Source organism: Physeter macrocephalus, chromosome 8 (genome assembly GCF_002837175.3).
Source record: "Physeter macrocephalus isolate SW-GA chromosome 8, ASM283717v5, whole genome shotgun sequence".
Lineage (NCBI taxonomy): Eukaryota > Metazoa > Chordata > Mammalia > Artiodactyla > Physeteridae > Physeter > Physeter macrocephalus.
The window spans coordinates 121,856,990-121,985,428 of record NC_041221.1 but is presented as its reverse complement, the minus strand read 5'-3'; the positions used below and the strand labels follow the sequence as shown (position 1 = coordinate 121,985,428).

General features: G+C 42.0%; 1 protein-coding gene across 4 annotated transcripts; it reads left to right on the top strand.

Moving 5' to 3' along the window:
• The first annotated feature begins 7,365 nt into the window (after positions 1 to 7,365).
• Positions 7,366 to 118,987, top strand: ZNF608 (zinc finger protein 608). Of its 4 annotated transcripts, none has more exons than XM_028493171.1 (10): positions 7,493 to 7,554; positions 10,968 to 12,068; positions 52,521 to 52,776; positions 108,791 to 108,878; positions 109,395 to 111,849; positions 113,537 to 113,954; positions 114,549 to 114,721; positions 116,090 to 116,243; positions 118,107 to 118,188; positions 118,753 to 118,987. In XM_028493171.1, the coding sequence occupies exons 2-10, from the start codon at positions 11,160 to 11,162 to the stop codon at positions 118,757 to 118,759; spliced, it is 4,542 nt and encodes a 1,513-aa protein (XP_028348972.1). In that variant the 5' UTR covers positions 7,493 to 7,554; positions 10,968 to 11,159; the 3' UTR covers positions 118,760 to 118,987. The 4 variants fall into 4 exon arrangements, with proteins under 4 accessions (XP_028348974.1, XP_028348972.1, XP_023977954.1 ...); XM_024122186.3 differs by lacking the exon at positions 7,493 to 7,554 and adding an exon at positions 9,364 to 9,942; XM_028493173.2 differs by lacking the exon at positions 10,968 to 12,068 and having other exon boundaries at positions 7,366 to 7,554.
• Positions 118,988 to 128,439: the final 9,452 nt, after the last annotated feature.

Below are 128,439 nucleotides of genomic sequence, written 5' to 3'. Positions count from 1 at the left end.
GAGAGGTCACAGCAGTGAGAGGCCCACGTACCGCCAAAAAAAAAAAAAAAAAAAAAAAAAAAGACCAGTCTTATGTCATGTTCAACCTCACTGTGCTACCTACCCATCGTTGTAATTTTTTTTAATGTTTAAAACATTTCAGTTGCATAATAACAAGAAACTGATTTTCTTCTTTTTAATCCTGACTCTTAGGTGCCACATCTTCTGCTTGGCATAGTATTAATCTCTGGTGGAAAGAAGACACAGCGGCTTTTCTTTGATTGAAAAACAGTTGAATTCATTATTCTTTCAGGAAGAGAAGTCACCAGTCACCTGCTAATGTCTCTATGCTCAACCAAATGGGTGGAACTGTTGTCTGGAACCACGTGTGGGTGGCAGTCAAGTGCAGTGGTTAAGCAACCAGGCTCGGGCCAGCCTTCCTACATTAAATCTTGGCTCCACCAAGATTTGGCTTTGTTACTTGAAAATGGTCCTTATCTTTTCTCTGTCTCAGTCTCCTCATCTGATGATGATGTCTCATGGGGCTGTTATGAAGATTAAATGAATCAATACGAAGAATTAAGAAGAATTTCTGGAACATGGTAAGTCGCACATATATTTCCCATTATTATTCACTATCTTAAATTACAAACCTCTTTTAAGTTTGAAAAAGTTGTGCATCCTTAAGACATTTGTGGGTTTTGGGGGATAACAATGTAAAATATTGAACAATTAAAAAAATTATAGATAAGATGCCTTAATTATGAGGGAAAATACATTGTCTCCTTTGCTCCTAAAAATTGTTTGATGCGATTACTTTTCAGTATGAAGTGTTTTAATTTCATGTTTTAAATTTAAAAAATCTCAGAGAAAAAAATTCTAGTTGGGACAGGTAATGTTTAAGAAAAAAAATATTAAAGCATGTGTTAGAACAGTTTGTTCATTTAACTTGTGTGGGAATTCCTCTAAAATCCAAGGAAACACCATGAGAACTCAAATAAATAGAAAACATTAAAATATGGTTAGAAGAAATGTCCCTGGACATTAAATTCCATTCTTAGCAGATCCCCAATATGATCATTACGTTTTAAAAGTGTTTAAAAAGAATACAAGGTTCTTCCCTGGATGATTTTAAGAATCTTGAAAAAAGACGGAAGGAAAGAAAAGAAAGGTGATTAAAATATTTTTGGAAGAAGAGGGACCCCAGAGCAGGCTGGTATGCAGTGTTCATTGAGTTGAAGAAACCTTAACATACTGGCCCAGGAATCAGCCAATCAGGAGGCTGAGAACCATATTTCCATAATGATGATTGGCTGGTGGACTGGAGGCTCAGCTGAGCTGAGGATGGGACGGAAATGCTCTGTTGAGAAAATAGCAAAACAACTTTCTGGCTTTCTGTTGTTTATTGCATATTCTCCAAATGATTGTAGTGATTCATCCTTTAGGAAAGCTTGTTTTGAAAACAAAAGAGGCACAGTTGTTCACAACGAAAGTGATACTCAGCAGCCAAGGAGCTGAGTATAATCGTACTCTTTTATTTTTCTTTAAAATAAACCTGTCTTCTGATTTTTTCTAACCAAGTATGTTAAGACTTCCTGGGCGATTCATAAGGGTTTGATTTAAATTATAAATTAGACAGGGGCTATAATTTCTGATACGCTTTCATCCTTGCTTTATTAATCTGTCAGCTTTGTGAAGTACGCATAAATACAATGTAGTTTGTAAAGTGTGGGAAAGTCCTTAAATTCTAGTGCCAAAAGCATATGAAATACTCTCGCAATTAAGGGGATTCTGCTACCCTCCAAAAAGAAGCTATATTAGGAAATCTTTTTCATGTAGTCATATACGTATGAAAGCAATATATACATTTATCAATGTATTTGGTGTTACTTTCACAAATGTTTACACATACATAAGAATCCACTGTCATTAAGTCATAGAGATTTTTGAAAACAACCAAAGGGGGAGCAGAAAAAGGGAGGCAAGGAGGAAAGATGGAGTAGAACACGGCTGTATCCTGCTGCCTTTTGGCCCTCTCCTGCTTGGTGGTTTGTATTTTGTTGTAGTTGTTTTAGATTAAAATAGAGCATTGACAACATTTCACCTCCACATTTTTAAACTTGGTTTTACAATCATTTTTCCACAAACCATCTTTCTGGAAATGAGAATAATTCTATAATGCAGATTAAGCAGAAGTATTTTTCAGTTTCTCCCAGTGACCATTCCTTGGCTAGCTAACAGACCAGCCATTCAGAAGCAATTTTCTTCAGGCTGAAATTATGTGCTGACCGTAGCAGATCACTTCCCATAATAACCCTTCCCCCACCCAATGCTAAATACAATCTGTCTCCTACCCACTGTAATAACGTGCAAATGACTGTAATTTTGCAGACAAGAAACAGCCCAAAGTGAAACGTGTCTAAACAGAGGTCGATTTGAAAAATCAGGGCTATTACCTAAATCTGTAAAATACATATTGTAATAAAACCAGCAACAGCAATCTCCAATAAGTAGTTTTAAAAAAATGTAACTTGTGTTTTGATCTTCTTTATGCACCCGGTCTCCACTGGTATAAAAGAAAAATCCTTTTCCAGAAATGGTTTCATTACATGCGATGTAAATTGCCTTCCTTTGCTAACTGATCTGCAGACATTGCTTGGGCACCCATTCAGATATAGTAGCGCACACCACACCAGAAAGACTGGGCAAGTAGAGGTAAGATTTCAGATACTTAACACTGACCTACATCACAGTTCTCGCAATGTGAGCAGTATACAGATGTTTTCCTTTAGAAGAATGTGCTGCTTTGCAATATTTTGCTGGGTTCCCTAGGACTGTATGGCATAAAAGGGACAAGATTTGCTGCTTTTCCTTTTGGATTCTTTTCAGGTTGAGGTTTGGGAGAAGGAATGGGGAAATACCGACACATATAGGGAGAAACTCCTTTAACTTTACAGTTCTTTACTATTAAAATTCATTGTAGTCGTGAGTCTCAGAGCATGGAAAATTTGCTTTATATCATTTCAATTTGTTTAAGCAAAACCATGTTATAAAGGTTTTGGAAGATAGACATCATTCTCCCTCCCTTGGATGTAGAGTCCCTTTGTTTTATGCTGAGGAGTTTAAATTGAAGGTGAACTAATAGAGCGTAGAAATGACCTGAAAAGTTAACACAGCTGTGTTTTACAGTGTGTGTGAATGTCTGTATTCACAAAATGTATATCACAATGTCCATCAGTCTCTCATGAGGCGTCTTCCATGGCAGGGTGAACACCATCCGTGTCTTGCTTCCCTAAGTACTTCCCCCATTCCCATGGGGATGAAATAAAATGTTTCTGTGCCAGGTCCTCTCTCTCCACTAGACATCTGCTTCTTGGCAGTCTTTTTTGGTCCAGTGATATTTCAGGATATTGCAAAAACGTCAAATGTTTGACTGAGAACACTGCTTATCTCTTTTTGGGGACAGTTGTTTAGAGATGGATATTGTTAACGATACAGAAACTTGAATTGGATTTAGGAAGCATGTGTGAAAAGACAGAGAGAGTTTTCTCTAAAAGACCTTTCCTTGGTAGCAAGTTAGGATGTTATCCCTAGGTAAAGTGAAGAACATCTAGTGTTTGTGCGGGTGTCTTAATAAATCACCAATTCCATATTCCCTAGAAACCAGGTCACTTGCCCACAGCCTTGAGGCAGGTCTGTTCATAACCAAGCCCAGACACATATGACCCTTTCTCCACAATCTTCCTGGGCAGCCAGAAAGTTTCTCATTATGTCTAAATTAAGTTTATTTTCTCATAAGTCCATTCCCAGGTAGGTTTTTTTTTTTTTTTTTTTTAATAACTTTGCTTTCCACTTTTTCCCCTTGGTCTTGAATAACTCTCTAGTGTCAAAGTTGGCATAGATTTCGAAAAGTTAGACCCACGTATAGACTGCCTTCAAAATAAACAAAAATCCAAGAAATTATTTCTGATCCTTTTATGATACAGCACAAATCAGAGGAAATAGGCACCAGAGAAAGACCACTGTGTTTTCCCGTGTTACTGCCTGAAGCCCCTGGCCTCAGCATTGAGGTCTTTGCCCTTAAAAAGGGGGAAAAGTCTTGTGCCAGGATCTTCTGATCACCTAGTAATGGAAGCAGTACGAGCAGGAGCTCAGCTTGGTGGTGGTGGTGGTTACTGGAGATGGGACAGCACTCTTGCATCTTTTTTTTTTTTTTTTTGTGCGGTACGCGGGTCTCTCACTGTTGTGGCCTTTCCCGTTGCGGAGCACAGGCTCGGGACGCGGAGGCTCCGCGGCATGTGGGATCTTCCTGGACCTGGGCACGAACCCGTGTCCCCTGCATCGGCAGGCGGACTCTCAACCACTGCGCCACCAGGGAAGCCAGGAATAGCAGTCTTTAACTGCTCCTTTTAGACTATTCTTCTGCTCCTCCCACCTCTTCTTTTCTCCTAGACTCCTTTCCAGACAGCTCCTCCCCTCTACCGCATCTCTGAGTAGATGCGCACTAAGATGTAAAATTACAAAGTATACATGTTATACAATAGTGTACTGGTATTATCAACTATATGCGTGTAGATATCAGTACGCACACTAGTATGTTCCCTATCATCTTGATAAGAGAGGCAGATACAATTTTCTTCTCTAAAATATGGTAGAACTTCCCAATTTTGTGAGGGGTGTAGCTCTGATTTTCTAAGCCGGTAGTTAATGATCTTAGTTTCATTCATCAATTAGCTGATAGCCCTCTGATGTCTCTTGATTGGCCCCTTTGTCAAACAAAAGAAAACAAACACACACAAAGCCAGCAGAACAACTCTGGTTGATTCAAGTCTCTAGGCAGAGCTTGGAGGGCAGGAGGTGGAGGTGGGGGCGGGGTGCGAACGGAGTGTGGAGATGTTGGAATGGAAGGAAAATGCTTGAATTTATCAAAAATGGTTTGGGTTAAATATGTGATTGAATTTGGCATAAGCCTTTATCTTTAACCAGGTGGGGTTTATTAAAAAGGTTGAAGAATTAGGGTTAGGTATTGAAGTTAGGGTTAGATCAGATTATTTGAGTATTAGGAAGCCTAAACTTTGGTTTTAGTTACACTAAATCTATGCTGCAGAGCCTGTGATTTGCTTTTACCAAGGGAGTGTGTTGGAGGAGTTGCTTCTACCCTTTATGAACTTCAGCAGGTCTTATTTTCTATGACTTTTCAAGTCCAGTTGTTTTAAAAGCTGATTATTGATTTTTCCAAGCTGATTATACAGGGTAACCATGGGCTTCCAAAGATGGAAATACTCCAGGGACATAGGAAGTGTCTGAGTGATCTCGTCCTTTGAGGAACCACTCTTCTAAAAGAAGAAAAGTTAAAAATCAACGTGCATGTTCTATTAGCAGTGGGACACACACAAATTGTAAAATCTGTACGTTCAGAAGTATAAAACAAATATGAAAGTTAAAATAGACGGTAAGTGGGTATCAGATTATCTTCTCTGCCCTATTTGTTAATGTACGGCTTTGCTTTGAAAATAAATCTATTTAGGTAGATTTAAGGACTATTATAGATTGCATTCCTCTAGTTTATGTACCCCAGCAAAGGATGGAAACTGCTGTTTATTACTATTTTAGCATCAAATCAAGTTCATCTTGGGTAGTGAAACAACTAATTGGCATTTTAAAAAAATGAACTAAATACATCGAAAGCTCAAACACGAGTCAATAGACATTACTTAAAACATGTGACATAAATATTTTTATTGATCCACAAAGTCATCACTGAATATTTATATCATAAGCAATCTTCTGCTAGCTCTAATTCACTTTATATGTCCATTTGACTCAGTTAAGACACATTCTTAAATTGCGATTGTCGTGTGGAAATTACACACCCGGTAGTGCTGCATCTTTAACACTTGGGATCATGACGCTTTCAATTAAATTCAGTGCACCCTTTGACTTTAAAATTTCCATATTCCAGCTCCTAAAAGTGATGGAAAATAACATTGAAAAATTAAAACTAAAAGTGCTTTAAAGGCTTAATATATATAAATACATTAGCTTAAGTATATTAGCGGTTACACTACAATACTTGTTATTGTTAAACTTGTTATTTCATATTAACCTCTCTTGTCCTGTGACCTCAGAGTCCCATTAACTTGGTTGCTGGCATTTGTCCTACAATACATTCTAAAATATTTTTGTGTTCTTGGTGGATTGCATGGTGTTGCGTGCAGAGGACTTTGACACCGGCTCTCCCCAAGAGAAGGTTAAATATTTGGGGAAGGGGAACTCTGACAATCCCTCGGCTTAAAAATGGTACTGGGACTGTTTAACGGGTTAATCTTCCTAGTATATTTATCTCCCACAAATCGATTTTTTAAAAAATGGGACTAGCCCGAAGTGTTAACATGGTTGGCCGGGACCTCATTTTTTTAAATTTAAAAAATTTCTTTGGAGCTGCCTAGGACCAGGTGGAAAAGCTTTGTTACTAATTCCAGGGAAGAACCTTTCACATAGTGGTGGTTAAATGGTTGCCAGCTTTCACACTTCATTGCTTGTGGACCAGAAGCCTGGGAACAAAAGGGTTACTTGTTTCCCCACCACCGCCTTCACCCCCAGATCGATTTTTCTTATTTAATCAGCGAGTAAAATGAGAGACACAAGGAAAAAAAAAAAAAAAAACCATTGAAAGAAGGGCAAAGTGGCGGGGGGAGGGTTGAAAGCCAGTAGGTGCAATACAGAAAATCAGTCCCGGGAGTTCGCGCTGCCGAGTCCTTGCAACACGGAATGGAAGCCGGCAAAACGCTCGCACTCATTTCCACACAGCCAACCTCCCTTTTCTCCTCGCTACGCGCTAGTGGCTCATTTGGCTTCCCTCTGCCACCGAGCGATCACATACATTATTTCTCCCAAGATAACACAATCAAACTTATATTTACCGACATCCTCTCCTCGCAGCCTGTTTGAGATTTGTTTTAATAAATAAGTGTTTTATGTGAATGATGTAGTAATTGAAACGGGCGCACCATTTTTTTTTTTTTTTCATCTTACTACAGGAGGTTCCTCAACCCCAATCTGGGTGGAAAATAAAACGCTTTGTCTCCACAACCGCCCCCCACCGGACCCCCACCCGCTCTCAGTGTGTGTTTTATACGTGTGTATATCTCAACCCCCTACAGTAGCCAAGAGAAAGCGTCTAGCCAATGAGAGAGCCCAGTTTCATAAAAGCTGCTCTCTGATTGGCCCGATGAGAAAGGGCAATGGGAACAAAGAAAAGTCCCTTTCAGGTATAGAGGCTGAGAGCTCCTTTTGCTCCACTCCCCCTGTGTGTGTGTTGTGTTTCAGTCCTGATTTCAGTGTTGCAGAACAAGCTTGTTGTGTGTGTGCACCAGGGGAATTTTTCTTTTCTTTTTTTTTAATTTGAATTTTTGTTTTTATAAAAAATACACAGGCCGGTCTGTGACATTTGATGGTCCATCTTCTTTAATAATAAATTTGTTGAAGAGATTATAATTTCCAAAATAAAGCGGCTGCAACCAAACACATTCAATGCAGTTAGAAGGAAAAGGTCAACTCGATCCAATACAGACCGTAAGTACGGTTGCGTGGTGTGTCTATATAGCACTTAGCGGGGACTTCATGCAGGGGAATGTGCGAGTTTTATGCATTGAAATGAGGAACTAGTTAACAGGGTTTGGCTTTTGCATTGAGAACAACAATCCCAGAAGGGTGAATTTTTATTCAGTGGAGGGTGAAGCATTTGTAACTTCTTCACACAAATTAAGCTTGACTGGGCACTCGGGGTAACTTAGAGTAAACTATCTTTGGGGCTCTAACCCAAGGAGAATAAAAGTGACACAGTTACAAATCTTGATCTGCAGTGTCCATTCTCTAGCGCATCTGACCCCTCCCTCTCCTATCCTAGCTGGGCAGGACCCTCTTCCAAACTGAACCAGGAAAATGGGGGCAAGGGCAGAACAAGCCGATTTCTGTCTCTTGTCACATCTAGTGCCCAATAATTTAATATTAAGGGAATAGTCTCACCCATTACCTGTAATGGTTATAATTACCATTTTCCACCTCCTTAAAAAAGCAAGCAGCAAAAACACCATTAAGGGAAAAAAATGCCCCACCCAACCCAAACAAACCCGCAAATAGTAACAATGGTGTGTTTATTACAGGACCTGGATTGGGAGCTAGCAAAATGTTTTTCTTTGTTTAAGACATGAGGGGGGGTCCCTAAAATCCAAGTAGCGTGGAGGTGCCCTGCCCCCCTCGCCTAGTCGTCCCTATCCCTGGCCCCTTGGCAAAGACGACAAATTCGAGATAAGCTGAGGAAAGGTTTATAAGGTGTTTCTTTAAAACATCTGCTTTGCTCTTGTACTCATTACATTTCACTCCTTCCGAACTTCCGAGAGCCTAGATCTTCGAGAAATGTTTCACATTCATAACTTGTAGCTGCTCCCACTGCAAGGGCGGGGGTGGGGGGAGGCGGCGGGGGGGAGAGTGTGTGCAGGGGGAGGGGAGAGACCTTCAGCTTTTTTTTAAAGACCAGATCAGTATTTTCTTGATACGCTTGTCACCATTTTTGTTCTCACGACAACCAATTGAGCCCTTGATCCTCACGTGATGTGAAAGGCTTGCACTGTAACAAAATCGCTCCTTTTAGATGGTTGGTTGTTGCTAACTCGCCCATCCCCCTCCCCCAGCCCCGACATTTCCAGCAAAGCGACTCTCCACTTCCAATCTATCAACAATTCATTACTGCTTTTAGCTTCCAAACGCCAGCTAATTAAAAATACTAAGCCAAGCTCCGGGGCCATCTGACTAAACACAGGAGGGGGGTGGGTGAGGGAGGAGGAGGAGGAGGAGGGGAGAAAAATAAATAAAAAGGAGACGCACCGTTTGCTGCGACTATAAACGGGAAATGTCCTGAAAAAGGTCGCCTTAAAAAAAAAATCTTTTTTTGACTCTAATTATCGAATTACCACATGACTGATCGGCTTGAACGACAGCGGATTTTTTCCCCCCTCGGGGACTATACTAGGAACTCGGTTCCTTTTTCTTAAAACAACATAAAACAGGAAAACATCACATCCTTTAGGTTTCGAAGACTGAACCAATTTTAAACGCCGTTATTTTCCCTACCCCGCCGCCCCCCGGCCCCTGCCCTGAATGCTGGTATAACTGGTTTATCAGCTCACTGAATCATCTGCTCCCCTCCCCCTCCACACCTTTCTTTTTCTCCTCTTGCTCGACTTCTCATCCCACCCTTTCCTCCACCTCCTCCTCCCTCTCCTCCTCCTCCTCTTCCTCCTCCTCCTCCTCCCTCCCTCCCTCCCTCCCTCTCCCTCCCCCATCCCCTTCCCCCTCCTTTCCTCTTAAGTTAGTTCAAGAAATCAAATCTGTCAGGACGGGCGGAAAAATGCCACTTCCCGACTAACAGGCGGAATCCAGCCCAGATTTTCAGTCCTTTCTTCTTATTCTTTCTTCCCTTTCACTAATTTATCCCGATGTTAGCACATTCTGTCTTGTTACTAGCGGACGCCTGTAGGTTTGCTACATGGGATCATTACTTACTGATCACGGTGACTCTGAAGTCTGGAACTGAAGGCGGAATGAGAAGTTGGGAAAACTTTTTTCTCTAAGCTCTCTCTTTTTTTAAAAACTGTTATTCTCGATGCTTGTTAAGAGGAAAAAAACCCTTTGGTGCTTCTGTTGTGAATGTGAAACATTATCTTCCAGCTGTACAGTGACACATTTTTTTAAGGAGAAAAGGACTGATCCGTTTGCCAAAAGGGGGGTGGGGAAGTGGAATAATGTTATCGAGTGATTATTCTGGCTGAGATGTGTTATTTGGTTCCTTCCTTCTTGATCATTTGGTGTTTAAGTAAAATGAGGCACAGGCTTGTTTGCCGAGTGGAGTGGGAAAGGCATTTTGATTTGCTGGCCTAATTAAAAAATGATAAAGGAGTAAAGGTAAGCAATGTCTGTGTGTGTGTGTGTGTGTGTATGTATATTTATTTATTTTTCCTTGACAATCAACTGTTAAAAAGGGGCTGATCCCTTTAAAAACCGTTTTAACTGATCTTTGTCAAACACACACTCATTTGCGGTCATTGAGGCCACCTTGGCGCAGATCACTTAAAGTGTATGTCTTAATCAGTTTCCCTTACAGTCAGTAGCACCATATTTAACAGATTGAGCCAGTCTGTGACCTAGGAATACGGTAGAATTGTTGAGATGTAATTTCTTTTTCTCAAAAGGCATATATTTAGCCTTTTATTTGACACTGTCTTTTCTAAAATAGAGAAATGCTCTTAAAGACGTGTGTGTATATTTCAAAAATAAAATTGTATAAACTTGGGGAAGAGAGGATGGGGGGGTATGTGTATGGGGGCGTTATTGGTTGTTTTTTTTTTTCTGTTCCTTACTGGGAACAAAAACCAGATTGCCCAGACAATTTGTAAAAAGAAGTAATAAAATTAGAAATGAGGAAAATTTAGCAACATCATTCTGAAACTAGCCTTAGAGAACTTCCAGGGTCTGGTCTTTTAAAAATTGCAAGATCTAGGACATGTTTAAGGATGTTTAAAGCGTGTTCCTTCCTCTTGTCCGAGTGTTCAGGCTGTGTTTCTGGGGTTGTTACCATGTGTATGTGCTAGAAAAAAAAATCCTAAACTCTTTTTTTTTTTTTTTCCCTTAAATCTTTCTGGACTTGACTCAGATCCTTAAGATATTTTAATGCTTTTAAAAAAGTGATTATCCTTGTGTTGTTGATAAAGGGCTTTTCTTTTTTAGCTACTGTAAGATGCTTACTGTCATGGGTACGTTTTTCGGGTTTGGTTATTTTTCTTTAAACCTGATATTGGACTGTGGAGACAATACATGAGCCACCTTCCTCACCATCCTTCCCTGTACCCCTCACTGACTCCCCAGTATTAATCGTTTTTTATTCTGGTAACACCCAGACAAGAAATATTCGACTTTTCCCCCCTTCACAGGAAAAGGTGGACCTGGACTGAAGGGTGTAAAACCCCTGGACCCATTCCTGGGGCAGGAAAAAGAAGAGGAAGATTAGAAGATTTTTTTTTTTTTTTTTTTTTTAAGAGAAAGCCCAGCGGAGCTAAACGAATGTCCCCTCATCTCCAAAGGAAAGTTCATCGGATTTTTATTCTAGAGAGCTCATCTTCAGGATGTCAGTGAACATTTCTACGGCAGGAAAGGGTGTGGATCCAAATACGGTTGATACTTATGACAGTGGCGATGATTGGGAAATCGGGGTTGGAAATTTAATAATTGATTTGGACGCTGATTTGGAGAAGGACAGACAGAAATTTGAAATGAATAATTCCACCAACACCACTAGCAGCAGCAACTCTAAGGATTGTGGAGGTCTGGCCTCCAGTGGGGCCGGTGCTACCGCAGCCTTAGCGGATGGCCTAAAATTTGCTTCTGTTCAGCCCTCTGCTCCCCAGGGGAATTCACACAAAGAGACCAGCAAATCAAAAGTGAAAAGGAGTAAAACTTCTAAGGATGCTAATAAATCTCTGCCTTCTGCTGCCTTGTATGGGATTCCCGAGATCAGCGGCACTGGCAAGAGGCAGGAAGTCCAAGGGCGCCCTGGAGAGGCAACTGGCATGAATTCAGCGCTGGGTCAAAGTGTGAGCGGCGGCGGCGGCGGCGGCGGCAACCCGAACAGCAATAGTACCAGCACCGGCACCTCCGCTGCCACCGCGGGGACGGCCTCCTGCGGGAAAAGCAAAGAGGAGAAGCCAGGTAAAAGCCAGAGCAGCCGAGGCGCCAAGCGGGATAAGGATGCGGGGAAATCCAGGAAGGACAAGCACGACCTGCTTCAGGGCCACCAGAATGGCAGTGGCAGCCAGGCCCCTTCCGGGGGCCTCTATGGCTTTGGGGCCAAGAGCAATGGAGGTGGCGCGAGCCCCTTCCACTGCGGGGGCGCTGGGAGTGGCAGCGTCGCGGCTGCTGGGGAAGTTAGCAAAAGTGCCCCGGATTCAGGGCTCATGGGAAACTCTATGTTGGTAAAGAAGGAAGAGGAGGAGGAGGAGAGCCACAGGCGAATCAAGAAACTGAAAACTGAGAAGGTAGGATAAAGACGCCTTCCTAGATCTCCTACTTTCCTCTTTGTGTGCATTTGTGTGGGTGCGTGGTGGGTGGGGACGTGCCTCTGTGTGCCTTACACTTCGTGCTTTCTGGTTCTTTGTGAGATTTCTCTTCCGGCACCCTTTCTGTGAACTTCTGGTATGGGGCACCTTACTTGGCGTGCAGTGTTGAGCTCTTGTTTCTTTCTGCTGCTGCTACTGTGTTGCTAGTGTTTGGGTCCCCAGGTGGGAGGGTCTGGGTGTTCCAAGTACCTTTTGCCCTGCAGAAGGGCTCTTGGCCAGTCAGCCCGTTGTGGTGTGCTTTTAACAGAAAACCTGCCCCTGTACCCCCTTACCTCTTGTCCTGATTTCTCCCCTAAGGAGAACTGTCTTCTGTTTTAATTTACACGTCCTAGTATTTCGGGTAATGTGTCCTTAGGTGCAGAGTTCACGTTGCCTCCCCTGAGAGGTATGTTGAGGATTCGAATTTACACTCCACCCTCCACCCATTTATTTTTTCATGATATTCTCCAAAATAGTCTTGTCAAAGGATATGGTACTGTCATTGGTCCCGAATGAAACCTTGGTCTCCTAGGGTCATTGGTTTCATAACCGTTTAGCAAGAATGGAATGGTTTTGGTGGCCGCCAGGACTCTTTCCTTGTTCCCTTGCCCGGTTCTTAGCTGGAGATTTAAGAGTGTTATCACTTGGATTTCTTGCTTGACCAGGGAGCTGAAAGGTTGGTAAGAAAAGTGAAATGGACTTGGTGGATTGGTGTGCTGAAAGGTGAAAACGGAGCCAAAAGATACCCGAAATACGTGTTGCATTTGAGCGGTGGGGAGCGTTGATTTAGGTCATTCGGACCCTGTTTCCCATCTTTGTCATTGTGGGAAAGTCTAGTGAGACACTGCCTTCGAAAAATTGCCCCTCGTGTTGTGCTGCTTTGTGCTGGAGGCCTAGGACTTACTGGTCTGGCAATTACTGTGCATTAAGTGATGTCCCAGAGCTGAAGGTGCTCTGTCCACAGAGCAGGTTGGGAGTGAACTGGGGGAGTGAGTGCTGTCTCTATAAAATTAACCTTTAATTCTACAGATTGTGCCTTGCAGAAGCAAATGCGTATCATGTGGTTCGTGGCATGGTTGTTTGGATATATGCTTATTAAATAATTTGATTTTTGCTATTTCTCACTTGATCAAAATTGTGAAATGTCTTTGGGTGATTATTTCTGTGTACAATTTCTCACTGCTGTCTATTTAAACCTTTTTCTTTTTGCAGGAATAAAGTTTCGGTTTTATGATTTTAGAAGTCGATGAAGGTACATTAAGGTGTAGATGATGCCAAAATTGCAAAAAGCTTCTGAACGCCTGCTTCTTCTATCCATATCCCTTTGGTCAGACAGCATTTTACACTGATGAATGTAAATGCATTAAAAAAAAAAAATCCAGGTTTCGATTCTTATGCTGAAATGTGGAGTTTCACATAATTTCTGCTAAAAGGCGTTCTGAAGTCTTCTTATTAGTACAGTAGAGCATTTACTTTTGTTGCCAGTAGTCTTCAAATTGCAGTTCTAATCTGCCCTAACTATCTAGATGAATTGCCCTAATCCAGTGCTCACAATGGCTGTGGTTAAGGAGTCAGAGCCATTTGATTGGATTCACTGCTGCCTGGAATGTGGGAGGTACTGCCCTTAGCCTTTTAATCTTCCAGCCAAATGTTCACAGTCAACAATTTTGTTTAGCTGGCAATCGGAACATTTCAGTATCTCAAAGGCTGCTGTCATGGCAACTGAGATGAGAGCGTGGTGTCGGTTCTCCAGTTTTTGTGTTCTTTTCACTTTCCAGTCACACAGGAAACTGGATGAAAAATGGAAGAATTAAGTTATTCATATACACGCAACTCATCTTCAGTCAGAGGAGTATAAGTGTGATAATATGAATTACCTAAATAAAGAGCAAACAAGTCATGATGGGTCTGGGGTGGAGGAGGGGAGCAAGCACAGTGCCTTTAGATTCATACCACTGCCAACCGTAGCTGCTGGTACGGGCACAGGGCCCCTTCAGGGATGGCTCTGAGGGGCTTGAATACTGCAGCGTGGGCTATTCTCTGTCAAGCTATGGTGCTGGCTCAGGATCTGGAAGCCTGTTCCTTCAGCTTTCCTCCCGACGCCCACTGCACCCCAGAAGGACTTCTCTTAAGAACGCTTTCCTCCTTGGCACACAGAGATGGCACTCCCTTGTACAAATGCCACCCAGGGAAGTCACTCCAATTCCACTAACTCTTGGTTGTGTAAAATTCGCCTGCAATTTAGAAAATACTTCCTAATGACAGGAGGAGACCTCTTGAGGCGGGAAAGATTTAGTAGGACAAGCTTTACCTGGCAAAATAATTCGACACTGAGGCATCCTTTGAGAAAGGTTTTTTGATGTTTTTGTACAATGTTTTAATTTCAGCCTTGTTTGATTGTCTGGGTTTGTGAAGAGTAAGTGTCTTGAGAGTGAAGGTGGTTAATTTTCAGCAATCGGATGTGGCTCATGAAGGGGTCAAATGTGAAAACCAAAGGGGGGTGTAATGTGGTGTGTGTGCTTTTTTCTTTATCTTTTTCCTGGTTGGATGGTTCCAGGAGATTCGTAAGACTTGCTGTCACCGGTGAATTTTCACAGCATGCTTCTATGTCTATTTTTGGTCTGTTTATTGTTTCTTCACTACACAAAGTCATGTAAAACATGATAAATTGGACCTTATGAAAGGTCCAATTATGAAATTAAATCAATGAGCGTTCTAGTCCTTTATGTGGAAACCACAAGTATGTTGTAAAAGTCGCCACTCTCTTAATATGTGAACAAAATCAAAACATGCCATAATTCTAAGATACTTGAGCTGTATTTCTATAGCCCATTTTGTGGTTAAGCCACCAGTGACGTGTCTGAATAAGTAGATTTGACGGGTTGGCTTTTGGTTGTTAAAACCTGCTTCCCCACCTGCCCCCTCCTTTTCTTTTGAAGCATAATAGCCTGTATTGCGGCTCTTCTGCATGTATCCTCCTTAACCGTCTTACAGTTTTGACCTATCAGACGCAGGCATTCGGCTGGGCTAATAGTTCAATACAGTACATGGGTTTATTTGATCGCTGGGATATTCCAAAATACATACAAGAATTCTTAAAAACAGCTGAGACTTCAAATACACGTGAAGAACATAGGAGATCTTATGGTTGGGTCTTAGGGTTCTGACTCTTCAGTATGCATTTAGAAAAGAGAATGATTTGAGTAATATCCTGCTGCTTTCATTAAGCTGGTCCTTAACAGCCTAAGTGTGGGCTCTACAAATGGACCTGTCTATAAAGGATATCATTCATTTTATTTTATTCTCTTGTAGAAGCCTTTTTACACTTCACTAGGGAATTCTGGCACATTTTCTAAGTGTGTGTGAGTAGTTGAAGAACATATTTTGATTAATAAGTTTTGTGGGTGATATGCTTTCCCCCAAATGTAGTGCCCCCTACAAATTCTGCTTAGAGAGTGCAGTTTATCTACTGTGAAATAAAAGGGCAGAAAGGTCACTTGCTATAATTGAAGAACAAAGTCCATTGTTGTTGGACAGCAAACTGTTTTGAAAGCTACATAAGGGATTTAGCTGTTGAAAACGTTGGTAACTAAGGGTGGCTCCCAATCAGCATTGATTCAGCTCCTTTCTTTTCTATAGGCTTCCTCGGAGGATGACAGGGCTTTTGCAGTGGGTGCAGAGGGGCTGCCCTTTCCCCAAGGAAGGTTTCTGTGAGACCCCATGGAAGTTTGGAATATTTGCATAACCAGGCACATCACTGAGTTAGTTCTGAGCACCGTATTTGTAATCTGCTGGGCTTGCTGGAGAAATTTAAAAAATTACTCAGCAACTGATCAAGATTGTGCTAAAAGAGATAAATAATGTTTAGCAACTTTTAATAACTTTGCAAATAGTCTGTAAAAAAAAAAAAAAAGAGGCGGGGAGGGATTGATTGTCCAAATGTCATGAGGTTAAGAATGCTCTTCAAGTGAAATTGCTTGGCTGCAAGATGGTTTTAATTAGGGTGTTATAAAGACTTATTTTTCCTAAGCAGCATTTTATAGTTAGTAAATGAAATCTATGCCGAAAGTGCTAAGCAGAAATCTCCTTAACCACAGAGGTGTTCGATAACCAGATTCAAACAACATGGAAAGAACCATCTGTTCTTCGTTTTCAGCATGAAAAACAAGGATTGAACGGCTGAGATTTGCTCCAATTTTGACTGTGTGTGTGTGTTTTTTTTTTAATTTTAAAAAGTTCACCTGGTACTTCATAGAAACTCGAAATTGCAGTAATATGAGCAACACTGTGAAAACACGTGTTCCAACATTTATTTTAACCAGTTCCACTTTTATTTAAAAGATTTCCAGAAGCCCAGCCATTGAACACTTTATAATGGTTATTCAGTTCCTGCAGGCAATCACAATGAGGGGTCAGTTCTTCAAAGATCTAACTATTTAGTCAGTATCTGAATTATTCTGTCAATTTTCCCCCTGGAGGCAAGGGCGGGGGGCAAAGGCTCTCCGGGGCTAACTCTGGTCAGCGTTTATCGGTTAATCTAATTGTATGTGGTAGCAACACCTGGACCGACGTTTGTTCTACATAGACCTTGCTCTGGTTCAGAGCTGTTAGTCTAGGATTGTTGATCACGAGGGAAATATTCTTTTAACACTGATAACTTTGGAGTCCTTGACTTTTAGATGGTAAGCTTCTGGCTTCTGGTTTTAGTAAGAGCCCTGGGTAAAACATTATCCGGCCTTTGTTTGAGGTCTTTTATAGAAGCTAATGACTGGGCTTGTGCCTCCCTCAGATAAATGACATTATCTCTGAGTGGGCTGACAGGAAACAGACATGTTAATGGTGAAGCTGCGGGGAGGATCTGCCCGGGTTCTGACAAAAGAGTGGAGAAGGGACCCCTGGTTGTGGTCATTAACACATAATGCATTCTTGCTCTTCCTAAGAGGCCCTTGATAATTGGAAAGCTATTTTAGCCACAAGCACTTAAATCATAAATCTACCACTCCTAGTTCCTTTGCATTCTTAAAAGTAGCAAAGTAATGTGTTTTTTGTTAACAAGTGTGTGATCTGGTTTTTAAAAATGGTGGCAGTTCTAGGCGGTGCAGTAATGACGTTTGGGAGGGCTGCACATCCCACTGCTTTTATCAGATGGGATCTCTGTCTTTCGCCAGGCCTCTACTTTAGTAAACGAAGAAGTGGGTCCAAAAAGTAAAAAGAAATCATTTTTATACTTCAAGATGTCTCATGGAGAGGGATAAAATCTGTTTTTTCTAAGTTGGGCAAAAGATTTTGCTCAGTGATTTCAATGTAATGAAACCTGCCTTTTGAAGTGTATGTTTAAAAAGTCATGGGTATAATTGAGTTTCAATGCAGTTTAAACTCTCTGCTTCTTGAACAGAGATAATTGCCATGTTGAACACAGTCTAGAGGTGTAGAAGAGGTGGAAGGATCATGTTATTCTATTCTTTAATATTAAGCACTGGAAGTTTTTCATAGTAATTACTGTAGCACAACATAGTTTTGATTGCCAGCACTCTGAACTTGCCGGTGATCTGAACATAAAGGGTTTTGCTTGAATACTAAACAGTTTATTCCTAAGTTACTTGTATCACATTCTTGTAGAACATGGAAACCAGAACTAAGGAAATACTGGGTGCTCCTTAGCAACAGCGGAGTGGAAATAACCCCTCTTCACTAGCACTGTTGTCGATAAATAATAATACCCTTTTAAGCTGTACATTTAAGGTTATAGGGAAAGAGAACAGGTGAAATCTCTGACCCAGGAATGACTTCAGACGTCATTACAGGCTCATACAGGGATCAGACTGGTACCCTGTGTCTGGTATTTATTTCATAGTTATGTATGTAGAAATGTTATAATGGCATATATAGCTGTTGGGTTGGGAGTGGATTGGGGGTGTTTAGTTAGTGTGGGCTTTATTCTTTAAAAAAAAGTCACCGTTGATTTTCTGTTCCACTCTGCTGCCAAGTAATTGGTCTCTTCATATCCATCCAGTTCTCTCTCCCAGCTGAAGTTTCTTTAGTGACTTCTTGCTCTCCGTAGCAAGTTCTTTTTAATTTAAGCTAAAGGTTTTGGCAGTGCGAACAAAGCCCTTGCAACTGAATGAAAGGTTGTTAAATAATTCATAGTAGATTGACCATCAGTTGGGCTGTTTGTAATGTTATTTTGAGTGCATAAAGGATATTCAAGACGGGGAGATTGGCACCTTGCTCCTAGAGCTGAGTTCTGCATATCTGCTAAATTTTGGTTAGAAATACCTTTGAGAAAGTATTAAAATAGATTATAGGTTTTGCCTGAAGAACTGAAGAGATTACAAAGCGAATACTTCTTATATTTTGATAGGTCAGTGGCCCTTGAACCACCTGGATCTCATCTGGTACTCAGAAGGCTTCCCCCCTTCCCCATGAAGCTAAATGAAAATTTAGAAATATATATATTTTGGTTGTAATAGAGAACTCAAAGAGAAGGGTGCTTCGGTTCAAACAAATGGGTTGGAAGTGATGAATAAATACTGCTGCTGGTTTTTCAAAGCTACTCTTTCTTCTTTCTCATCCCCACCTCCCAGCCCAGTTTGATTATTATTCACTGTGACTATTCTCGCTCAACCACTGAGCTTTTTGCAACTCCTGGTAATCCTCATTCTCAGCTAGCACCTTAAGAAAAACGTGCCTACGGGGGACATTTAGGCACATTCCAATAATGCCATATGAAGGCGGCTTTTACAGTTTAAAAATATATTGATTGTATTTTGTGTTGTACATAATGATTTTAGAAAGCAGATATTTAGGTTGTGGAACTGGCTTATTATCTTAACCAGAGAGCAGATGGCATGGTGCCACAGATGTATAATTTTACTTAAAGGGACTTTTAAGGTTTTGATGTGTTTTCTTTTCCTCTTATTTCCCTGATGGCTTCTTTTTATTGAAGGGTAACTTAAGGAGACCTGGTAGCAATTTTACTGCCTTCCCCCTGACAGTTTGAAATAATAGCTTGGTCTTTGGTTGCACTGATCTTCTACCAGTCAACTTGATTCTGGTTTTTGTCATGTGGCAGTGAATTAAGAAAAAAAAAAGGGGGGTTGTAGTATGTTTTAAGAAATGGACTCTTTTATATGCTTCAATTAGCAACAGACGACAAAGTTCCAATTGGTCACACTTTCAGGAACTCCTAGAAGTCACTGTTCATCCTTTTGATTTAAGAAAACTCCTGATTTGGTTTCTTAGGGAATCACATCTGGTCCTCTGGCTGCTTTAGATCCACCTTTTTTGTCTTTTGCATTAGTTCCTGCAGGTTCAAAGGTCCTTTTTGAGTTGTTCTTGGTAGGTTAGCACGCTTTCCCCATACTGGAGGGCTGTACTTTTTTTGGTTGCTACGCCTATCACGTGTTTGAGTTCACTTGGCATAAAAATACCATTTGTTTCAATGACTGGATTTTACAGTTTTACCCATTCTTCACTTAGAACATCATCAGGATGAGTTGGAAAGCATCTCTTATTATTATTATTTTTTTTTAACAAAGTGCACATAGCCAGACCAGATTACTTTTGGATTTCCTGTCACCTCCTTGGCTGATTTATGGATGGCTCATGTTAAAAGCAACAATAATGTTTGAATTGGAAGGGCTGAAGCCTCGGGTTTTCATTCTTCACGGAGAACTGTTTATTTGTGTGTGGTTCACCACAGTACATGGATAATGCTATCAAATCTGTGCTTTATTATAGGCTTATGACTAGCACAGCAGCACTTAGTTATGTGTTTCTGCGTTTCCCTTCTTTGCCAATTCTTTTGTGATGGAAATGAAATTAGAACCGAATCTTTGCAGCCAAGGAGAAAATAGGCACAACAAGTAGAAATTGTCCCTTGAGCCAGTTCAGAAGTAAGCAGTGGTGATTTAAGAAACATTTTTCTCAAAGAAAGTGAAATCCATAGGAAAAAAAGGGCTCCGATTTAACTTTTCCGTGAAGATCACTGGAAGATGAGCCGCACACTTTGACAAATGGAGGCTGTTCCAACAGCAAGGCTTTATCCCTTTATATTGTTTCACATCTGAAGTAACTGATTGAAGAGCGGTTTCCATTCCCAAACCTTTCAGCTGCTTTGAAGGTGGAATGTGAGTTCAGTAACATTGTTGGCTTCAGCTCCCCGAAGGGAACAACATGATTTGAAGACAGAGCAATTGAGCTTTTCCGCATCAAACTCCATTTGGCCAATTGTCTCCATTTACATTCCTTGCCCAAATCCTTCACCAGCCTTTCCCATGATGCCGCAGCAGATGCCAGACACTGAAGTAGAAAGCGAGCAGCTGTTTCCATTACTCCAAGGCTGTATTATCCTCCACAATCTGCTTGCTTTTTCGCTCCCCTCCCCCACTGGAAAAAAAAGAAAGAAACCTCTCCCTCTGACGTTTGCCCGCTCGGGTTTATCAGACTGCGGATTTTCTATCTTATCAGGACCGCGGATTTCTCGGCAAGGCCCGGTTTATTGTTCCTCGGGGGAGCAGATGGAGGGCCCTGGGCTCCGGGGAGCGTGGCCGGGCCGCGCGCTCCCGATGCTGGGGGCCGTGGCGGGGGCGCGCCGCCGGGGCCGCGCCCTCCTTCCCTCCCAGGACCCGTTTATAGCCCCGAGCGCAGTAAATCTGTCAGCTCTTCACGACGCCTTCACCTCTTTCTTCATTTGCTCTGGCTTCTAGTTTGACAACGTTCCCCTGAGGCGGAATTCTAATCTGCTTCCAATTAGTTGCAAAATGTGACTGAAATTTCCACATTATGACTGCTGTTTTACTTGCACGCATACATCTAGAAACAAATTAATGCTCTTGAATATTTATTTTTTGAGCTCTTGGATTTCCTTGAAGAGGAAGAGTTTCCAACTGTTGGGAATGACTTCCAGGATTTGCATTTTCTTCTCTCGAAGCCTTCTCTGCTCAGTATATTGCTTTTAAAGAGAGCACAATAGCCACCGTGGGGTCCCCCCCATCTCTAAATAAGCCTTTTCCAGCTTTTTCAAGATTTCTCAAAATGTGTCTGTTCAAGTTACGCAAATCAATTTTGTAGTATTTCTAAAATAACACAAGGATGTTTGCCCGAGTTTAATGGAGGGGTCCTCCTGGTGCATGTTTTAATAGAACACGAATACACACAAATTTGCTTCTAAGTATAGCTGAAGTACATTTGGTCAAGGCACAAAAGACTTGTTACACACTTTTCAGTTCTTTCATTTGATATTCAAAAACTAAACGAATTGAGCGATTAATTAGCTGAACAGATACAAGGGCAGCATGAAAGATGTCACCATGGGCACTCATGTTATCCTACAAGTTTGTGCCTAGATCCTGAGCACACCTTCTGGCAGCTGTTGGAAGTTGTGGGCTGCAGCAGGCATAGTCGATGGCTTCCTGTGACTTTAGTACCCCTTATCCTACATAATCCAGTGTTAACGAGAATGTTTTGGACTCTGGGTTTTGGGGTGGTTCTACTTTGAGGGAAGTCAACTACTCCAACTCTCTTTCCTGCTTTTTAGTGTTTGTTTTTTTAACAAAGATACTGATCCATCTGATTATATGTAAGTATATTAGAGTTGTTTACATCTTGGCTGCTGAGGTGGTCAAATTTAGCTTTATTACTTGCCTAATAGACTACTTTCTCCTGTACTGCGAATTTTAGTACCAAGGCAGCGGGGTCTCGGCTTTAGCATTTGTAGAAAGGTGGTGCCCTGAAAGAATGTAAACAGCCACATTTACTGGTGTATTTTATTGTAGTGTTCAGTCTTCAGCATCTTGGCAGATTGATATCAACAGTAATAATGGACTCTAAAAAGGTGTGAAGAGTTTTATTGATGGTAAAGTGGTTATGTTGATCATGTTACTCTGTATTAGTTTCTAAATAACACCTTCAAATGTAAATAGATCAATTTTTTTCTACGACGTTGTCACATATAATCATAAAAGCCCTATATTGATTGATTTATAATGTCTTTTTTTAATGTGCTGTTTTCAATCTCTATAACCAGGAGGTGGAGCGTTTATTTCACTATGTTTAAAAATAAAACTTATTTTAAATTATTTATTACATGTAGAGTATAAATTATTCAAATTATTTTATCAAAAAACTTTCAGCTATGCTGGAATTCCACAAAAGAAGTAGGAACGTTCTTTGTTTTGCTTCCTTTCTTTTTACTCTGTGACTGGTAGTAGGAAAAAATAGCGAGATTGAAATCCTTAAAAATTTAAAATGTGGGCCTTTCAGACTGTAGAGACCTCCTGGGTTTAAAAAAAAAAAAAAAGAAAAGAAAAAGAAAAGAGTGGCCCCATAGTGAAATGCTCACAATGGGCACGATTGTGCTAGCCCCTCAAGTCCTGGGGTTCACTAATTGCCCTTTAATGAGGTCGGTCTGCCCCAGCTTTTCCCCTACCTTGGGAGGAAAAGCACACAAGACAGTTGGAGTTCAAGTGGATCTTGCTGTATTTGCAACTTAGCATAACTGCTTTGAAGGCCCCCAGGGTGCTTAATTGGGGCTGGGCATTTTTGTTTTGGGGGAGACTACACACAGCTCCCCATTGTGTGTGTAGAAGCCACCGTGGGTCTTGGAAACATTACATGCTTTTGTTGATGGTGCATAGTTTTATAAACTCCAAATGAGCTTATTGCCTTTTAACCATTGGGAGCACTAAATAGTGGAAGAACCTAGAAGTCTCTGGGTTGGGTAGCCGCCAAGCAGTTAAAAAAAAAAAAAAAAAAAATGGTTTAATTGTAGAGCAAACCATTTGTTTACAGATTAAGATTTATTCAGTCACCAAATCCTATGGACCAGGAGGTAAAAGAATGAGGCCTTAAGGTATAGGAATTGAGTGCCCGGTGTTATGTTTTGTGATCATGCTTAGCTGTTTTTACCCTTGTTTTTCACAAAAAAAGAATGAATTGTTGAATGGTGAGAACTGCTTGGCCAAGTGTAGTTTTTAAGCTCTAAAGAGAGAGGGGAGGACGGCAGAGGCAGGTTGTCATTTCTTTGCTGCCTGGTCAGGAAGCTAAACACTTAAAGTTCCTCCACCTGAGAGGGGGACACTGGCTGTTGCTGAATTTTCCTGTTCAAATGAGGGGGACTGGTGATGGTGGCGGTAGAGGTAGGGAGTAAAAAGTGGGAAGAAGGTGTGTGGGAAAGGGGGGTGGCTGGTGGAGAGCCTTTGTTAAAATGGCCCTAGACAATGCATTTTCTTGAATAATTGGGGCCCTTTTACAGAAACTCCCCACTATTTCATTAGTTAGTGGCCATGGTACTGAATAGAGAGAAGCTCTCCAGCCACGGCAGGGAAGTGGTATATAATTTTGGGGGGTGGGAAGAGCTGTTGCCTGGCAGCCAGAATTTCAGGTTGTCTTTTTTTTCCTTCCCTCCCTCCCTCCAATAGAAGAGCAGAAATCCTGGCATTTGGTCCCACTCTAGTTGTCCTTTTAATCCGTTTTTGAACAAAGGGTTTAAGGACATCACTAGATCACTAGTAAAGTGCTATTTTCTAGAAGTGTCATTTTGAACACTTCCCAATTCACTGTTTTTTAATTTTGCATTAATCTTCTTGGGAGTGAAACCCTTTATCTCAAAGTGCTCTTTTGTATATAAACTGTCACCCTAATGATAACTCTGGTTACTTACAAGTATTGTTTCTAGGAGATGTCTTTGTATGCTGTTTGGCCATGAAAAAGCCCATTCCTTCTGTAACATTAAAATTACTTGTTTGCTACTTGATGCACATTTGATAAATTGAACTTTCAAATATGTTAAATTGGCTTAACATGATCTTGTTTTGTTTTTCTCCTTAACTAAGTTCTGGTACTTTTATTTTGGTATGATCCTTTTGAAATGGCTTGATTTTCGAGTCTAAATCATGGCTGATAGCTTCACTTTACAAATCTTTGTTTTGGTGGGTGGTGAGTAACAGGAGGATTATAGGAATGGGGGCGCAGAGAGGGTGTAAAGATTTAGGTGTAAATGTTTTCGGCCTTGTCAAACTAGTGACTTTTTAATGTGCTGTTGTTCATTCTAGATGCTTTTCTATTAACATTTTCTATGTTAGTGAAGAGACTGGATTTTATTCCTGTGAACATCCAACATAATTTTTCAAACTTTAAAAAAAATTATTTTGTTGAAGTATAGTTGATTTACAATGGTGTGTTAATTTCCACTGTATAGCAAAGTGACTCAGATATACACACACACACACACACATTCTTTCTCATTCTTTTCCATTATGGTTTATCACAGGATATTGAATATAGTTCCCTGTGCTATAAAACTTCAAACTTTTAAATCTCGTAAAATTCAGCACTGTCATAGTCACTAAGAAGACTGAATTTGTGTAAATACATTTTTTAAAAATCATGTTTTACCAAAGAGGTAAATCCCTGCAAAGGCCCACCTAAATTTGATTTCTTTGGGTGTAGTTTGACTGATGATACGTGCTCAACCTAGGTTTACTTAGGAAACCAAAACAAAAATGCAAAGATAAAAAAACATAGCTCATGTTAATATTTATGACAGCCTAGAGGCTTTGCAAGATTGAAATCTCTTTGCAGTTTTAATCCCCCCTGGAAAGAAAGGTTCCCCAACCCCCCACCGCCCCAGATTGTTAGTACCTCCACAGCGTGAATGCTTCTGAGGGTTTTAAAAAGCACCTAAACATACCCTGTATTTCAGTGAGTTTGGTCTGTGTTCACATGTACATAGAGAATGGGGAAGCGGTGCTGAGCTTCCTGCCTTATTAACAAGGGTTCTCTTTTGTCTGATTCCTCCTCTATAACCTGTTCTGTATACTATTTTAATTGGTTGTTTTTTGTTGTCCATATAAAATGTGAAAGGAAACATGCTAACTTTTTAAAGATGCTCTGAAAATGACTTTTATAAACCTGCTTACACCAAAGTCAGGTACTTTCTATTTTAGCTCACATTAAAGGCTTAAAGTCTTCTTTGAAAGGCTAACATAGGAATCTATAAGCCTGCTATAAATTCATGTACCTTATTTCCTTGTAAAAACCAGTGTTTTCTACTTACCTGGAGTTATTAGTACAGCTGTGGAGTTACTTCCCCCAGATATTCCTGTCCAGCTTTAGGTTGATGAAAGTTCTGTACCATCTACAACTCTTTACCTGTGACTGGCTGATGACACAAAATCACTTGCCCTTGTTGGATTTCAGCTGAAAACTTAAACACATTGAATTTTCCTTTTCTGACACATAGTGAAATCTGAAGAGATTTGTAGACTTTCGTACTTGAAAAAATCTAGAAAATGCCCCGTGTATTCAAATCACATTTTTAACTGGTGTTCAACATGTAGATACAGTTCTCTTTAAATTACCTCTGAATTTTGTGAGCAGCTTGTCAGCACACACTAGTAGTAGTAGGAAGTTTAATGGTGGAGGAAACCTATACCTATTTATCTTTTGTCTGTAAAATAAATTCTGCAGGGTTTTTGAAGAATTTCATTTTGGCTTGTTTGTAAGTCACTCAGGGCTCTGAAGAGTAATACTCACTGTACAAATATTCTGTACGATGTGGTCTGGTTGCCTCCATGTTATTTGAGCCTGGATGTGCGTGCATAATTGGAGAGATTATTGGAGAGAGAGTGTTTTGCTGTGGTAGATGTGGTTTAAATCCTAGCACTGAGCATAGCATTTACTTTCTCAGCTTACCCACAAAATCTGTGACTAATTTAGTGAATGTGAAGATTTTAGTCCAGGTTTAATTGTAAAAACTGGAAAGATTTCAAAGTACCCTTTGGGGGAGTGCGGGAAACAACAACTAAACAACAAAAGAGAAGGAGAAGTAAGTCACTAAATATAGCATATTTGTATATTACACATTTATAAAACACACACACACACCCCATATATATATATATATATATGTCTGTATATACAGTCAAGGAAAAGCTTGAAGAAGTTTTTATAGCACTCAGCAAGAACAGCTAAGATCAAGAAGAGAAGTGATTTTTATTTTATTTTTTTTTGTGGTACGTGGGCCTCTCACTGTTGTGGCCTCTCCTGTCGCGGAGCACAGGCTCCGGACGCGCAGTCTCAGCGGCCACGGCTCACGGGCCCAGCCGCTCCGCGGCATGTGGGATCTTCCCGGACCGGGGCACGAACCCGTGTCCCCTGCATCGGCAGGCGGACTCTCAACCACTGCGCCACCAGGGAAGCCCGAGAAGTGATTTTTAATGTTTAATGATTTAGTATGTTCTTTTTCAAGTGTTTCCTACTATTTGTGTGTTTGGCCTTTCCTGGGCTCAAAATAGGTTTCCTCTCAAGAGTGTTAAGAAGGTACCACTTTCCTGTCACCCTCTATTCTTGGTTAAAGAGTGTTGGCAATTACCTCATTGAGTGTTCGGGAAATACCACTCTTGCCCAGGCCTTGGCCTGTGCCCCCTCACTGTGGTGCTCTCTGAGGCTTGTGCCAGCCTGTTCTTCTGCAGCTGTGAAGCTCAAAGAGGGAGTAAGCTTGCAGAAAGGGGCTGGTGATCAGTTAGGTGATGATTAGTGCTATGGAGGGACCAGCCTCCTTTTCAGCATCATTTATTCTAAACAGCTCTTGTGCCAGCATGAGTACAGTCATCTGAGCGGCTGCTTTTAAAGTTGCTCAAGACCTTCTTCTGGCTGTTTCCTATGCAGATCAGAGCTTAAAGGATAGAAATTGTCCCCTTCTCTTATGGTAGTTGGGATACCACTGACCTAAAATCTTGGGCCAATAAATTAGCTTTGAAGTTGGTAAGCTAATAGGGCTCTAGAGTGGACTTGCTTTGTACTACCTGGAATTAAAAGGAGAGATATAGGGGGAAGGAGAGAAAGTTATCAAGGGGCAGGAGAAGGTTAGACCATGGGGCTATTGATAAGATCTACTTGGTTCAAGTAGAATGGCTGGGCTTCATGGAACAGTGATCTATGAGGCAAACAAATGGAAACATGCCCAAATACATAATGCATGCGTGCATATATATGTGTGTGTGTGTAAATATATATATGTATGTATATATATTTACACACACACACAGATTTCATAATATTCAGGAAATGTAGAGAGATGAGCTAAATTTGTATGTTTTTATTTACTGTGTGTCCAGTGCTTTAACATTTGATTATTGAGCCCTCAGCATTTAAAAATGGCACAAGGAACAAGCGTGAGGTTGTCTTTCACAGTAAGGAAGATAAGCAAAAGGCCAGCTTTGTGGGGCTAATGATTTTCAGATTATGGAAAACCCATGTAATACAGGCCAAGAGAAGGCGCTTCCTGAGGAGAAGTAAGTGTAGATCTTCGAAGCTATTATCGGGAGCATGGGAGCAAGATAAACGGAAGGCCAGCCACCCCAAAGCAGAGGTGATCTTTGCTTTGCTCCCCTTGCTTGTGTTACTTTTATTTTTTTATTTATTTTTATTTTTTTTGCGGTACGCGGGCCTCTCACTGTTGTGGCCTCTCCCGTTGCGGAGCACAGACTCCGGATGCGCAGGCTCAGCGGCCATGGCTCACAGGCCCAGTTGCTCCGCGGCATGTGGGATCTTCCCGTACCTGGACACAAACCCGTGTCCCCTGCATCGGCAGGCGGACAATCAACCACTGCGCCACCAGGGAAGCCCTTACGTTACTTTAAAAAATATCTTTCTTTTACCTTCTGGTGTCTCCCCATCTGCTTAGAGCCTAATTTTTCTCCATTTATCAAGAGCTTTGCACTACAGCAATCCATTGAATAAGTGATTAAGGTGATTTTAAGATGGTGCCATCTTAAAAGTCTACTGTGTGCAGACTTTTTAAAGGCCCAAGAATGAAGCTCAAATGTCAGGACTTTCTGGTAGGAGGAGAGGCCGGGAGCTTCCCTGGTGTCTTCATCATACCTTTGGGGCAGTCATCTTTTCTGCCCCCGAAGCTTATTTTTTTGTAAAGCTGAATTTTGGAGAGAACCTCTTCTGTAGATGTTTTTTAACATTTGAAGCTGACAAGGTGTAAGTGATGAGGTTGAAGCACAGTCTGACGTGGCTTTTTTTTTCCTCTGTCCTGATTTCATACTGGATATTGTAAGGGACTTTTGTAAGCAGTGAGGTTCAAATTGGGACCTGATAGGCACAGGAAATCCTGAGGATTGGTATTGCCATTAAGTTATGGGGAGAGTCAGACTTGATAGTAGTATAAGTGTCACAAATTTCTATTTCCCATATGTGTTAATATATTTTTATATATATGTACATTTATATAATTTGTGTTTTCTTTGCACTCTTCTACTATACCTGATGAATTTGATTTGAGAAATAAAAATAATAGAAATAATGTGCGTAACTGAAGAAGAGCTATGAGGGCAGCTGTACAAGGTCAAGGCTACTAGAATTCTAAGGACACAGGTCAGAAAGATAATGGGTAATAAACTCACCAGTGTACCTGTCAACTCACTGGAGTTCCCCACAGTTTGTGCAAGCAGTGGTGCCTCTAATTTCTCTGAGGCCTTGCCTTAGGGAAAGAAGAGGGTTTTAGGGCTGACAAAGCCCACGGCTGTGTATTTTTTCTGTTGGAAACCCTGGCGCATCTTAGCACACAGTGGAGAAGAGATTCATTGGAAAAAACGAAGTAGAAGATTGCCTACTTGTTGAGAACCTCTTCTCTTGACATTTCTTTAAGACCTCTGATGTGAGGAATTGGGTGTAAGAGATGAGTGTGAAGTAGGGTCTGATGTAGGTATGGTTTTGAAGCCCAGTTGCAGGGTAGAGAGCTGTGTCAAGTATGAACTTGAGATGGGAGAGAAAGAATTGGGCTGACTTGAGGGATATCAAAGCCTGTTCTCACGATTGGTTGGATATTTACACTTTTTTTTTTTCTGGACACACTTCCTAGTCTAGTAATGAGGACAGGACTTGGCTAGGGAGTGGTGAGAGGATGAGAATTAAGGATAACATCCAGGATTTGGGGGTGGGTGCAGTCAAGAATTTGGACACACTTTATATATACCTCATAGCTGCCAGGTAATGATGCTCAAATTGGATGGCCAGTGCTAGAGGCATTGATTGGAAGAAGTGGGAATGCAGGTGGACTTTAAAGTCATGGGGTCGGAAGAGGTCACCTAGAAAGTATAGCTGGAGAAGATGGGGGCTCAGGGCTGAGCCACGGAGCATTGGAGGAGCCAGCACTGCATTCACTGAGGAGGAAGATAACCAAGCCAGTCTGGTGTTTCTGGAAAGCAAGTGCAGAAATTCTAGCGAGCAGTGTAATCATGATGCAAGAAGATGTGTTAAATGATGTCAAGAAGTCAGGTTAAGATGAGACTCAGAATTGACTCCTGACTTTGGAAGGATGACTGTTGTTGGTGATGGACCTTAACACAAGTGGTCCTGGGTGAGGGGTGGAGAGAGCTTTGTGTTCTGACAGTAGAAATATGAGAAAGGGGAGGTGTCCATGCAGGTCTCAGTTTATTCTTTCATTCATTCCTTTATTCATTCCTTCACGCAGCACATATTTTTTGAACACAGATTAAATGGCAAGCACAGCCTGGGTCCTGGAGATACAGTCAGCAACAAACAAAGTCTCTGCTCTCACGACCCTTATATTCTAGTTTATTTGGGACAAATAAGGATATTTTGTTTGGTGTTAAGTGCTGTAAGGGAAAATCAAGCCGGAGGAGGTAGAGAGGGATGTGGAAAAGGAGAGTTGAGTATTTGTTTACATTTGAGTAGGGATGTGACAGCCAGTGAGGAGGAGCCATGTGACTCCCTGGGGAGAGAACTTTCTAGACCAAGGGGACAGCCTGTGAAGGAGCCTGGAGCAGGGAGTGTGTTTGGTGTGTTGCAGGAGACACCAGGGTTGCAGGAGCAGAGGGAGGGGTTGGGGAGCGGGCAAGGGGGTGAAGTTCAAGTGGCAGCATCAGGCCAGGCTCCAGGGATCCATGAAGAGCTAAGTAAGACTCAGAGATGGGGAGGGATCGGGAGTTTCGAGCAGGGATGGGCCAGGCTGTGGCTTAGGCCACACAAAGATCTCAGTGTGTGGGGATCTACCCTAAGGTTAACTTCCGTCCCTATTCCTCGAGTCTTTTGATTTCATTCTAGTTTCTAAGTGGTTAAGGGAGATGGGGGTGGTTATCTCGTGTGATTTTACCAACTGATTTCAGGTGCAAGATCATAAGTGTAAAATTTTTTTCCCCAGAGAATGGACAAAATGGCACCTTCCTCAGAAGACATTAAAAAGGGACTGTTACTTTCCCCAGAGCAAACGTTTACCAGATGTCCCTAGTTGTGTGTATACACACACACGCACACACACTATCGTATGAAATAGTTGATCATTACTAAAATTACTAACAACAGAAATTTAAAATGATGAAGTCATAGTATAAATAGAAATTCTAATTTTTTTTTTCTTGCATCCCATTGGAGTTCTTGTATGCTCCCTGGGGGTCTAACATGCCTCCTACTTTGGAGAGTGATCTAGGGCCCTAAGAAACTAGTTGTATTTATTAAAATACTTTAAATTTGACCTGAAGTTTAAAAAGCGTACATAAATTGTTAAGCTGTATGCAAATATTATATAATGGAAAGTAGATTTTACTTCCCCTTTAGACCTACTCCCAGGGTCAACTACTTTGAACAGTTTTGTATGTCTTTCTTGAAATAGTTTCCATGTGTTCAAGCATGTATATTTATATATCTTGTCTCCTTATACAGATCAGAGCATAGTAAAGAAACAGATATGCACCTTGCTCTTTTCACATAACTCTGTGTCTTTGATATTATGTGTTCCCTTTCTATCTTTGATTCCATAATTTATTTAACTGATCCTCTGCTAATAGCATTTAGGTGTTTTCTAGTCTTTTTTTCTAGTTACAGAAGGCTCTGGTCAATCTCATTTTGAATGCATTTCAAGATTGTCCCCCAACTTGATTTCATCAGGTGTATTCCCACTAACAATGCAACGTGAAATGCGTTTATTTGTACAGTTTAATGCTGTGAATTCTGATTTTTTGGCTTTAACCTGTGATAGATAGTAGTCCTTTTTAAAAATTTGTACTTTTTATGCTTACAAGCCATTGTATCTCCTACATATTGAGAGTTTATAACCTCTGAGTAATTTTCTAATGAGTTGTTGGTCATTTCTTATTGGTTTGAAAGTAGTTGAGTGTATATTAGTTAAATATACTTTTTTCATGTTTTACAAATACTTTTTCATGTGCTTACAATTTTTTTTTCCCATCTCTTCGTTTGTCTTTTGATTCTGTTTATGCTAGTTTTTTTTTTCCCCTGTGTAAATATCTTAAATTGTGTGGTTAGGTTTATAATTCATTTCCTTTTATGGCTTCTGGTTTTTGTACTGGTGGAGAAAGATCTTTCTGCAAGATTATTAAAAAATTTTTTTTCTTGTACTGTTTTGATGGTAATTGGCAATCTTTATAGTTTTCAACTCGAAGGTGAACATGATTTCCATCTTACTGGATTTTGGGGTTTATATTTCAATGTAAACAATATTTGATCCAGTATTCAAAATCCTTGAACCCTTGAATCAGAAACATTGTTTCTTAATCAGAGCTGTATGTCTGGATCACCTGAAGAGTGCTCAATTTTTTTCCTTTCCCCAAATACCCTGTCCCAGGTCCCCTACCCATTCAGTGGGGGGAGGGGGCTTCTTTGGGTACATTTAGAAAAAGCTTCAGATCGCTCATTTGAAGAAGTCTTTTTGGTAGAGCAGGAAGGACTCATGATTTGCAGTTCCAGCCCTAGGAATATTTAGAGCCTGGTAAACACCCTTGTTAGTGTTTCTTAGACTCCTAGAGCAAAGGCATGCCTGCACAATGAACTACTTACGTAGTAAAGATGGCCATGGCTTTGCTTAGTTAACCATTTGGTTTGGGCAGGAGTAAACTGCCTCACACGTTTTGAGAGTGTATGAAGCATGCACTTTGAGTAGGTCATCTCTCCTGGTCAGCTTGGCTTCAGAAAATTGCCAGGTTGCTATCGTTCCCTCTTAGTCAGCAGAGCATAGCCAATGAGCCCTACTGATGTTGGTCCCGTGCGCCTTCAGGTAGACTGTTCCCTGTAGCAAGTCCTTTACTCTGATTCCTGCCTGGGTCATGATCCAGGGGAGAAGCTCAGGAACTGGGGATTGAGAGACTGGGTCGCACTTGATGCTTTGGCGCTGTCTTATTTCATGACCTTGGGCCTATTTTCTTCTTGGACTACTGTGTCTTAGTTTCTTCTTGGACTATGTTTTCTGAGTGTCCTTTTAGTTCCAAAAGGAGTTGTAATTCTCCCCACTCCTAGTTGCTATACTGGAGACATGTGTATTTGACTTCTACCTCTTCTGTTTCCCCTGCCAGCCCGAGAGCTTGGAGGGCACGGGTTCCACCTTACTTACTTTGATCTCCTCAGCATCTAGCACTGTGCCTGATTCTAGGAAACGCTTGGTAACTACTCGCTGACCTGGCTTCTCTCTTAGTAGGGTTGTAGAGAGAGGAGGGCCTTGAGCCAGGTTCCACAGGGTCCACGTCTTCTATCTTTCTTCCATGCAGAGATCATAGGCAAAAACGTTGCTGGGAATTATCTGGATTTTGGTATATCTTGCGTTTATGCGGCATTTTTAATTTTCTAAAGCACCATCATCTGTATATAATCGGTTATATCGCACCGGCCTGCCTGAGTCTGCTAGAGCGTGTCTGTTGAATTTTAAAGAATAAAGATAAAGATGCTTTACCCGGAAGAGTTATGCTGTGTCAGAATAACAGATTGCTGTGGCATCCTGTTTGTTGGCAGATTTTTGTCTGCTGATTTGTCACCTGCAAAACCCTCGGGGCAAAAATGGAAGGCTACTCCTAAAAAAAAAAGTCATTATTCAAGTGAGAGAAAAGTGACTATTACAGCTTACAGCTTAGGCGTGACCTTAGGAAAATTGTTTAAACTGAGTTAGCAATCTAACTTCGGAAAAAAAAAAAAAAAAAGCCACTTCTGGAGTTTGGAGTGTAATAAGATCTTAGGAACTCAGGGATGAATTTGGCCCCTTTATCTTTGGTGAAATTTGTCTAAGAACTTGGAGCACAGCCTGTTCTGACAGCTTTGGTGTATATTCATTGATTATAATCATATGTCATTCATAGTCATAATTGTTGTTAAATAGAACAGTGGTTTGATTTTTACCTTGAAGTTCCTATTAAACTCAACATGTTATTAAAATATATTTTTCAAAATAAATGCACTTGCAAATATACATTTAATAGATTGAAACTCTATGTGTTTCTTGTGAAAGACTTTTTCTTCTCTTCCATTGTTGCTGTGTTAGGTGGCCAGGGCACGGTTGTGGTTAGTTACTACGAATTCTAGAGTTTCTGACAATAAGAGAGCTTTGGCTGGAAAACTGCTAGAGAAAAGAAATCTCATAATCACAGGTGAAAAAAAAAGATGATGATGCCCATAACTGAAAACTGTAACATCTTTTGGAGTGAGCTTCTAATGCAGCATCAATAAAGCCGGGGAATAGTTTCTTTTTCTGAGGACACCCCCCCCACCCCCCCAAGTAAGTTTCCCAGGTGCATTATTTACTCAGAAGGCTATTTCCTTTCTAATATCAAAAATGCAGTCAATAATTATTAGTCTTTGTACAGCACCTAGCATCTGGCTGCCCAAAGGAATGTTTGTTGAATTTATTAATACCTTCAATTATGTTTAAGTACTTCTAAAGCCATATCCTGTAGGTTTTTATGACAGCCTTCGAAGGTCGTCAGAGAACATGTTACTCTTCTGGTTTTATAGGTGAAGAAACTAATGCAGTGCCTTTACTTGAGCAAACATGTATTGAGGATGCACTATAATGAAATAGAAGGATGGCTCTTGCCCTTGACTTTACACTAGGTCCGTGCTTCTTAAGACTATTCTAGGTCATGATTTTATTGAGCATCTGTGGACTCTCTCTCCGGGAAAAAAAAAAGAAGAAAGTGTGCCTATGTGCAAACATAAACCTTTGCTTCTGTAATTACAGGGTTTCTCAGACTCCACAAAGTCTTTGAACCCCAGGTAAAGAATCTTTGATTTAACAATTGCTTGTCAGCAAGCCCTTGAGTTAAGTAACTTACTCAGGGGGCCAAATAGCTTGACTCCTAAGAAGTGACAGGGACCCCCATACTTCTTTTTTCTCCCCTAATGATTTTTCCTACCACCCCATGCTGATTTTGAAATGATAAGCAGCAAATGAAATATTAGGAAAACACTCTGTAAATATAGAGTGTTTTACAAATAAAAATGCAAACAGATCTCTCAGTGGCAGGGGAAACCCAGGCCATGCATTTTGTAGTGTGGCTTATTCATATATTAGGGAGCCTGCTGGAACCCCACTAAACCCTTAGTTGCCATCTATTTGGTTTAACCTGATCATTTACAAAGATGTAGCAGTCCTCACTGGTGTGTATGTTAAAAGCAATATAAATGAAATCAGTGCTGTGCCTGTGATATATATTTTTGCTACTGCTTTCTTTGTGTGGGTTGTGAGAGCTGGCTTAATTCTAACTGCAGAAATATCAGTGGGGTTTATATCTCTCTTCCTGAGATAGCTGGAAAGGAGGAATTTAAGTACTTAGAGACCACACATTTTGATTTTTGTCCTACTTTGGTCTGAACCATGTTGATTTGAAGAAGTTCATTAATGTGCAGGGTAGTACTAGTTGTTTCTCTTAGTTAATTAAATTTTGTTGGCTGGTGGAAGTAGAAGAATAATGTGAGGTTTTACAAAATTTCTGATGGGGTAGAGACAAAGTCAATGGATACTTCTCCATGCATACTGTTAATAATTTAAAAATAATTCACTAATTCCACAGTGACCCCATTTGTTTCATTCCAGTACTTAAAAAAGGGACATGAAGGCTTGCCTGTCTTTCTTCACGAAATAGCTGTTTTACAGACCCTTACAAGTTCCCATATGTTAGTGAAAAACATTTCCCAAGAAATTGGCAGCTTTGCACTTTGTAGCTGATGCCAGCTACTTCCTTGGGCCAATTCAACAGAGAGGAGAAGGGAAAAAAGTGCCTTGTTTTAGTGGCTGAATTACTCTGACAAGCTCTCACATTGCCCCTCCTCTTATTAATATTCTTTTTGATGTGAGCTTGTAAAACAGAGGATTGGCTGTTAATCTCCAGGATCTCAAGGGCTTTTGGCAGTGGCCCATAATTGATGTGTTCACATGGCTGTTGTCTGACTACTAATGATTAGACAGCAGTGTTATCTACCAGCTACATCAGTGTTGCTTATAAATCACACTTGATAAACTGCAGTTTCATTTCTTCAAAGCGTCCCGACGTGTCTTCATACTTTGATAGAACTGCCAGAGGCATCTCATGATTCTATGACAGCTTAGATTAGGTTTATTTTTCATTTCTGTTTGACAAAATATTAGACTTTCTAACGCATGGGAAAGAGAATGTGTTTGTTCCTCTAACCAGGCCCTTGGAGAATGATAGGCAGAGAAAGATAGCCTGCTGTCAGTGGGAAGATGTACAGGTTGGGGTCCCAGGTTGTGTTTTTGCCTTAGGTACTCACGCCTAGGGGAGTGGAGTGGGACCATGCCTGTTGGAGCCGTGGCACTCTGGAAGAAGAAGGGAAGAGGCCACTGGGGAGGAAGTCCTCAGAATGTGTGCCTCTGCTCAGATTGTGACATGGTGGGGGTCGGCACTGAGATTGCACTGTCACTGTGCAGTCACAGTGTGTGTTGACCCCATGCCTCATGGTATGATTGCGCTCTGTACAAGGGCAGGAGAAAGCAAGAAGCTTTTACTAGAGGAAGAGGTAACAGCCGCAGAAATCATATCTGTTGTCCTCCTTCACTGCCCATATGGCAACACTTCACTGGCCCAACGCACACCCAGAGTCCCCTCTCTGCCCAGAACCCTGGGCTCTGCAGAGGTGAAACCAAAGTTGCACGTTGCATATGCACAAGGGGCTTGGATTGGGAACCTCTGCTGAGTCTTGGGCCTTTGTTCTGCTATAAACTCCTGTGTCCTTGAGCTAACTTTCCTCATCTATAAAACTTAAAAAAAAAGACTAATTTCTACCGTAGTTTTACATATCCTTGGGGGCTGTGTTATTCCAGAGGCCCTTAAAATCTTTTTGTTAACATTAGTTAATTAATCTTCACTTAAATTTTGAGATCAAATATTAGATTTCAAAGGAGTATTTATAATTATTTGTGATTTTAAGAACTGGCTTTTTAAAAACTGGTTTTTAAAACCACATTACTTTTAAGAGACAGTTATGTCGGTTTAAGGTGTGTCAGAGGTTAAATATTTTATCAAACTACAATTTTTATTCAGAATAAAATTATGTGGCAAAGATCGGGAGGAGAGTTTTTTTTAATTAATTAATTTTTGGCTGCATTGTTCTTCGTTGCTGCGTGTGGGCTTTCTCTGTTGCTGCAAGTGGGGGCTACTCTTGTGGTGTGCGGGCTTCTCATCGTGGTGGTTTCTCTTGTTGCGCAGTGTGGGCTCTAGGCGCGTGGGCTTCAGTAGTTGTGGCTCGCGGGCTCTAGAGTGCAGGCTCAGTAGTTGCAGTGCATGGGCTTAGTTGCTCTGCGGCATGTGGGATCTTCCCGGACCAGGGCTCGAACCCGTGTCTCCCGCATTGGCAGGCGGATTCTTAACCACTGCACCACCAGGGAAGTCCCAGGAGGAGAGGTTTTGTTAATAAATTGTTAGAGTTTAAAGAGTTACCAGAGTTCTAGACTATAAGAAGGCCTGAAGAACACACTTAATACCAAACCTACCCTAAACAAATTCCCCCAGCCCACCCCACTAAAACAAAACAAAACAGAAGTCACATAAGATATCAAAGTGCTTCAGTTATTATTAAAGATATTTAAAGTTGTTGGTTAAAACAACTGCTTGATAGATGTGCTTTTTATATACTATTTGATATTTTACGTACATACAACTGTTTTCTCCAGTTTAGTTTCTTACTTGAGTCCTCACTTTTGATAAGTGTTAGCATTGAAGAATAAAGATGATTAATAAGCTGCTTATCTTAAAATGATTTGCCGTTGAAGAAAATGCCCTTTTTATTTCTATTATTTTAATTTTTATTTTATACTGGAGTATAGCTGATTTACAATGTTGTGTTAGTTTCAGGTGTACAACAAAGTGATTTGGTTATACATATACATATATCTATTCTTTTTCAGATTCTTTTCCCTTATAGGTTATTACAGAGTATTGAGTAGCGTTTCCTGTGCTATACAGTAGGTCATTGTTGATTATCTATTTTATGGAAATGCCCTTTAAAAAAATTAAACAAAACAATTTAAATTATTTTGGTTATGACTATTAGATTTTAATGCTCTGTGGGAAAAATTCGTGATTAACTTAGAGAAGATAGTCTTTCCGTGATGTAAATGGATGCTTCATTTAATTTTGATATATGAAGGAATAGTATTAGAGTTTCTAATGTAGCTGTAAAATACAAAAAAATCTATTAGGTATTGAGTCTTTTTGAGCATATAAAATATGTATGCATCTGTTAATGTTAAAAATAATTGGAATATTTTAAAGATTTTTTATACCATATTTAAATATTTTTTTTAAAAAGCAGTATATGTATATTATCTGTTAGTTTTATGAAGCTTATTACCATTATGGCAAAAATAAGTGTGCGCTTTTTAATTTTAAAAAGATACCAGTTCTTCTTGACTGATGATTTAAATCATAATTCAAATCAACTAGATTTAAATTTAGCTTAGTCTAATGGTAACTCTCTTTGCAGGTGTTTAGCAACTGACTGGAATTTACTGTACTATTAAGGGATAGAGTACTAGAAATATACATTTTAATATAAATTTGGAAAGTTCCATCGCCCACAGGGTGCTTATAGTTTGGTATTCGTGTATAGAATATGTCCTCCGTCATTTGCTTTGTTTTGGGGGATACATCATGCAAGAATTTCTTATTCATTGGTTACATATCCACTGAAAAGTGTGGCTACCTGTTTATATTGGAGCCCATCTCTTATGGTTCTATGTGAACAGGATTTAGAGTAGGTATTCTTTGGTAGGTATGAGATTGAGTGAATTGCCCCTAAAAATTAGTCTTAGTAATTTGTTGTAGCCATCTAAAATGTATCCTGAAATAAGACACATGGTAAAATTAAATATTCTGGAAATACAGATGCTAAGATAGTGTGACCCTGTCTCCCACCCCCTGCTAGCCTTCATTCCTTTTCGACACCAGAGAGTAACTAAACTGGATTAGTGAGTGTGATAGTATACTTTTTAAAATTTATATTTGTGCTTTCTTTTGAGACCGTTTTCAGTTTAGTTTGATTCTTGAAGTACCCCTATGAAATAGCTAAGGCAAGCATTCTTAGCGCCATTTTGTGGACGCTAATCCTGATTTCATTATTAGACTTAAGATTCCTCCCAGGACACCAGTTTCTGGAAGAGGAAAAATCATTGTTCCTCCCAAATCAAATCAAATCATATACCTGATTCTAAGTAACTGTAAATGTTTGACTATAGATTTATCTCCAGATATTTTGAAGTTTTTCATTTCATTTGAAAAACCTTCCTCTGGTTTCCAGAGAACATAGGAGCAGGTTTGTAATGTGTTGGTTTAGCCCTGTGACACATTGAATAAGTTCTGAAAACATTGCTTTTGTGGTTTTGGTGGAAACTGTGTGTGGATGACAGGGGCCACTCATGTTGTCTGAGCGCTTACTACAGGATGGGGATGATAAGGGCTTGATTTGGGTGATCTCATTTCATGTGTACATTACATTAATTACAAGTTGGTAGCATTATACACTGCGATCCCCACTTTATAGGTGAGGAAACTGAGGCTTAGCAGAGTTAAGTGAAATTGTAAGATGATGCAGCTAGTACGTAAATGATCTGAGAGTCAAACACGGAGACTTATTTTTGACACACACGCTCTTACTCAGTTTAGAAGCGTTAGTGGGACACTCGGCATGAGACGTTGACCTGTCTGTCATGATACTCTGTGAGAAGTGGCTTCTGGAACTGATGATCCTCGTTGTCCCATTTATGACTAGACTTCTGGATGAAAGAACCCAAGTTTTTGGGATCGCTTGATTCATTTCCAGCTCCCAACCCAATGTGTTTGAGAATCATTATTTCATCTCATTCACTGGCTTAAGAGAAAATTAAGATAAAATATCCTGGTTTTCAAGATTAAAAATGTGACCAAAAACACACTGCAGTTACACAGGATGCTTAAGATTCCTCTACTGGAATAGAGAGGTATAATTTATCAACAGTGTTGTTATTTCAGAAAACTTGACTTGTGTGTAAGCTCTGTGCAGGGAGGGATCTTGGCTGTCTTGGTTATCATTATGTTAGTGCCAAGCTGTCATAATAAAGAGATGTTCAATAAATATTTATTGAGTTTTTAAAGTCATGACTGCTTAAGTTAGATTTGAAATATACCTCCTGTGTCTCTTTTGTGGGGTATGACTCCTGATTTTTGATGGGAAAGCTAAGCATAGTAGTATATTAAAATTTTTTTTTTCTTTTTCCCTCATTCAGAAATGAATCTATGTGCTTACTCCTTATTCCTGTACTTCTTTCTGCTTCCTTTTTTCCCTTCCTTCCTGCTCTTTTCCAGCACCCCCCATTTCATCCCTTTTCCCTCTCCCTGGAGTCCACCGGTGAACCTAAGTGAGCTATCGAAAGGACCAACATTTCCCATTAACGTAGAGCAGGGGCCAGCAAACTTTTTCTGTAAAGGGCACATAGTACCTGTTTTAACCATGTGGGCCCAGATGCAAAATCATGGATAATATGTAGGTCCTTACATGATGAGGGAAGGAAACAATCTCTACAGATTTTTTTTTAATTGATGAAAATTAAAATCTAATGATAGTAATTGAGCACAATTTGTTTGTAATACAGGTCTACTAATGAGAAGAATGGAATTCTCTTTTTATAGGGGGGGTGATAACATTTCACTTCATATGGGTTCAAAGTTAGTGGTTGTTATCATTACATTGATTGTAACCTTTCATTTGTAAAAAACATGCTTAGCTTGAGGGCTGTACAAAAAATTGGCAGTGGGCCGGATTTGGCCCAGTGGCCTTTGTTTGCTGCCCCTTGAACTAGACTGTGGACTAAAGACATCCCAAGCAGGGTACACTGCTCCTGATATTCTTCCTCTGTAAAGGATCGTTGCCCGGAGACTGGAAAGGCAGGGTGTTCACATTGGGGGATCTGGGACTTGGCAGGCTGGGAGCAGGAATGTAGGGAACGAGGGGACGTGGTGTTTTTTGTTTTTTGTTTTTTGCGGTACGCGGGCCTCTCACTGTTGTGGCCTCTCCTGTTGCGGAGCGCAGGCTCCGGACGCGCAGGCCCAGCGGCCACGGCAGGGACGTGTTTTTAAGGGTACCAGAGTAGGAAGATAGAAGGGAAGGCGAGCGAGTTTATCTCTATTTAGGGTCTGGCACTGATTCTCAAGGGGAGGTGCCTTGGACCCTTCAGGACATCGTTTTAGGAAGGGCAGGATCAGGTGTGGGCAGTCTGAAAGAGCATTTTCAGAACGCCCACCGATTTTGTGATACAGCCTCCTGAAGGGAAGGTCTCATCATCGTCTTGGCTGCCAGTGACACAAAAAGATGGCGGCAGGAGCTGGCATTTGGGGATGAAGTCTGGGTTCTCGCATATCAAGTCATCTGATCTGCAGTCATGGTGGCTGCAGTCAAGGTGTTGTCATTATTTCTTCACCTGGATTGAAACAGAAGGTTCCAGAGAGGTATAGGGCCCACGCTGTGGGGCTGCCAGTGGCTGTTAGGGTGAATTTAAGGGCTCGCTATTAAAAAGCTAGCAGTCTTGTTTTTCTGGTAGATGGGGGGGCGGGGCCCAAGCCAGCTCCCCAAGGGTGGGCACTGTCTCCCCTTGACTGCTCTGTGGTGTCGGCCACCAGACCTCCGAGACCATGGTGACCTTGGACCCTCTCTTCTTTGGTTTTGGTCACTCGGCTCTCCCCTGGTTTGCTGTGACCTCAACAGACACGCCACCTGCTCTCTTTCTGCCCCATCAGTGTTGGGGCCTGCAGGGTTCTGGCCCTTCTCTTCGTACTTTTCACATTTCCCCTGAGCTATCTCGTCCTCTCGGCTGGCTTCACCACTTTCTCTCTTGCCAGTGACTCCTCTCTAGTCTAGATAATTCTCTTGAGCTCCACACCGTTCTGTCCATCCGCGTGATAGACGTCGCCCCTCCACCCTCCGTCCATCCTCCCCATCCCAGGGAATGACACCCTGAGCCCCTGAAACAGAAACCTGGAACTGGTCCTCGAGCCTCCCCACTTCCCCACCTTGCAGAGCATGGCCTCTCCCCCGACCCTAACCACGGCTGCACCCTCTTCCGTGGGTGACTCTAGTAGCTTCCTAACTGTCCTCCTTTCCTGCAGTTTCAACCCCCTCACACAGCTTCCTTTTTACCACAGAAACTATACATCCTCCCATGCCCCCGCTTTCATATGCTCACCGCCCTCTGCTAACTTGGCAGTCACCCCCCCAAATTCTTATCCCGACCTGGGCTCTTCACGAGCTCTTTCTCCGTCCTTAATGTTCCATCTTTTTCCTGACCCCCTAAGCCCCCTTAACTGACTGTGCCATCCAGCATGGCTCAGCTCTGCCCACACCTCCCGCCCTTCCCCAGGCTCAGTCCTGCAATTCCTTCAGATCTGCCTTGAACACTCCTTGCCCCACCCCTTGGTGCTCCCACAGTGCCCTGGGCCTGACTGACCACCGCAGCCCTGACCCTACACTGCTCTGTGGCCACTGTTGGTCTCCCCAGCATCCTCGGGGCCCTCTAGGGCTCACGGAGCAATGCTTGGTGTGTGGTGTCACTTGGCCACCAAGATGAGGGAACGACTTCCCCAATGGTGAGGGGGCTTTAATCAGCAGCCCTTGTAAAGAGGAGGACACAGGGTCAATACACCATCTCCCATCACGCACACTAGGTCCCACACAGTAACACGTTGGCTTGTTGATTTCAGGACCTCTGCACAAGGAGTTGAAATAAGCATTTGTTTCCTTTTATTCTAAAGTGGAATGGCTTAGCATCTTTTTTATTAAAAACTAGTTTTTAAAAGAGTTATGAAAGTAGTACATATTCATGTTAAAATTCATGCAAGCACAGAACGCTATAAAATGAAAATCGATCCCTCCCCATTGCCCCGCATTTTTTTTTTTTTTTCTGGTACGCGGGCCTCTCACTGTTGTGGCCTCTCCCGTTGCGGAGCACAGGCTCCGGACGCACAGGCTCAGCGGCCATGGCTCACGGGCCCAGCCGGTCCGCGGCACGTGGGATCTTCCTGGACTGGGGCACAAACCCGTGTCCCCTGCATCGGCAGGTGGATTCTCAACCACTGCGCCACCAGGGAAGCCCGCCCTGCATTTTTTTATACGGATTAAATTTCTAGAAGGATGCATAAGAAACTGTTAGAAGAGAGGATCTCCCTGGAGAGTGACCTGTTGACTTTTATTTAAAGTCTGACTTTTCCCTCTGTTCTCAGGAGGGAAAACAGAATTCTGCGCGTGTGGGCAGCTTTTTTGTCGGGGTTTGGGAGGGTTCTGTGAGAAGAGAACTTTAAAAGTTTAAGTAATGGTACAAAGCTTGGTAGAGGGCATGGCAGCCCTCACTGGGATAGCTGGTCTCTTGCTTTGCTCCTGACCTTTCGAGGTAACTTACCTCTTAAGACTTTAGTTTCCTTAGTTTATAAAATCAGATGAGAAAGCCCACTCTTGCCTTTCGGTAGAGCTGAAATAAGAATGAACATAAAAAAAATGAAAAAAAACCCAAAAAAGGTTAAAAAAAAAAAGAATGAATGTGAGTGTCTCCAGGGTGTCCTTAAAGACAGGTATGGAGGTGGCTGGGGGAGCTTCGTGATTTTCTTTCGTTCTGTAATCGTCCATCTCTGTGATGAACTATGGAGAGCTTTACTTAGTTGTTTGACTTGATATGAAATTAAAATTTCAAAGCTTGCATTAAGAGAGTGATGGCTGTTTTGAATCAGTGTTTGGAAGTTATGGAAGGATGAGGGATAAGACCTTGATGCTGACTGAGCATCTTAGACCTGAATTTATGTGAGCAGCGTTTAGGTTTTGCACGGAGGGAATGGTACCAAGATAGTATGCTGGGCAGGATGTCACAACTGCCTCCTTCCGTGGTTGGCCCACCCTGCTGTGGAAAGCGAGGCTTTGACCCTTTCCAAAGTGTCATCTTAGTTCCCATAAGGTGTGACTCAGGCACTTCCTTGTTTGAACTTGTTATGACCAGCATGTATTGTGTCTATAATTTAAATGTCTAAAATATTTGTTGAAAATACTCCTTTTAGGTGGTTGCAGGTGAGATTCTCTACTGTAAAGAAGTGCTGTTAGTTGAGAGGGTTAGGAATAAGGTAATTTTTCTTTTTTTCCCCAAACAGCCTTTTCTTTCCTTCTTTTCCCTTCCTTTTTCCCTTCTTTAAATCATATATGTGTCCAGAGATGGTTGAGGATGATAGGCCTCCAACCTTTCCCTAATTTCAAGGGGAAATTGGGGTCATGCAAAGACAGGCAGTGCACTGATGGCCAGTATCTACGAAGATACCCAGTAGTCAGGGATTTTGAAATTGATTTGCTTGCTGATACAGGTGCACCCACGTGAAGCAAAATGCAGAGTTAAAAATTCAGAGTTTTACCTCTGGGCCGCCTTTTTTTTTTTTTTTTTTTTTTTTGCCGTACACGGGCCTCTCACTGCTGTGGCCTCTCCCGTTGCAGAGCACAGGCTCCGGACGCGCAGGCTCAGCGGCCATGGCTCACGGGCCCAGCCGCTCCGCGGCATGTGGGATCCTCCCGGACCGGAGCACGAACCCGTGTCCCCTGCATCGGCAGGCGGACTCTCAACCACTGTGCCACCAGGGAAGCCCTGGGCCTCCTTTTTTAAAAGTTTCACTGTTAGGATTGGGGGCCAGATCTAATTGAAAGAAATGGGATTTGTGTGGAACTCTTCAGGAGTTTAACTTTATACAAAGTAAAGAGACTTGTGAAAAGGATTAATCCAAGAAGACAGACTTTTTAAAATAGCTTTACCACTGCCTCCTTTCTTTGTGTGTGTGTGTGTGTGTGTGTGTGTGTGTGTGTGTGTTTAAGTGTTTTTGGAAATAGGCAGGATGTGAGGAAATCAGAGAACCCTTACGAACAAGATAGGAAAACACTGATCATTTCCTGCTGTTTAAAGCATGCCCAGCTTGCTGAGCAGTGGAAGATGTCACTGACACTTTTAAAACAGGTGAAGAATCTGTCGCTCAGCAATAGCACAGATGTGTTTTTCTGCAAAGAACACAAATGAGGCTAAGTATGTGACAACTGCTGTGGAAAGTGCCTGAGGCCGTCCCCATGTCCGCTCCACCTCCACTGGCAGCACTTTTCTGTGGAACTCAGCACAGCTGATGGAGGGCCTTCTAGGGGAGAATTTGGTTTGGCTTCAAAACAGCATCAAAGAACTTAAGACACTGAGTCTGGAGTAGTTGAATTACACTCTGTCTTTCCATACTCAGTACCTTCTATTTTGCTTTGAAAAATTGTCATGGCTAGAGAATGAAGTTAAGGATCGTCACTGTGGTTTAAAATATATTTTACACCTGTGGCTGGCCCGTGTGTGCCTCTGCCTTGTGACCTGCACGTATGGAGTCACTTCTGGAGTGACACGCTAACAGTCAGCGACCTTCCCTTGACCACCACCCCCAAGCAGCACCACAGAGACCCTGGGTTGGCATTCTGCGATTTCAGCGTGGCTGGGGTCCTGGTTGGAAAAGAAAGCATCCGTCTTGGCCCCAACTGGCCTTAGGGCCAGAGCCCCGTTTCAGCCCCAGGCTGAGCCCTACCCGTTCAACGGAGAAGCTTTTAAAAGCACTTGAACAGCTAAAAAGTACTTTGGCTTTTTATTTGGGGCGGTCTCTGGTCTTTATACCTGGGGATGAGAAAATGAAAATAATGGTATGATTCCCAGTCATCGTACATAGCTGTTGCTTTTGGAGTCAGATGATTCAAAATAATAACAACAGCAAAACAAAACCTGAAGCTGCCGCATAGCACAGGGAGATCAGCTCGGTGCTTTGTGACCACCTAGAGGGGTGGGATAGGGAGGGTGGGAGGGAGACGCAAGAGGGAGGGGTTATGGGGATATATGTATATGTATAGCTGATGCATTTTGTTATACAGCAGAAACTAACACACCATTGGAAAGCAATTATACTCCAATAAAGATGTTTAAAAGCAAAACAAAACAAAACCTGAGCTTTGGTTTCCGCGAGGTTTTTAGTCGAGGTTTCTGGAGGGATGGCAGTATTTGCTTGGACACAATGAGATGTACCATTCTGAACTGGGTGTTGAGAAAAGTGATCAGATGCGTGCCTTCTAACATGCAGAAAAGGGTCAGAAATTACCTGGGGAGGTAGGTTTCAAACATGTTGTGTTCTCTGTTACATTGAGAAGAGTTTCTTTTGCCGTTTGACCAATGTGGGTTCAAATTCTGGCTCAGCCACTGACCCTAAGTGACCTTTTAAGTTTAAGTTTCTTATTCCTCATCTGTAAAGTACTTTAAGTCATAGCCTGTGAGGACTGAATGGGAGAATGCACAGTATAATCCCTCCTGTGTTATATGTGTTAAACAGTAGCTACTGATGTCATTAGTGGTTTTACAAGAAAGCCCACGGACTTTGGCCTTGAATTTCAGCTCTTTGGGTAAGTTGCCCATCCTCCGAGATCTTCAATTTCTGCTTCTATAAAATGGGGACATAATGAGTGTCAAAGGAGATAGAACACATATGGGGGCCTGGTGCACAGTTGGCCCTTAGTAAGAGTTTGCCCCTGTTGTGTGGCAGCAAGTTGTAGAGCATGCGTTGCCCTGATCACAGTTCTAGAAGGAAAAGTCTTCAGTACATGTAGGAAAGATAGACTTAGGAATGACAGAAATACAATTGTTGCAGTTGTGTCCGACAGGGATGGAAATTTACCCTTGACGGATCATTTTGGGGAAAAGATTGGTGCTTAAGGAAACCATTTTTTAAGCTCCCTTGCTCTACTCATGAAGCAGTGATGTCAGGCAGAAAAGATAGTTAAAATGCAAAGTGATAGACTGCGCCAGTGGTCACCTTTAAAGAGCTGTGATTTCCCCTACACGAAGTGTAGTCTCTGTCTAATGCTTTTTAAATTAAAGAGGTGACTGTGGGCAATCTCATAAAACAGCCAAATACCAGGACATGGAGAAAATGTGAGCATTAAGTAATTGTGCCCTGGCGCGCTCATAGAAGGTAAAAATATTGACTCTGAGCAAAATAATAAAACACCACTCCCGCTCTGGTTGTTGGCGACCTGAGAATCCCGGGATTGAGGAGTTAAGAGCAAGATGAGCTTGGAGATTTGTGGCAACAGATGGCAGAAACCCGGGCAGGCTCCCCAATGGGGGTTCAGACCTGCCCCGGGGTGTGGGAGGGAACCTTTCCTTGAGGCTTGCCCCTCTCCAGGCTGTGAACTTCCTTCCCCTCTGCCTGGCAGCGCTAGCCCTCCCCGCAGCAGAGCCACCTGACTGTCCCTTTGTTGGGTCTGAGCGGAGCCGGAGTGCCTGGAGCACCCCCAGCCCTGCCCTGCCGACCCCTCCTCACTTGCTGTCAGTTTGTGGGTCCTGGAAACCCATCACCGGCTGCCACAGTCTGTGCTCGTGAGATGCAAAGCTGCTGCCACTCACACTCCAGCTTTGCAGCCTTCCTTGCTCATTGGCACTCAGGAAGCTCTTGAAATAAGGTGAACAGAGGAAAATATTGCCAGTATCTCTCTGCGGATTTTTTTCCCCCAGTCCTCTGATTACACACCCTAAGTGCCGCTATCTGTGTAAATAACCTTTTCTTCCCCGCCTCCCTCTCCCCTCCTCCCATACTCTTAGGCTCTCTCGAGTGATAAATAGCGGGGCTACTGCTCAGCGTGCACCAACACCTGGGAATAATCATGCAAAAATAACAGTGAGAGACTGCCGCGCGTCTGTTCTTGACATTAACTTTCCTCAGTTTGACAGGCTGCCACCACCAGCTGTTAGACTTATGGGTCTTTCTTTCTTTCTTTTTTTTTTTTTTTTTTTTTTTTTCCCCACTGGAGATGGCTGCTTTCCTGCTTTCCTCTTTTGGGCTCTAGCAGGTTACATCAGTGTCCCGTCAAGATAACAGAAAAGAGCTTTGACAAAGGAACCATCGCTAAAACCGGCCAGTTCTCTCTTCTCCTCTTTTATTCCATTTATTGGTATTATTTGACTAATAATTCCCCACCAGTGTTTAAATGGAATATCTGATGATTACTATTTTAGGGTACTTCCCTCCAGAAAGGTATTTTTAACTGCCTCTCTTGAATTGCCTTTGAACGTAGCAAATCCTAGCATTTGGCTTTCAAGGGCCAAACCACCTACTGTTTTCTTTTCTTTTCAGTTCAGGTCTCAAGTATATTTGTGATAATAATAATCATATTGACAATGGTAATAGCTTTTATTTATTGAGGGCTATTCCGTACTAGGCCCTGGGCTAATGTTGTTTGAATGATCTCAGGTAGTACTCACCTTAGCAGCCAAGTGTTATTTACATTTTACAGTTGAAGGCACTGAGTCCCAGACAGATCAAGCAACTTGCCAAGGGTTCTTAAAGGTTGAGATGGATTCCAACCCCAGAGACTGATCCCTGTCCCGCACTGTCTTTTACATGCTGTTTTTTGCGCTCAGGCCACCATGGACAGCCCCTTGGATGAGGTTCTGCAGCGACACTTGTAATTTTGCTGGATTTGTATGTTGATTACTGCTACAGTCTTGCCCACTCTTGTTTTGCTAGCGGCGCCTGGCACACAGAGGTGTGTTAGTGGGTGGACATGTGATCGAGTTGAGGTGAATAAAAGGAGACTTTGCGGGGAGCAGCGTGCAAAAAAAGAGGTACAGCTAGAGACGAGTAGAAGGAGATTTTCTAGAAGTGTAGGACTCGTCAGGGCCTGCTATCAAGTGGGGTTGGATTAAGCCGGTGGACGGCTGCCAGATGCCAGTGTGTGAAAGGAGCAGTATTTCCTCAGGCTGAGCTTCTCAGGGTTAAGCCCTTTTTCTTATACTTTTAACACACTTTAACCGCCCTTAGCCATGCATTTGGAGAGGATTATAGATTTATGTTAAACATAGTAGGATATAAAAAGGAGCTTTGTAAGAGTGGATGCAGGGTTAGAGAACTGTAATATCAGACCAGGGACTTTCTTTTTTCTTTTTCAAAGTCATTGTTTACTGAGCTAAGCACTATGCAGAGCTTTCACTGGGCATGAATTACCTCACTGCGTCTTCACCACGACCCTGTGCAGGTTATTGTTATTCTTATTCCCATTTCTTAGGTCCAGACACTGAGGCTTAGAGTAGCCAGGTCATTTGCTCAGGGTCCCACGCAAGCAAGTACCACGAGGGTCAGGATTTGAATCCAGCACAACCCGAGGTTTATCACTACCCAAGTCCAAGTGTATGTTGCTTCCTCCCCAGACTCCCTCATGGGAACCGTTGCTACTCTGTCTTAAGGAGCCTCATTGGGTGAAGAAATTACGTTTCAGTGTGTGATCAGTGAGTGACTGAGAAATCAGGGTGCAGTGGAGTTGACCTTTTGTATAAGGCAACGGTAACTGTTGAAGATCTTTCAAAATCCTGCGTGTCACGTGACTGTGTATTAGCTACCATGAGATACACAAGAGAACCAAAACCTTTGTGAGGGGAACTTCTCCCACTGGGGGTGTTAGCTGGTAGAAGGAAATGGCCACACTCTGAATTATTTCTCTTTCACCCCTCTTTTGTCTCTAGTGTTAGTGTATGTTGAACCCGTTCTGTGAAGGTCCTGCTTGGAGGATGCTGCTCTTTTATGCTCACCTGGGCTGCCCCTAGAGATGCTTAACTGCCCTTGCACACAAACAGATATGGGCCACGGTTTTGTCTACAATGAGTAAGTTAGGTTAGGTGACCTTCTACCGCCAACGTTCTGTGGTCGTCTCGGAAAAGCTGGAAACGCCGACTCACTGCTTGTGTCTGCGTAGGTCCCTGCAGGCTGAGGGAAGCTCAGCCCTGTCAGTTGATGCCACGAGGAAGGTGGGCCCAGCATAGCACGTGAGCCAATTATTATGTTATGAGATAGTGGAAATTCAGACTTTTCCCTAATTTTTTGTGTTGGTCAACAAATGAAAAGGTTTTTAAAAGTAGCATACCTGCCAAATAAAACCTGCCTCTGGGAGCAGCTATCATTCCCCACCCCTTTTCCAGTTGGTGAGCTCTGGTGAAGAGGGACCCCCAGTAGACCACATGGGAGGTCTTTGTTCTCCACTCCAAATCCTGAAATCTCAAGGGAGCAAAGTTCCCTTTTCTACTCTCACTGATAATGATGATCGGTACCTGTGGGAATGGGAGTTTTGAGCTACATGGAGGAAGTGAGTACAGTGGAAAAACTAAGAGAAATTCACTTGTGCAAGTCAAAGAGTTGAACCTTTAAAACTATATTACCTATTGAGTTTTCCTATCAGGTTTAAGAGTTTTAGACTATTATCACATTGGGGGGCTGTTTATGGTTAAGTTCATATTTATAGTCAGACTTCTCTGAATCTTAGTTTTCTCATTTTAAAACAAGCCTGCACAGGGCTCCAAGGTCCCTTCTTTAAAGGTCATCAACTGAACTGTTTTCATTGCATTTGAATTGTGTTAATGGAAGTAAGCACAGTTAACTTACTGGTAGGCCCAGGATACCATGGCCTCTCCCATCAAGGTTCTAGATTCTTTAGAAGCTTCATCTTTGAAATTACATAAATATCCCCAATAAGTATGTGAGTGTGTGTGTGTGTATCTCTATACAAATATATTCATAAGCAGAGTTATACTGAAATAGGGATTTGGTCTAGGAATTCTCTTGTGAGAGGATTCGTCATCACTGTTAGAAGGCCAAAGAATACATTTTCCAGTTGAGGAACATGGGCCTCGGTGAGGTTAAATGCCTCTCCCAAGTCATAAGCTTAATTAATGTGGGAGGTGGAGCCAAAGTCCTGGTGTCAGCACACCCTGTCCCTATAACTTCTGTTGTACATGTTGCCCCAGGGTGTCCTGAAATTCAAAATTAGAGAGTTGGTACTCTCTGAGACTCCTCACCTCTTTTATTTCATTCCATTTTCTTGTTTATCTAACTGAAGCTATATTTGTTCTCTTGGAATTAATGTACGCTGTCGATCAAGGATGTAAAGGATATTTTGAGAATATTGTTCCATTTTGTCTTTTCAGTTTACATCTGTAGCACCAAATTACAGTTTACAACTAACTATACAGATTAAGAGGTTGTTGGGAATCATGCGCAAAAAAAATGTGCAGTATAGCTGGTTTATAATTTTCCTTGGTCTTTTTTTTTTTCTTTTTTAAATTCTAGAAAGTGATTTCAATCTCACGCAATCTTTTAGTTGTAATAAAGACTACAGGGTTGCATTGGCTCCCCCTACCCTCCTTAAATTTTCTTCCTCAGAACCCCTTTCTTCATTTGTCAGCTCAGTTTTAAAATAGGAACTATCAGTGTGAACTTTGATCCATGTTAAGCTGCATTTACACAAAAGCATAAATCACCAGATCTGGGGTTTGGGGCTGTTAAATGCTTTCCTTTCTTGGGCTCTGTGATCAAGAAGGAAGAACAATAAAAAGCATGGAGCAAAAGGAGTTTCATGGCAGCTTCGAGAGCAGGAAATTAAGTTTCTTTAGTGTGCAGTTGGATGAAGGGCTGTTCTATTGCATCTTGGATCACTCAGGCATGTGAACGTCTCTGTATCATTTTAGTGAAATGCAAACTGTAGAAATAGTTCCTACAGTCATATGAACAAGGAGCCCACACAGATGACTGCTTCAGCTGTTTATCTAGGAGCACACTTCCTCATATGACTTCTCTTGAAATACACTCTTTTTGTGTGTGGGTTTTTTTTTTTTTTTTGACGAACAAAGACTATATAATATTATGTCTGTAGCCAAACGTTGATTTCTTACAAACATTAACTGAGAACATATAAACAGACTAAGATGGCATTTTACCAGAACAACTTTCTCTGTGTCCTTTTTACACAACTAATTTGTTAGCCCAACTGATAAAACACATACGGTATCATGTCTTGTGTGTAGGTGGTGTCTCTGTGCAGCCTGAGGACATAGGTAATCTGGAATCCTGGTGCAGACATGCTGTGTGTTTGGCTCTTTCACATTTGATAACCTGTCAGCAGGGCCAAAGCTATTCCGTAGCAGTCACAACAATGGTTAACGTGGGTGGAAGGAATGAATGAGTCTGTTGACCGTCTACCTACTTAGTACATGCATAGTCTTCGGTTTCATTATGGCCTGACTCCTAAACTTTTTGTGGTGAAGGATTCCTTTGCTTGCTCTCCTCAGGATCGGGGTGCAAAGGAGTTATTGTACCACAAGATCTTGTTTTGGCTGTCATCTACTTATACTTAGTACATGCATAGTCTTCGGTTTCATTATGGCCTGACTCCTAAACTTTTTGTGGTGAAGGATTCCTTTGCTTGCTCTCCTCAGGATCGGGGTGCAAAGGAGTTATTGTACCACAAGATCTTGTTTTGGCTGTCATTTCTCTTTTCGGACATAGAGAGGGCTGCTGAGTCTTGGTCCAACTCATCAGGAATCTTTGTTGAACCACTAAAGGATTTGTGCATTGGAGAAACTCAGATTCTGTTGAGCACACGTATTTATTTCTCCATTTATATGAATTCTGCCAAACTTTGCAGTAGAACACTTAGTTAAAAGTTGATGCTTAATACATGCTAATAATATCCAGTTTCTGTGTTTCAGTGTGTGTAATCAAATTTATGTATTTTATATATTTGGCAGAGTAGTTAATCTATTTTAGTCGTGATTTAATTCATTATGGTTTATAAAATACTTTGAAAACAATTTTAGTCCATCTCCTGTACTTGAATGGCCAGTGATGCCTATATGGGTATTTATTAGAGTTTCTCCTTTGGAAAATACTGTAATGTTGAAAATACGATTTCACGACAAGCGGGAAATAGTCTTCATTTGGCAAAGCATATTTCATTCACGTCTCTGGAGGCTGAAGGTTGTTAATTGGTGAATTTAGAAGGACTTGAAGGCCTGTCTATAGCACAGGAAGCTAGAGCTCCAATGTTTACCTTGTGTGTCATGAAAAACGAAAATGCTTATTTCTATTCCGCTTTGTATTTTGGCACCATTAAAACACTCAAAGTGTATTATAATTGCAAATGGAATTTGGAATGGTGATGTATTCTGGAAGTGATGTAAACAGATTGCATTGAAAAGAGCTCCGAGCATGCAGCACCACTGCAGTAAGCCTGTCTGTCTTTCAGGTTGACCCCCTGTTTACAGTGCCAGCACCACCGCCGCCGATTTCCAGCAGTCTCACGCCTCAGATTCTGCCCTCCTACTTTTCCCCATCTTCATCCAATATTGCAGCACCGGTTGAACAGCTTTTGGTTCGGACTCGTTCCGTGGGTGTCAATACGTGTGAAGTTGGAGTAGTGACAGAGCCAGAGTGTCTTGGGCCCTGTGAACCCGGGACCAGTGTGAATTTGGAAGGGATCGTGTGGCATGAAACAGAAGAAGGTAAATACAATTTATTTTTATCTATTTTCCCACGCCCTCTTCCTCATGATGTATGTGTGTCCACCTGTAAGGGGAATTTGCTGTGTGGTATTCAGAGAGGACAGAAAAGTGGTTTCTATGCTCTCTCAATTTTTGTTGAAATAAGAGCTATGTTTCTCTTTTTGTTCACGGCTGCTTTTACATTCACGATCAATCTGGTGTCCCTCAAAGTGGTTTTCCGCTTTAAGCGCTAACTTGGAAGGCCTGTAACAAGCAGGGTGAAGGTTACCCTTTCTCCTAGGAGCTGTCATGGAAATCAGAATGGGACATAGATCTCAAGTTCATTTCCTTCTTGGTTTGCTAACAGATCTGTCTCCATGTGGGTGTCGTGGTGTCGTTGAGGCTTATATTTCCCTTCTGAATCGACACAGGGTTCCTGCATTTAGCAGGGGCCATTGCTGTCATGTGACTGTGGCTGGTTGATGCTGAGAGCTAATGAAGCCAAGGTCAAAGGCTTAAGCCCCATTTGAGCCAGTCAGTTCTTTTCTATGGCTGGAAACAGCACCTTCCCGGCCCCTTAACCCAGCAAGCCCTCTGGCAAGTGCTATGCATTAGTCACAAGAGAACCCAAGGTGCAAGAGAAATGGATCAGGGTGAATGTCTCATTGCTCTTGGAAATACACATCAGGCGTATGTCGTACTGACAGTGGGTCCAGACCATGGTTGGCCACATCTCACATCTCATATGATCATCAAACAGAGCGTGTTTCAGATGGCCAGTGTCCTTGACAGAGGCCAACAGATAATTACAAACTGAATATCAAGGAGAGAGCTGCATTGCTCCTCGGGGGAGTGAATAGAGGAGAGCACATAAGAAAGAAGCATGCCCCAGGGTACACCAGGGGACCAAAGGAAAATAAAAAAACACAGGGGAAACATTTTTTCCTCTGAGCTGGACTGGTCAAGGATAAGGAGATGACTGTTGTCAATAGCATGGTCTTTAGGGAGAGGAGTTCAGAGCAAGGATAAGGGTAACAAGAAGGATCTGAGACACCAAATCATTGTTCAGGTTCCTCTATATCAAGGGGAAAAATTGAGGGCTGAAACTCAAAGGAGAGGAAGTAAAATACATGCTAAAGAGGCTGAGTTGATGGGAAAGGAGACTATATTGGGGGTAATTGTTGGGAAAGAAATAGTTGGGAGAAAATAGTTAAGAACAGTGACAAACTAGGGAATGAGAGTAAACATGAAGACTGAAAATCAGGCGACAGGTGTAAGCATAGTGGTCAGAAGGCAGAAAAACAGCCCAAGCTGTTTCAAGATAGGAAAAAAAAACTTAAGGGGAAAATATTTGAATGCTACATATTACATTGAATGTACTCTTCTTGTAGGATGGATTTGATAATTAGATTAAAAATTTTTGTGGATAGCATCAGTAAGGAAAAAGCAAGATTGAATTATGTAAGAAGTGACCAGAGAAAGGGAATGAAAACGGTAGATACGGGGAGCTCTCTTATTTGCTCAAATAGAACTGAGCAACAGTTAAAATTTACTCTTGGTTTTAGAAATTTGGGGGGTTTTGGGGCTCCTCCCTCTTTGTACTTTTAACTGGAAAGCCATTTAAAACAGAACTACGCAACCACATTGGGAGGAATTGATGTCAGAGGAGCGGGAATTAAACCTTGCTTGCCTGTTTAGACCCTGTTCAGTGCAAGGGACCCATGCGGGGAGACGGCTTCTCCCTCACTGTCCGTGGGTTGTGCACAGTGCATCTTCCCTTAGATTTTCCCTAGAGCAGAAGTGGTGGATAAGAGCTTCAGACTGGCATCTTGGAGGGAAAAGTATAGAAAAGGAATCAAGACATTAATAAGGTTAATTAGTGGAGGTGCTGACTTTCAGGAACAGAAAGATTTGGAAAGAGTAAGGGTTAATTCCCATCAACTTGAAAATTAGATTTTCTTGTAACTTGGATAATTGACTCCTTAGGGTGGAGCACTGTCTTCCCTTTCCTAGATATGACTTGGTGCCCATCTGTATAAGGCTTGTCATGATTTTATTTATTCCAGCATGTGATAGGACAGGTTCCCACAGTGTGACCTTCCTGCCTGGTAGAGGTTGTAAAATTAAATTAAAAATTAAAAATCCGGAAAGTTTGTCTTTCTGGAACAGCTATGACGCTTGGGTTATTTTTCACTGTGCTTAGGAGTCTGCTGGGTTTTGCCTTTTAACCTTGGCCTCTAATAAAAGATGGGATTATTTAGGGGGGAAAAAAAAATCTGTGTTTAAAAACTATAGCAGTATATGAGTTGATCAGGAGTTCTGATACTCTGGGCATGTGCTTAAAGAGCTTTCATCATCATTATTATTTAGGAGTGATGTACATAAGCCCTCCCCATTTTCTCCCTGTTCTCTGAAAATCCATCTCCTAAGTCTGATGTAACTGCTCTGATCCACTGTGATCCATGCATCCCTGTGGGTGGCTTCCCTTCATTCATACGGCAGGCCAGTTGCTTTAGAAGCTTTTTAGGCACAGCAGTGGAGCCCTCAGCAGCTCCAGCCTCCTTTGAATTGCCTCACATTTTCTAGGATTTGGAGTGTGTGGATATTTACTGTGGAGACAAGAAGGAGATGGAGCTGTTAATAGAGTTATTCTTGCTGAATAAACTAAACTTCTGACCTCCATAGAATTTAAGAACTCGCCTCAGTAGAGGCCTGGGTCATTATATGTGTGTTTAATGTGTAACCATTTTCAAGAGCATTCCGTTTGCATTTTTTTTCGGTACAGTGTGTTGAAAGCTCTTGTACCGATTGAAAAATTAAACCCACTTGACCATTAATTTTTCCCTTTCGGGAAAAACAAAGAGAGAAACAGAACAAACACATTTGGAGCCACTTATTTGGCAGAGCTAAAAAAAAAAGATGGATTTGGGGGGAAGTGAAGGGAAAGTAAGCTGTGGCTGTTTTTAGTATAAGTTTTCCCTAACAAAGAGCATTTGTAAAACTGTCAGTTGCCTTTGACTAACGTCCTATAGATTGAGTTGAATAAAATCTCTTCCTTGGTATTTTCGTTTTGAAGATATTGTATAACTGGTAGTGTTTTTTCACAGACCCAATTTATGTGCATTCACGCATATGTGGTGTGTGTGTGTGTGTGTGTGTGTGTGTGTGTGTGTGTGTCTTGAGATCCTAGAAGTCTTAAAAGCTCCTATCTGCAGTCTTTGGGGGAATATTGAGTGTACTTGTGATTTCGTTGGAAGGTGGTAGGAACAGCAGAACTGGAATATGAAATCCCCACTAGGTACCTAATTGTTTCTTATGCTTGGAATTCCTCATTTGAGGAGTGTTCTTTTAATCACAGACTTTCCTGCTTGTATTACTGCCAGTCCATGAGGTCCTGGTTGCCTAAGAACAAAACTATACTTCGGAATAAAGTGTTAGGAGAGAAGTTCCCTCTGGAAATAATTAGTGGGTTTCAGATCATGCTTAATAGTAGAGCAAAACTATTACTGCATTTGGATGTATAGTTATTCTACTCTGATCTTTCTTCTTTAAGGTGAATGCATAGGAGCAATGACGTATTGTACAAAATTACTCACAGATGTGAGAAGGAATTTCCTTAGCATTTCATTCCTGACATTTGGGACACACATGCCAGTGTATAGTTATTTGTTTGAAAATTTGCTCTTTTGGGGAGGGAAAAACAGAAAGAAAACATGGTGTATACAGCAATGTATGTAAATACCTATGTGTTGAACTTGGCTTTTTAGCTTTCGAGAATGTGTTTTCCTTTTCATTCTTATTGAATCCTGTTTCTTACTGGTTTGTTTTTTTTTTTTTGCCCTCCCCGAGAACATACTTGTCTTGGTTGGGTCCATTATTCATTGTTACGACTGTTGTTTACCACAGCTCTGCCATTCTGTCCTTAGGCAAAGCCACTGAAGAAAAGGAAGTGAGAGAAAGAAAATCGGTATTTGCCAGTGATAGTGATGTCCTTTTAAACATCTGTAGGTTAGAGATAAGTGGTTCTCAACTTTGTGCCTGTGAATCACCTGGAGAGCTTTTAAACCATGCTGATGCCCAGGCACCATTCCCAGGTATCTCCATGGTCTGGGCTGGCAACTTGGTCTGGTTTGGTGACCTGCCATTGGTGTTTTCTCATATGTCCCCAGGGGCTTCTAATGTGCAAACAAGGATGAGAACCATTGTCTCAGGGGAAAGAGGGGATGTCCTGGCCCTTTGCAAGCTGCTCAACTTTTTCCCTTTAAGGAAGTTACATGTATTATTGTCTTATTTTCTCAGGTATGACATGGACAGAGACACCTGCTATGTTCACCTTACAGGGTAGATAATGTCTGTCAAGATGCTGTGGTGTGACAAGTGAGCATAGCTGTTTAATGACTGTGCTAATGAGAAAGAGGGTTCAGCTTTGATCCTGAACATGCACTCCACATAGGTTTTGAGGGGCTTAATGCACAGCTAACTGGTGTACCGCTCGTCCTAATTTATTAGTGCGGTGGGGTGGACCTTAGTTTGTTTCTCCGGTGAGCCAGACACTGTGACTTCATCTCTGTGTGGTCTGCTGAGTTATTTTTGAAATAGTTCAGAAACCCAGAGTATTAAGGAAAGTTGATAAAAGTAGCAAATAAAAGATTGTACTCAGAAAACATTGAGAGTTTTCAGAGGGCTGATGGGAGTACAAATGATGACTTACGAGAAAACACCTAGTGTGAGAGGAGGAATGCTTGTTTATGTCAGGTCCTTCACCTGATGTTCTGTGCGTTTTCTGAGAAAAGAAAAGTGATCTTGAGAATTCATGTTTGGATTAGAGAAGTAAATGATTCTCTTTTAAACCATCAGAGATGTTCTTAAATTCTTCTGCTTTTCTGCATCTCCAAAGTCATAAAGAGGGTAGTGTTTAACTGTGCAGTAGAGGGGGTTTCAAGCTAATTCATTAAAAAGCAAATGATCCTACATAATTGACAACCGATCTAATTTTTGGTATTGTTATTCCTATTCTGCAGTACTTACCAATCTTTTTGAAAAGAGAACATTCTTTTTAAATCTTGATTCAAGAGATTAAGTATTAATCCAAGCTTACTTTGTATTTTTAGTAACTGAGCATGGAGTTGGTGCAGTACTTTAATGATTGAAACACTACTGTTTGTTGAGATAGTTCCCAGTGATTTTATAAGTTCAGCTTTGACTCACAAGGGGAATAAGATGCTCACTTTCACTTCTGCATTTCATTACCTGCCATACCAGTGCTGATTACAACTGTGCAGTGATGGGGAACTTTAAGATGGCTGGTGGGCAGGCTCCGTATCAGTACTGTGCTCAGTGGAGATAAACCAGCCCCTAGGATGTGAGTTTGGCAGGTGAGCATAGTTGTTTAATCACTGTGCTAATGAGAAAAAGGGTCCAGCCTTGATCCTCAGCATAAAGTCCACAGAGCTTTTGAGGGGATGAAAGAACTACTAGTTACTTCCACTCTGTGTATCGTGCTGGGCATGCTTGCTCCCACCCCCCCCACCGCCCGCCGTCACCTTCCCGGGCCATCTTGCAGTGGTGGTTGCTGATGAAAGTATGGATTGTTTCTTGAAATTCATCACCGCTGGTGGTAGAGCAGCTCAAAGGATGCCCCTTCCACAGAGTACAAGTGCTACTCATTTTCACCTGCAAAAGGCAGCCCAAATAGAAAATCAGATCCATATGTTTGCTGGACAATATGCCAGCTTAATTACCTCTGATTATTCTGTGTACAATGGTGAAAATTTTTTTAATAAACTAAAATTGGTTTGATGATGTATATTATAAACAACTACAAAGCTCATATCACAATTTTTTTTTAAGAGTACTGAAACTAATGTTAGCAGCTTCATAGAAAAATACAGAAGGTAAAATGGAGGCAAGGTCTTCACAGAGTAGACACTCAATAAAGATGTGTTGACTGAAGGAGAGAGTAAAGAAGAGAGGGAGGGAAGCATTGTCTGGGCCATTTTCCTGAGTTTTGCTTTATGCTTTCTTGGACCTGTTTTATGCTTTTCTGATGAGGTAATGTGGCCAAAGTCTGGATATGATGAGTGATTGTGCGTTGCTGGAAAGCCATAACACAGACAGTCACTTCACCTCTTGTTATTGTGAAAAATAACCTGCTATCAGGTAGGATTCAGCTGAATGTTTTTGGATCAAACATTTGTTCTTTTGTGTTATTTGTATATGTATTTTGGTGGTGACATTAGGTGTTAAGTAATGAAGTGGTAAGTTTCAAACTCACTGTATTAAAGGCATTTTGTTTCCCCTTTTGGTTGGTTGATATCGTAGCTAAATACAGTCCTGTATGTGAATACAGAATGTAAAACATTTTAAACTAAACTCTTCTTCGGACTAAGGTATATATAGTAAAAGATTTAAGAAGTTGTCTTACAAGATTTGTGGGTGTGTGGTATTGTCCTGTGTGCTTGTTTATCGTTTCCCTGTAAAGGAGTTGGTAAAAAAATCTGAGTCTTAATATTATAGTGACTCGGAACTGAAGATACTCTTTTCTAATTACAAAATTCACACAGTCTCATGGGTTGCAAAGAATAGCTGTTGGCCCATCTGGATTAAAATATGAATTAAAATATTCCATTGACTTTTTTAAATACAATTTTTTATAGCAGCTTCTCAAGCTATAATTTACATAACATACAATCCATCCATTTAAAGTGTAAAACTTGATGGCTTTTTAGTGTATTCAGAGTTGTGTAACCATCACCACAATTCATTCTAGAACATTTTCTTTACACTCCAAGAAACCCTGTATTCATTAGCAGTCACTACCACTTACCCCAGTTCCCCATTTTGTAGACTTTTACATCTTTGTCCTTACCTGATTCTTTGTTGTTTTTATGTGTAAATATGCGTGTTTTATGGATAAGAGAAAGGCTTGTTGAGCACTTATTCTGTGCCAGGCATTGTGCTGGGTGTGCTTGCCAGGTAATTTCCTTCAGTCCTCAGGACAAAATCCAAAGTGAGCTCACGCTTATTATATTTTATTTTTTTAAAAAAATTTTTACTGGAGTACCGTTGATTTACAATGTTGTGTTATCATGTTTTAAAAGGGGAGACTTAGAAAGGGATTCACCTGTGCAAGGCAGCACACCTGGTGAGGGAATTTGAACCTATTGGTTGGACTTCTAGAGCCCTTGCTCTTCACACGTCCTCCTGGGTGTTCTGGATTTCTGTCACTGCTCTAAAGACCCTGTATATCTCTCAAAGTGCTCTTTGGAGAGAGGGAGTAAAAAGTGATGTATTAGCTGGAGTTTTTATTTTTAAGCGTGGAGTGATAGGAAATTCTTTATAGGTCTAGCGTCTGATTTTGGCAGGAGTCATTGAATCAGCTTCAGCTGGGTTGCTGTATACAAACCATCCCTTTCAGCCCCACTATGCTGTAAGCTTCCTTAGTGCACAAATCCCATCTGTTTTGTTCACTGTTGGATCCTCGGCGCCTGGCACAGAGTAAGTACGCCATACATATTTGTTGAATGTTGGGTAAATTTGCAAAACAAAGTGATATGGTCTTGATACCTGTTTAAGTTTGAATAGTGTCGCTTTCTACTCAGGAATATGCTACTTTTAAATTAAGTTTGGCCTACACAATCTGGAAAATAGAGTTCCAGAAATCTACTTTGTCACTGATTTTTTTTTTAAAGCCATTATAAAATCTGACAATGTTTTTATTGTATTTCAACTTCCATCCTTGCTGTTATTAGACTTATTTCCACAAAAAAGGAGAAACAAAATATTTGGCGTGCTTCTTCCCTTCAATCATTTACATCCTCAATCTGGTTTTAATTTTTTGATTATAAAAGAAATACATGGCCATTTTAAGACATTTGGGGGAAGAAAGAAAAGAGAAAAAAATCTTCTATGATCTCACTATTCAGGCAAGTACTTCAATTTGTTGATTTCTTTCTTAACTTTTAAAATATCTATTTAAAAAAATGTAATGGAGATCATTCGGTAGTACACTTTTGAATATTCCTTTCTCTTCTTTTAATCTTAACATTAAAAGATAAGCATTTCTGATGTTATTAAAATACTTTCTAAGACACATATTACATTGATATAAAATATTACATAAAATGGACGCAAAAAATTTAAATTCCTCTCATGGCAGCTATTTACATTGCCTTCAACTCCTTAGATAGCTGTCGGCACTGTGTCGTTGTGCGTGAAGTTTTTGTATTGTTTTATGGACTTGCGATTATTATGCTAGCATCAGTTTTCAAGAAGCAAAATTGCTGAGTCCAGGACACAGGCGTTTTTAATGCACTGGAAGACATTAACCGCTTTCCCAAAAGGTTGAACCGGTTCACACTGCCCGGTGGAGTGCCCTCCTCGGTTACCTTTCCCAACTGTGGCCTCAGTGACATTTGGATGACAAAAGGCATGAGGTTGTAAGTCAAATGCATAGCTTGCAGTGTCCATATCCAGGGTCCTGTCCTAGACAGAATGGGAATGGGACTTTGCCCTTGTAGTAAATATCAAAATGGTCCAGCCTGAGAAGGCAGGTGTGCAAGTGAAGTGATGTTCCCAAGAGAGCGTGCCGCCGGGGCTTTGCCTGGTGGAGGGCTTTGCTCTGGATGGAGGGAGCTTCAGATTTCATTCCTGCTTGTGTCTAGAATGACATTTTACAGCTTTTTTTTCCCCCAGTGAAAGAAGTTAAAGAGAGTTTTAGATCTGAGGAATTCAAACACCCAGGGGAGAAAATTAGCCTGTCAAGCATCCATTCTGAACTGGGAGGAATCTAAGTCACTCGTGTTTCTGTCTCTGCAAACATCTTTCTTTTGGGTTCTTCTTCTTCAGAAGAAGGACAGGTGAAGGACAGGATCTTTATAGGAAAACCTTTGCGCCGCATGATTTGTTGATAACATATAGTTTGTCACTTGCCATATGCCAGCAGTTTTCGGATTTCTCTGCGGCACACCCCAGCCCTGCCCTGCCCCCAGCATTCCATTTCCTCTCATAGCCCCTTCCCTTGGCAGCCTGTGTGTATAGACACAGCAGGAGGAAGAACTATCCAGGTAGTTTTTAAAAGTAATACCTACCAAAGCATTCCCATATGTACCCAGGCCTTCTGTTTTCAGAGGAGTTTGGCTAATATTTCCCAGGCAAAAGCAAACTAAGCTGTAGGGAGAAGGAATAGCATAAATTGCAAAAAAGCTGTTCTCAGCAAAGTTGGGGGAATTAGGCTCATGGGCACAATTACAGAGTAACCAGCGAAATCTGATGGAACAGCCCAGAGACCCAAGAGGGGCGTGGATAAAAAGTGATATGAGGTAGGCAAGACCCTTACTGCTCACTTGATAATTGCTTTTAACTGAAAATTGCTTTTAACTGAATAGTAAACCGAGCAATTATGTACTCACCACACCCATATATATATTCATTTCCTAATGATGCCTTCTGACTCAAATATATATTTGAGACACTTTCATAGTATTGCAGTCCTCGGGTGTTAGAAGTATGGCTGTTTCCTTTACATGGCACATGACACATTTGGCAGGCCTGAACAATTAAACAGTTTTGCCCCGGGAACTTTACATTGCTCTGCCAACACCATGTAATTAGCATCTCATTTATGTGGAAAACTCCTGTAATTAGCCCTATTATTCTTCTAGAGAAACTGGGGTCCAGACAATCTAAATAAAGTGTGTACCCTTTCCGGATTTCTAGATTCTACCTAAAATGATCAGCCTTGCCTGGTTTTAAGTCTGTGTGTGTTGATGTATGTGTGGATGAATATAACCAATTATTTTAAAAATATGCTAAAAGGCAAATAAACATTTGCTTGTCAGTTTGAGGTTTTGACTGAAATGTGGGAACTCAGTTCGGCTTATAGAGGGAAATGTTTTTAAAAAATTTAATATTCACCAAATATTTTTACAAAAATACCCCAAATGTCATTTTTGACTCCATATTTCCTAACAAGAAAAAAAAAAAATGGCCCAGCACTTCCCATGCGTCACAGGCGGTACCACATGTTCTTCTGGCTCAGTGGGCAGCCTGTTCCCGCCAGCCCTTCAGGGCCTCACACGTATACATCTGCACCGTTGGTATGTTGCCATGTCGATGTCTTCTTGGTATCCACGTTGACAGACAACTTTTGAAGGAAGTCAAGTTGAAAGAGCTGACTACGGAGAACATTTAATGTGTCTTATTTTGCCCGAGTAGCAGCAGAGACCGACTTGTTTAAAGAGAGCCAACGAAGACTGCTTTCCACCACTTTCTGCAGCTTTAGAAGGAGAAGACCCAGTAGCTCTTCAGAATATGAAAAGCCGCCCAGTTCCAGCCAGTGCTTGCAGAGCTGCTTCTTACCAGCACCTCAAATATGTACATACGGAATTCTTTCTAGTTCAAACAAACCTGTAGAGGGTGGATGCTGCAACAGCAGAAGAACCATCACTGGGGTCAAAGGGCATTGGCTGGGCGCTCTCTGAACCTGGAACCGGGGTGGCTGCAGTAAGCAAGCGTGTGAGAGGAGCTTTGAGTTCCAGACGTCTTCGAATAGTCAAGGGCAGACAAGTTAGGAGGCCGTAGACTGGAACTGGGACAGGCTGCTGTGCAAAAGCACTAGTGCCACGTTGTTGTCTCTTCCTTAAGACCTCTGCTTGGTACTGGGACTAAAAGGCATTATACATTCACAGGGAGCTCTAAAAAATGTTAAGTGCTGAATGGGTAGTGGAACAGATGACCCGATTAGGGCAACGGCGGGGGCGGTCATTTTTCAAAGAAGCAGAATGCAGTGAGCTACTTAAAACTATGTTGACTGCACATTTATCTTCAGTGATTCAGAAGGAGACTGTTAAACCCTCAGCCAGTTACTAGAGAATCTCTGAAGTGTATTCCCTCTAGGACATCTCACTTTATATCTGGCTTTTGAATTAAATACCTTCTAAAAGTAAATATCATCAGTCGTACCAGCCCACCTTGCATTTTCTTGCTCAGAAGGAGACTGTTAACCTCAAACCCTCAGCCAGTTACTAGAGAATCTCTGAAGTGTATTCCCTCTAGGACATCTCACTTTATATCTGGCTTTTGAATTAAATACCTTCTAAAAGTAAATATCATCAGTCGTACCAGCCCACCTTGCATTTTCTTGCAGTAGCACATTTCCAAGTATGGAATTTCAACAAAGCATGACATATGTTGAATGTGACCGTTAAGTATTTGAGGCTGTGGTTAGCATCACCGTCCTCATTTTCTCAAAGCGAGGAAAATGGAGTCTGGGGAATTTATGACTGGGATGGAAATCAAGGCAGGGTCTAAAGGAGAATCAAGTGCCACAGAGTTCTAGTAGCTTCAGTGATGGCGTGGGAGGAATCTAGTCTTGCCCACATACCCTCACCTCAAGGTTTCAGAAGGATATGGGCTGGACCGTACTGAGCTCCTCCACTGAGGAGTCATTTCAGCTAACGCAAATTCTCTGGGGTCTGGGTGCTGGCTTGTCGATAAGCCCTTTTGTCTTCACGTTTGACTCCCACCCTGATCACTCACGATCAGTAGTGTCAAGCTTTACACTACATTTCACCCAAGGGAGATGCAGATCTCTGCCAGAGGGGTAGCCACCCTTCACTTGGGTACATTTACTCAGGGTAAACCTTTGCATATTTTGGGAAGTAGAAAAGAGAAGTCTGGTGTTTAAAAAGGAATATTAGGGAATTGTCAGGGAGCCGAAATTTGTGTTGTTCATTCACTCTGCAAATTCTGGCAGCTTCAACTTGTTATGATTCAGTGTTTGGTGTCATTGCCCTGTTTGTTTCATTGTGATTATGAATGAAAAGTGACAAGGGATAGCAGGAGTGCCAGGCCTGTTCGTAAGCATAATGTGATTGATTAGAACCCAAAAGAGGGTCAGTTTTCAAAGAAGGCAGCCAAAGCCTTTCTTCTATTGCAGATGAGCTTCTTCTTTTTTTTTTTTTTTTTTTTGGTTACTTGAATAGTGAAAAGTATTTAGAGTGATAGTACCTGACTAAAAAAAATATGTTCAGAGGCTATGTGCCTTTATAGTCCCCCATGATAACTAAACAAAAGGAACATTTTTATACTTCATACAAAATACTGTGTATCAAGATTTTCTGGAAGGACACAGTTGCATAAATCAAGAAATACCTGTAATATTTTTATTAAAATTTCTCCTTTATCCTCTTGGCTGCAGTGGTTCTGATACCTGTCCATTTAGCAGATTTTTAAAAATGTATTGTTGCAGAACCCTCAAGAGTTCTTGGTGTTGCAGTTTGCGTCAGCTACTAGACAAATGGTTTTTGAGAAAAGACGTGTGACTAAACCACGGGAAAAACCAGATTAAAACAAAATGGTGTGATTGCTATTACTTTGGGGACGCTAGAAGGTATTGGTCTTAAGAGCAAAGGGACACTAGTTGAAAGGAAAAGGAAAACTATGTGACTGTAACTAATCATGGTAACTTCCACTTCCCACTGTCCCCATTTGTTACAAAGGTGTACCTGTATATAATGAACTAATGAAGTTCTTTGAGAGTGTTTGTTTCTTCTTCAGCTTTTCCTAAAATAGCTCTTGTTCACTGTGAAAGTTAATGTATTTTACATAAGCTAAATAATATGATGTAGTTCAGAAATGCCTTTGGACTTGTAGGGAAGCTTGACAAGGTACCAGGGAAAACCAGAACCCTAGAAAATAGCACTAGACCAGGTATCAAGAGAACCAGGGTGTTGTCTCACTTTCCTCCTGTGTGAAAATGGGGGGTGGGGTTTAGAGTACATCCTCTCTTGAAGATACCTGAAGTTTGGGGAGCAAAGGAACGTGAATATCTTAGAGTGTTCTTGCCAGAATTATTTTGGACTTAAAGGATCCGGAACAGAATTCTTAGGACACAGCCTTGACGGTATTACCCTTAAATCACCCTCTGGGTTAGTGCCAGGTTCTGTTGAACAGGTAGGGATGGCCTGAGTCTCCAGAAATGAATCTATTTACTCAAATCATTTATTGAACTTTTAGCAGTTGTGCAGATAAAGTGGAGTCTGGTCTGAGTTTGGCTGACATTTATTTTATGCTCTGCTACACTCCAAGGAGGAATGAGTACGTTGAAGATGTTATCTGATAAGATTCCTAAAAGGTAGAATCCTCACAATTTCATTAGCAGGTTTCTAGCCCTTGGTCATTTGCCTGCTCAAGGTCCAACAACTTCTAGCTCTGCTCTATCTACAGCTGGTTAAGACTCCCTAAAATGCCCAGATGACCCCTGTGATAATAGAGAATTGATTGGATGCATGAGAGTAAACACATACATGTAGTTTAGTTTAATTTTTCACTTTTTAAAAAATTATTGAAGTATAGTTGATTTACAATGTTGTGTTAGTTTCTAGCGTATAGCAAAGTGATTCAGTTTTTATATATATGATATATATACATGTATATATATCATATATATACATGTATATATATCATATATATACATGTATATATATATTCTTTTTCATTATGGTTTATTATAGAGTATTGAATATAGTCCTCTGTGCTGTACAGTAGGACCTTGTTGTTTATCTGTTTTATGTATAGTAGTTTGTATCTGCTAATCCCAAACTCCTAATTTATCCCTCCCCCATCCCCTTTCCCCTTTGACCTTGATCCTCAGCATAAAGTCCACAGAGCTTTTGAGGGGATGAAAGAACTACTAGTTACTTCCACTCTGTGTATCGTGCTGGGCATGCTTGCTCCCACCCCCCCCACCGCCCGCCGTCACCTTCCCGGGCCATCTTGCAGTGGTGGTTGCTGATGAAAGTATGGATTGTTTCTTGAAATTCATCACCGCTGGTGGTAGAGCAGCTCAAAGGATGCCCCTTCCACAGAGTACAAGTGCTACTCATTTTCACCTGCAAAAGGCAGCCCAAATAGAAAATCAGATCCATATGTTTGCTGGACAATATGCCAGCTTAATTACCTCTGATTATTCTGTGTACAATGGTGAAAATTTTTTTAATAAACTAAAATTGGTTTGATGATGTATATTATAAACAACTACAAAGCTCATATCACAATTTTTTTTTAAGAGTACTGAAACTAATGTTAGCAGCTTCATAGAAAAATACAGAAGGTAAAATGGAGGCAAGGTCTTCACAGAGTAGACACTCAATAAAGATGTGTTGACTGAAGGAGAGAGTAAAGAAGAGAGGGAGGGAAGCATTGTCTGGGCCATTTTCCTGAGTTTTGCTTTATGCTTTCTTGGACCTGTTTTATGCTTTTCTGATGAGGTAATGTGGCCAAAGTCTGGATATGATGAGTGATTGTGCATTGCTGGAAAGCCATAACACAGACAGTCACTTCACCTCTTGTTATTGTGAAAAATAACCTGCTATCAGGTAGGATTCAGCTGAATGTTTTTGGATCAAACATTTGTTCTTTTGTGTTATTTGTATATGTATTTTGGTGGTGACATTAGGTGTTAAGTAATGAAGTGGTAAGTTTCAAACTCACTGTATTAAAGGCATTTTGTTTCCCCTTTTGGTTGGTTGATATCGTAGCTAAATACAGTCCTGTATGTGAATACAGAATGTAAAACATTTTAAACTAAACTCTTCTTCGGACTAAGGTATATATAGTAAAAGATTTAAGAAGTTGTCTTACAAGATTTGTGGGTGTGTGGTATTGTCCTGTGTGCTTGTTTATCGTTTCCCTGTAAAGGAGTTGGTAAAAAAATCTGAGTCTTAATATTATAGTGACTCGGAACTGAAGATACTCTTTTCTAATTACAAAATTCACACAGTCTCATGGGTTGCAAAGAATAGCTGTTGGCCCATCTGGATTAAAATATGAATTAAAATATTCCATTGACTTTTTTAAATACAATTTTTTATAGCAGCTTCTCAAGCTATAATTTACATAACATACAATCCATCCATTTAAAGTGTAAAACTTGATGGCTTTTTAGTGTATTCAGAGTTGTGTAACCATCACCACAATTCATTCTAGAACATTTTCTTTACACTCCAAGAAACCCTGTATTCATTAGCAGTCACTACCACTTACCCCAGTTCCCCATTTTGTAGACTTTTACATCTTTGTCCTTACCTGATTCTTTGTTGTTTTTATGTGTAAATATGCGTGTTTTATGGATAAGAGAAAGGCTTGTTGAGCACTTATTCTGTGCCAGGCATTGTGCTGGGTGTGCTTGCCAGGTAATTTCCTTCAGTCCTCAGGACAAAATCCAAAGTGAGCTCACGCTTATTATATTTTATTTTTTTAAAAAAATTTTTACTGGAGTACCGTTGATTTACAATGTTGTGTTATCATGTTTTAAAAGGGGAGACTTAGAAAGGGATTCACCTGTGCAAGGCAGCACACCTGGTGAGGGAATTTGAACCTATTGGTTGGACTTCTAGAGCCCTTGCTCTTCACACGTCCTCCTGGGTGTTCTGGATTTCTGTCACTGCTCTAAAGACCCTGTATATCTCTCAAAGTGCTCTTTGGAGAGAGGGAGTAAAAAGTAATGTATTAGCTGGAGTTTTTATTTTTAAGCGTGGAGTGATAGGAAATTCTTTATAGGTCTAGCGTCTGATTTTGGCAGGAGTCATTGAATCAGCTTCAGCTGGGTTGCTGTATACAAACCATCCCTTTCAGCCCCACTATGCTGTAAGCTTCCTTAGTGCACAAATCCCATCTGTTTTGTTCACTGTTGGATCCTCGGCGCCTGGCACAGAGTAAGTACGCCATACATATTTGTTGAATGTTGGGTAAATTTGCAAAACAAAGTGATATGGTCTTGATACCTGTTTAAGTTTGAATAGTGTCGCTTTCTACTCAGGAATATGCTACTTTTAAATTAAGTTTGGCCTACACAATCTGGAAAATAGAGTTCCAGAAATCTACTTTGTCACTGATTTTTTTTTTAAAGCCATTATAAAATCTGACAATGTTTTTATTGTATTTCAACTTCCATCCTTGCTGTTATTAGACTTATTTCCACAAAAAAGGAGAAACAAAATATTTGGCGTGCTTCTTCCCTTCAATCATTTACATCCTCAATCTGGTTTTAATTTTTTGATTATAAAAGAAATACATGGTCATTTTAAGACATTTGGGGGAAGAAAGAAAAGAGAAAAAAATCTTCTATGATCTCACTATTCAGGCAAGTACTTCAATTTGTTGATTTCTTTCTTAACTTTTAAAATATCTATTTAAAAAAATGTAATGGAGATCATTCGGTAGTACACTTTTGAATATTCCTTTCTCTTCTTTTAATCTTAACATTAAAAGATAAGCATTTCTGATGTTATTAAAATACTTTCTAAGACACATATTACATTGATATAAAATATTACATAAAATGGACGCAAAAAATTTAAATTCCTCTCATGGCAGCTATTTACATTGCCTTCAACTCCTTAGATAGCTGTCGGCACTGTGTCGTTGTGCGTGAAGTTTTTGTATTGTTTTATGGACTTGCGATTATTATGCTAGCATCAGTTTTCAAGAAGCAAAATTGCTGAGTCCAGGACACAGGCGTTTTTAATGCACTGGAAGACATTAACCGCTTTCCCAAAAGGTTGAACCGGTTCACACTGCCCGGTGGAGTGCCCTCCTCGGTTACCTTTCCCAACTGTGGCCTCAGTGACATTTGGATGACAAAAGGCATGAGGTTGTAAGTCAAATGCATAGCTTGCAGTGTCCATATCCAGGGTCCTGTCCTAGACAGAATGGGAATGGGACTTTGCCCTTGTAGTAAATATCAAAATGGTCCAGCCTGAGAAGGCAGGTGTGCAAGTGAAGTGATGTTCCCAAGAGAGCGTGCCGCCGGGGCTTTGCCTGGTGGAGGGCTTTGCTCTGGATGGAGGGAGCTTCAGATTTCATTCCTGCTTGTGTCTAGAATGACATTTTACAGCTTTTTTTTCCCCCAGTGAAAGAAGTTAAAGAGAGTTTTAGATCTGAGGAATTCAAACACCCAGGGGAGAAAATTAGCCTGTCAAGCATCCATTCTGAACTGGGAGGAATCTAAGTCACTCGTGTTTCTGTCTCTGCAAACATCTTTCTTTTGGGTTCTTCTTCTTCAGAAGAAGGACAGGTGAAGGACAGGATCTTTATAGGAAAACCTTTGCGCCGCATGATTTGTTGATAACATATAGTTTGTCACTTGCCATATGCCAGCAGTTTTCGGATTTCTCTGCGGCACACCCCAGCCCTGCCCTGCCCCCAGCATTCCATTTCCTCTCATAGCCCCTTCCCTTGGCAGCCTGTGTGTATAGACACAGCAGGAGGAAGAACTATCCAGGTAGTTTTTAAAAGTAATACCTACCAAAGCATTCCCATATGTACCCAGGCCTTCTGTTTTCAGAGGAGTTTGGCTAATATTTCCCAGGCAAAAGCAAACTAAGCTGTAGGGAGAAGGAATAGCATAAATTGCAAAAAAGCTGTTCTCAGCAAAGTTGGGGGAATTAGGCTCATGGGCACAATTACAGAGTAACCAGCGAAATCTGATGGAACAGCCCAGAGACCCAAGAGGGGCGTGGATAAAAAGTGATATGAGGTAGGCAAGACCCTTACTGCTCACTTGATAATTGCTTTTAACTGAAAATTGCTTTTAACTGAATAGTAAACCGAGCAATTATGTACTCACCACACCCATATATATATTCATTTCCTAATGATGCCTTCTGACTCAAATATATATTTGAGACACTTTCATAGTATTGCAGTCCTCGGGTGTTAGAAGTATGGCTGTTTCCTTTACATGGCACATGACACATTTGGCAGGCCTGAACAATTAAACAGTTTTGCCCCGGGAACTTTACATTGCTCTGCCAACACCATGTAATTAGCATCTCATTTATGTGGAAAACTCCTGTAATTAGCCCTATTATTCTTCTAGAGAAACTGGGGTCCAGACAATCTAAATAAAGTGTGTACCCTTTCCGGATTTCTAGATTCTACCTAAAATGATCAGCCTTGCCTGGTTTTAAGTCTGTGTGTGTTGATGTATGTGTGGATGAATATAACCAATTATTTTAAAAATATGCTAAAAGGCAAATAAACATTTGCTTGTCAGTTTGAGGTTTTGACTGAAATGTGGGAACTCAGTTCGGCTTATAGAGGGAAATGTTTTTAAAAAATTTAATATTCACCAAATATTTTTACAAAAATACCCCAAATGTCATTTTTGACTCCATATTTCCTAACAAGAAAAAAAAAAAATGGCCCAGCACTTCCCATGCGTCACAGGCGGTACCACATGTTCTTCTGGCTCAGTGGGCAGCCTGTTCCCGCCAGCCCTTCAGGGCCTCACACGTATACATCTGCACCGTTGGTATGTTGCCATGTCGATGTCTTCTTGGTATCCACGTTGACAGACAACTTTTGAAGGAAGTCAAGTTGAAAGAGCTGACTACGGAGAACATTTAATGTGTCTTATTTTGCCCGAGTAGCAGCAGAGACCGACTTGTTTAAAGAGAGCCAACGAAGACTGCTTTCCACCACTTTCTGCAGCTTTAGAAGGAGAAGACCCAGTAGCTCTTCAGAATATGAAAAGCCGCCCAGTTCCAGCCAGTGCTTGCAGAGCTGCTTCTTACCAGCACCTCAAATATGTACATACGGAATTCTTTCTAGTTCAAACAAACCTGTAGAGGGTGGATGCTGCAACAGCAGAAGAACCATCACTGGGGTCAAAGGGCATTGGCTGGGCGCTCTCTGAACCTGGAACCGGGGTGGCTGCAGTAAGCAAGCGTGTGAGAGGAGCTTTGAGTTCCAGACGTCTTCGAATAGTCAAGGGCAGACAAGTTAGGAGGCCGTAGACTGGAACTGGGACAGGCTGCTGTGCAAAAGCACTAGTGCCACGTTGTTGTCTCTTCCTTAAGACCTCTGCTTGGTACTGGGACTAAAAGGCATTATACATTCACAGGGAGCTCTAAAAAATGTTAAGTGCTGAATGGGTAGTGGAACAGATGACCCGATTAGGGCAACGGCGGGGGCGGTCATTTTTCAAAGAAGCAGAATGCAGTGAGCTACTTAAAACTATGTTGACTGCACATTTATCTTCAGTGATTCAGAAGGAGACTGTTAAACCCTCAGCCAGTTACTAGAGAATCTCTGAAGTGTATTCCCTCTAGGACATCTCACTTTATATCTGGCTTTTGAATTAAATACCTTCTAAAAGTAAATATCATCAGTCGTACCAGCCCACCTTGCATTTTCTTGCAGTAGCACATTTCCAAGTATGGAATTTCAACAAAGCATGACATATGTTGAATGTGACCGTTAAGTATTTGAGGCTGTGGTTAGCATCACCGTCCTCATTTTCTCAAAGCGAGGAAAATGGAGTCTGGGGAATTTATGACTGGGATGGAAATCAAGGCAGGGTCTAAAGGAGAATCAAGTGCCACAGAGTTCTAGTAGCTTCAGTGATGGCGTGGGAGGAATCTAGTCTTGCCCACATACCCTCACCTCAAGGTTTCAGAAGGATATGGGCTGGACCGTACTGAGCTCCTCCACTGAGGAGTCATTTCAGCTAACGCAAATTCTCTGGGGTCTGGGTGCTGGCTTGTTGATAAGCCCTTTTGTCTTCACGTTTGACTCCCACCCTGATCACTCACGATCAGTAGTGTCAAGCTTTACACTACATTTCACCCAAGGGAGATGCAGATCTCTGCCAGAGGGGTAGCCACCCTTCACTTGGGTACATTTACTCAGGGTAAACCTTTGCATATTTTGGGAAGTAGAAAAGAGAAGTCTGGTGTTTAAAAAGGAATATTAGGGAATTGTCAGGGAGCCGAAATTTGTGTTGTTCATTCACTCTGCAAATTCTGGCAGCTTCAACTTGTTATGATTCAGTGTTTGGTGTCATTGCCCTGTTTGTTTCATTGTGATTATGAATGAAAAGTGACAAGGGATAGCAGGAGTGCCAGGCCTGTTCGTAAGCATAATGTGATTGATTAGAACCCAAAAGAGGGTCAGTTTTCAAAGAAGGCAGCCAAAGCCTTTCTTCTATTGCAGATGAGCTTCTTTTTTTTTTTTTTTTTTTTTGGTTACTTGAATAGTGAAAAGTATTTAGAGTGATAGTACCTGACTAAAAAAAATATGTTCAGAGGCTATGTGCCTTTATAGTCCCCCATGATAACTAAACAAAAGGAACATTTTTATACTTCATACAAAATACTGTGTATCAAGATTTTCTGGAAGGACACAGTTGCATAAATCAAGAAATACCTGTAATATTTTTATTAAAATTTCTCCTTTATCCTCTTGGCTGCAGTGGTTCTGATACCTGTCCATTTAGCAGATTTTTAAAAATGTATTGTTGCAGAACCCTCAAGAGTTCTTGGTGTTGCAGTTTGCGTCAGCTACTAGACAAATGGTTTTTGAGAAAAGACGTGTGACTAAACCACGGGAAAAACCAGATTAAAACAAAATGGTGTGATTGCTATTACTTTGGGGACGCTAGAAGGTATTGGTCTTAAGAGCAAAGGGACACTAGTTGAAAGGAAAAGGAAAACTATGTGACTGTAACTAATCATGGTAACTTCCACTTCCCACTGTCCCCATTTGTTACAAAGGTGTACCTGTATATAATGAACTAATGAAGTTCTTTGAGAGTGTTTGTTTCTTCTTCAGCTTTTCCTAAAATAGCTCTTGTTCACTGTGAAAGTTAATGTATTTTACATAAGCTAAATAATATGATGTAGTTCAGAAATGCCTTTGGACTTGTAGGGAAGCTTGACAAGGTACCAGGGAAAACCAGAACCCTAGAAAATAGCACTAGACCAGGTATCAAGAGAACCAGGGTGTTGTCTCACTTTCCTCCTGTGTGAAAATGGGGGGTGGGGTTTAGAGTACATCCTCTCTTGAAGATACCTGAAGTTTGGGGAGCAAAGGAACGTGAATATCTTAGAGTGTTCTTGCCAGAATTATTTTGGACTTAAAGGATCCGGAACAGAATTCTTAGGACACAGCCTTGACGGTATTACCCTTAAATCACCCTCTGGGTTAGTGCCAGGTTCTGTTGAACAGGTAGGGATGGCCTGAGTCTCCAGAAATGAATCTATTTACTCAAATCATTTATTGAACTTTTAGCAGTTGTGCAGATAAAGTGGAGTCTGGTCTGAGTTTGGCTGACATTTATTTTATGCTCTGCTACACTCCAAGGAGGAATGAGTACGTTGAAGATGTTATCTGATAAGATTCCTAAAAGGTAGAATCCTCACAATTTCATTAGCAGGTTTCTAGCCCTTGGTCATTTGCCTGCTCAAGGTCCAACAACTTCTAGCTCTGCTCTATCTACAGCTGGTTAAGACTCCCTAAAATGCCCAGATGACCCCTGTGATAATAGAGAATTGATTGGATGCATGAGAGTAAACACATACATGTAGCTTAGTTTAATTTTTCACTTTTTAAAAAATTATTGAAGTATAGTTGATTTACAGTGTTGTGTTAGTTTCTAGCGTATAGCAAAGTGATTCAGTTTTTATATATATATGATATATATACAAGTGATATCATGTGATATTTGTCATTCTCCTTCTGACTGACTTCACTTAGTATGATAATCTCCAGGTCCATCCATGTTGCTGAAAATGGCATTGCAGTATTTCATTCTTTTTTATGGCTGAGTAGTATTCCATTGTGTGGATGTGCTTTCCATGTGTATACTACATCTTCTTTATCCATTCATCTGTTGATGGACATTTAGATTGCTTCCATGTCTTGGCTTTTGTAAATAGCGCTGCTATGAACATAGGGGTGCATGTATCTTTTTGAATTAGACTTTTCTCTGGATATATCTCCAGGAGTAGGATTACTGGATCATATGGCAACTCTATTTTTAGTTTTTTAAGGAATCTCTATACTGTTCTCCATAGTGAGAACACCAGCTCACATTCCCACCAACAGTGTAGGAGGCTTCCCTTTTCTCCACATCCTCTCCAGCATTTGTTATTTGTAGACTTTTTGATGATGGCCATTCTGACTGGTGTGAGGTGGTGCCTCACTGTAGTTTTGATTTGCATTTCTCTAATAATTAATGATGTTGAGCATCTTTTCATGTGCCTATTGGCCATCTTTATGTCTTCCTTGGAGAAATGTCTCTTTAGGTCTTCTGCCCATTTTTTGATTGCGCTGTTTGTTTTTTTGTCATTGAGTTGTATGAGCTGTTTGTATATTTTGGAAATTAATCTCTTGTCGGTTGTATCATTTGCAAATAGTTTCTCCCTTTCTGTAGGTTGTCTTTTTTCGTTTTGTTTAGTTTCCTTTTCTATGCAAAAGCTTATAAGTTTGATTCCGTCCCATTTGTTTAATTTTGCTTTTATTTCTTTTGCCTTGGGAGACTGACCTAAGAAAATCTTTTTAACTTTTAATCTGATTATACATGTATATAGTTTAAAAAGCAACATAGTTCTCTGAGGCCCATAACAAACCCAGCAGTTTCTTGTTCCACCTTTCCCTCACCAAGCTCCTCCTTGCCTGAGGCAACTAACTTTCAACTCTTTTGATTGATATTTTTCTCTACATTTTGAAAGCAGTTGTTTACATGGCTATTTCTTATTTTTCAGTTTAAGGTTTGTTTTTTTTTAATTAACTTCTTATTATAGAAGATGATTCAGCTCTCTTACTCCCCTCCCTCCCAAAACAAAAGACAGTAAAATGTCTTCTACTGCCTCCCATCCTCCCAATATAGTTATGAGTTATCTGTTGCTGTGTAACAAATTACTCCAAAACATAGTAAGTTAAAACAGCGAACATTTATTGTCTCATAGTTTCCATGAGCCAACAGTCTGGGAGCAGCTTCGCTGGCCCAGGCTGTCAATCAGTCTGTGGGACTGGGGCCACAGTAAACTGAAGGCCGGACTGGGGCTGTAGGACCCATCTCTCATCTCACTTACTTGGTTGTTGGTGGGCTTTTAATTCTTCAGGGGCTGTTGAACTGACCTTAATTCCCTGCAGTGCCCCATGAGCCTCTCCGTAGGGCTGCCCATAGCATGGCAGCTTATTTCCCCAGCAAGACCCAGGAGACAGCTAGCCCAAGATGGGCTGGAGTCCTTGTATAAATGGTAGAAATGACAACTGTTCTCTTCTGCCATTTATTCTAGTCATAAGAAGTGAGGAGGTCCAGCTCAAACTCAATCTGGGGGAGGGCATCACACAAGGATGTGAATAGGAAGAAGCAGGGTCTTTAGAGGCCAGCATAGAGGCTGTCCTCCACAAGAAATTTCGGGTTAGGTCAATATCCAGTGTTAACGTTATCATGACTATGCATATATTATTCACAACACAGCCACGTACTATGATTACCCTTCTTTCCTCATCCAACTTTCTCCCTGAAGGTAATAATTGTCTTATTTTTTGTTTGCTTAATGTTCTATGTGCCCATCACTAACTCACCACAAACTATCATGCCAGAATTATAAACTGCCTCTCAGTTTGTTGCAGTACATCAAGCATTTCTAGACATTGTATCTTTCGGGGCAGTCTCTCTAGAGTCTTCTGATCTGCTCCGATCTGAACTGATAGCTCAGGCCTTATGCAGAGGTATGAAAATCAGAGCTTTCTCTCGTACATGCTGAAGATCCATTCCATTTGCCCTTTAGGTTGGATACCCTATTTCCTGGGTCTGTGTACTCTTCTCTCTTGCTTTTGTCCCTTCATTTTGGTGAAGCACGTCTCCCAGTAGCTTCCTAAGAAGGGGTTCATGGGAAGTACAAATTTTGAAATCTTGACATTTGAACATGTTTTCCTTCTACCCTCTCACTTGATTGATAATAGTGGCTCCGTGAAGAATTGGTTAAAATCATTTTCTCTCAAGGCTCCATAACTTTGAGCCGCCCAGTGTTGTCTTGGACAAGTCCAACACCGTCCTGATTTGAGATCCTGTTTGATACCTGTTTGTTCGCCCAACTCCCAAGCCTTCATCTTTTCCTTGTCCCCAGCATTCTGACATTTCTCAGTGACATCCTTCTTTAATTTGTTGTACTGTACTTGGTCCTGTTACTGGAAACTCAGGCCCTAAAGGGTTGGAATTTTTGTAGATGTATTTCTTTGGAAAGGATGTAAAATCTGTTTCTATGTTCTCTGTTTCTGGAGCTCCCTTTATGTAGAAGTTGAACCTCCTGTATCAATCTTCTACTTTTCTAATCTTTTCCCTCCTTTTTCAGATCTCTGGCTTAATAGGTTTTTTAATATGTTTTCTGATTTGGGGAGATTTTCTCAACTTTATATTTCAGTTTTTACATTGAAAAGGAGATCCGTTCTCATAGAATTTTCATTTCTAAAAGCTCTTATTGTTACTGGAATTGTTTCCTTAAAAGCCTCCTATTCTAGTTTCATGAATGCAGTGTCTGCTCATTTCCCCAAAGGTATTAATTACCCTCCCTCTCTCTTTCCTTTCCTTCTCCCCCTCTTTTTATTCTCCTAGCATTGTTTCTAATTTCTCTTAAGTTCCTCTTTTTGTTTGTGTTTGTTTTGGCCCGTGTCTTCGGTGTTGGAGATTTTCCTCAGATGCCTGATGTTCCTTCGCTGACAGTGAATGATATATACTAAGAAGCTAGTTTGAGGTTTCACATGCTTGGGTGGACCTTTTTGATGATGTAGGGAGGTCTGGGTGGATCGTTCCACTAGGGGTCTCCCAGCTGCCTTTTCTCTTGCTTTGATCAGTTTCCCCAGAAAAGCCTTCTCTGATTTCCTGGCTACCAGCTTTTGGGGCACCCATTTCAGGGGAAAATGGGTGAAGGTTTCACTCTCCATTGTATAAAAAATCTCATCTTCCTGTTTTTTTAGTAACTATGATATTATCTCCATTATACAGACGAGAAAACTCTTAAAGAGCCTTAAGTTCCTTTGTTGAGTTTTCTTGATAGCTACCATTTATTTCACGGCCTGAAATTGAGATAACTTGAGGTGATTTGGAATGCGCCGTCATAACGATCACTTCTATAGAGAGATCAAGTCATTTAATTTATTATTGTCATGGCTTACTTGGCCTATTTCCCCCCACCCCACCCCCACCCCCCGCTCCGCCAAATGGGGCTTTAGTTACGCTTGGTTTTCAGACAGACTCTTAAGTTTGGAAACTTAAAACAGTGGCATATAAATGAAACAGCAAACCGCCTTTTTTGTTTGGCTATTCGTTATCTAAACAAAAGAAATTCAGTAGCTTTTGGAATGGACAGATTCTTCCCTAACCCCAGCTCTACCCGCCTCCCTTCTGGGTCCTGGCCAGATCATTATTTTGGGCTTGAACGCTGTTCTTCTTATCTTCACTTAGCAACATGAGTTGTTCACCAAGCTGGTTTTTCACAAATTCCTTCCAGTGTTTGTAGCAAAACTCTTATCCCCCTGGTTTTGACTAACCCTTTAACATCTGTACCTCTAAGACTCTGAAGTTGAGACAGACCTCATAAGCACTTCCTTCTACAAAGAACAGCTGTGTTGAAGACACCTCATGAAAGCCAAGGTCCCTTGGCCGTGTCCTGTGGTAGAACCAGGCCCCAGGGGTATCTGGAAACTGTCTGCTCGCTTAACCAACGCACATGCAATTACTTGCATTTCCAAGTTTTTCTTCTCAGCCTAGAAAGGAGCTTTTTCCTTTAGTCCACCTACTTTTGTATAATGATGGGTACTTACCTTCTTTATTGAGTATAAAGACTGTAAAACTTGATTATAAATATCACATCCATATCTTACTGCGAGGCATTTTTTTGGTCTGTCTGGTTTGTGCATGTATCCCTAGTGCCAAGCACATGGGTAAGCAGCCAGTAAATAAGTGTTGTCTGAGTGAATGCATGGTGAAGAGAAAGGAGGTCAAGTTAGCCCATGACTTTATTTTTTTAATTAATTAATTTTTAATTTTTGTTAGCGTGTAGTTGATTTACAGGGTTGTGTTAGTTTCTGCTGTACAGCAAAGGGTATCAGTTCTACATATGTCCACTCTTCTTTAGATTCTTTTCCCATATAGGTCATTGCAGAGTATTGAGAAGAGTTTTGCCCATGACTTTAAAACCACCCCCCTCTGCCTGTCCCCGCTCCCCGTTGCTCAAACCCATGTTGGCTCTCACAGGGATCTTGTGGGGCTTTTGCACGGTTCTGCCGGTCTAGTCAATGAGGCGACAGGCGGTAAGCTGCAGGAAACATTTTTGTATCCCTAAAAGTATTAATTTCAAGGAGCATAGTTTGTAATACTGGAGTGAAAAGAAGCCTCCTTTCAGAGGGTTGTCTTAATGCAGGCAAAGCTGCTAATTTGTTCTCAGCTTCAAGGAGATTTAGAGCCTTGGCCTCCATTGCAGTAGCTCACGGTGGAGTTGTTTTCCTGCTTCTTCATCTAAGTCTCCTGCACGACAGTAGGGAAGGCTGGACGTTTACAGAGCTGGCAGCAAGAGATTCTTCTTTTGCAGACAGTCGTGGAGATTTGTTGCCCGGGACTTTTCTGACTTAATGGTGTGCTCTTGGGAAAATACACTAATCTGTTTTCATATCTGAGGGCAACCACAGAACCTCCCATGGGAAGGCCAACTGGCGTCTGGTCACTTACCTGCTGGGAAGGGAAGCATCAGAGTGAAAGTTCTTGCCCACTCGCCTGAGTAGAGCTGTTATCAGGCCTGCCTGAAGTAGATAGCGTACAAAACACCCACATCCGGCAACCAATGTGTGACGTCAGCAAATGCAGTCAGATTCGAACTTGACCAGGTCGCACCCGGGCTTTGCCCACCAGTTGGAGATACGGGAGTGGGAACTGAGATGACAGCCCATTGTCGTGGAGGTGACACTTCCAAGATGTCCCTTCTGGCCCCTGGTTAAGCCCTCAGCCTGTTTAGACTTTTACAGGAACCCACCAGTGGTACTTATAAGGGGACCATAGAAACAGAAACTCTAGTGGGTGGTTATGTTTGTACACTCTTGGTCAGAACTTTCGTTATTATGTGGATTTCTATAGTTAATTCGATTACTTCTAGTCTTTCACAGTTCACTGAGATTTTGTCCCAAAGTGGAGGCGTTTGGGTACTGAGGATTGAAGTTTTAGCATTTCTTGGTAACGCCTGGATCAACATTCTAGGAATTTGCTTCATCGATGCCAGCTTTCCTTTTTTGGCAATGGAAGACGCGTGAATAATGCCTTCTTTGAAGCTCGAAGGCACACAATGAGCTTAAGAACTCTCTAATTGAACTTTACAAGCTGAGGGGGCCGTGTTGGACTCACGGGCTGCATTTGAACAAACTTCTAGTCACCATAATTTAGTAAGGGTTAGCTGCCAGAAGCCATGTGGGGCTTTATTTGATCCATTTATGAATTAAGAGCCTGCAGTAAATTAATTACCGTATATTGGGGCTAATAAAAGCTGCAGGATGAGAAGGCCTTTGGGTTCTTGTGTGGAGGGGTACCAGGACAGAGCTGCTTCCTGGTGTGGGAGCCTTTCCTGGCCCCCGGCCTTCTGAGATGCTGGGGGTGGGTGGGAATGGTGTTTGTGGTCTGTGTCCAGCGAAGAGGCATTGGAGCCACTTTTGGCTCTGCAACTGCAGGAAGGCTGTGCTTTATTGATCATAATAAGCTGTTCTGTCTTATTAAAGTTGCATCATGGAGTCTGGTTTTTAGGAGCCCCATTGAGAATTAGTCACAGAAGAAGCGATTTGCTTGTATTTTCCGACAGTTAACAGGCCAAGCAGATGGGAGAGCAGACCTGAAATAGTTGCGTTGGCTGCCTGCCCCAGGTCTGTGAATTTTGATTTGCATGGATATGTAATAGTTTGATTTTTCCCTTTTTTGGAAGTTCTTGCCTCTGAGCCTCGGGGAAATTAATCCTTGGTTTCCTGCGGAAGGCCCCCTTGGAAGCGAATGTTGCCAAGATGGGCCACACAGCCCCTGTGCCAGGTTGGGCAGATCAGGACACCACCGGCCCCATGTTGTCAGGAAAGGGCCAGCGCCGGCGTCCCACGGCTTTTCAGGGAAAACTGCTTCCACTCACTATTTGCCTTGCATTTTCAGGTGTTTTCCTTTTCTTCCGCCTATGTTCATCAACACACTGAATAACTGAAGAAAAGATGTTAAACTTACACTTCCAACGAGGCATTTATATACAATTGTGAAACAAGCCAGAGCCGCATGTGGGCAAAGATGATCTATCTGAGTTCTTGCTCAGTCAGTTTTAAAAACTTGTTTTGTTAAATTTATGGAAAATACTATTTTAAACCTATGTGTAAGGTATAAAGAACAACATGAAAGCAAACATATATTTCCTGCCACCTAGATGCAGAAATAGAAAATTGTAGTTTTAGGACCTTTGAAACCCCCTGATGGCCCTTCCTTCATCCCACTCTGCTGCTGCTGCTTCTCTCTCTCTCTTTTTTTAATTTTATAGATATCATTCCTTTTTTAAAAAAAATTTATATTTATTTATTTTTGGCTGCATTGGGTCTTCATTGCTGCACACGGACTTTCTCTAGTTGCGGTGAGCAGGGGCTACTCTTCGTTGTGGTGCGCAGGCTTTCTCATTGCGGTGGCTTCTGTTGTTGCAGAGCGCGGGCTCTAGGCGCACAGGCTTCAGTAGTTGCGGCGTGTGGGTTCAGTAGTTGTGGCTCGCAGGCTCTAGAGCGCAGGCTCAGTAGCTGTGGCGCACGGGCTAAGTTGCTCCGTGGCATGTGGGATCTTTCTGGACCAGGTATTGAACCCATGTCCCTTGCATTGCCAGGTGGATTCTTAACCACTGCGCTACCAGGGAGGTCCCTATACCATTATTATTTATCCATTCCTGTGCCCATGGACTTTTGGATTGTGGCCAGTTCTTTGCTATTTCAAACGTTCTCCATGTGAACATTCTTGTATATGTCTCCTAGTATCTAAGCCAGTTTTTAAACAAACCAATCTACTTTAAGCACTCTGCTGAGTTTTTTTTTTTTTTTAAGATTTGTTGTGCTAAGAGGGTATGCCACAAAATATTTCAGGTATTATAGATTATAAAATGACCATTTATTACACACTTCAAAGAAAGGCCTGTATTTACACGACAGTATAAAAGAACAGTAGCTTTATTTCTCAGCTCTTAAAAGTGGTCCAGATAAAAGTCCTCGTTGCTGCAAAATGCATTTCATTAATGTTTGTTAAAACTGCAGCTTGAAGAGTCAAATGGAATTTTAAGATCTAAAAGACAAACGAGAGCCAACAGAAAAGAAAACCAACAAGAAATACCTGCTTCATTTACAGGCGCTATCTTCACCTCTCCTTCCTGGGTTGATGGAGCATTTATTGTTTGCACTTGCCACTAGGTGTTCTGGTTATGTTTCTCTAGTGGCACTCACTAAAAGCCTTTGATGGCATCTCTTCAACCTCTATAAAGTTGAGAACACACTAGGTTCTCCATAAATATGTACCACTCTTCAAGTATGTCTTCCAAGAGTAGCCACGTTGAATTAAGAAGAACTCTGCATGTCTTCTGTAGCCTCATCTTGCTGCCCAGGGGCTTTTGCTTCCCTTTTTTCTCTGCACAAAGCCCTCTTCTCCCAGGTCTTCTGCGTGGCCCACTCTCAATGTCTGTCTTGGCTTAGATATTACTTCCCCAGAATAACATTCCTTGACTCCCATCCCCAAACGAACTTCTCTCCTGTTACTTTTCAACCCCTTATACTGCTTTATTTCTTCAAGACCTTAGTACCTAAAATTGTAGCTCCTTGCTTGGTTATTATGTGTCTTGTCCCATTTGGTATGTAGGTATGGAGTCTGCCTTGCTAACTGCTGTTTTCCAAGCCTGCAGTGGTAGCCAGCACTCGGAAGGGGGGCATAAACATGATTGAGTAAATGAATTTTCCTTAAATAACGGATAGATTAAAGATATTTCTAAGTAAAGGATGGCTGTAGTCTCATGGAGTGTATCCTAGTAGAGACTAGAGACTTGTAAGCAAGTCATCAAACTCCTTAGGACTTATTTTTCTCATGTGTAAAATGGGGTTATGGATGTAGTAAGTATAAAAACATTAATAGATATAAAATCCCTTTTTTAAAAATGGAAAAGGTGTATTATTATTGTATGTATTGTTGACATTATGTAAACTGCCACAGGCATACTAGCCCTTAAGGTTGTTGAAGGGAACTTGGATTGAGAATGTTTTAGAGTTTTTCTATAGGAAAACACTCTTTAAAAATAAAAGAACCAGTCAAGTTGGAAGGCTCCAGAAGACTTTGTTTGTTATCTCAAACCCATGACTCCAAATCACCCTTAGTAATTTTCATCAAGAGTCTGTCTGCTTTTAAATGGTATGGGCACCTAGCTGACATGACCTGGCACTTACTAAGAACTTTTTTATTTCCCTCTCAACAGTTAGGTATTCAGAGTTCTATAAAGTTTGCCCTTACTGATAGTTTGTAATATTCTCTTGTTCTTTTTAATGTTCTCACCACGGGGCATGTGGGATCTTAGTTCCCTGACCAGGGATCGAATCTGTAACCCCTTCATTGGGAGTGTGAAGTCTTAACCACTGAACCGCCAGGGAAGTCCCAATATTCTCTTGTTCTTTCACTTAGTGTATTATTTATCTGACCAGCGGAGTTGCACTCTCTTTCAGAGGAGACATCGTTTTGTTTGGAATTTGCTATTCTCCTGGACAAACATAGTCATGTGCTTGGCGGAGAAAAGGTGTTTGGATACAAGCTTATTAAGTTGTTTAAATACTTTTTATTAACTTTAGAATCTACTAGACCCATTTTTCTCAACCCAGACTGCACATTAGAGTCATCTTAGGAGCTTTGGGAAAATGCCATGGCTCAGGTCTCATGTCCAAAGATTCTGACTGAGTTGGTTGAAGATGGAGTCTAGGCATTGTTTTTTTGTTTGTTTGTTAGTTTCTTTGTAACTTCTTACAGGTTTTTCTGATGGGCCCTCAGAGTTGAGAACCCGTAAACTAGAGTTGATCATTAGTTTACAAACGTGGTTGTCCACTGGGGTCACCTGGGGAAATTCGAACATGCTGGTGCTTGGGGCCCACTCTCAGAGGTTTTCATTTAAATTCGGGCAGGTTTCGGGGTTTTTAAAAGATAACTCAGGAGATTCTACTGTGCAAAAGTTTGGGAACTTCAGGGCTCAACTGTGGGCTCCTTGAATGCAGCACGAGACCCAAAGAGGTCTGTGCAACTTTGCCTGATGATAAGATTTACCTGCAATACATGTGTAAATGCAGAGCCCCTCCATCCAGAATCTCCAGAGGAATGGTTGGGAACCCCGAGCTCCACAGGTGGTTTTATGATCAGGCAAGTTTGGGAAACATGGCCTATTACCATGTTATAGTTGTGGGTGGATTTTCTTATAATTGACTTGGTTTGCCTCTGAGCAGTGAAACCTGCTTTGTAGGCACTCCCTATCTTATGAATAATGAAGACAAAAGTCGTTAAGATTTAGGAAGATGTAAGAAGCAGGAAAAGGTGTCAGTGTTGTAATTTAATTGAACAATTGCTCTCTTTTTGTAGTTAAATAATGGGAAACTAGGTGCTGCATAAGTCTGAAATAAAAAGCCTCTTCAGAGATGAATGTTTGATGATAAGAATATAGCAAATTCTCAAATGTTGATTATGATTTGGGATATCGTGGATAAATGAAAGCCAAAACCCAGGAAACAGTCTTGTTGTAGGTGAACCTCTTCTCCCCGCTTCTCCCCCGCCCCACCCTAGTCTTTTTAAAATTTGGGGCTGTTGTCTGGTTTGTGTTTCATTCTATTTCATTTACATAATTTGGTCTTGTGGAAGTAATCAATACACCAATATATTAAAAACAAACAAATAACCAAGCAAAGGTGAAAAGCCAAGAACCTTCAGTAGAATTGCCCGAAATCTATTCCGTGCCTAGCATTGTGTGAGCGACTAGAAATGAAAAGTTTAAGACCACCTCTTGTGGTTGGAAGATAAATATGAATGTTTTGTAGTGTCTGAATAATGTGCAGCCTGTTTAATCTACCAACTGGTTAATCAACTGCACGATAATTAAGAGTGGGAGATGTATATAATACATCATACTGTCTGGTGTTTCTAATCATCTGTAAGAGATTTGCAGTCATTTGTAGGAGAAAGATATCCTTTCCCATGTGAGTTAAGAGACAGAATTTAATAATAACAAGTATTCCCAACTTTGTGCAGAATCCATTTGAAAGATGCACAAACTGTGCTCACATTGATGGTGGGGATTGGGTGTGTGGTGACATGTAGAAACTAGAGTTAGATCCCCTTCATTGGATATTGGGGTCTCCAGAAATTTATTAACTGCATGTGCTCAGTCTCTCATGTTATTTTTTTTTCTGCCATTTTTGAAGCCAGTCCATTGTACTTCCCCTTCCTTGTTTTTTCTTAGCAAGTCACCTTAATTTAGTAGAACTTTCCTGCTGTCACCATGTACTGAATACAAGCCTATGATAAAAGAGTTGGGTTCCGGCTCCTCTCTGATGAAAGAACTTTTAGGATGCGTATTTGTTTTCTCTGGGTTTCCTCTGAACAATGTTAAGATCTGAGATTTTTGCCTTTTAGCATTTGAGATGCTAACATCAAAAGGCTATTTCTTCAAAGAACTTCATGTTGCTATTTAAATGGTAATTACTTTTCTCCTGGTTTAGCTCTGGGCTTGATAAATTCAACAGGCTTGGTATTTTTATTTTATATTGTTGGTACTGGGAGATGAGTGTCTGAATCAAAAACATTAAATTCTGATTCGGAAGGCAATTGAACACCTAGATTGAGCATCTGCTCTACTGTTAACTTGGGAAAAATCTTAAACTATGTTCCAGTGAAAATAAGTGAATGATCCTTTTGCTTTTTGTAGTTATTCATTTTGTATGCATTTTTCCTTTAGTACTGGAAACAGTTTTCCCGTTTTCCCAGTCAGTCTAGCCTACTGCTGTTACTGAGGGCATAGATTGATTCATTCTTCTGAGATTGGTTACTTTCATGGAAGAAAGGATACTTGAGAATCGTGTTTTTAAAAAGTGCTAGTCCTGGAACCCAGATCAACTGAATCACGATATTTAGGGGTCAGAGCACGGTATGGTTATTATAAAAACTTTCCCCCTGTAATTCTAATGGGAACCACTGATACAAACCAATTCCACATTTTATTTAGGTGAGGAAGAATTAAATCAAGTTTATTTAGCGAGGTGCTAATCATTGGTATTTTATGTCATATTTCTCAGTAGTGTATTTAGGGGAAGAAATTGTCTTTCCGTTTTTTAATCATTTTTCTGGGTAATTTCTGGAATCACTATTGGATCCTTTCTTTCTCTGTAGAATCGGGCCTTTGTGAGTTCCGTTATCTTTTCTGTGCACTCCATGATAAAGGAGCCGAGGACGATAGATAGCATGTGTGTCTGTTGCTTAATCACAAAAATAAAAGCCAATTTCTGTTTTCTTGTAAAATACTTTTGGTTACGGGCAAAGAGAGAAATTTGACTCTTGAGGTATTGTGTGAGTGGAGGCATTTAGAAGAGAAGGTTGGAAATTGGATGTGTTGTACTCACTGTGGGCTGGAGCCCTCATTAGACATTTAATGTGGAATGGGATTTGTTTCTGTGGTTTCACATGACCTTTTGGTTACGGCAAGTTATTTGAAAACCCCAGGTGGTCAGGTGAGTCTTGGCACGTCACCAATCTAAGAATTGAGCGGGAGATATACAGGCAGAAAAAAAAAGACTTTTCTGGGCTTTGCTTTTATATTATGTATCTTTGTTTCCTGACCATTTAGTTGGAGCTTCCTTTGAATATTTTATTATCTACTTGGTTTATAATCAGGACCACCCACCTGATTTTAGCCTGCTGACTTTTTTCCATGGCTTTTTATTCCCTCAAGCCCACAGTGCGTGTGTATTCCTGTTTTTTGCTTTCCATTCACGGAGGTCTCCAGCTGGGAAAATATAGTGTGTACAATACTCTCTGCCTTCAACTGACGTTGCTCATAAATTGCAACAGAAACACTGCTATCAGCAGCTTAATAGCAGGTAGAATACAGCTCTACATATCAAGTCTCAGCAGGATACAGAAACTATGGTTACCAAATTTCCAAAGGAGAAGAGGAGGGGGGAGAAAGTTTTCTCTCTGAGAATAACTGAAACAACATTGCAAATTGATTCACTGAAAGCAGCTTTTTGAAAAGGACCTATAAGGGTTGCCTCAGTGGTTGCTCTTGTCACTTTTTGCTGAATTGTTATTTTTGAAGACCTCACAAGAGGTTTTTGTGTGGAGCAGTGTAGAAAAGGCAAGCTTGTTTGCTTCTTTTCTTCCTTTCTTTTCAACTCTATTCTTCTCTCTCTCTCTCTCTCTCTCTCTTCCTCTTTGTCTCTCTCTCATCCTTTTAAAACAAAAGGGCTTTGCTAAACTTAGTGAAAAGGGTACTGGTTAACTCTAATTCTAAGGTACGGTTAGTAGGTGGAGTTAGAAGCTGCCCTCAGCCACATCTACCCTCAGGTAAGCCTATATCTCTGGCAGAGGCATCCTGCCTATAACAGTGCTATTGGTGTTGCCTCTAAGCTACAATTTACTTTATCTGCACAGTGACCTGTCTACTTATTTGACCTCTGGTAAAAGAGCACACAATTATATAGCACATCAAGATGTTAATATTTGAGGCTAAGATGTGAAAATGGACACTCTTAATTATAGATCCTTTCCAGTAAAAGAAAATAGATGGCTTCTCCAGTGTGAGAATTTCCAGTGCTTTGGCACATCATTTTATCTTAATAAGTGAAACTATATTAATATTTTTAACATTAAAAATCAAGGTTTGCACCCTAGTATTCAGAGCACCCCAATATTCATCGAGGGAATTCCCCTCGATGAAGAAAGGATCGCTGGGCTCCATCATCTTTTGTGAGTGGCCGTAGCAGATTTCCGCCTCTTGCCAGAAGAGATTAGTGTGGATGGAGAAATAATTCTTGCTTTAAATCGAGTTAAGCTGTTGTAGTAATACTCCTGTCAAAGGGCTCAGGCAGATAAAAAGTTCTCAGCCTCATTCCAGGCTCCTTGGTGGCTTTCCCCAAAGGAATAGAATAATACCTCCTACTCCAGAATGTCAGAAAGTAATTAATCAAAATCATTATTCCCCATTTCTTTCTTGGTAAAACTCAACATGGTTTATGTATATCTTATTTTGTATGATGAACACTTTTCTTTAAAGTCTGTTAGCTTAGTTTCTCTGCTAAGAACCACCTCACATGCTTGGAGCATTAGTAGAGGTAAGAATCGGTATTTTTAATAAGCACTCAGGTGGATCTGTATCATCCTGCGAGTTTGGGAAAACATTAGAGTCTGATAAGCCTGGGTTTGAAACCCATATTCCATCTTCTAGGGTGTGCGTGTGTGCGTGCATGCGTGTGTGAAGATTGACATATTTCTCTGTATTCCAACCAGGAACCCGGGCTCAGAAACATGCCCTGTGTTTCCTCCAAAATTGGAACCTTGATTCTTTTTTTTTTTTTTTTTAACTGAAGTATAGTCGCTTTATAGTAATATATTAGTTTCAGGTGGATAGCATAGTGATTCAGTATTTTTACAGGGTATACTCCATTAAAAGTTATTACAAGATAATGGCTCTAACTCCCTGTGTTATACAGTATATCCTTGTTGCATGTCTATTTTTATATGTAGTGGTTGGTGTCTCTTAATCCCATACCCCTATCTTGCTTGCCCCCTCCCCTTTAGTAACCACTAGTTTTCTGTATCTGTGAGTCTGTTTCTGTCTTGCATATACATTCATTTGTATTATTTTTTAGATTCCACGTATAAGTGATATACAGCATTTGTCTTTCTCCGTCTGCCTTATTTCACTAAGCATAGTATTCTCTAGGTCCATCCATGTTGCTGCAAATGGCAGAATTTTGTTCTTTTTTATGGCTGAGTGATGAATGGGCACTTGGGTTGCTTCTATATCCTGGCTATTGTGAGTAGTGCTGCTCTGAATACTGGGGTGGAAACCTTGATTTTTAACATTCAGCAAAGCCTGTGGAATTTACTGTAACTAACACTCCATTTGGTTTAAGTATTGTGTGTTGTCCACCCGTTCCTGCTAGGTGACTTGCCCATGTACCATCTCCATAGGCCAGGAAGGTGTGGTGACTGATTGCCATCCTGAGAATGTCTCATCTCCCAAAGCAAAGATGGAGAACACCTGGGGATGCAGCCCTGGCCTTTCAGCCATCCTTGGCTACTTTTGAGCCTTGTGATAAAATGAAGCAAGTAGAACAAAGGGTTCTCGGTGCAAGTTTAGATAAACTCTATTTTGTAATGTTATTTTTGACATCATTCTATCAGCAAGTAACGAGTGTGTGTGTGCGCGTGTGCATGTGCGTGTGTGTGTTTAGGCTTGATTAAATGAACAGGGGAGTCCCTCGTTCCCCTGTCACGTACCACGGGACTTTGGTTTTATTGTTCACTGCTCTGGCTCTTTCTTTGCCCAGATCTCAAAGAAGCCTTTTCTTGATGACCCCTCTCCTCCAAAGCAACTTCTAATCTTTTGGATGTGTGTTAGTCTCACTGGAGCAAAATTCTGCAACGGCTCCTGGCTGGTGGTCAGACCCCTCAGCTGTGTGATGGGCTCTGAAGGGACCCCTTGCTCATTGGAGAAGCACTGAGAGCCCGTCGACTGGTATCCTGGTTGCCACTCACCTTGGGTGAGTGTGTGTGGACACAGAGGATCACTGGAAGAGAAGGAAGTCGGAGACCCAGTTATGGTTTTGGCTCTGTCCTCCTTCGCCCTGGGGCCTGCGACCAGACATTTAACATCTCTGGGCCTCAGTTTCCTTCTCTGTAAGGAAACTGATCTTCAAGATTCTTTTGTGCTTGAAAATTACATGATTTTTTGATTTGTTTATTTTATGGGAACTCAGGACATGATATGATGAAGCTTATTGTGTACAACGAACTAGGGCAAAGGGCAAACCCCTTGAATCGAGGGCCTGGAGGGTACGTTCATCCTCTGTCTCAGTGTCCATGGGGTTACTGGGTGATTGTCACAGGCTGGAGCCAGACCCCCTGGGTTCCAATTCCCAGTTCCACAGCCTACTGCCTGTGTGACCTTGGGCAGTAACTTACTGCCTGCTTTATGCCCCAGTCCATCATTGGTAAAATGGAGATAAATATAGTATGCCTTACGCCCTCCCTCCCCCAACACACATTGGGTTGTTAGGAGAATTAAATGAGTAAATATCCGTAAGACATTTTGAATGGTGCCTGAAACATATTCAGTATGAAATGCACTTGTTAAATTAACAGACACACAAAAGTCTACTCCCCAGCATTGTAATATTTGTTCTAGGCAAAGACAGGAGTGTTCTTCAGTCGTCTGCCAGCATGTTCTCTAAAATGTGAGATTCCATCTAGAAGACAGGAAGACCCTCGGACTTGTAGGTTCTCTTACAGTTGCCAAGAGCAGTGTTAATGTTGGCAGTGTGTCCTTTCTGACAGCCGCATCAGGCTAGCAGGTGTCTTGACAGCAAGACCTTCCAACGCGGGTGACCGTGAGAGGAGGGAGATGCGGTGGTCAGGGAATGTGTGCGTCTCGGGATCTGCAGTGGACGAACACTCGTTCCCAGGAGGCCATTCTGACTGCTTGTCAGAGACAGCGTTTCTGTGGGTCATGTGGAATGTAAACTACAGGAAGAGGTGTGGAAGCAGTGTCATTGGGAACAGTGCTTCATGGGTAAATATTTATTGCCCCCAAACCCACGTCAGTAAATTTCTTTTTTTAGTTTCTTTCATCTGGGATCATGAACGCACCCTAAGTAGAAGTGATCTTGAAGGATTGATCTTAAATAACTCATGCTCTCAGGGATCAGGCAATTCACTCTTTACTCTCAGTTGAATTGCTAATTGAATACATTAAGTAAATGAGAGTTTACATGTCTATCATCCTCTCTCCCCAGGATACCCTCTGCATCTACCTTGACTGTATTAACTCATGTGTCGATTACTGGCATTTCTATTGTTGCTGTTATGGCCATTTTACTTTAGAATAGCAATTTTTTATAAATTTTTTTTTTTAGTTCTATTTTGTAGAATATTTGCCTGCATACCATGATTTACATATATTTACCAGATTTATATTTAAAAATATGCCTTCACATAAAATTAGGCTACTTTAATTAACTAGAATTAAACATTAAATACTGTAACATGATGAGCAGATTAAAACACACACAGCAAACCCAATTTGTGTTTTGATCATTTGAGTTGTGAAGAGACTAGTCACAATGAGTTACCAATCTTCTGGGGGCGGGGGAAGTGCCTTTACTATATTGTGAAGGCAAGAATATGGAAGTGGTTGGTGTCCATCTCCTTCCTTGTATGAGAAGCCAGGCACATGATTCCTAATAGCCTAAAGATGTGACTTTTTAAAAAAAATTTGAATATTTATTTATTCGGTTGCATCGGGTCTTAGTTGCAGCAGGCAGCCTCCTTAGTTGCGGCTCGCTGCCTCCTCAGTTATGGCATGCGAACTTTTAGTTGTGGCATGCATGTGGGATCTAGTTCCTGGACTAGGGATCGAACCCAGGCCCCCTGCATTGGGAGTGTGGAGTCTTAAATTGTGCCACGAGGGAGGTCCCAAGATGTGACATTTTTAAAGAAACTATTTGTATTATTGGGAGAACATGAGATAACCAAAAGCACACCGAGAAAGAAAATCATCATTCTGCATTTCACCTGGCACCAAGAAAGTCCGTATTAGAAGTCACAGGCCACTTGTTGAGGACAAGTGGTGCCTGTCCCACTTCCAATAACCCTAACCAAAGGGCAGGTGACCTCATCTGTGCCAGCAAGGATCACACCTGGAAAACATCACTCAAAACATCACCTGAGTCTTTTCGCTAGTAATGATCATGAATGTGTAACCCGGGATTTGCACTGCTGAGCAGTAAGTTAAATAATTGTATTATCTCCTTGAAATCAATTTCTGGTGATCACACATGCAGATTGAAAACCATGGCTTTAAGATTTACATGCAGCAAATAAAATTTACGTTCCCTGAAAGGCAAAGAAGGCTGTCATTTCATGCTTCCTAAGCTTCATTGTCTATTTCCCTTTGGTACACACAAGCCACCTCGGACGCACCAGTGTACGTCCCATTATGGAGAGAGAGTTTTCTGCTCTGTCAACTTTGTTTTATAAAAGCTCTGTTTTCTTTATCACCTCTGTCTATTACATCTGTAAAATTTATTTAAGCAATGACAAATCTCTCTTTGGGGCCCAGAGTCTGGGAGAAGAACCAGTGGCAGGCTATTGGGAGGAGATTTGTTGGATCTGACTGTTCGTTAAATTGGAAGGAGCAGGGGCAGAGGCCAGTGGTCCAGATCTGCCAGGGCTGGGTGCGTTACGGTCTGTGTACGTCTGCATCATGTGAGCAACAAATGTACCTCATCAGTTGCTTTTGTAATAGTTCAGTAAACGTGGATGTCTCTTGAAATCCCAGAGGAAGGTTCCTGGTTTCTTTAACTTATAAGGGTACTTATACTTAGTTCACAAGAATTTCTAATAAAAAATAGAAGATAAATGAAGCCAAATTGTTTACATCTATATTATCATCAAGTTACTTTGAAAATGGAAAGAATCAACCGAGATGGGCTCCTTCACTTAGGAAATATCAGAATCGGGTGATGAATGATGCTCAGCTTCACGGTTTTTGCTTTTATATTTTAATTTGTGTATATAATTATAATACGGGGGTTCCTTTATGCCTTTATTCATTTTTTTATTGAAGTATAGGTGATTTTCAGTGTTGTGTTAATTCCTGCTGTACAGCAAAGTGATTGTTATACATATATATATATATATACATTCTTTTTTAAATATTCTTTTTCATTGTGGTTTATCATAGGATATTGAATATACTTCCCTGTGCTATACAGTAGGACCTTGTTGTTTATCCATTCTGTATATAATAGCTTACATCTGCTAACTGCAACCTCCCACTCCATCCTTTCCCAAACCCTCTCCCCCTTGGCAGCCACAAATCTATTCTCTATGTCTGTGAGTCTGTTTCTGTTTCGTAGATAGGTTCATTTGTGTCATATTTTAGATTCTATATATAAGTGATATCATGTGGTATTTATTTGTCTTTCTGTTTCTGACTTACTTCACTTAGTATAATAATCTCTAGTTGCATCCATGTTGCTGCAAGTGGGGTTATTTCGTTCTTTTTTATAAATAGTATTCCATTGTATATATACCACATCTTCTTTATCCAGTCATCTGTCGATGGACATTTAGGTTGTTTTCATGTCTTGGCTACTGTGAATAGTGCTGCTATCAACATAGGGGGTGCATGTATCTTTTTGAATTAGAATTTTGTCTAGATATATGCCCAGGCATGGGATTGCTGGGTCATATGGTAACTATTTTTAGTTTTCTGAGGAACCTCCATACTGTTTTCCACAGTGGCTGCACCAACTTACATTCCCACCAACAGTGTAGGAGGGTTATTTTATGCTTTTATTCATCTTAATGTTTCACTTGCCTTAAAAGAAAAACCCACTTATTGAGTACCTGCTCTTTGCCAGGCACTTTGAAAGAGATGGTGCTTAGTCTGAGAGGTTGGCAGGTAAAAATCGGGCATCCTGAATGTTACACTAAGTTCTGTGATAGAAATATCCACGGATGCAGTCAGGCAGCCTCAGGGCCTCCTAGTTCAGGCACCTGAACTCAGACTCTAAAGATTAAGGCAGGTCCAGGTTCTCCAGGCAAAAGGTAGGAGCAAAGCATGAAGTGACCTGTTGTGTGCCAGGGAAGTTTAAAAGCACTTTGAGGTGTGAGGCAGGGGAGAGGTAGTGGTGAGTGGAAAGGTAACCGAGGCCTTGACTGGACAGTGGTATGGATGAAGAGGAGGGGATGGAGTCGGGAGTGAGTTAGGAGTCAAAATAGGCATGACTTGATGACTGATGAGATGTGAACACTTAAACAGAAGCAGAAGTCTGCAGGTGTGAATTGTGACACCTTTGAAACAACATCTAAAATCCTGAGAAGTTAGAACTGTAGTCTATAGTGAATTCTAGAATCATCCCTTGGTTTTATACTATGGATAATACCTTCTAAGCAGTTAAACATAAGTTGAATATAGAAGCATTTCCAGATCCTGTGCTTTTCCCAGACCACTGTTTTCTCTGACCCAGCACATTATAGGAGAGAAGAGTAGCTCAGCAAATTAAGGGTTTTAAGCATTGGTATGCTGGTAGATAGTTAACAACTGGCTCTGGGGTGGAAGTTGGGAGCTGGGAGGAGGGGAACCCTGATGCGTAGTGTTTGCTGTTTTCTGTAGTACATATTCTCACCATGGTTCATTTCAAGCTTCCAATGTGGTGTCTCACGTGGAGCTGGTACGAGACGCATGCACAGATCTCCAGTCTCACCACTGATCATTACGTGCGTGGCTGTAACCTTGTGGGTTCCCATCCATGCATGCGTAGTTTCTTCATGAAATTGTGTTGTTAATAAACTTAATGTTTATGTAAACTTGTACAGTGCATTTAGGAGCATGGTACAGATGCCATGCCTGCCTGTGTCAGCCTGCCTGTGTTCAAATCTCTGACTGGGGGCAAGTCAGTCAGTTAAACTTTCTTATTGTTAATTTGCTCACCAGTAAAATAGTAATAATAAAAGAACCTGGCATGTAAGCATTGAGAAATAAATGAGGTAATCTGTGTAAAAGCACTTCTTCTTGTGACCTACATGTAGTAAAGCACTCAATCAATGTTCTTATATTTATTTTCTGTCTTTACACCCTGGGGACAGTAACACAAATGTTAACTGCCTGTTGTGTAAAATAATGCTGCTTTTATTAGTTTTGGATTTCCATCTTTGAAGCTTCAGAAGAGACTCCAAATTCAACTATACCAAGATTCAGTAGCAAATCTCGAGTTCATTGTGTCTAGAGGCTTAAACATTTCAGTAATCAATTTGGCCCCCTTGCAGCTTTAGTCTTATTGACTCAAGACTTATACTTTATAGTCTGTTTTTATATATAGCAGCTACTTGAATATTTTAGTTGATTTTTCTCTGAATCTTTTCCTAGCTTATTTCTGGGTAGTGAGACATAGGACTACCCAAGGAAGACCTTTTATGTAAGAACAGGCTACGCGTGCAGTTTTGCCTTGAGTACTTTACAAAAAAAAATTTTTGGCCCTGGTAGCCCATGATACTTGAGTTTAATGTGCTTTGACCATTGCATTCTTGGTTGAGTTAGAAAATTCTAATTTTCTTTAATATTAAAGTTGAGTTGAACTGAATGGCACCAGAAAATGTAACCTGTGGCACCAAGAGATTTTGTTCTCTTAACTGTCACCTCTTGGGAAAGCTTATCAAATCTAGTATTAACATTCACATAGGGCTTCCCTGGTGGCGCAGTGGTTGAGAGGCCGCCTGCCGATGCAGGGGACACGGGTTCGTGCCCCGGTCCGGGAGGATCCCACATGCCGCGGAGCGGCTGGGCCCGTGAGCCATGGCCGCTGAGCCTGCGCGTCCGGAGCCTGTGCTCCGCAACGGGAGAGGCCACAACAGTGAGAGGCCCGCGTACAGCCAAAAAAAAAAAAAAAAAAAAAATAGCTAAGTGAAACACCAAGCCATTTGGATTTTCTGTTTTTTCTGTATCCAAGAAATGTGATTTCTACAACGTCAACATGTGATTTTCTCCTTGGCACCAAGGCTGTTGGTCAGCAGTTTCAGCACGTTTGGGGGGGACTTTGCTGTGTGGCATGCCTGGTCTGGGTACCCACTGCACTTAAGGGACCATCCCGGTCCCGTAAGTGCTTGTCCTTTCCCAGGCCCCCGCCTCCCCCTCCCCCTCCCCCTCCACTGGGAGGCCCGTTTGGATAAGAAACACATGGTCTGCCTGGTTTTTCTTTCAAAGAAAATGAGAAAGCCTTTGGACCACTAATTCTGCAACCCCTTTCTCGAGTGCTACATTCCTCAAAGGAAACCTGAGTGGAATTTTGTACCCTCACCCTGAGGCCATCCAGTCTTTAGCTAGCTGCTCACAAATCTAACTTCCCGTTTCAGCTGAAAAGGGTCTTTCGTTATTTTAAGCAAAGGATATCAGAAGGAAATAATATGTTTCTACCTCATTTCTCCATCAAGCGTTTTCCTGCCCTGGGTACTAATCCACACAGATACGTGCCGTGAAAAAAAATACTTAATGTTCCATATGCCAACTGCCGAGTGGTAGCATTGTCCCACCAAACTTTCTGTGTTTGTGTTGGTATTAGAATTAGCGATTTCAGGGTCTGTGGTGGGTACAGATCAGATTTTGGTCGTGTGCGTGTGTGTTTCCACTCTTGGGAGAATTACAAGGCAAGCTGGAAGGATGCTGAAATGTTGAGTCAGGTCTTCTTTCCCTGGAAAGAGGTGTATAAAACACACCCTGATGATGAGTAATGCAATTAACAGTGCCTTACTTTCTGGAAAAGACTTCAAGCTGGCTGCCCTGCAGGTCAGAGTCGATAAAGACTGAGTTACTAACAATAGCCTTTCTCTCTTTCTGAAGCCTTGGACTTAACCCTAACTTCATCAGACCTGAGAAGAAGAGAATCATGTGAACAATGGGAGTCTTGGAGGTTGACTTGGGCCTAATGCTCAGAGGCTGTAAAAGCTGTCAGAGCGTTTGATGGATTGGCTCTCACGCCTTAGTCCCCAGTGCAAAGCTCCAACGGTCCAGCCTCTTCTCAGAGGCTTGATGTGCCACCTGGGGTCAGAACTTATCAGCCTGCGGGGCTAATGTTTCAGATGAGGCCAAAGTGCAGTCAATAATTTATATGGAAATTTGTGCTCAGAGTTGCAAGGAAAGCAGGTTTTGAGTCGAATTCTTGTTGGTCCAAAAAAGAAGTCTAAGTCAACTTCAGATATTCCTGCTAACATCATTGTTGCGTGTATTAATACCATTTAAGGCAAACTTTTTTTTTTTTTTTTTTTGGTATGCGGGCCTCCCCCTGTTGTGGCCTCTCCCGTTGCGGAGCACAGGCTCCGGACGCGCAGGCTCAGCGGCCATGGCTCACGGGCCCAGCCGCTCCGCGGCATGTGGGATCCTCCCAGACCGGGGCGCGAACCCGGTTCCCCTGCATCGGCAGTCGGACGCGCAACCACTGCGCCACCAGGGAAGCCCCTAAGGCAAACTTTAATTGAAGAAGAGAATTCAAGTCGTCATGGGATATTTATTTATCATTTATCATGTGGAGCTAAATTTCAGAATCAATGGGTGAATTGGGGAAGGAAACACTGGCAGTTTGGAATTTATTAAAAAGCAAAAGCCAATCACCCCTAGGATGTAATCATATGACTTTGGAAACTAATGAAGTGTCCTTGGGGGAGTGTCGGTTTACAGGCTCTGGAATTGAGGTCGGTGGTACTGACAGCATGGAGAGAAACGTTAGGTAATATCAAGAGCTAGAAGAGATACAGGTATCAGAGAGGAATTAGGTTTCAGTTAGATGCCTTGAATCCTTCATCTGGTTTGCAGAGAAATGTCACCCAAAGTTAGCCGAGATGGCTGCGTGTGACTGTGTATGCGGGAGTGTGTATAGAGCACCTCTGTGTCCACGTAAACACATGTATTTATACACACGGTATACAGAAGCAGACAGCCGAGCAGTGACACCGAGCGAGGCTGGTCAATCAATAACCAGCTAAGTTTTGTTCTGCTCCAGCAAAACGATGACTTGCTCCAGTAAGTGCTAACAAAGGCCCTTTTCCCTGTGCTCTGCTCTGGGAGAGAGCACTGTTAGTCACGCTTCATTAGGCTTGTTTACAGAAAAGAGCTGGTCTCTAAGCACGTTATTGAAATACTTGTAACTCTGTGGGGCTGTTTTCTTCCCTGAAAGATAAGAACTTTGGAATGTGGGATGGGGGAGGGTGGGAAGGCAGCCTCTGACCATTGTCATGAAAACTGTTCTGCTCAGCTGGGGTCGGAAAGATGAGTTTGCATTTAAGCTCTATCTGCCCCCCCCCCCCCCCCCCCCGTCTCGTTTCTGTTGTCGAGGTGTTGGGGACCTTGAAATTTGCTTTTTGGTAATTTAGACAGATGTCGTCGGGTGTTCAGTTCGCTGTTCCTGAAATCTTGATGTGTGAGGTTTCCTTACCCCAATTCAGAGAGGAGGCTTCAGGGATTTAGAACTGCATTTCTCAGTGGCTTTACTATTGAGTGCTGAAATGAGGAAACGTTTGCTTTAAACAGTGGATGTGGTAGGAAGAATGACTTTTTACTGGTCGAAACTGGTGGTAGGTATAGAAGTAATAAAAGTTCTTTTTTAAAACATTGAAGTATAGTTGATTTACAATGTTGTGTTAATTTCTGCTGTACAGCAAAGTGATTTGGTTTACATCTATATATACATTCTTTTTTAAAATACTCTTTTCCATTGTGATTTATCATAGGATATTGAATATAGTTCTCTGTGCTATACAGTAGGACCTTGTTGTTTATCGAATTATAAAAGTTCTTAGTATTGGAATTTGCAGCCCCTAAGATTCTCAGAGATAGATAGATACACCACATGTTCAATAAACGGGGTCACCAGGAATACAGGATAATTAGTACAGATGCCCATATCTGAGGTTGCTTCCCCTGGAAGCAACGCAGGAGGCCTTGCTTGCTGCTGGCTGTATTTCCCAGTGGGGGATCCTTAGTAAGTTGGCATCTCCCTCCATTTTTCAGTGGGTGGACCTCAGTTACAGGAAGAGTCCAGAGGTGAGGAAGCCAGAGTTCATTTGCTGAGTGACTATTTTGTGTCGGTATCCTGTTCATTGCTTTCCACAAATTACACCTTCTTTGATAGTCATATTATTCCTACTCTGTAGATGGGGAAACTGAGGCTCTGAGAGGTGTAGTTCAGGATGAAGCAGCTACAAAGTGGGCTTTGAGCCTGCTGGGTCTGTCTCCAGAGCCATCTCTCTAGGCGTTTAGGCTGTTCCGTTCCATCCCCAGTCACTCTGAGTCTTTCTTCTTTCCTTGTCCAGTCCTTGAAGTAAAATTGACTGCAGGCTGAGCTTGATTAGGCTTAATCCTTCAGTTTATTATTTTTTTTTCTATTACATTCTGAACCTGAGCCATAATTATGTGGCTTCACTTACCAGAGGGTGTGAATTACCTCCCATGCTGCCTGCTGGCCATGGCCACCTCCAGGTGAGAACAGGGAGGGTCCCCAGTGACAGAAACCTCACTTATCCCATTGCCTTGCATTGCGAGGCTGACTCTGGCTTCTCTGACGTCCGCGTTCCTCATTTCCTTTTTAGATGTGCAAAGATGGTGAGTCTTAGGGGACACACAAAATACACCCCTTTGTGTGCCAGATACATTAGAGCCTTCCCGTTGACGTACACACACGATTGAGAGAGGCAGTTCCTTGTATTTCAGCTGCTGTTGTAAATTGCTATTTTAAATTTCAGCAAGTGGAATAATAGCAGAGTGATCATTTCCAGTAAATGCTGTTGGCCTTTGTAAAGAATGGCTTGTTCAGAGGTTTTATGATTTACGGGGACACAGCTGGTGGCCAGCAGAGCTGTAGGAATGTGTGCTCTCCTGGGCCCAGTAGAGCTGCAGATGAAAAGGGCCCAGAGCTGGCACAAAAGCAAATAAGCGCTCTGGCTTTAAATAAAGCATCATAATTTATATGAAGCCTGGCTCTTCAGTCCCAGGGAGATACATGCATCAGTAGCAGCTTTTTGATATGAGCATAATTGTCAATTGGTTCCCACTGTCTCCTTGTATTTCAAGGACTGGGGATGGTAAGAAATTACTTTAAAATGCAGTCCTAAAATCTCTAGTTGTGTTAACGCAGATTCTGACAAGCAATTCACTAGCATTTAAATCTGAAACTGCTAATCACCCACCGAGATTGATCGACAAGAGGTCTGTGAGGAAGACAGGTGATAAGGGGTATTGGGAGAACTGGTGCCTTCATAACCCTTCTCCGAGCCTACCCCCTTCCCCAAGTGTGTGAGGGTCTTCAGTCTTAGATTTTATTTCCTTTGCATCTTTCAGTTTCATTCATCTCAGTGATTACTTTGCCTCCCCTCTTGCTCCTTGCTCCCCTGCTCCTGCCACGGGGGGAGCATTGGGCATGAAACAGACTGCAGCCTGCAGCAGGAAATAGGGACAGGGCAGGTATCTGTTAAATGACCTTTCAAATTCATGGCTTCCTGCGCCTTTCTTCCTCCTTTTAGCCCTAAGAATACTCTCATTTTAGGGGCAGTGGTGTAGAGGGGAAGGTTCTGCCCTCAGGATAGTTGATTTGTGGCCTGGTTTTGCTGTTCTATTTACCTGTTTTTCAAGTTGCAGAAACAGCATTGTGGAGATCCTGGATGCAGAAGTTGTTAGCTGAAAAGATCCTGTGATTAATATTAAGTGCAGGAAACGACTGGGCCTGATGATTTGAAAGGCCTGCATTCTTCCAGTTGCTTATCTTCAGTGGCCTGCGAAGCTGCAAGTGGGAGTGTATAGAGGCTGTTTCCCTCTCCTCCTCGGGCATGCTGGCTGTGTGCTGTCTGCCCAGGGCTCCTAGCTGTCTCCTGAAATAACCCTGTTAAAGGAACGATGTGTTAGGAGGTAATAAAATAACCATATCGTTATCATGGCTCGTTGCAGGCCTACTTCAATAAATACTTATCAAATACCTTTCCCAAACTTTGGAATGCTTTTATTTAAAGGAAGAAAAAATGATCTCCCAACGAGCTAATAATTGAAGCTTGTGAGACTGGATTGGGGCAGGGGAGTCCATTCTGTTACTGTTGGCATTGAACCCTCGTCTTCCCAGGGAGAAAGAGAAGGGGGCGGGGGGATGAGAAATCATTCTCTTACTCTAATGAGGACGTTGTGCCTCCAAAAAGGAGAGGGCCCGAGAAACCTGCCAGCACTAGAAATCATTCATCTAAGTGCATTTGATTTCACATAAACGAATGCCTGCCTGCAAAGGAGCAGGAGAAAATTCAAGTTTAGAACTTTGCCCTGGAAACCAGAGTGGTGCTGTCGCTTATCAAGCCTCAAGGATACCTTACTGAGACTTTCAAAGACAAGAAATGAAACCTCTTTGTACAAATGTGTACGTGTGTACATATACTCCGCACAGGTACCTGTTCAGTGAATGCATTTATATTGCTCCAAATGTCTGTCTCAGAGACTGTGTTTTTTCTGTTCTGTCTCTTCTCTCTCTCTCCCTCCTTCATCTTTTATCCTTTACCTGTTGTGTTCTGGCTGAGCCCTGATGGATCACAATCTGAAAAGCATCTTCTTGGGAGCCACAGGGGTGGGGGGGTGAGGGGGCTTTGGACGCAGCCTGGCTATACCCCCAAATGTCTATAATGACACCTGTGAACTATGAAACTTGCTAAAACATAAGTACTGATTATTTAAAAGAAGTAAAGCATCTCTTAGTAAATATTATTTGAGCTCTAGTGATCTGTTTTGATTTTTAAAAAATTATATCTTGGGCTATCAAAGTTTTCATGAAGGCTAAAACTTGTGTAATTCTCGGTCAGTGAAAATACTGTCACCATCCACATATGTGGTGCAGGCTCCCATGCAAATGTGTGGGACAGCATTTCTGTGTTCCCGGTGGTGCCCTACAAAAAGAGCCTTATTCCTGCTCCCCCTTTTTACCCACAAGACTTCTTCACAGGCCATTGTATTTTCTAGAAGAGGGGAAGGATAACGTTTCTAGGGAAGTGAGAAAAGAAAAGCAGCGAGAGCTTCTTTGCGCTGACCAGTCAACTGGATATCGACCACCTGTCTTCACGGGAAAGAAATAGATGGCAGTGAATAAGCGAGAGTCTAGTTTTCCAAGAAGCTCAATGATTTTCCCAAATCAATACAGCTCATCAGGCCTCAGAACAAAGGCTGCGGGGGAGGTGACAGTGATGGAAGTGGCTCTCTGTTCTTTTGTGTATTAAACTGTAAGACCCATGGGGAAACAAGGTTTCTTTAGCCAAGTTTCCCCACCCCCTCTTCTAGGGCTTATTCGATGTATTTGGAGGGGGGGGCGATCCTTTCAGGTTTTTTGTTTTAAGATTTCCATAGATTCTATCCCGATGATCAAATGTACTTTTGCAAGAGATAAGAGTCAAGTAAGAAAGAATATCATCTTTTAAAGTGTAGATTACAATAGCCTTATGCCATTGCTTTTTGGTATTGGTTTAACACATTTATTTGAATTAAGGTCTTACATTTTTTCTTGTTATTTACGGACAGGCTTTAGACGAACCAGAAAGAAATGTCTCAGTGTTCAGATTAACCTCTGGCAAATAAAGAATCATAACTGTCCTCCCATAAACCGACCTTGTTCCTAATATCCCGAAAATAACACGGAACCCTACTAGGAATGCTGAACTGTCATTGGAGAGGTTATAATTAACGTAGACAGCGTGGTGCCAGCATTTTCCAGCCGCCGACAGAGAACATCTATCCAAACCAGCAATTTTTAGCCTTTCATTCCTTTAATCTTTAAGCTCACTGTGCTTTCATAAAGCAGGACATTAACACCAGAGCAGTGCGTCTCTGGGGTTTATGACTGGGGTGGCGGCACACTAGGGCATAAAGCTTAGTTCATTACACTTCCCCTTGTTAATACTGCCCTATCTCCCAACCCCATTGCCTACACTATTTGTTCAGATAAAGCCCACTGTTCAGGGTGACTAATCGCAGCACTGTGTTCCAGATGGTTTGATTACAGGATGTGGTTAAAGTGACTCTTCAAACATTCAGCCCAGCAGTAGAGCTCTTTTTTTAAAAAAAATACTGCATTTTCTGGTCATGTCGCAACACTTATTTTCCCGGTCCTGGTGCTTGGTGCTCTATACATCCTCGGCAGAGGTAATAGGAAGGTCCCTCTGTTCTTTGGCTGTCAGGTACTTCACTGGCAACCCAGTTGTGAATTAAAAATTCCCCCCAATGATTATAAACTCAACTTTGTCCTTTGAAGAAAGACCTATCTGAAGGTTTGAAGCTCTGAAGCCAGAAACATGAACAAGTGTACTAGACAAGACTCAGCTTTTTAAAAAGTACCAGTGTTGGACACAACAGAATTTTAGAAGGAGGGAGTTCAGTACAGAGGAGTGGTGATAAATCCTACCTTGTACAATAGTCACATTGTATAAAAAGAGAGAGTAATGTGATATCCTAAATACATGAACTTTATCCTGTACTCAGGAAACAGCATATTGTGGCATTTCTATTGTCACTAATGTTTCTACTAGAAAAAAAAAATGGAAAGAAGGAAAGAAATGTGTACACTTAAAAAAAAAAAGGATTGTGGCATAAATGGGTTCCATTTCGGTGTTATTGGAGCGAGGTTTCTGTTTACTGCACAAGTGCACACCCAGGCCATCCAGATGTGGCAGTGTGAATAAGAGGGCCAAAAAACGATGTCGGATTCCAAATTCAGCATTTGCAGTGCTTGGCAAAAGACTTCTGTCCCAGGGATGAGGCACTTTAAAAACTCTGAAAGAGTCTGTGAACTCTACTATAAACAGAGTTAGGCTGATCCGCTGGGAAATCAGGCATTTGCCCAGTTCTTGAGGAAACATCTTCACAAATCCCAGAAACAGTCATTCATAAACCATATTTATAACATCTTCAAAGCAAAATCTCTCCGTGGAGAATTCCTGTCATCCTGAAGCTAGTGGGAGACGATGCTTATTGGAAAAGTATGGTGATCGTGAAAAGAAGACACTGGGTAGCATTCCCATCTCGATTTTCTTCAGTCATCATCTAGTAGCCCCTGGGAGTCGAATGAACTCCCTCCATGTGCTGGGCACTGTGCCCACAGGTACGGTAGGTGCAGACAGTGCTCATGTTTTCAAGGAGAGGAGTCGGATTGGAAGAGACAGGCCTCTTGTGTATGTGAGTGGAGTAAGGTTTTAAAGGGACCGTGTAGTTTAAGACAGTCTCCGCAGTGTTCAAACAGTAAGAGTTTATTTGCTGCTCACCTAATGGAGTGAATTCGGTCTTCCTGTTGGATGGGGGTTCTCCTTGTCATAGGGTCCCAGCTGAAGGAGGCTCTGCCATCTTCTGTGGCCTTCCGGGTTGCTGTAGTCTCCATGCCAGCAAGCCAGGAAGGTGAAGAGGTCTGAGGCACATGCACAGGAGATTCTTCTGGGCCAGGCCTGGCAGTGGCACTTATCAGTTCACTTGCCTTTGATAGAACTGAGGGACAGGAGCACGTCTAACCGGTAGGGAGGAGGCTGAGAAAGTGTCTAGCTGTGGACTCAGAGGGAAACCGTGGATTCTGGGGAGCATCTACTGGGGAGAGGACTTGGATGGAGCATAGCAGGGACTCAGGAGGGAGTGGCCGTTTTCTGGTGGTATGCATGGTCTGTGTGTCTGGAGAGGATTCACAGAAGAGAGAACGTTAGACTTGGTCTCTGCTTGCTCCTCATTCATTAGGAACCTGAACTCTCCTTGGGGATTTGGTCAAGTCCATCTTTAAAGGTTTTTTTCCCAGGGCAATTAAAAGTGTGATATCAAGAATGGTTGAAGAAACTTGTGTATGCTGGAGGGGAAAAAAGAGGGCAACTGGAGGCAAAGGGAATATCGACGTGGTCGTTGTCCTTGCGTGGGTGAAAGGCTGTCAAGTGGACTATCTATAGGGGATCAGAAGGCACAGCCAGGACCTGGGTGTTCAAAGACAGATTGTAGTTCAGAACCAGGAACAACTTTTTAACAAGATGACTGGAAACTATCAGGACAGTCCTGGGTCCTGGGGAGACACCGCCTCCCCCGCCCCACCTCCACCCTGTCAGTGGTGAAGCAGGCAGGAAAAGGGACACACAAATATGAGGGCCTTGCACTACCCATTGGCTTCTGTCTCACAGCTGTTATATCCTTGTCTCCGTCCTGGTCCTCTCTCCCTTCAGTAGCTTGTGATCTACAGGTTTCTACTCTTATTATCAACTTTCCCTTCTATACCACTAGCTCAGATTCCCAAAGCACGTCCTTGTTTAGTTACCTCTGCTTCAGTTGCCCATCACTGGAACAGTCCGAGGAGGCCAGGGTTAGGATAAGTGGTCTAGGAGCCTAGTCACCTGAGACTACCCTCTGAGCAGGGACTGTGGGCAGGGCGGTTACTATGAAAGTCACATCCTGGGTCTAGTTTAATGAGATGGATTAAGGGGGCCTACTCTCTAGTATGGGTAATACGCAAACTGTACTTCCACTTCTGGAATACAGGGTATCCCTATGTTCGGGTACAAGTTTGCAGACTCTTAAAAGTATAGAGTTTGTATGGAGTTACAGGCAAAAAACATGGTTGATTCTGTAGCACCAAGTAGGTTCCTAGTGTTGTATACCCTGTAGATGCACAATAAGTGCTTAATGGGCCTGACCATCTCTCTGGGAACACTTAACTGCGAGGTACTGACAAGAGGAGATAATAGAACACTGTGAATGTGGAATCCTTATGGGATCTCAGGGCTCTTTAGGCTTTTACAGAGATAAGGAAGGGGCTCAGGTTATAGAACACAGACCACCTTCTTACTAAGTGTCCAGTCGGTAATATGCTTTGTGGCGGCAGCAGCTTAGATTGTGTACCAGTATCTAAGACATACCCTTAATACAGAGAAGAAAACCCTGTGTGGGAAGCACACCCAAACCATCCGTTGCTCTCTTCAGCTTTAATTTTACTTTATTGGTAATAATCTGAAGATATTTTTCAAATATAAAGTGTTACAGGGCAGGCATTATTAGCATTTTGAGAAAGACGATGCCCAGTTTGTGGGTGGGAAGGGAAGTTAATAAATCTGGTGGGATACCTGAGAAGATAAAGATGAAAAGGACATGTACAGAGCGTCCCCAGCACCTTGCAAATTGGCCAGATGTTTGAAGGAATAAATGTGTAGTAAGAGAAATATTAACTCTTTTTGGAATAAATGTACATTTGTTTTTAGTTTATATATAAATGAGAAAAATAACCATGCCCAGGTTTAAAAAATTCAAATTTGGGCTTCTGAAGGACACATGTTCATGTTGGGCATTTATGCCTTTAAAAAGTATAGTCTGCTTTATGTGGCCATGGGTTACAAAGTGTTCTAGATGCTGTGACTTCAAACTGATAAGCCGTTTATATCTTTTAGAACTAAACATTACCTTTGTACTTGGCCCCTCACAATAGGATGTTGTCTAAACATAGACTTCCTGACAAAGAAACAGTACACTTTGTAGTTTATATGAGAAGCATTCCTTAAGCCTTCATTCCATTACAGAGCAGATTTGGCTGTGTAAACATGTGCGTGCGTGTATTTGCACGTGAATTCTAGGCAGACATAAATATTACGTGACATTGTGGACTGTGCATATAAAGAAAAATACACCAAGCACACGTGTTTAATTAAGAAACTGTTCAAAATCTTCCAGGGAGTAGAGCATTTATTTTGAACATTTTTTAAAATATAGAGGGGTTCTAGGAAAATTAGGCTGACTTATTGAGGCCCTTTGAAGTTGAAAATAGACTTTTTTTTTTAAGAATGATAATGATTATAATACTGTCACTTGTACTTATATAAGAGTGTGGCTTCAAGAAATAGCGTCAGGCGATGGGAATAGCTTTGCAGCGTGGAAGTTGCAACTTGTGTTTCTCCCATGTGACAGCTTCACCCGATAACCCCACCTAACCAACGATTAACTGTGTGTTGGGGTCCCGTCCTTCTCTCCGGCCCGCACGTTTCCCTTTGTCCTCTTCCGAGACCAGGAATTTGATGCTGAGGGTTGTGAGCGGGTTGGCGTGATGTGTGTGCGTGGAGCTGCGCAGTGTGGGTCGTGCTGGGAAAGCCAGCAGGGTCACGCGGACAGTAGCCTTTCAACACACCGATCAGCCCGCGTTGATTTACGGAGCTGGGCAGCCTTCTGTCCCCAAGAGAGCCTCGGCTCAGGGAACGCGCCCTCGCCTCGTGGCCAGCCAGCCACCGCGGCCGCCTCTTCCCCTGGCGATGCTCCTTTATCCCAGGCTGCTGCCTCGCTGGTCCGGGCGGCCGGCCTCGGCTCAGCCAATCAGACGCCGGCGTTCCCAGCAGGCGTCGGCCAATCCGCGGCCGTCATTTGCTGGAAACGCGAAACCCTTTGGGGAAAAGCAATAACAAAAGCCTTTCACTGCAGACAAATGTTAAGTGTCTGTGCAGACTTTTCCTGTTTTTAATTTTATTACTGTAAGAATGGAGGGTTTGTTGTTTCTTTCATGTTTCCTTTCAAGCAATTTTAATTATACATTTGTGCTACATTAGGGACTCTGGAACGCGGTGTTTCAGCCTATTGCGTCTAAAGCTAAAATGCAGTACCCTTCTGGCAGTACAGATAGATTCTTGCACTGTAAATATAGCTGACATGCTAAAGAATTTTAAGCAGCTGCAAAGGTCTTTGACACCACACACAGTGCCCCAGAGAGCAGATGATGAGAAAACCAGCTCGTCTTCCCCTTCGCCTTGTCTCCCACCCCCTCCCTTTTCCTGAAGGGATGTGCTCATAAAGAATCCTTTCCTCCAATTGTTCCATCTTGTGCACATTTTGACCAAATGCCTAATTACCATCGATTCTCATCTCAATAAGAATTTTTATACTCAATGGCTTTAATTTTTTTTTTCCCTGAAGGAATTAGAATGGAGTCAACTGTGATTTGAGGAAATGCTTGCTTTGCTTCGTGCTAACTCCCCCCCAACGCCCCCCCCCCCGCAACCCCCATTGATATAGTGAGTAAGTTCAGCTGTCACCTAAGTAATAGTAACACAGACCATATGGGAAACAATTTTTAAATCTCTTTTTGGGCCTTTTGAAAGAAATCCTTCCTTCCCCACTATTTGAGTCCCAACGATGCAAATATTTTACCTGCTGTTAAAGACATTCCCAAGGAAATGAGTCTTACCTTGTGAGGTGTCCCTTACCACAAAGGAGTTCAGTACAGATTTTCTGCAGAATTCAAAATGGCAGTGAGCAAGCGAGTAAACCAGCTAGAAATAGACTTTGAGTATTGCCCCTTGGTGTTTCCAAGAAAGAAGGGGGAGTGGTGCTTTATAGAAACTAAGACACACTTAAATACTTTATTTCTTTACCCTTATATTTTATGTGTGTCTCCAAATCCAGGTCCTTTTACTGTATGCTTTAAAGGAGTGAGTTTAAAAAAAATATGGCACTTGTCCTCTAGAGAAATAAAGAGGATGTTATATTTTGTTTCCCTGTGACATTTGGTATACTAAGTGCACTTAAGTTTAGTAATTCACAGATGCAGTGCTAAATTAAATTGTCTGTCTGCAAAGCAGTTGGGAAAAGCAGAATGGCTTGCAGGAAACAAGCGTGTTGGTTTTGAGGTGGTTGTTTTTTTTTTTTTTTCTAAGCCTCTGTGGCAAATGCTTACTAAAGTTGATTCTAAAGATAACCCCAAGAGCAAACCTATTGTGCACATTTATTTTCTTAAGAGGGCTATTTTAGGAGTCCTTAATATGAAACAAGACCAAACAGTGAAACAGATACCATACCAAGGCTGATTCTTGTCTCACAAAGCCAGAGAGGGGAGGATTAGGAAAGAGAAATCATAGCTGATTGTCTGCTATCTGAACTCTAAGCTCCCGCTTTCCCCCGCTCTAGACCTATTTTTGTGCATGCACATCATTTTTTTCCTAAATAAAAATCACCGCTATTTTATATTGTTGAATTGGAAGCAAAACCGATCCCTTTCAGTAACCTTCTGGTTTAAGCACTGGTAACTGGGGCTTAGTTTTTGTTGGCTGCTTGCCAAACGAAAGCAATTATGTGTAATAATAGAAAAATTAAGAGGTGAGTGTTGCTGTTTTACAGCAGGACATGGCAAAAACCATTTCCTTCTGTCAGCAGTATCTTGATTACACTCTCACACGCAGCCCTTACCCTTTTGTACCACGCGCGTATGCTCGTGAACACACACACACGATTTCCTGTGGGTTTTTGCTTGAGGTCACTGAAACCAGAAAGAGGAAGAATGCAAACCACAGCTTTTGAAAGCAAATGAGAATAGAGCTTTGCTGGTAAAAAGAATAGTAATAATAAATGAACTGGAAATTGAGTAATTTATGCTAACCCTGGTCCGTCTTCATTCCCCACTCCTGCAGGTGTCCTAGTGGTCAATGTCACGTGGAGGAACAAAACTTATGTAGGGACCTTATTGGACTGCACCAAGCACGACTGGGCCCCGCCCAGGTAGGCATGGAGCCTTTGATTTCAGGCTCTGTTTTTCTCTCCTCCTTCCTCTTCTTACTCTCTCCTTCCCCCATCCTCTCTTTGCAAGGAGACTACCGAGAGAGATTAATATTACATAAAAGTCAGTTTGTAATTGAAACCAGGCAAAAGAGCAATGAGCAATTCAGGATTGAATACAGTAAAATGCAGATGCTGGGTTGCTTTTTTGTAGGGAGATCGCTACTTCCTGCCCCTTCTCTTTCTCCTTTGTTTTCTTTTTCTCAATATGGGAATTTGAACTGGATTGGAAACTTAGCTACCCGAGCTGGTTTTCTGAGGAAGAACATAAGCCATTGGTAGCCTGTTCTTTTGCAGGTGTTGAAATTGTCAGTGGAAGAATTGGGTGACTTTTCTTTATCTGGGCCCAGCCCTCAAGCTGCTGGGGTGTTGCCTGCTCTTTGCTGCATTGCGTGCCTTGTGATTTCACTTGGCTCCTCTGGGGATGCTCGTTTTGACATCTGTTACTTGCTTCCCTAGGTTCTGCGAGTCACCGACCAGCGACCTGGAGATGAGAGGGGGCCGGGGCCGGGGGAAAAGAGCAAGGTCTACCGCAGCTGCCCCGGGCTCGGAGGCCAGCTTCACAGAGTCCAGGGGGCTGCAGAACAAGAACAGAGGGGGGGCCAATGGGAAAGGGAGGCGGGGCAGCCTCAATGCCAGCGGGCGAAGGACACCACCGAATTGTGCCGCCGAGGACATCAAAGCCAGCCCCTCCTCCACCAACAAAAGGAAAAACAAGCCTCCGATGGAGCTAGACCTGAACTCCAGCTCCGAGGACAGCAAGCCCGGGAAGCGTGTCCGCACAAATTCGAGAAGCACTCCCACCACCCCTCAAGGGAAACCAGAGACGACTTTTTTGGACCAGGGCTGCTCTTCTCCAGTGTTGATTGACTGTCCGCACCCAAACTGCAACAAGAAGTACAAGCACATCAACGGCCTCAGGTACCACCAGGCTCATGCTCACTTAGACCCAGAGAACAAGCTGGAGTTCGAACCGGACAGCGAGGGCAAGATCTCGGACTGCGAGGAGGCCTTGAGCAACGTGGCGCTGGAATGCAGCGAGCCAAGCACAAGTGTATCGACTTACGAGCAGGTGAAGGCGCCGGTGTCCCCTGGCTCGGGGAACCCCCCCGGAACCCCCAAGGGGAAGAGAGAGCTGATGAGCAATGGCCCGGGCTCTGTTATCGGATCGAAGCCTGGGAAGAATTCTGGCAAAAAGAAGGGCCTCAACAGTGACCTCAACAACCTTCCCGTCATCTCCAACATGACGGCCACCGTAGACGGCTGCTCGGCAGCAGACGGCAGTTTGGCTGCCGAAATGCCCAAACTGGAAGCAGAAGGCTTAATCGACAAGAAAAGTTTGGGAGAGAAAGAAAAGGGCAAAAAAGCCAACAGCTGCAAAATGGACAAAAACCTCTCTAAGCTTAAAAGTGCCCGGCCCATTGCCCCCGCTCCGGCCCCAACGCCGCCACAGCTAATCGCTATTCCCACTGCAGCCTTTACGGGCACCACCACGGGGACCATACCCGGACTGCCCTCCCTCACAACCACGGCGGTCCAGGCCACACCAAAGAGTCCTCCGTTAAAGCCCATTCAGCCAAAGCCCACGATTATGGGGGAGCCCGTCACCGTGAACCCAGCTCTCGTGTCGCTCAAAGACAAAAAGAAAAAGGAGAAGCGGAAGCTGAAGGACAAAGAAGGGAAGGAGACGGGGAGCCCGAAAACGGATGCGAAGCCGGGCAAACTAGAGGACGCCAAGGGGGCTGGCAGAGATGCCTCCGGGCATTTTTTAAAGGACCATCTCAACAAGAATGAAGGGCTGGCGAACGGACTGTCCGAGTCGCAAGAGAGTCGGATGGCCAGTATCAAAGCCGAGGCTGATAAGGTTTACACTTTCACCGACAATGCTCCCAGCCCTTCCATCGGGAGTGCCTCGAGGATGGAGTGCAGCGCTTTGGTGAACGGGCAGGCGCCCGTGGCCCCGCTGCACGTGCTGACCCAGAATGGGGCCGAGAGTTCCGCAGCCAAGACGAGCAGCCCTGCCTACTCGGACATCTCTGATGCTGCCGATGACGGCGGTTCTGACAGCAGGTCGGAGGGCGTGAGGTCGAAGGCCAGTTCCCCGTCAGATATCCTTTCTAGTAAGGACGGTGTTGTAAAAGGGCATTCTTCAACGACAGCACAATCATCTCAGATGAAAGAGTCCCACTCTCCCTATTACCATGGCTACGATCCTTATTATTCTCCAAGTTACATGCACCCTGGGCAGGTCGGCGCCCCTGTAGCTGGGAACGGCGGGACCGCGCAGGGAATGAAGATCAAGAAGGAGTCTGAGGAAGATGCAGATAAGAAAGACAAGGCAGAGCAGCTCGAGGCCAAGAAAGTGGACCATAATTCTGCATCCTTACAGCCTCAGCACCAATCGGTGATCACACAGAGACACCCGGCCCTGGCTCAGTCACTGTATTATGGCCAGTACGCCTACGGGCTCTATATGGACCAGAAGTCTCTGATGGCCACCAGCCCTGCCTATAGACAGCAGTATGAGAAGTACTATGAGGACCAGAGGCTGGCAGAGCAGAAAATGGCCCAAACTGGGAGGGGAGACTGTGAAAGGAAAACTGAGCTGCCCTTGAAAGAGCTGGGCAAAGAGGACAGTAAACAGAAAACCATGCCATCGGCCACAATCTCAAAAGCTCCCTCTACTCCGGAGCCTAACAAAAACCATTCTAAACTAGGGCCGTCAGTGCCTAATAAATCTGAGGAGACAGGTAAATCACAGCTTCTCTCCAATCACCAGCAGCAGCTTCAGGCCGACAGCTTCAAAGCTAAGCAGATGGAAAACCACCAGCTTATTAAGGAGGCTGTAGAAATGAAATCTGTCATGGACTCTATGAAGCAGACAGGTGTAGACCCAACCTCGAGATTTAAACAAGTAAGATTGTGGAGTGTGGTCCCCACAGAGAGAGAGCAGTCTGAGACTCGTACATGGCTGGGCTTGATCTGGTTAAGAGTTCTTCACAGGAAATCCACCCCAGGGTTCCTTAGGCTGGATGCCTCTTCTCCTGAAAAATATTTTAAATGATTTCTCGGGAGTTCTTGTGTACCTCTGAAATGTACATTGCTCACCGTTTCCTTGTCATGCTGTGTAGTGAAAAGAACCTTGGCCATGTGCTTTGCAGACTCTTGTTCCCTGCCATGAACCAACTGACTCTGATGAGGTCCCCTAACTTCTTTCTGAGTCCAGAGTGAGGGAATTCTACCCCATAGTGGCTGAGTTCTCTTGTAACTCTGATATTCTGAGTCTGACCACTCAAACAATTTGTTCTTTTACATTTTCAAATTCATTTTGGCATCTTCCGGGCATATTAAGGCGGAGATCTTAAATTCACATTTCCCACTCATCTTTTTAATGAAACTCGGGGTGTCTTGAGGTGCCTAGAGTTCCGTTTTATGCTCTACATTAAGGGCCCCAGAGCAGAGCTCAGTGCTTCTCGCTTGTAAGGAGAGCAAGGAGTCTGGGCGGATGGGCCTCAGGCAGTCATCCCAGAGCCCCCGTGGTCAGCCAGTCTGAGGTTAAATGTGCCAACACCTGAAAATCGGTCACCATGAAACCACACATGTGCCAGCACTTTCTGTCACAGTTCAGACGTCCTGACTCAACTGCAGTCCCACGAGTATTAATTCTGGTTTGTCCCAGCATCCCAGCCCCCACTGAGAGGGAGGCGGGGCTTAGAGGTCTCTGGTGAATGAATCAGAGCGACAGAATCCTTTCTTCATGTTCATTTCCGTCCCAGAGTTGGGCCCTAACCCTAGATACCCAGTGGGTTTATATCATGAATGGCATGGGCGGGTCACAAAGGTCATTTAAGGACCCTCAGTTTCCCCACTTCTGGAGGCTCGAATCAAGCTGTGACTTCACAGAGCTGCATTAGAACTATACAGTTTGGGAGATTTATGGATGCCTTTGTTTCCTGGTAGAAAAGCCATAATGTGTCCTGTTAATTTTTAATTTTGTTTTGATTAAGATGTTAGCACATAATGAGACATGATGCAGTTATATTAAGCCTCAGCTGCAGTAGGTGAAGAAAATGTATTAGGAAACCAGGAGTTTTCCCCTCTAAATGATGTAAATTGATACAATAATTACTTAAACTGTAGTAAAACTTACTTAAACAGTAAGTAAAACATTGTTATCAGCTCGAGTTTTCTGAATTCTTTTTACTTGTGTGAGATGTTAAAAGGAAAATGAGGTTAGATTAAATATGTCTGAGGGTGTTACTTAATGTGAAGAATTGACATTAACAGCCCAGCTCTGAATTCCAGCAGAGCTAAGTGTTGAAGCTCAGCTCCACAAACTGGGCAGCGGCGTGACCCTGATATTACTTGAGCTTGAAAAACTTAGCTTTTGTCTTCTGTAAAAGGGATTATTAATAATGCCTACCTCTCAGACATTATTCCTCTGTAAGAGGAGGCGGTAAAGCTCATTGCACAGTGTGAGCATATAAATAAATGTTAACTTAGAAGTAATAGTAATCGTGCTGTCATGGTAATGAATGAGTTTTTCTTGAAAATTGAAATTTTGAAACAAGTCTTTTTTTTTTTTTTTTTTTCAAAACCAGGATCCAGATTCAAGGACATGGCATCATTATGTATACCAACCCAAATACCTAGACCCGCAAAAGTCAGAAGAACTTGATAGAGAAAAGAAACTAAAAGAGGATAGTCCCAGGAAAACCCCCAACAAAGAGGGTGGTGTGCCCAGCCTTCCTGTATCGTTAACGAGCATCAAAGAGGAGCCCAAAGAGGCCAAGCGTCCTGATTCTCAATCCTTGGATGAGAACAAGCTGAAAAACGATGATCGCAAGACTCCCGTGAACTGGAAGGACTCTCGGGGAGCCAGAGTGGCCGTCTCCTCCCCCATGAGTCAGCATCAGTCCTACATACAGTACTTGCATGCTTACCCTTACCCGCAGATGTATGACCCCAGCCACCCTGCATACCGGGCTGTTTCTCCCGTCCTAATGCACAGTTACCCTGGTACGTGTCACGGGTTCTCACTGTATTGGAGGGAAGAGTCTGTGTTCAAATACTAGCTATTTTAAAACTCAGGATAAATTAGATGCTTCAAGAGTGACCTTTGTTTGGCTTGTATTTAATGCTACTTAAAGAAGTCCCAAAGATGAAACGGATTTCATGGAAGATTTTTCTTTTTTTAGGCGAAATGTCAAGAGTCCTTAGCTCTAGCTTCCATAGGCTCTGATGCTCTGCTGCAGCCATTAGACTGACAGATACTTTATGGCCTAGGAAAATATTCTGAGCACTTACTGTCATAATCATAACAGTTACTATTCCTTGGCGTTAAATGGACACATAAACATATGAAATGGCTGTAAGCTCATTTCTTTTTAGAAACCTCTGATCATCAGGCTGAATTAACTGGGAGAAGAGAATCGGAGAACCTAGATACAGTTTAACGATGACGTAGCCCATTCTTAATGCAATATTCCCTACTTTAAGATCTCCGACTCTTGTCCCAAATTCGTGTCATCCAAATGGTATTTGTTGTTTTTTTTGTTTTTTTTTTTAAGATGTCGTCTGTAACTTGATGTGGCATTTGTTGTGTATCTGCAGGGGCCTATCTCTCGCCAGGATTTCATTACCCTGTTTACGGGAAGATGTCAGGGAGAGAAGAGGCAGAGAAAGTCAATACCAGCCCTAGCATCACCACGAAAACAACCACTGAATCGAAAGCACTGGATTTGCTCCACCAGCACGCCAGCCAGTACCGCAGCAAGTCTCCCGCTGTATGCCTCCTTTTGTCGTCACTTACAAGTACTATGTTTCAGGGGGAGAAAAGCGGACAAGCTAGAGAACAGTCTTGAAATATAAATGGTTTTGGAACCCAGCTGTGATTTCAGGGTGCTTTTTTAGTCTAATATGGAAAGAATGGCATGTTCAAAAATAAGATGCTTTCATACATGGGGGAAAAAATTGTTAAACCGTGTAAGGTAGCAGCAGTCTTTTCTGTTGGAAAATCTATACCTTGCTTACCCAGGAGGATGCTTGTTAGCCGGACGTTTAAATTCATAGGAACCGACCTTGGGCGCGAAATATTTGTGTTGCACTCGTGTGCCAGAGTGAGTCACTTGGCTAAGGAGTGGTGGCTGTCTCTGTTCTGCTTTGACCTTGACTCCTCCACACATCCCTGTAACCCTGCGGAAGTGATTCAGACGTGTGTCTTTGTGAAAGACGGCTCCACTGCCACACACCCACCTCCCCCAGAAAAGTGCAATTGCTAGTCCTAGAGACAGTTGGGAAGAGAGAAAATACAAAGGATGTGGTAGTTCTTGCCTAGAAAAGAGAAGTTCGGAATAAATTAAAATATGGGCACTGTAATGTGCGCCTGAGTGTGTCTACCTGAGACTCTGTAAAGAAACCGAGAAAGATGATTCATGACTCTTTTCCTAAGAGTACTCCTTCTAGTGCGAAGATTTTTTTCAAGTAAGAAAAAGAACTTTAGCGAAAGGGTGGTTAAGTTCTAGTGGGTAAAAATGTCTCGGAAACCCACGATCCTTAACCAAAGTATGATTTGGGAGAACTGGAACTTCTCTGAGTGTTCAAAGATTGAGAGATTTTGGAATACTTCCGGAGGCGTACGGCAATGATTTGCTTTGCTTGATATTAACGTATAATATTAGGATGTATGTTCTCGATGGAGGCAAATATAAAGATAGGCTTAAATTTGTGAGATACATTCCCCTCACAAATTGTAATTAATATAGAAGAGTAATCAGAAAACTTGACCTTAAAGAAATCTCTACAACTCCTTCGTCTCCTGATCCCCATGTGCAAGTCGTTTCTAGGAAGAAATTGGGTCGATTCTAAACCTGCAATTATGAGTGAGATGAGAGAGGTCCTCTTAGTTTGGTCATTTGAGGAAAACATTGATGCTGCTTTGGCGTGGAGCAGTACTTTAGTGTTGGCTCAATTCCAGTTGAAACTAATGCATGTCTTTTGAAATGATCTTCCATTAATAAAGAATTTTTAAGTGTCTGTGTATTTACTTTTTAATCGTTAGCACGTATTGCCAAAGGGAGCAAGGTGGTTTCCTGTGCTCCTCCGAATTGCTGTTCAGAGGATTAAGGGGGGAATCTCTCTCTTTTCTGTTGCAGCCTGTGGAAAAGGCTTCAGCTGAGCGGGAACGGGAAGCGGAGAGGGAGAGGGACCGCCACTCCCCCTTCGGCCAGAGGCACCTGCATACACACCACCACACCCACGTGGGCATGGGGTACCCACTCATCCCTGGGCAATACGACCCTTTCCAAGGTCAGCAGCTCTGTCTTACTTGTGCCTCTGTTCATCCTGCTTTGGAAAACAGTTGCCCAAACTGCCTTTCTTGTCTTCAAATGAAAAGGTTGACCTTTGAGTTAATTAACTCTGGGGAGGGTTTTTTAACACTTCTTTCCTGGTATTTCCTTGGGACACAACTAAGGCTATTCCCACATCTCTGTGTTCTGTTGAGAAGTGAAATGGCTACCACTTAATAATTGTCACTTGTTGATGTTATCGGTGGTGGCCAGTGTCTGGGGCACTGAATATAACAATCAGAAGATCGGATAGCTGCTGCGGGGAAATTGTGGAAGACAGGGAGGGTTGGTGGGAGGCTTTGGTGAGATGACTTGCCCTGATCTCTGCAGGCCTTGAAATTGCTCTTTTTCCCATGGAAGTAACGGGAGTCATGTAATCAGGCTCAACATTTTTTATAACCTAATCCAGCCCTTCACTCCTGGCACTCTTTCAGTAAAGAGGAGAAACATTTTTAAAGAGTCACAGCAACTGACGTGAGGAACCTTCAGTTTGGAATGTTTTAGTTGAGCATTTGTCCTAGCTCTGTCACCTCATGGCAGGGGCGGGGGAGTGGCACCGTCTTTACCAGCAGATCACTTGCTAGGATCTTGCTGTCTTAGCTTTGGCTGTCATAACAAAATACCACAGTTTTTATGGCTTGAAACAACAGAAATGTATTTCTGTTCATAGTTCTGGAGGCTTATAGTCTGAGATCAGGATGCCAGCATGGTTGGTTTCTGGTGAGAGCTCTCCTCCCGGCTTGTGGACGGACGCTGTCTTGCTGTGTGCTCCTGTGACCTCTTTGTGCGTGGGGGGAGCTGGTGGGCAGGGGGGAAGAGAGTTACTTTCCCGTGTCTCTTCTCATAGGGACGCTAATCGTGTTGGTTCAGGGCCCTACCTATAGGACCTCATTTAACCTTAATTACCTCCTTATAGGTCCTATCTCCAAACACAGTCACATTGGGGGGTTAAGGCTTCCACATGGGAATTTTGGAAGGACACAGTTGGGTTTGTACTGCTTGCCAAGTTGCCTCTTACTCTGCTGTCTGAAAACAATAATAACAAACAATAATATGTTTGAAGGTACTTCCAAAAGTAGGAAGCGCTATCCACACGTGAAGGGGTCATTTTAATTTCTTCAACTCATGTTACTTGGTGTCCAATAGTGGTGTTAAAAGAGACCATAGAGGACATAGAAGGAGAGAGTCATCTTCCCGAAGTTTACATTTGTTTCCTCTATTTTTTTCCAGTATGGTTTTCTTAAAAAATTTTAAAGAATTTCCTATTAGGCAACTTCTTGCCATTTGGAGCTATTACATTCTCTTACTGCTCCCTTTCTCTTACAGGGTAAAAGTTAAGATTATTTCTAAGTTCAATTCAGTGATTCCATGTACCTGATGGGATACATTGGTGTTCAATCCCTGGGGAAAACGTTAAAATGATAAAAGTTATTCTGAAAGTATTGTATTCTAAGCAAATAGCGTGTCGCTTCTATAATTCACTGTGACTTTTGATTCCTGTTGTTACCTGGTACCTGTCATTTCTCCTGAGCTTCCTATTCAGGAATGTGTGCAAACCATTTAGCACCGTGCAGAGCCAGAGAGATGGAATGCTGTATTCACTTTGAATAGCTATTAAGAAAACCGCAGCGTATTCAATGAAGGGATGGGTACTGGTTAGACTGAGCAGTTTGTAGTCTGTCCTTGATGCATGAAACATTTCATGTGTGTGTGTAGCAAGGATAGATGGCTACTCACGGGGTCTGTCGCCTTTCACCATTGGGCCTGCATCTACTTTTACGTTTCTGAAAGTCACAGAAACCCTGCATTTTTTCCCCATTAGGCTTGACCTCTGCTGCCCTCGTTGCCTCTCAGCAGGTAGCTGCCCAGGCATCTGCATCAGGAATGTTTCCTGCACAAAGAAGGTAAATAGCCTCTATGTTTTGAATCAGTTTTCTAGATAGAGACATCTTAATGGTGGGAGGAAGCAAGTGTAGGCTTTTTAGACCAAACACTTAGGTCCTAAGGGTTTGATGTTGGAGTGAATGTGCTTATTTTACCACTATGCTTCACATGCAACTTCTATTCCATTCTTATAGCTGTAATGCATGTTAGTAATTAACTGACCTGTGTCTTAAACGGTTGAAACTTTCTTAGGTTGTCTTCACTTCTTTGTTAAAATAATTCACCATGACTCCCTTTGTTTTATTATGTTTAAAAATGAAGTTGCAAATGGAGGAATGTATTTCCATAGTGCTAAAGGTAATGTTTGTTCTTTGATATTTTCAATTACCCCTCAAGTTGTTTTAAAAAGGAAAATAATTTATTTTTCACGTTGTCTGTCATTACCCTTGTGTTCATTCACTTTCTATGGAATTGAGGTCCATGAATTGAATAGAATTAAAATGTCTGTTGGTCTTACAGTTTTCATATTTTCAGTGTCAAATGTGGATGGAACCCCTCTGCTAAGGTTTTCTTTTCTCTTGCAGAGAATAACAAGATTGGAAATGTACGTTGTCATGTGACTGGATCACATGGGGAAGCGCTTTATACAGACATCAGTTCCATGGTGTTAATTTGAAATGCCTTAATGGCAGGCAAAAACCAGTCATTTCATTTTTGTAAATTACAGATTTTATCAGAGAGTAACAAATGTTGCTGTAATTAAACTTCTGTTTTATATATATATATATATATATATATATACGTAAACATATATGTATATACACACACACACACACACACACACACATATATATATATATATATATATATATATATATATATATATATTCTTTACTTTTTGTATCAGTAACCAGGCTCGTACACACAGGGTCTGCTGCCGGGTCGCAAACTGCTCAGTAAAGGAGATAAAAGATGTGCTTGTCAAATTGAGAAGTGTTAGCCACGGAAGGCTGCTTACTTTCTTTTCCTTTTGCTTTTCAATTGTAAATAAATAATGTTATGTATCAGTGTGCCTGAACCTTGCATATCCTTCATATATTTCCCGTAAGCCCTTCAGAAAGGCTGTGATGACGACACTTGGGTACAATTTAGATGTCTGTTTGGTGGCTCCTGTTAAGATGCATCAGTGTAAAATGTTCCTGTAGTCACTGTTTGTACTTGTGTATTGTGGAAAAAATACTTTTGGAAGGCATGGGGTTGCCAGTACCACAAAAACTGTGCTGTATATAATGTAAAGATTAAAACGGGGAAATAATGAGCATCTGTGAATAATGAGGTGTCATTTTTGATAATCTTGAATGGCAAATAACCCAATAGCCTGCATACCAGAGACATCTGTGATTGTTCTATTACTTGAATAGTCCTGCAGTCCTTTTTTTTTTTTTTTTTTTTAATGTTTACAATTATCCAGTTTTAGAAGAGAGAGACTTTAACGCCATTGCCTGGTTACTTGTTTTATGCTGTAATCTAGTTTATTTTATGTAAAATGTATATTGAATGCTTTCCTTTTTTATACCTGCCTTAAATAATTTGGCAATCAGAATTAAAAAGGTTTTTTTTTTTAATATATATAATGGTTTCTTGTCTGTCTCATGTTATTTCTAGCTGGCTGATAGTATTTCTAATTTCCAAAGAAAGGTTCCTTAATATTATGAATGTCCATTGCATAAGATACAGTACAGAAATACTGGCTTTTCTTATATGACACCCAGGTTTAACAACCAAATAAGTAGATTTAATCCAGCAGATATATGTATCTTTATTGGGTATTTACTCAAATACAGAGTATAATATCACTACAAATTGATAGATACAGGTTTCTGTGGTATGGAATGATATTCCAAAGATGTCAGGCTTGTGACACGTGGACAGTAGGTAAAATGTGTGAAAACTTGACTTGTCATTAAATTGTTTTACTAGCATATGTTATGCTGAACATACAGAATTAACTGCTTTCTCACTTTTTTTTCCTTTTCCTTGCTTCCCTTTTTCCCTGCCTTTCTCCCTCCTTCCCAGCAAGTACTTTCTGAGTACCTACTTTATCCCAGGCACTGTACATGTGCTGGGATGTAGCCATGAACAAAGCAGACAAAAATTCCTGTCCTCATAGAGTTTGCATTTTCTAGTAGGTGGGGTAAGCATAATAAAATATGTAAGTACTATGTGGAGTATGTTAGATGGTTGATAAATGCCCCGGAGAAAAATAAAGTCTGGGAGTGGGCGTGAGGGATGTGTGGGTGTTTGTAACTATTGGGTTGGCCAAAAGTTTCATTCGGTTTTTTCCTGTAAGATGGCTCTAGTAAGTAGCGCTTAGTTGTCTTTAACTTCATTCTAAACAGTTTTGTTAGATTGTATTGTGACAGCTCTCATATTAGCGTGCATTAAAAAAAACTTATCAAAACTGGTGAATTTTTGTGTAGCCATTTTAATATTGAAGATGGAAGAAAAACAACATTTTCGGCATATTATGCTTTATTATTTCAAGAAAGGTAAAGAACGCAACTGAATCACCAAAAACGATTCGTGGAGAAGGTGCTGTGACTGATCGAACGTGTTAAAAGTGGTTTGCAAAGTTTCATGCTGGAGACTTCTCTCTGGACAACGCTCCACGGTCAGGTAGACCAGTTGAAGTTGATGGTGATCAAATCGAGACATTAATTGAGAACAATCAACATTATACCACCCAGGAGATCGCCAACATACTCAGAACGTCCAAATTAAACGCTGAAAATCATTTGCACCAGCTTGGTTATGTTAATTGCTTTGATGTTTGGGTTCCACATTAAGTTAAGTGAGAAAAATACCTTCTTGACTGTATTTCCGCGCGCGATTCGATTCTCTACTTAAACGTAATGAAAATGTTCTGTTCTTAAAACAAATTGTGACGGGCGATGAAAAGTGGATACTGTACAGTAATGTGGAACGGAAGAGATCGTGGGGCAAGTGAAATGAACCACCACCAACCACATCAAAGGTCGGTCTTCATCCAAAGATGGTGATGTTGTGTATTTGGTGGGATTGGAAGGGAGTTCTCTATTATGAGCTCCTTCCAGAAAACCAAACCATTAATTCCAACAAGAACTGCTCCCACTTAGACCAACAGAAAGCAGCACTCGATGAAAAGCATCCAGAATTAGTCAACAGCAAATGCATATAATCTTCTGTCAGGATAACTGAAGGCCACATGTTTCTTTGATGACCAGGCAAAAACTGTTACAGCTTGGCTGGGAAGTTCTGATTCATCCCCTGTATTCACCAGACATTGCACCTTTGGATTTCCATTTATTTCGGTCTTTCCAAAGTTCTCTTAATGGGAAAATTTTCAATTCCCTGGAAGACTGTAAAAGGCACCTGGAACAGTGCTTTGCTCAAAAAGGTGAAAAGTTTTGGGAAGATGGAATTATTCCATTTATTTCGGTCTTTCCAAAATTCTCTTAATGGGAAAATTTTCAATTCCCTGGAAGACTGTAAAAGGCACCTGGAACAGTTCTTTGCTCAAAAAGGTGAAAAGTTTTGGGAAGATGGAATTATGAAGTTGCCTGAAAAATGGCAGAAGGTAGTGGAACAAAACGGTGAATATGTTGTTCAATAAAGTTCTTGGTGAAAATTTATTTATTTTTACTTAAAAGCCGAAGGAACTTTTTGGCCAACCCAATACAGATCGACTGATCAGGAGAGGCCTCACTCAAGGAGATGAGGAATCAGTCATGCACATATCCGGTTTTGGGGGAAAAGCATTGCAGTGAGATGCAAAAGCAGAGCCAAAGCCCTAGAGTGAGGGTGTGTGTCATGTGTTTGGACTGGTTGATGCTTTATCCCAGCTGTAAGTTTTAATGATTTTACTATAACTGCTAATAAGAGTTCTACCCCCTTGGTTTCCTAAGACGGTTCCTTAAGTGGACAGAATTTGTCTTGGTATAATTTGGTTAGTCTTCCTACTTGGGGGCCTTTGCTTCACAAATGAATAGATATTTGCAATCAAAAATACTTCCTCTACTTTTGGAAGCCACCTGAAAGCGGCTTTTCTTATGAATTTCGTCAAACATTGTTTATAGTGTTAGCTACACGTTCAGAGTATTTCACCTATTTTTCATCACTTTTTAAAGTGATCAAATTTTTTCAGTTCTTAGACCATGTCTTGATGTGTCTTTGAAGACCTGATGTAATTTGTCTTATACCAGTTAAACAAGTATGTTTCCTCTGTTCAGAATACTGTTTAAAGTATGACATTTGGTTGCCTACGTGCTGCTCCAGTTCCAGAACTGACTGAACAATTCAGCATCGAAACACAGGACCAGAAGAACTAAGGTCAACTTACATCTTCACCAGCCATGTTATCATGTTCCTGGTGGTGGCTGGGGGATACTGTGGATTCCTGATGATTTTCCTGTCTTTAGTAATAAATATTTTTAAAAATCATAGGGAAGCCAATCTCGCCTGAGCTGAACAATGATTAGATATATGCTTATTACGTACCAGGCTTTTAATTACTTCTAGTTAGGTGCCTAAATAGGTAGAGTATAAATATGGGCATCAGACCATGCTTAACTCTGCTACTGTAGTAAACAGGAGTGCTGATAGATACAAAGAGATATATGACCGAAAGCAGAATGCAGTTTGAATAGGCTCTCCCTCCAGGTTCTTGCTGGAACATTATTCATGACTGGTTTCCATTAATCACTGAATGAAGTTTTGTTTCTTCCCCTTACTGTTACAGTGTTGTCTCTGCTGATGACAACATGAATTGCCAAAGGCCAGAGCTTGTTTATATTATGTGTGCCATTTCTCTGGCTGAGTACATAGTCAGTACTGAATGGTAAATTAAAGATTCCCAGAAGACAAGCCTACTTGGCTCCATTATATTACTATGATGAATCTGCCATTAATACGGTTCTAATTGTTTTACTTTTATAGACATAAAATCAGTCCCCTTAGTGACTAATAATAGGGTTTATTGATTTTACTAAACATTATTCATTCCAGGCCTGCTCATATCAGCTTGTCCTGAACATATGCAAAAAGCCTGCAGTGCTGACACAGTGCAAATTAACTTCATGGAGAAATGAGACTGAAGAGTTGTTTACAGCTGTGGTCCCAGCGAATACAGAATATTAAAAACAAGGTAATAGGCTCCGTATAGAACCCTTTGTTCCTAGATTAGGATCTCAGATGGCTTTTTCATGGAAACTTGCCATTGATGTTCAGCCCAGGTCATTAGCACTTACAGAATGAAAAGGCTGGCCTTATATATTCACCCTGGCTGTGACCCTGATTTAGTGTGGTTTCAGCCCAAGGGTCTGAGAGTAACCAGAATGAATAGCTCTGATTGATAGAGGATAAAACAGCAGTTTAAATGATAATTACTGGTCATTTCGTTCCCTCCCCGACTCTGAAAAAGAGACAAGACAGGCAAAGCCATTTATTACTGTTTTTTGTTACTAACCACAGTTGTCCATCCCCTGCTTCCTGCAAAAGCTTGAGTCATAAATGTTGTTTGCTTTCAGTTAACTTTAGGAGAGAAAACAGAGTGAAACCCACTATTAGCAGTTCCTCCGTTGTGGTTTCTTTTTTTTTTTTTTTTCTTAACAAAATCACTCTCTAAAGCAGGGGTTCCCAGCCTTGGCACTGTGGACATTTTGGACAGGAAAAGTCTGTGTTGGGCGATGGGGGTAGGGGGCTGTCCTGTTTATCGTATAGGATGTTGAGCTACCTCTACCCACCAGTTGTCCCTAGCAGTTTCTAACCACAGCCCACCCCCGCCCCCAGCCCAAGTTGTGACAATCAACTGGTCATATGAAATTCAGATCTCCTGCCTAGCCCCTGGTCCACAGATAGACTGGCGCATTTTCTTGTTTTTTGTTGCTTTAGAAGATATAAAAGGCATCAGTGGCGCCTGGTGATCCCATGAATATATAATGGGGGATGCTCATTTGACCAACATGGATGAAGTTGGACCAGATCTTTTAGCTTTTTAAAGAGAGTTGGATGATCTAGATTTTAACCTAATAATTAATAGTTTTTATAGGTTGCAAACGAATTCAGTCTAAAAACCACGTCTGAGGGCTGAATTTGACTCACAGCACATCAGTTAGTGAGATACACTTTACGTTAAAAATCCTCACACTAGCTCTCTAAAATACGTATTATTTTTCCCCAGTGTGAAGACTTTCCAGTTAGAAAACCTGGAGAAAGGAGTCATTCTTAAGTAGGTGCTGGGATTTTTTTCCTTCCCACAGGTAGTGCCATTCGATTCATGTACAGGAATAAACTTTGGAAACCTCTCAGATGCACTATACATTTCTGTGAAGTTTTGTTTTTTTTTAACTTAGACATGTAAAAATAAAATGAAAGGAAACATGACAGACCTGGAAACTGAGAGGAAATAAAGCTCTCCAGGGCCATCATGAACACAAGACACTGATGATGCCCATGAATGTGGGCCAGTTCAGAGTCCAAGTTTATGGTCTGGTCAGGTGTATGGCCCTGGCCCATCTGTGGTCATTCTAACTCCTCATGGAATTCCGAGTAGGTGCAGGTGGGATGAAACTCCTTGCCTGAGTTTATAGCAGAAATGGCTAATCATTGCGGCTCTCCAGCTATGCGTGGGTGAGACCTCACCATCTTCTCAGCTCAGCTCTCCGGGCAGCTACTGAAAGTGGATCAAAGTTAACACACAAAATAAAGCCAGTTTCACATCCCTCCAAGAAACTGAGCTCTTGAGGGATGGAATCATGACCTTGTATCTTTCAAGGGCATCAGAACCCCCTCATTTTTCAAGCCAGGAGACTTAACATGGCACTATGCTTCCCGTTATTAGAAAACTTGAAAGTTATTTTATTTACCTTCAGTGTTTTTTTTGTTTTTTCTTTCTTTTTTTTTTTTTTTTTTTTTTGCGGTACACGGGCCTCTCACTGCCGTGGCCTCTCCCGTTGCAGAGCACAGGCTCCGGACACGCAGGCTCAGCGGCCGTGGCTCATGGGCCCAGCCGCTCCGCGGCACGTGGGATCTTCCCGGACCGGGGCACGAACCCGCGTTCGCGTTCCCTGCATCGGCAGGCGGACTCTCAACCACTGCGCCACCAGGGAAGCCCTTGTTTTGTTTTTAACTTTGTCATCACAGCTCTGCTTCCTCTCCTGCTCCCTCTTATAAGGATCCTTGATTAAATTGGGTCCACGCAGATAATCCAGGATAATATCCTCATTGCAAGGTCCGGTCAGTGGATTAGCAATCTTAATTCCATTTGCAATCTGTGTTTCCCTTTGCCATGTAACTCAACATATTCATGGGTTCTAGGGATTAGGAAGTAGACCTCTGTGGGAGGTCATTGTTCTGCCTGCCATCCACCCAACACAAGTTCCTTTCTGCCTGGGTAGTAATCGGAACACAATAAATAATAATTACATAGGATTTACTGTGCAGTAGACACTGTTCTTAAACACATCCCTTAAAACAATTCACTTAATGCTTGTAATGAGCCAACTACTATTCCCATTTAGAGTTGAGAAAACTGAGGCACAGAGGTAAAGTACTTTGTCTGAGTTCATGCTGCTGTATGAGTGATGGTCTGGCTTCATGACCACTGTGCTGTGCTGCTTCAGAAAAGGGATCCTAAACTCCCTAGGTAATTAACAAAAGCAGGCCAGCTTTTTCCTTTTCTGAGGTATGTATGACTTTCAGAGGGGCCAGTGAGGGAAACATAGCCTTTGTCTCTAGTTTTTATGAAACAAAGCCCTGTGGAGTCTTTCAGGAGCTGGGTGGCAACCCAGACCTGGAACCTGGAAGCCGGGAGGGGCCTCAGCACATCGCTGGCAGAAGTTGCCAAAATTTTTACTCTTTTTCTGGCTGTCCTGGTGGTCCTTGCCACCTTTAATCCTCTACCACCTACACTGGATAATTAAAAGCTCAGAATTCAAGAGTGGGGCTTGGTGGGAATGGGTGCTTGGGTGTCCGGTTGCTGGGGAAAGCTGATGCTTTTGTGATTCTGGAAGAGACCATCAGGGAGTCTGACAAAGGATCTCCAATTCAGACCTCTGATCAGCTCTAAATGATGTTATACTTACTGTCCCAGAGGGCTTCTGAAAAGATGAGAAAAGCAAGACCTTCAAACCACAGCTTTAAACTCATTTTCCATAACCAGATCCTTTTCTAGAGCATTTTATGTAGACTGAAGTGGGAGGAGGGGATATGGGAAACATACTTAACATTTGCAGAGTGTAAACATTTGAACTATACTCTGATTTCTTGTATTGGAATTACTTCTTTATTTTAATGTAGTGGGAGCCTAAAAAAAACCAAATGGCCTAGATTTTTCTTGGCCTCAGCAGCCCTTTGTTCCAGATGGTATGTATGTGCTGGGGGCAGGATATGCTATTTGATTCAAAAATTCTTCCTAATAAGGGGGGCAGGGGCTCAAGGCATCCTGGGCGCCATGCAATCATTAAAGGAGTGTAGGTTGGACACATCTCCCTATCACTCTCCAGGGAAGGTAGTCCAACCACCCACCCCTCGTTCTAGATCAGATCCCGAATTTTGCAGGGTCTATTTCTAGGCTGGTTATCGGCAGGTGGAAGAGGGGTACAGTCCCCAGCCTAGCAGGGTTGACCTCTTGGCACGATCATGGAGAGGAGGACGTCTCTAGCAGCGTGGTTGTAGACATGGATATTTTCAGTGGTGTGTAACAGAAACTGTGGCTCGAACGGCCTTAAACTACAAGGAAATGCGCTTTCTTCCATAACATGAAACAGAGAGCAGGGTGAGCTCCAGGCACAGCCTTCTGTGCTGCTAGTTTTGCTTCTCTGCAACACTCTCTGCTTTGTCCCCTTTTATCCCTCCTGTTATGGCCACGAGAGTTCCAGGAGCCTCGTCCAGAGACATCAAGGTCCAGGGGACAGGACTGAGTCCGTGTCTCTCTTAGGAGGGAAGAAACCTTTCTTGGACACCTCTGGAACATACCCCGTCACGTCTCCTTGGCCAGAACTGGGTCGCATACTCACTCCTAAATCATCATGGACAAGAAGATGAGATTGTCAGGACCTTCTCAGGATAAGAAGGGTGAGAATGGGCCCCTGGATCATGCAGGGGGACAGTGGGGGATCATGGCTTAGAGCCAGAGTTCTGTGAGGGCAAACGAAGGGGGAGGCGAATGTTTTGTTGTCTGGGAATGAACCTTTCCTTGAGGCCAGTGGGATTTGATAAATTCTGGCGTCCTCTCCGGCTCTCCTGAGGTGCGGGTCTACATACAGGACGGAGGGTTGGGGGGAGGCAGGCAGTTGTTTGCACTTAAGCAAAATTCAGAGGCACACTCAGTAGTAACTGATTCTCCCCTAGACAGTCTGGTGACGGGGCAGAATTAGGGTAGTGAGGCCCTCAGGTCATGGGCTACACTGAACATCCAGAAGGAGACGAAGGGATTCAGAAACCTGCTGAGTAGAGCTCTACTGGCGGAAAAAATGCCTCTCGCCACTGCCACCCCTAACACACACACACACACACACACACACACTCGCCACTGCCACCCCTAACACACACACACACACAGACACACAGCCCCCTGACAGAGGGCGACTCTTACCTTTCAAGAACAAGGAAGATTCCTTGGGGAAGAGAAACCAAGCTGGAGCCTGGGGTCATTTGACTTAGGGTTACTGAAGGCTTTAGGTTGAGAAAGAGCCTTATCTGGTTCTGAAGAGAGTCTTGTGGTTGCTGGAAGGGCAGGAGTAGGTGTTAACTCCTAGGTAGCCCGGTACTGGGTGGGGCGTGATCCTCTTTGCCTCTACCCTGCTCTCCCCTGGCAGAGAGCAGAGCCCTTGGTAAGGAAGAAGACAAAGGAGTGGCCCGAATTTCTTTCCCCTCCACCAACCCTCCCCGGGCTCCAGTGTACATAAGCTACCCTGCTTACCCTCTGGAGGATGGACTCCCTCGCTTGATGAGGGATGGGCTGGTGTTCCACTAGCAGGTCTAGTGACTAAATGCCTTCCAAAGAGGAATTTTGAAAGTGAACAGGATGGGAGGCAGAATTCATTCGGGAAACACCTGAGCGCCTCCTAACCTCCTAAGGGCCCGGTGTGTCCTGGGGGCTGAAAGCTCAGAACCCCGGGCTCACAGCCCTTCCAGCAGCGTGGCACGGCCCTTCCTTCGGGTGTCTCTGCAGAGCTGGGCACGGCGGACCCCAGCAGATCTTTTGCTGACTGCAAAGATCTGATACGCAGATG

Excerpts from the sequence above, each read along its gene's own strand:
- ZNF608 (XM_028493171.1), top strand. The coding sequence starts at position 11,160 with ATGTCAGTGAACATTTCTACGGCAGGAAAGGGTGTGGATCCAAATACG. Across the intron at positions 108,879-109,394 it reads CACGACTGGGCCCCGCCCAG|GTTCTGCGAGTCACCGACCA; the intron begins GTAGGCATGGAG and ends TTGCTTCCCTAG. Across the intron at positions 111,850-113,536 it reads CAACCTCGAGATTTAAACAA|GATCCAGATTCAAGGACATG; the intron begins GTAAGATTGTGG and ends TTTCAAAACCAG.